The following is a 134,446-nucleotide window of genomic DNA, read 5'->3' on the forward strand; positions in this document are numbered from 1 at the left end:
AGAGCCACCCCCCTAACTTTGGTTATCAATGATTAAATCCTTGGCCTTGGGTAAGAAGAGTGATGGTCCGTATGTGTGTTTTCATCTACACTGGTGCCATGGGAAGGAAAAAAGCCACCTTCCTGACCTTTGCAATATCTTCTATTGATTCAGTCTTGAAACAAGTGACAGCACAAAAAGCAGATAACATCCTGTGTACACTGCATGTTCTCTGTGATACCTGTGGATTGCATATTTGGGAGTATTCTTTGCCAGATGATAGATGCCTGGGATTCAGTACTGGTAGAGCTGCTGGAGTGGGTTTTGTAACATCTCTGGTGCAGCCATGGGACCAACTCCTTTTTTGTCCTCCAGGGTGCAAAGTCCCTGTTCTCACCCTTTGCTGCTGCTGTCCAAAAATCCCTCCGAAGAGTCAGTTCAGATTCCACCATCAAGTGAACAATACGAAGTGAGGACCCAGTCGGTTGCTCTGGTGATCCCATGTCCAAGCTGAAATATGCCTCAGTGACAACCAAAACAACCCCTACACAATCAGTGCGGAGGGAATAAACACACGAGTGGCATCTCCTTGGCTTCAGGACAAGCTTTATTAATGTTTCACTTTAACAAACATCATAGTACGAAGGCATCAGTTCTTTAAGTTCTCCAATACATGGCACAGACAAAGGAAAAACAAGACTTGGAGGCAAACTGAGCATGTGAGTGGGAGAGTAACAGAAGACGCATGTGTTAATTGACAGATGTGCTAGACCATCTATTAGAAGACATTTTGCAAGCAACAGTACACTTCTTTGCATTGAAGTAAAAACATATTTTTGGATCAATAAAATTACTTTAATTATTATTTTCTTAAAATGTTCCTTTATATCACAAATGTCAGGGTAAGGCAAATCCTGGATGAACCATATGAAAAAACCCCCTTATTCCCCAAGAAAATAGATCTGCATACTCTGTTAAGTTTGTAATTCCAAAAGCAAAGCCGGCATGCACAGCATATAGAGAAAAGTCTTTGTGGTTGTTGTTGTTTTAATTATATTTTTATTCAAGTGCCTTAAGCAGAACAGTGTTAATTCACAGAGAAGCTTTCTCAGTGCTCTAGAGGAAGATTGACAATTAGTTGCAGCAAACGTGTGACCTGTTATTACAGACTCTCTCAAACATCCCCTTTGGATGTCTGTGTGGAAGGAAACCCATTCCTCATTGCAGCAGTCACAGCCTGAGGAATATTGTGCCTAATGGTAGGGATGAGTGCTTCCAGACATAGGAGAAACAACCATCAAGCAGAGCCTGATACTCTGTATGCAAACATCAGCACCAAAGGGTTGCTAGCTCCTTTACGCCACCTACTGCAAACACATCTTGGGTTTAAAACAAAATCCTTGGTATCAGTCCCTGTGGGGTGATTTGATATGAATCTTGCTCTTCCATAGAATCATCTCCCTGCATCTCTGCAGCTCCAGCAAGAATGGTGGAGACTGCATCGAGGGGCACAGCTCCAGCCCCAACTACTAACTCAGCTGAAGAATTCATGCTGCCAAACTATACTCACTTTATGACTAGTGAAAACCCCCCACACCTCAAAGCAAAACACACCTGAAGAAAAATACCTACAGACACAGCTGCAAATTGTCCTGTATAGACTTTATCAACTCCTACGTTTGCTTGCTTTACACTTCCTACCTGGGCTTCATGCTTTGATGCTCCATCCTTGGTTCATGGTTTCAAAGACTCACTGCTGTTTGAAGACCAAGATGAAATGAAAAGTGTAATGAAATTACTGTCAGGGATTAGTGTCTGATGTGATGCACCTGATGATCTACCCACCTTGGATCTCCTCAACATATCACACAGCTCAAAGTTGAGCTTGCCCAGTTCATTTCCCACCCTGCAGGCTTAATTCCCTCACTTACCTACATAGAGGGAGCCCTGCAGTCCTGGTCTTCCCATAGCACAAAATGGGAATTGAGAGGACAGATGCCCAGTGCATTTACTCCCCTTCCTCCCGAGGTTATTTATCCCCTCCTGCCCCACACATTAGGACAAGCTGTTTCAATCAAAGTTAACCACTGTGGAAAATATACAGGAACATACAGGATGCACCCATGCAGATGTACTACATGCAAGGTCTCCCACTGAGGAGGACAAGGGCCAGAGGAGTGGTATTTAGCAAATTTAGGTAAATTTAACAGTATCATAAACCCAATTTATAGGATTTTATACCAGCTCTTTTACTCCTTCCACAGTCAATCTAATTCAGAGTTATACATTCATTCATCTCCAGGACAAATATGTGATGATGAGGTTCCTCAAGATCTTCTGTAGCACAAGTGCCACCTGGGTTAAAATACCACAGGAGCTGGCACATAGAAATACTCTTCTGATCCCACCACAAGCAAACGTGGTGGAACTACACATAAGGAAGCAGGGGGCTGCCTTTTCAGGGGCTGTACTCTCCAAGTGAAATCTGGGGCTTTTCTTGCTTCCCTTTCTAATCCTTGTTTGTCATGACACCCTTTCTAACTAACCTGCTGCTGATGGGAGCCATCAACTGTTGTAGCCAGTGCTAGGTGCATTATGGCCACATTTGACTTGCTGTTACACCAGAAGATGATTTATCACCAAATCTAGCTGGGATAAACCCACATCACAGGAGGATAGAGCTACATATTACCTTGGTTTTTACTTCCCTCCCCTCTTTTTTTGTTTTGGGCAGGTAGTAAACAACTATTTTGGGATTCATGCATATTTGGGGAAAAAAAAAGAACATATCAATTAAATTTCTTATGTAATGATCAAATTATCAGCCACATTTTAAAACAACCTGGACACGGGTTGTGTGCTCTTCCCCAGAGTGTACTGTCTATCGGTTCTGGTTACAGCACGGTTGGGAAATGTATGTGAAACCCTTTTGTTCCTTTTCTAAAAATCTCAGCGCAGCATTTGCTGGCAGAACAATTGACATATGGTGAGACAAAATAGCTGCTAATTGCTTTTTTGTAAAAATTAAAAAAAAGGGAAGAGATCATGCATATGCAGTAGAAGATATAATGAGGGCTCACACAAGATACGGTGTGAAGTTGTTAAAGCCGGGAGCTGTATTTAAAGATGCCTTGAATGCAGAGTGCCTGTTATCCTCTGTCACTTGCAGGATCGAGGAAGTATCTGTTGCCTACCCATACCTACAGCTCATACTTTCAGCACTGATTTTCTGGGAAAGAGCAGGAACGATTTGCTCAAGGCCCAGTGAGTTATTCATGTGTAGGACCCACAGAAGGAGATGGCACAGTGCAGGCTGGTCATAGTTTAGCTTTCTCATTCCAAAGGGAAAGGGAAAGGACAGAGCCTCAGGCGATCCTGAGGCATTGGGATGATTGAGTTAATGTGCAAACTCTGCTTCTAGCACAGACTCAAGGGAATCCGGCCTCTTCTAGCAGCGAGGGTTTGGACATGGTGACCTGCTGTGTGGTGCCGGCAGGAGCTGCCCATCGACAAGCCTGGAGGTGGGCAACGTGCAGGGCTGTCTGTATCAATATCTCTGAGATTCTGGAGCATCTAGTGTTTCAAATCTCTAGCACAAGGAGGGCGGTTGTTTATCAGTGTGTGCAGATTATAATCCTTTGTGGCAGCTCATGTTCTCAAAGAAGATTTCCATTTATATCCTAGGGAAGAGTTAAAAAAATGGAAGCAGGGGAAGGAGAAATCTGGCTCCTAGAGGTTGCCTGCAGACAGTACTGCAACTGGGAAACAAGATAAAGATGCTAGAAAAGGGGTGGGCCTGGAAACAGGCTACTCATGATACAACGCAGGAGGAAAAGAGACCCAATATAAGACAGGGACCACAGTTCAGAAGAAACTGTTGTAATTGCAGGGATAATTGCAAAACATTGTTAGAACTCGGAACTCATGTTTCTTTCTAACAGGCTTACAGAACGAAATGCAATGAAGAACAAAGAGAAATTAAAGCAAAGAGTCATTCCCCCAAAGCTCCCTCCCTCCCAACCCGTGGAGCATCTCTGCGTGCTCTTTTCTGCCAAGAATGATGCCATAGGATGTCAGCGCCTGCCCGTCTGGTTTCCTCGGGTCTCTCCTCTCCTGCATCCTTCCTTTGGCACAGTGGGGGAGAGAAAACATAGGAAACAAAAAGGAAACAAAAGGCACAATTTCAAATATCTGCACATGAACCCATGCCTCATCTTTCTAGTATGTACCTGTGGCTTCTTTTTCTGTCACACGGAGCACGTATATATGTCACACTGTTTATATATAACAGTCACTATTATCTCTATAGCAAATTGTGATCATAAAGATTTCTTGCACCATGCTATCTAGCCTGATACCAGAGACCCCCAGCTCTGGTGGGTGCTTTGGTGATAGATCACATATGTTAAACCAAACACATTAAAATACTAAACAGACCCAGCAAAGGGACCTCCTTGGCTCTGAAAGACCCTAATGAGACCCTATGAAATTTAACAGGCTGATCAATCCTCCCTCGGGACCTGTTCCTTGCAATTAAAACAGAGGCTTCAGTGTCAGGAGGACTTCAATAGAGAGCTGCAAAGGATTTGATGCCTGCTTCTAATCCTACACATGCCACTAAAATGCTGAGGAAGAGAGAGTGTGCCCCAGCTTGAGCCTCTTTGCTTTACAAAGGTGCCAGCAGAGCCAGGTCTTCAAGTGGAATTGAAGAGATTTATTAATTGATTGCTAATTGTGATATTACTCCTGTGAACTCTGCCTTCGTAAAGCAAAAATTACTCCAGCTCAAAGCAGTCACAGATCTTCATTTCCATGGGAAAATGCAGCATGAAACAGACCTAAAGGCCAAGTGAAAGGAGTAAAAATCATCAGATAATTCTTTTAAATTGCAGAAGGGTATTAACCTTTCCATGTATTTTTAACAGAGATCCCATTAATTCCTCTTCCTTTTTTGATTGAACAGAACATCCAACCAGAAGCTAGGGGAAAAGGAAGATTTGTGGAAGCTGTGTTTTAATGGTAAGGGCTTTTTCTAGTTTTGCTTCAGTACTTTTTACCAGGGACCCCATCAGGCCTATTTCTCACGCCAGCAGTACAGCAGCACATCCCCTATGTGCTGACAAGGACAAAGGGCTAGGCTCAGTAATAAGACCTTGTATTTTAAATCTCTGTGATACAGCTGCTGCCACTGTAAAGCTTCTAGATTTGGTCTTGAGCTACACAAAATTCCATTATAAGAATAAATAACACATTTTGCTGTATGTGATACTGGCATCTCACGACAACACTACACCAAAGGAAGCGCTGTGCATTAATGCTTAGAAACTACTTTCGAAAGAGAAATGACAACTGTTTCTTGTTGTAATTGGGGATGAGCTTCAGACTTCTGTCTCCCTACCAAATTCTCTGTTTTTTTTCTAGGGATGCGGCTGTTTATGTCTATGACAAACTCTGCTGCAATAATCACCATTGCATGCTCCTGCCATAGTGCTACCATTTAGCACATAAAGCCATAAAAAGCTCCAAGAGGCAGCAGAACTCCAGAAGGCATCTCGCTGACTTTGCCTTGTTTTTCAGTGCTATTGCTACATGTGACGTTAAGGCATTGGAGAGCCAAAGGCAATAAACCCCTTGTGACGTGAACTGTTATTCCCAGAATACAGATCGTACAGAACTGAGCTTGGTTCCAACCACTATAAATTGCCTGTCATTTTCCTAAGCAATGCCAAAATTTGTTCATTCGGTTACTCTTCTGTTCCTTTTCTTGGTGCTGTCTTGCCTTCCCATGATCTAAGACTGTGTACTGTCTAAATCTATTACAGTTGCAGACTGCTACTATAATATTCACTTGACAAATCAAGTCTACTGGGTGCTTTCATTTTTTTGGTGTAATATGGGCTGTAATAGACAATTTTTTCTTTTCCTTTGAATTCTGTCTTCCTCTTTTTCTTTTGGTAAATTCTATCTAAAAAAATTACAGTCATTTTTAAAGCATGTTTTCAAACAGAAACTGAATGGAAAATGGTGTGGGTGTGTGTAATAGCCATAAAGGTCTTACCTGTTACTTAAGCTTCCCTCTCTGTTTCCTTAGGATCATTTATACTTTCAACTTGACTATTCATTTCATCTGAAAACAAAATGAGACAGTCATCAAATTGAATTCATGATACTTAAGTTTATCATATTGAGTAATAAGTGCTTCTAACCCAAAGGAGACATTTATTGCATTAAAAATTCTACGCTATAAATCCACAAAAGGTCTCTTGGGCCAGTCCTCCTAACATGTGGTTCCATGGAAAGCCTGATGAGCAGTGCTGCCAGGGTATAGGCTTCGGCATTGCTAGAAATGCCAGCCTCTGGATCTAGATTTTCCCTTGAGTCTGCATCACCCAGTTTGAATTTGGCACCCAACTGACGTGTCCAGCTCAAGAGCTCAAAGACCCTCCTCTGCCTCTGTAGGCCACAGGCAAAGATACAGGTACCTCCAGAGGGTCATTCAGACCTCTGGGCTAAGTGGTCTCAACCCTCTGATTGGAACATCCACAGGCTTCAGCCAAAATCCCCAGCAGGACCCAGGGCTGAGCTGCAGGCTGAACACGGATCAATCTTCAGTCACAGAAATGCTGCCTCTGCCTCCAGGCATCCTTGAACTGCAAATTGCTGGAGCCTGGGAGAGGATTCAGGGGCAACATCACTATTCTCCCACACATACCAGTTTCACTCGTGTAACTATCCATTTACAAAACCAATCTTCTTTTTCTTTTTAAATTTTATTTAAAATTACTAAAAATAAATAATTTAAATAGGGAGCTTAAACCCATTTCAGCCTGACCTTTGCTAAAAATATCATTTAAACTATGGGAGGTGTAATTGGTCCCATCTAGGCTAAATATAAAAGGGTTACTTCAGCACATAGATTTTTAAGATTTAGTATTTGTTCTGAAATGAATTTGTATGAAGCCATTTATATTAAGACTTTTTTTTTTCCCCCCCTTTCTTTAACCTTGCTTTATGTTGTGGCATCAACTGCAGATTACAAGTCATTTGATGTGGGAGACAGGGAAAAACCTCAAACCTCAATGGGAGATTTGGAAAACTATGGGAAGATGGAGGGAAGAAAAGGCAAAAAGTCAATAACTATGCTACTTCCAAGTAGGCAGTATGATTTCCTTCTGAGTCAGTATCATGTCAATACACCTGGTAGGGTTTTGATGGATTATTTGTAAATTATTCATTATCTATATGCAGAACAGACACCGTAATGGCTTCCTGGATGTATGCAATGAATAATAAGAAATGTATCTGCTCCTGATTATGGTGCTCTGATGCACATTGTGTTTAGCAAAGTTGTGTTCTTTACCCACATTTGCATAGCAAAGACAGGATGCTTAATAAAAAATCATTAAGTGAAGGCTGCTGCACAATGACAAGAGGAGCCTCTCCCAGCCTCTGTATGCTGGCCAGCTTCAGTGGTTGGGTTTTCTGAAAATACCATAAAGCTTCACCCATGTTTTACAGAGTGCTCCTGCAAAATGAAGCCTGGTTTGAAACCTGTGCTTAGGCTCTGTCAGCATCCCAGATGAGTACACCTCCTTCTCCTTCCTTATTTATGGCTAAGAGCAGTTGACCCTGCCATGCTGGTAGCACGTCACATAGAGGGACATGCTTCAAGGGTAATGTGAAAGCACATGGGAGCCCCAGTGGTGCAAAAGCAATCACTGAGTCCCACTATTTCAAGGTGGAAATGGCAGCCAGGCATCACCATCATTAAAGTGTGCACACTGCAGCAGGGAGGTGGCTCATGATTGCTAAAGCACCAGCAGGTTTCACTATCAGCTTTATCCTATGTGTTTGTGACTATGTTCAGCTCTTTGCCTTAATGCTGGTAGGGACAGGAAGGTCTAACTGAAAGATAAGCTTCTGCAGACCATTGGGTGAACCCCCAACAACAGATGTCACTGTGAGGCCACCTCCACAATCCTCTATATTTAGCTGTAAAACAACACAGCAGCGAAGCACCTACCGCAAGAGCAGATGGAAGAGCTGCCACCGCGTACGGCAGAGATGTGACTCAGCCCTTGTGGCCTCCCAGCACGGGTTAGTGTCAGAACGATGCTGTTAGCCCTGAACATGCTACATCCGATAGCATCGTGAGCCAAGAGTGGCCTTCTCCCCACTAAACAATGCTTTTAGAGGTGTTAAACTGCTGCCTTACGTTAGTGGTATTTTTGCACCTACCATAATATGCTACAACAGCCAGCAGCTCAGTGAAGCACCTGAAGTTCAAGGAGGATGTGTATCTCCTAAATTCAGTCTTACCTGCTGCCCTTTCTGCAGCTTCACATGGGGCTTTTTGTGACAGAAATGGACATTACCATGCAATGGAATCATACAATCCTCTGCACTCTGTTTTCCCTTTAATTTTGACCTGCTGGGGAGGACCTATCTGTACCTCCTCTCTCAATGCATAATCTGCTTAGCAGCTCTTAAATTATGCCAGGGAAGGATGTCCCCCCAAAAGCAAGCAGGTTCCCCGCAGAGGAGAAGAAATAACCCAGCAAATAGTTCTCATCCATCAACATGCTGCGGTTGCTGCTGAGCCGGTGGATGTGCGTCGGCAGCAAGTCATCCCGCCTCTCCCCTGCAAGAAAGCTACGTGCTTAAAGGTCAGCTAGCCAGGAGTCACAGCGTGTCATCTAAGTAGAGAAGACAGGCAAAGAGGAGACTGCAAAACCAAGTTTAGTCATCTATGAGAGAGCAAGCGCATTTCCTCACCCCAGGATATTATGCTGTAGACCTGGCTGGTAGATGACACCAAAATATTACTGTCTTGATTGAAATAGGAGCTTGGTCAGACTCTTACTTGCAAACATATTTACTCAGCCACTTGCTGAGTATGAACAGCCATTCATATTTACTCAGCCACTTGCTAAACAACGTTTCCCCCTTGCATCCACGTAGCTTGGCTATAGCACATTCAGCCGTAACCCCAAGACTGCCTAGAAAGAAAACCATCTATCTTGAATTCAACCTGCTGTTCGGTGATGAAACATGTGCGCCTGTTTACTTGGTAGTTGTTTCTTGGATTTTACATCAACACCATAACGAGCATAACGGTGTTAGCTGTTGAGATCCTGCTTTTATATAGCTTTGGTGAATCACATGAAGGTCAGGCTGCTGATGGCGCATTCATCAGCTTGCACAAACTTATGAGAAAAAGAAATAGGAAATTTCAGGTTTGACGCTGCCTTCACCTTTTTTCTTTCTTCCTATTGTGTTAGCAAGTCAGGATGCAGTTTTCCACAAGCTTGAAGTAATAAAGGACAATGAGTAACCCCATTATGAAAGGAGTGAAGAGTTTGATCTGCCTAATACCAGCTGGAAAGTAACATCTGCCTTAGTAATCTTTAAAGCTTTGGTGGCATGAATCAAGGAAAGAAAAGAATAAAAAAGACAGCTGGCAGGGAAAAACATCTAGAAAGCCAATCACCAAAGGTGGGGTTCGTCTTCATTAAAAAACCCTAATCAGCTAATCTGTCCTGGGTATAAGAAGTTTAATACCTAGGGGTTTTCACTCTGGTGGGCAATGGAGATTGCAAGGCAACCTGTATTTTTGTATACTTGCCTCTATTCATGTCTATGGGCCCACCCTCTGACAGCTTTCCCAATGGAGAATCACACACAGCTTTCAAATAATAGTCATTTCTGAAACGTATCACTACTACAGCCCTGCCCACTAGATGAACCAAGATTGAGATCCACCCAAGCTGCCTAAACCCTCTGCATCTCTAAAGTGCTTTTCGCTGTGACATGGTACATGAAATTAAAACACAAGAGCCAGGCTGCCAAGAGGTACCTGGTGATATATGCTTGTGCTTTCAGCTGTGAAGCGATGAGTTCTCCTGGGGCGGAAAGAAGGGGACCAGAGAAAAAATAGGCAATTTACATAAAAATTACTGTCAAAGAGAACCTTTTTCTTGCTTCTTTTTTTTTTATAAATCTCAGCTAGTACCCAGAACATTCAAAAATGTTAGGGCTTTTTTTCAGCAAAATTTAACCCTTCAGGTAAAACAGAACATGGGGAGTTTGATCCTGCCTCTGTTCTGATTTTTTTTAAATAGATAATATATGTCCACAAGAAAAATCACCTTGTAATATAAGCCCAAAAGCAATTTAAGCTGTAGTGAAATGAAGACTTCCCTGAACAGCAGAGCACTTTCTGCACCCATAGCAAACACCCTTTTCCTGCCCTTTCATATAACTTGGAAAGATCACAGAAAAGGAAGTTAAAAGATGCATGACATGTAGAGAAGACCTTATAGGATAAGCAAGTCTGGAAACAAAAAAACCTATCAAGATCATCATTTCAGAAGCTGTTGGCTGATCCAGCTGTGTTGTGCTATGGCACATGTTACAATGGATATATGACCACTATCTTTCCAGTGGGAAATCCCTTTAGATGGTTTTTTAGTAAATTTGGACTTGTTTTCACTAAGCAGCCCAGATCCTTCCAAGGCTTCAAACCTGAAGTATTTGAATGGGGCTATGACTTTTTGGTGTGTTTGTTCAGAGGATGAGGACATAAGGCTGGTTTGGCTTTATTCTGCACGGTTACTAGTAACAGCATTATCTCTAGTATGTTTTTGCAAAGGAAATCGATTATACATGCTTTCTTTCCTTGTGCTTGCAAAAACTTCCCTACAGGCCAGTATTGAAATCAGCCACTGATTCTAACCCTGCAGCATGATCTGACATCAGAGAAAGGAATCAACATTAGGTTCCTTGTGTAATCAATAGCAAAAAGAATATAACTGTTTTGTCTTTGAAATGCAGAAAAAAAGTATGCCTTGAATTTCTCTTATGTCAGTGCTGAAGAGGGTAAAGGAGGAGTTAAAAATCAGCCTTTGCTATAAAGTCTACAGTAATAAAAGAAGGACTGCAACCCCAATTCCAAACCCACTGCCACTTGGAGCACTAAAGAGGATGCTTTGTGTAAAACCCAAGAAAACCCCATACGTAGCTCTTTTAAACTCTAAGACCTGACCTAGAGGAGCGATAAAGGGTCTGTTTCACCAAAAGTTCAGCCCCAGAATGCGGATCCCATCTGTTATTTCTTTACCTACAGGAAGACCCTGGAAGGACAATTATTTTTCTTTATGAATATGTTATGCACTGCAGAGCTCAAGCAACATCCTGTTACTCAGCCTCTGCCAGGGCTTTGCCAGACAGCAGGGTCATCTGCTCACCAAGGTCAGTGTCAAAACAATTTCATTTCCATATCAGGAGATCTGCGTTGATAATGTCCATAAACCTGACTTGAACTGCTGCTGGATCAACCAAATTGTGACAGCTTTATCAATAGTAAATGTCCTAGGGAGAGAACTTCCACCTGCTACCAGACTCGGCTATGCATGGACTCTGAAGGAGGAGGAGGAAGGGAAATCACCTCTGAGCTAGAAGGAGGCCAACATAAAAGGTCAGAACAGTTATACACCCAACAGCTGCCCACAGTGGAGCCAGGCACTAGCACAGAAATCTTCAGCAGTATCTTATGATTCCTGTGTGAAATCACACACATCTTGGCCAGTTTGATATCCAGACCAGAATTACAATGGGCCTAAAGTATTTCTTAGTTAAAAGGCAGGCAGACTGAAGATACCAATGGAACATATAAAAACAGTCAACTAGAAAATCAGGGCTATGGCACTGAAAGGTACTTCCAACAGACCTCCAAGCCGGTAGAGATTGTGTAAACTTCAAGAAGACTCAGCTGAAGAGATTATAAATGTAACTCATTTTAGGGAAGAAGTGTACAAACCAACCCCAGAAAGGCATGCTATGTATCTGCTTCAGGACAATTACAATTCTAAAACAGCATACCATCCTTATTTGAAACGTCTGCCGCTTCACACGCGGGGTCAACTTTCATAGGCTCTGCAGATGTTTCCTCTTTCTCTTGCATCCCTGTAAGAAAAAAAACAAAGGAGAAAAATGAATACTTACAGTACCGGTTAATGTCTAATTCTCAGACTGCATATGCCGGTTTCTTTCTTTTTCTTCTGGGAGGCTCTTACCTTTATAGATTCTACTGCTCTATAGCAACAGCCATTAGAGAAAAGGGTAGAGAATATAGGGGGAGAAATATGGTTTGAAAATAATTGCCACAATATTTGTAGCAATCTACACTCTTTGGTAACCAGGACTGTTAAAACCACATCATGGTTTGTGCTTCTGCCTCCCTGCCATTCTTTTCTCATCATTTCTGAAGAACCCCTTATGCTCATAAAACGCAATATATGATGGGGACCTAATCACACTTTCTCTAGCTAGCAGAATAAAAAATAGATACAGTGAGAGTTCACATATTCCAGGTAGTCAGACACAAACTAGAATTTGAATTTAGGAAAATACATTTTATCTCAGTAACTCAACATTTTTATCTCTTCTGCCACAGGCTTGGCCGGAAGCTTAGATTCAATCTCCTAACAATATCCGAAATGGAAAAAAAAACTCTGTGGTTTTGCTGTTTTGTGCACATTTCTCCTAATATTCTGCCATTTAGAGTGCTGAGAAGGCAATTTTTAGTTAATTTCCATCACACTACTATCCTACTTTTGTGGCAGCTATAAAGCCTGTTGCACCTATCCTGCGTTTGAACTACAGGGTGTCAGGCTACTGGTTGCTAAGCAATCCAGACATTTGGGTGGTTATTATGAGGCAGCAAAGTGTAGTAAGGACTGAGACATTGCAAAAATGGTTTACTCTTAAGCTGAAATAATTTAGCTCTTCAGCAATAGAGATGAAATGGTCACTGTACCACAAACACCTTTCCCTTTCTGTCAAGTCCGGAGTTGTTTCTTAAGTGCACTTATTTTGTCCATAAACGTACATCTACCATCGAGGTTTTCAAACAGCCTCCTTTCTAATTGCATCTGAAAACCAATACACTGTCATGGAGACTCTGGTTTCCTCTGTGCTTCCTTTGTTGGCAATGTTATTCTCACAGGCAACTTTCAGTGCACCTATCAAGAATTCAAATGTTACAATAAGGACACAACACACAAAGAACCCATCCAAGAAAGCTCAGTTAGCCACCTTGGCAAGCGTAGGGGCAAGTGCGATGGATGACTTTACAGTGATGGAGATGTCACCCATCATTTTGATAGATCTTACTTCTCCTGTAGAAATCCCTCAGTGGATTACCTTATCACCAGCTCCACCTCTTCCTCGCAGGTTTAAAATCATCTCCCCAAACAAACTATCAAAATGCCTGCAAACATCTGTGACTGTGAACCCTGTCTGTCAGTGAATGCCCGAGATAGCTCCTTTGTGGGTGCGTCAAATCCCTGATGCTTCTCCTGGGAATTCAAGAGAGCGAGCACGGTTTTCTCTTGAGGTTTCATACGCACCAACAGGCCCAAGCTTTCCCAGCGCTTGTCCATAGCTCTTTTTGGTTCAGGCAAAGGATAAACCCAGGTCACCCCATCGCAGAAGTGTGTGCACATGACAGGAACTTGTCACGTACAAGAAGGTATGCTCAAAATCTCTGTCTGACTTCTCCTAGCAATACGAAATTGGGTGAGTATGAAAGCATTGTCTAATCAAGGAAGATACAATGAAGTTGTGCTGATTAGCTGGGGGAAGCAGCTCAGTGAAAAGTAAAGGTTTGTAAAATCAAGAGTCCGACACAAGTGCAGTCTGGAATGGACACAGCCCACCAAGACACTCAGACGCCTGATGCAGTGATTTGGGATCCCTGCTAAATACGAAGGCACTCCAACTGGCAGCTGATGCCTCTGAATATGACTTCGCCTCCTCTAAACCACTGTCTATTAACCAAATAAAGCAGATTACGTCTTGGCTCCCTAAGAGCTCTCTCTAACAGCTAACAATACCTAGTTACTCTCTTCTTGTCAGCTCCTGAAGATTCCTGCGTGAAGTTCCCATGCCCTATCCCAAGATCTCCCATTAACTAGCCAGCACGCCTGGCTTCACCATGCTGCCAAAGGCTTCTCGCTTCCAATTTCAGAGCTCTCTCACACAGCTGACAGGTGTGAAGGATTACTGGCATGGTGCTAGGTGGAGACAGAGACTCATTAAAGAGAAGACATTCTGTGCATACGCGTGCATGGGTACATGTATGCGCATGGGCTAATTAGGGCTGCCCTTGCAGAGATGAAAGCAGAAGGTGTTGAGGGCCCTCAGTACCAAAAGCTAAAGGTTCCCTGTCAAGGTGAGCAGCCCTAGATAGAGGCTGGAAAGAGTAACAGCAGCAGCAAATGTGCAAAATTACTTTCCAAGAGGTTTAGGGCCATAAACATTGTCAGAGAGCACTAATGCCTGTTCCGCTTTTCTACCTCCTTCCAAGTGTGAATAGATGATTCCTCATCCTTCTAGGAGGGAATTATGGCCGTACCAGGGTGGGTTTTTTTTTATAGTGTATGTTGATTGTTGGATGCTGTCAGCAAGAAAGTGATTGTGAGAAACAACGTTCAGGGACACACAAGGCAGAAGATATTTTAAACCTTAACAAAGCCAAGCACCACTGCAAACCTTGGGAGGAGGCCTGCACATTATATCATCCAATTTTTGGGAAGACTTTCAAACTTGGTTAATATAAATCTTCATTTCTTCCCTTGCTGTTACTGTGGGAGGGGGACAGGAGCACTCGCTATACTGCCATGCATGTGCAAAGGGTATTATCCAAAAAGCTTCTTCCCCACAGTGCAGTAAACTCGAGTGCCACACACAAATGAGCCCATTTCACATAAACAGCAGAACTCGATCAATACCAGAACCACGTTGACAACCAATTTATTCTAGAGGCCTCCTCTCACTCCCTTGTTTTGATTGCTTCAGGTTAGAGCACAAACAAGCAAAGTATTTCAGGTCTCCAAGCAGGAGCTGAGAGGGAAGAGGAGGGAGTCTGGGAGATACCATTTTCAATTTCAATTACCATTTCCAATTGTGCTCCTGACAGAGCTTGTTACCTGGACCCTTTGCAGGCTGGTTACACAACCAGCCCTGCACTAAGTGAAAACAGGCTTCCAGTGCGGGTAAGGATGGCTCCCAGCCCTTTGAAATGCATAAAACAGGTATATAGCAGGAAGATAGAAATCTTTGTACTGTTATTTCATCTTTATTTCATCTTTTTTTCCCTCCTTTATAGTCACAATCTGTCAATAGTTCCACGTGGTTACAGCTAATATGCTGCTTCTTCTCTGGAGAAATGTGGTTCCGGATTCATGTATGAATCACAAGATTAACATGAAGATGTGGTGGTTGTTGGTATATTAGAATCAATTTAAAAAGTGCCCGAGTACACAGGTCAGACATCGATGCTCTACACCCCTGAAAAATCTCAATAAGTAAAAAGCGTAACCCTCCTTCTCCTTCTCCCTTTGCACAAGGTTTACATCTATTTCAAGTGATAAAAGCAGGCAACTATGCAGGCTTAGAAGCTGTAACACAGCAATCTACAAAACTCATTTTTTACCTGATCATCAGCAAGGCTTTGCTGCGTACTAGAAAGCGCCTTTGTAATCAGGAGAGGGAGCAGGCTCCTCTTCCCAGTAATTCAAAGCAAAATCCCAATGTAGTCTCCCTAGAATTGATGAATCATTCCTGGAAGGTGCCTGAAGTGGGCTCCTGCTCTGAGCTGCCCCACTCATCAGGAGCTGAGAGGTAGGAGAGGGGAGGGAGTGTATTTCTCTTTGCTGACTATTGAGGGAGCCTGGGAGATCAGGCTCCCTTGGCAGAGACTGGCCTCTGAGACCAGCCTTGGCAAAGTCCTTACACGAGGTGTGGGTAAGGGACTGTCAAGTGACCTCTGAATCAGGGATGTGGATTTCTGCTACCAGTTCCCACCTTGCTGTAAGGTCACAGACTGACGAAGATGAGCAGAACAACAGATTTCATGCATTCTTGAGTGCTGTCAGTGCAATCAGGCAACACCAAGACAACTTAAATCTTAAATATTCCCCAGTTTTAGAAGGCTTTCAACTAAGTGGGAAATCCTGGCCCGGAGATCTTTCTGAACATTTGTAGAAGAAAAGGTTCATCAATAATACAACAGTCCAGACAACTACTATTTTTATAGGCAAACCAGCAAGATCATTATTCCTGTAACATGTCTGCCCAGCAATTCTGGGTGTTGCCACAGGAATTCCAATAAAATACTATCCTGCCCATGGACAATTTGCAACCAGGGGAAATTTATCAGTTGTAAATTATTTGTAGAGCAGTTGCTTCTACTCATGTTACAGACTTGGAAAAAAATCACCTCTGTCATTATGCAATATGAAAACCACATTGCAGCTATTCCGAAGGATGCAGATCTCCCTGATTCATACCCACTGAATGAAATTTATTATTTTGAGTTTAGCTGTAAATATGCTCTCCTAATTGGGAGACTCTGAGAGATGGAGGCTCGTTAAAATCTAAATTTCTCTGGTTAAAACTTGAAGGCACCATTTTTCATCTGCAGCAACAAAACAGACAAAGCTGTTCTGACACACAGCTGCATTGTCTTATCTGCCAAAACCAGTTCCATTTTTCTTGCTCTGCAAATAGCCAGAGAATTTTTTTTCCCCTTACTCCTTTCACTGTAGCTCTTCGCTAATGTGACTGTCAAGCCTTCATGTACTTTGTTTGCCACTGTATTCTGGTAGCATTACAAATGATGCTTCACTGGGAAACTGAAGCTGTCTGTGATACAAGGGCTCAGTTTGACTCCTGGTTGACACCCCCACCTGGGATGACTGACCCTTTTACGCAGACCAGATTCTACCACATAAAAGTTGCTGTGTTCTTTTGTGGCTCTATATGCAAAACCACCCAACCTGCTGCTCTCAGGGCTCTAATACAACCAGCAGTCGCTGCCTGTCTGCACTTTAAGTTCAAGTTGGTGAGCAGTTTTTCCACTTTGCTATCCCTTCTGCAATGCACAGCACAGGAATGACACTGCCACAAAGGTGCCTCTCACTATTCAGTGAGGCTTCCTTAACAACAACCATCTCCATCCATTAAATCAGGAATATTGTACATCGATCAACACCCCCCACACACCAATTAGGCACCATAGAGATGAAAAGAACACTCAAGGATGCAGATTTCGGAGGAGGGTTTGCTGACTGGGACACTGGTTTTGCTGAGGTTTTGAAGGTGCTGAGCATCATTCCTTAATGCCACACATGCACTGTCAGGATTCACATTGCCGCCCCTTCACCGTTAAATGGAATGTTTACCCTCTCTTTTGGCATTTTGGCTTTGTCTCCCAGAGTAACCCAGTGCAATGAAGCTCCCCATCCCTCCAGTGTAGCGTGCATCATCTCCACTCTCTGTGTTTGTGCATGCAACTGTACCTAAAGGCATTGCACGGCTTCCAGCCACTGTTTTTCCCAGCTCAAGCTGAACCGCAATTTTTTTAATGCGATTTAAAAGTGTCTGAGATCCGCTTATCCCTATCCCCTTCCAGCCCTTTATTAAACATACTGTTAGTAAATCTCATTATGCCTCCTTTTCCCTAAAGGTGGGAACTGGAGGGCAGTGAGGATTGTCTCTCAGCAATATGGTCCATAAGATCCATACAAATTGGGCATCTCTAAAATTGCTAATGCCCATCAGGAGCTCTTTGTGGCTTTTGTCTCTCTGTAACAACAGGATAAACCGGCACTCAGCAGGCTCTTGATGAATACAAGGGCATATCATTTTAAGGAAAGCCCTTTTTGATTTTTCTTTAATTCTCAAAAAGCCTGTGTAAGAGGCCACGCTGCTGTTTTCCTGATGCTCTTTCTGTGAAACCTCTCATCAGAGAAGCAGTTTGCAGCACAGAATATCTGAAATGGAGCACCCAGAGGCTTTCATTGCGTTCCTCAGTCGCTGGCTGTTAACACAGCTAAAATGTTGCCTGGTTGTATTCAGTCTTGTAGATCACCTGTCCTGTGTGGCTTCCAAAGACCTTGTGCTCCATTTCTCTTCCTAAGAATAAGGCAGATAGCATGGTCAGTGGTATTATGAGATTAGATGGGTTTCTGAATGAATAGAAATGGCATGATCATTTACCTTTTGTTCCCATTCTTTTTTCCTGCCACCTTCAACCATTTATGAAACTCGTGGTTTGGTTCAGCTCCTGATTAGTAGCACCCCGATCCTGAACATCTCTATAGGGGTGAGGAATTACAGCACTGAGGACCCTTTGGTGTAAGCCACAGGGAATCTTTAGGTCTAAGGCTCAGCTTTCACCAGGGGGAATGATGTTGGGCATTCAGAAATGGTTTTCTAATGCCATGGCCATGAGAGCAAGCCTGGTGATTGACCGCCCGCTGTCAGAATGGTACCTGCAACTCCACTCCTCTCTTATTTTCTCTGCGCACTTAAAATATTCCTGTACCTCAGCCTCTCTGCAGCTGTCCTCATAGAGCAACTTTAATTCCTCTTTTCCCCACTAATCTGGGGTGAGGACTTGGTCCTTAATTTTGAAGAACTGATCCAGGAGTTTAATGGTTTAATAGGCCTTGCTTTCCCCTCAACATGAACAACTTAATAGCTCGTGCTGCCACTGGGTTTTCCATCAGCGCATCCTGCTCCATTTCAATCTTGCATTCACTGTACTTTCTGAGCATTTCAAACGATCTGGAGGCAAGCACAGCAAAGCAATAGTCTGTGAAAGCAAGGATTTGTCAGCATGCCACACTATTTGTTTCAGAAAAGGGGAAGAAACTTTCCGTATCCCTCCAAAACAGCCACTCTAAACACGAGAGACTGGGCCAGTCCTCAGCCTGGACTATGAGAAGTAGGTGGGACTGACCAGAAACAAGATTGATATCAGAAGTTATAAGGAACGGATGGGGAGGGAGAGGGTAGGAAGCTGAGAGGACACAGATAGCAAGCTGCCCAAGAACTGGAAGTTAGAAAAGTTCCTTTCACACAAGCACGCTCCTCTTTATGAAGTCCTTGCTCCCCATATACAGTGGAGAGGATGATGGGGTGAAAAAGCACGCCATCCGCACAGGCCAAAAGGCGGCTTTGCCTGAGTTTCCGATAATGCTCAGGACGGGCTGCTCACCCTTATGGCTGCAACCATTTATTTCTGGGGTCACTGCTTCTGAAGGAGATTACTGCTGAGTCAAAGAGTAGCCTTGGAAAATATTCTGTTCAATTCCTTTTCAAGGACACTATTGCTGAGTGTATGAAGAATGAGCTTCAAAGTAGCAGGGAACAGCAGCAGAAGGGTAAGTAAGGAGGGCATATGGGTCTACCTGAAAGGCATTAACAATAGACAGTGCAAGAGAAAGACTCTTCCCCATTATTTATCCAGAGTCCCCAACCTAAATTTTGCAGCTTAAAATAAAACAAGGAGGGACACATGAAGTTCAACAAAGTTGAGCTAATAGAGGTAACCTTGCAGGTACACCGTAGGTTTCAGGCATTTTGTGATATAAAGATACAACAGGAAGCATGAAAAATAAAAATTATTTAAAAACCCCAAACTCACAAACCCCCCCAAACCTCAATGGAAACTTGGATAACCAGAAGTAGAGCATACAGATCACTCTTGCGCTTTGGAAAGAGTACTTGCCTTTCCAAAGGCCCATCGCCTCCTGACCAAGCACCCTGTTTTTACTTTTAGAAGCCTGCTAACTTCCTAAAACCCAGATGAACATAATATGAAACTCACTTGCTTGAAAATGAAGAGGTAATTGGCAGCACTCAGTAACAAAGACCTTAGAGATGATACTTACCATACCTTTTTCCCCTACTGAGACCTATATTCAATAATGACCTTTTCCCAGAAACAATTAATGTACCCTTTTACTTTTTAACTGAGCTCTGCGCTGCCTCCTTCAAAGACAGAATTTTAGTTACCTTTCACTGTATGGTGATAAACAAGAATCTGTTATAAAGGACTAATTTTGCTACTGAGCTCCTGCTCACCTGCTCCAGTTCTCAGGGCTGTTGTTTCAGACCTGGATGGTGACTCATCCAAATAGAACAGATGTTTAAATAACACACACAGAGGCACACTTGTGTGTATATATTCACGTTTAAGGGCAGTAAACAATTTTTCATGAGTCAATGGCTGGGAGCTGTTTTCCCTTTGTAAAGAAGGTAAGAACTGAGTGATAGATGGTGGTGCTGGATGCGTTACCCAAGGCGATGCTCCCCATCCTGCTTGGGAAATGCCATGATTCTATGCACCCTGTGGAGAGGAGCCATCGCTGAAATCTTGCTTCTGGAGATCCATGCAGCTTTTGCTGTCAGAGGGTGTCATCAATGCTGACTGCTGCCCTCGTTTCTCCAGTGAAAGCCTGGCATCCTCCTCTACAGCAGTGCACGAGCCAACACCAGCCAGACTCAAAGGAATGGGAGGGAAAGAAAAGCACTAAATTACCTCCTAAGTGTGGATGCCATTTTTAATTCCTACTGATAGGTGGATGAATGTAAGAGCACGATTTTACCATGATGACATGGACAGAACTACATGAAAGCAAGGTGTGCTCTAACCTTCAGCTGCCCTATGCCAGCAGGCAATAACCACATCCTCCTTTGAACACAGAGCATATACAAATAAGACATGACAAGACTAAAATCTCTAAATCACAGAGGGAATTGCATGCCACCTACTTCCAATCCGAGACAAGCCTAAAAGAACAACGTAGCTACCACCATGGGCATTTCAACTCCATGGTATCAATCATGCTTTTCTACCCATTTCAGTGGCACTGGCATTTTGGGGAGCGAGGGAGATGCAGAGGCAGACAGTGACAGTGTAGCTGGTGTTTAACACCTGAAATATCCATCTGCCTGCCTGACACTCTTCCCACGGAGCCAAGAGAATTTCCACAACACTGAAAACACAATGGAAGGGATGTCTTCTATGGGTTGCTTTTATTAAATAGTAACCCACCAGCCTGGGTGTTATCATCTGCACCATGGAAGTGTATCACCACATGACGATCGGCTTGGCCAGTATTTCCTAGGCAAGGCTGAAGACTGGATTTAGATCACCAAACCAGTGAGGTTTATTTTCTCTGTTTCTTGGTGAAAAATTGAGACCAAATCCAGAATTCACAGTGTGGGGTAGACACATGCTGCCCACAGCAGAGCTTCCAGAGAAGCAATTCTGCAGGCCAGGAGAAAGCAAGTGTCAGTACTGGCAGTCATGCGCTCGCTTCTTTTCCTTGCAGAGAGCCATTATGCAGTGTTTTCTAAAATTGTAAATGTTCTTTCTGGCTCACAATGGGAAACAATGCTAATATGCATCACAGGGTGTGAGATAAAATGTGCGGTGCTATTGTTGCCTTTGATTTGTCTCCCACTTATATCAGCTCGCATTAAGAATTACACAAAGACAGAGCTGCAGATTTTCCTTCTCAACTTTGTCAAATTTCAGCCTTTGTTTGGTTCATAAATTCTAGGGTCTAACCAGGATGTTACATCAGAGGCAGGAATTTACATTTAGATAACAGGATGCAAAGAATACTAACAACCATAATTCTCTCCCCTCTAAAAAAGCTCCAGAGTACTTCCTGATTGACCTCAGCTTTGTAAAACAGGGATCTGGCTTATCTGCGTTAAGCTGAGCATCTCTTTCTCCAGTAACCTAACATTCAGTGGGGCTATTTTACCTTTTTTCTTTTTTGTATGTTGTATTTGTTTCCTTCTCTCCCCCTCTTTTCTATGATTTTACTGAGCCTTGCTCCTTGTGCTGTCCCTTGACTTAGCCTCTCCCTATGGAGATGGCTCCAGTTTGTAGTGTGGGAAAAAGCCTGGGAGAAGACCCTGAGCACAGTAAGGTAACTGCAAGAGGAAGACCACTTTGTTTTTTTGTGAGATACCTAAAAAAAACAGGTAGCAGTCACTGCCAAGAACTGCTTTCTGACTGCAGGACACTTAAGAGAGACAGCTTTTCTTGCTTGGTACCCTATACAAGGACTCACTAGTCATGGGCAAGTAAAAAGCCAGCAATGTGCATTAGAGCCATAGTAAATAATTCTGGAGAAATCCTCAGTCAGGTTCATCAGCTCTGACATGTACCAACGGTGATACCCAGGTCCACTGATTAACCACATGTGCAGCTCAGTCCAGCTGAAGAGGGCAAGTACTGCTTTATTCTTAATAACACTTCCACTTACACAAGCTCATTGCCACTCTTTTATATATGGCATGTGGCATTTCTGAGTATCCCACAGCACTGGATGCTGCATTCAGGCTGATCTTCAGGGCACCTTATTGTAAGGAACCCACATCAGCCATCAATTATTAGGAGGATCTGGGGAGATGTTATGGACTTGCTCAACAGCTGTTGAGCTGGTCACTCTGACAACTTTCTAAGCAGGAGAACGAGGCCCAGAAATTTACTCTAGGTTTCACATATATCAGAGCAAAAGAATGTAAATTCATATAGCAAGTTAGACCAAGGCTGGCTTACAACTAGAACGTTACTGTTACATTGGGTTAAAATTGGAGCAACTCATCTGAAAAGCTTAGGCATATTCTTTCCCTCAACCCTTCCAAATTATGGAAGATTCCTCAAAGTCTCCTTATACCTCGAGGCACCAAATAGGAAGTAGAGGCCAAAAAACTACAAACCACATAACACAGAGTCTGAACAAAAGTCTTTAAGACAAAAACAGGGGGAGGAAGAGGAAACTTTCAGTTTTGTCTCAATATGTTTCTGATCAGAGACCACGCTTTCAAAAAGACCAGGAGTTTTCCCTTTAGCACTAGAGATCGTATCCCCTCTCTCCATCAAACACTCTTTTAAGACAGAGATTGTTCTAGATGCCAGCAGACGTAGGTCAGTATTTTCAAAAACAGGTGACTAATATTAAAAGCTCTTTAAAACTGAGTTTAGATCCTGATTTTCAAAAGCTCCAAGCACCCAGCAGCTCCAGCTGGCTTTGAAGGGTCTTGCTTCATAAGGTGTTTGGAATGTGCTCAGTATTTCTGAAAATCAGGCTACCTATTTGGGATCTTAAAAATGGACTTAAATATTCAATTCTCCCTGCACTAAGGATGACACAGCCTCCCTAACCCATGCTTAGAAAGCTCTGTGACATTCTAACTAACAGTATGGCTTTTGCCTTCTTTTTCCCACAACAGAATTTACAGAACTGTTAATAAACCCGGTGTCTATCATGAAAACTGTCAGACTCTTGAGCTAACAAGATAACTATAATTTTCCTTGAAGCCATTAAGCAATTCTATAACATCTCCCCAAATCCTCTTAGTAACTGACAGCTAACATGGGTTCCTTACAATGAGGTGTCCTGAAGGTCAGTCACAATACAGCAGCCAGTGCTGTGGGGTACTCAGAAATGCCACATGCCATACAAAAGCATTGAAACCCAGGCTGGCACACTGCAGTACTTAGCTCTTCCCATAACGCCATCCCCCTGCTATGGGGTGCCAGAAAAGTAAAAGGCTTACACTCAGGATCTTAGAGCCAAAGTCAAGACCTCTACCAATTAAGCCACAAGAGAATAACTTGTATTAGCAGCTGATAGCAGAAGACTTTTGTCCTGCTAAAGGAAGATGACGGGCACACATTGAAAGCATTTCCTCAAGCTAAACTCCTTCAGATTGATGGATTTGGACCATGTTTTATGATTTATTCATAATGAAGAGCTTCCTAGCTCATTGGACTTGCGGATGCCCAAAGCCTTTTCATTATAGAGCTTTCAACTATTCGGGGCTTAAAAAAAAGGGAAGGGAAGGGAAGGGAAGGGAAAGGGACAGGGAAAGGGAAAGGAGAAAAGGGAAGGGAAGGGAAGAGGAGAGGAGAGAAAAAAGGGAAGGGAAGGGAAAGGGAAAGGGAAAGGGAAAGGGAAAGGGAAAGGGAAAGGGAAAGGGAAAGGGAAAGGGAAAGGGAAAGGGAAAGGGAAAGGGAAAGGGAAAGGGAAAGGGAAAGGGAAGGAAAGGAACGGAAAGGGAAAGGGAAAGGGAAAGGGAAAGGGAAAGGGAAAGGGAAAGGGAAAGGGAAAGGGAAAGGGAAAGGGAAAGGGAAAGGAAAGGAAAGGAAAGGAAAGGAAAGGAAAGGAAAGGAAAGGAAAAGGAAAGGAAAAGGAAAGGAAAAGGAAAGGAAAAGGAAAGGAAAAAGAAAAGAGGAAAAGAAAAGAAAAGAAAAAAGAAAAAAGAAAAGAAAAAAGAAAAAAGAAAAGAAAAACTGATATTGATAAAGTGCTTCCACCCTTGGGTCAGCCAACAGCAACGTCTCCCCTCTTCTTCTCCGGACTACCCACAGCTGGAGGACAACAAAGAGCTTTTGCTGGCACCTGACATAAGGAGCAGAATGACAGGCTACAGATGTGCACTATTTCTCATGGTCCAAGTCTGCAAGGATTTGTATGCTGGTGTAAGGATTGCCACTGCCCCCAGACTCCAGAAACGCCTTGGTGCCTGTTACTTTCATCAGAACTACCGAAGCTTTCAAAAGAATGCGAAAAGTCCTAATCCCCTGGTGCAAGTGACTTCAGCCTTGACAGACGTTTTCCCAGAGTCACAGATAAAACTGAAGGATTCAGCTATAAAGGATTAGGAGTGGTGTCACCTAGAATGAAGTCACTGGCCTTAAACCATGGTTTTGTTCAGCCTTGCCAATAGTAAATTTCACAATCTTAAAAACAAGGTTTACTGAATTTCTTTAAACATATCTATACCCTTTCGATTCCCTGAATAGGTTTAAAGGGGGGAAATAAGCGTTGTGTCTTAATGTTATTTTTCAGTTCACACTGCATATATGTGTGACAATGGTGAGCACTGATTGAAAATCTTATGAGGGTCCTAAGCATAGAGTACCACTGATCCTCAGCCTGGTAAAACCTGCTGTAACTTGGGAGTATTGTGCAAAATTAACTTTGACTTCATATTGAGCACTACAACTCAACAAGGAATTTGCATGGCAGAGGCTAACCTGCACTTACTCATGATAGCCAAATGTTTTGGTTTATGCAAGGAATATATTCACACAAAAATGAAACAGCTGAATAGAACAAAACCTTACTTAAGCCTCAAACATACCTCAAACATGGGGAAGGAGGAGGAAAGGGTCGCTCTCCATGCCATGCCATGATGTGCAGCACCTCACACAAGTTCTAGCTGCTTTTCCTCCTGACATCAAAGCTTGTGAAAGTGTCTGGTTCAGGCTGGAAAGTGGCCGGGCAGTCAGCAGCAGCCCTGACACTGTGCCAAAGCCACTGCAGCTCCTGTGTCCTGCAGGCAGCGGGTGGTCCGGCTGCACAGGGAGCTGACTGCAAAGGCACATGTGGAGTTGATCAAAATATTTCCAACAAAACCTTATCCTGAATCAAGTTACTTTTTCTTTTTGCCTTAAAAAACCCCAGATGGTTTTATGGGGAATGCCATGTTTGCAGGGAGCCATGCAAACATAGCCTGAGAAGCCCAAGATTTCCAGAGAAACGTTGCTGGCTCTTACCAAAATTATGAACTGAAGCTATCAGATTTCTGTTAAAAAAAAATAATAATTAAGGAAATGAGTATTTTTTCAATTTGCAAAAAAAAATTCATAGAGGGAGGAAGAAGAGAGAAGTATTTCTGACTAGCTGGCAGGAAGCTCCTGTGAGTGTGTGTATTGGTCATTCACATAAGAATTACTTCTGGCAGAGCTAAGCAAGCTATTCTTTAACCAGTTGGAGCTGGAGTAAGCCTGCTGGATGTATGTATACAAGAGCAGTACAGCTGTGTTGGAAATCCATGAAACGGCTGCTCCAAGTGGGCTGATAAGCACTCAAAGCCATGAAATACAGGCCGTGTCCTCCTTGGGTAGAGACAACCATGTATAGCACCTTGCACCATTTTACCTCTTCAAGTTTAGGAACTGTGTGGCTATATGTCAGTAATGATTAATGATGATAGTAACAATAGTAATGGTTGCAAAGATCCAGGTTATGCTTCTGCATGTTCCCTGTCAGCAAAATTCTTCACTTAAATTTCATTTCCTTTATACAGAGTAATTCATAACCCAAGAGACAACTTAATAGTGTACCTATTGCAGCACAATAGAAAACATAATGAAAATAGACCCAAATTAGAGCTCTTGGAGTTCAGTTTACCAACTCTTCACTCTCATGGCACGTCTGCTATAGCAAGCTTGAAAGTTCAGCCTCATTTCATTTCTGCCTGTCTTCAGGTTTACCAATGCTGAATTAATGCAGCTCCTTCTGGAGCTCAAACACGAAAGAGCTCTGCAAATAACTGAAAGAAATGATAAGGACTGCAGGTGACACAGATCACATACTGTACACAGAATTACTTTCCCAGAGTGAGCCCATGTAGCAGCATTTTGTGACATTCATCATGAAAGTTCAGTCCTTGGAGTGCTGCCATTGTGGTCATGCGCAGCCAGCTCTCCGCTGCTAGAGTGGAGCTTATATCCAAATGCCATCCCTCCTGAGGGCAGCGCAAAATGATTTGAATATCAGGCCTCAGGAAAGGTGGTTTTTCAATCCTTAGCTGGTTTTATTTCAAACAGCCTTTCAAGGGCTGCTAGCGGGCCAATCAGTTTAAGTGTGTGATGGTTCATAGCAACAAAACTGTGATGTCTCCAGAAACTAGAAACCAGTGGAATGTGGGGAAAAAAAAAAGAGTTGCCTTCTTGCCAGAACAAAATCCCTGGTAATAGATAGTGCTGGATCACAGACAAAGTGTTCTGCAGAAACGCAGAGCTTGCACAAACCTTGTCACAAAGGCTGTGGGGGCTGCTGGGTGGCAGCCTCTCTAGTGTCCTAGGCTGGACCAGCCTCCTGCTATGGATATCTCTCCCCAACTCTGATGCATTCCCCATGTGGGGACACACATCACCAGCTGCGGGGCTGCTCAGTGAGCCACTGGGGAGTCCTGGCTGTTTGGGGCAATGCCTGCTCAGCATCTCCCAGCAGCAAGGCAGCAAAAGGACAAGTGAGACAGTAATTGTGAAGTGTGCCCAGCAATTTGTACCTGCTGCAGCTGCTCTCGAAGGGTTAGAGCTCACTCCTTCATTTCCAAAGCCTGCAGCAGGCCTGACTACTTCAAGCTATCAGACAGCACTGGGATACAGTAAAGCACAGAGCAGCTTCAATTGGTGCGTTTCTTTCTGCATACATGTCCTTTGGGTCCTGGGGTCTTTGCCCAAAGACTCTTCCACCTCCCAGTCAATTAAGAGAAAGTGCAAAATACCAGAAAAATGGCATTTCCCAGCAATTTTGATAAACAAAGTATATAACCAGCTACTTTAAAAGCAGACTTTGAAATGCCACTGGCTTGCTTCCTTCTGAGCACATTCCCAGGGAGAATGTCAGGTCGCATAACTCATTTGTTATCTTTACACAGAGGAGCTCCACTAAGCACCAGCCATCATAAAAATACATTCCTTTTTGTGGAAATCAAATAGAAAAGAAAAATACAGCGTCTCTCTTAAAAAAAAAAAAGCCAGTTAGCACTTCAAAGTTTACCACATGGTCTGTAAATAGCACTGTCAATACACCAGGGAGCTGCTCTCCTCTTTGTTTAACGACAGCCTGAGTTACTGACATAGAGGTAGTAATGTTACGGGCCTTCCCAGTGACACAAAACTACATTGTGCATTCATTTAGACATGCTCTTTGTATTTTATTCCCCTCAATGGCCTGAAAAATACCAAGAACTGGAATAGCATAAGAAGAGCATTTCAATCTAGCCTTGTATAAAGCATTGCTCTCCTCTGGGCAGTGCACACCCAGCAGCATTGACTTTACACACACCGCGGAGGGGAGTGTTAGGGAGAAAACTGCAGTAATTGAGGTCACATCCTCTGTGTTTGTGAGGAAACCCCCTCCCACGTTTTTCCATCATCCCTGGGCACTTCCATGTATTTACAGCCAGCCATTTTAACTGTATCTAAGTGTTTATCTCCCAGGTGCCTAAATCAGCAGGTATTTAACTCTCTGATGCAAACACCTGATGTCTGGGTGCTCTCATTTGCCTGCGAATGCCAAACACAAGCCACTGAATTCAGTTATGTGGCAAAAGTCCACAGGTACCTCTGAGGTATCTGACATCCCACACAAAATCTGTGCTTCACATGCTTAAACAGCTCTCTCCCATGCTTTATAGGAAAGAAGGGAAAGAGTCGCATTTTGGGGTTTTTTTAATCTCATTTGCAGTTGTACCACTAAAGCTCGGAGATTAATAATAAAAGTGTGTACGTGACAATGCAGAAACAAATGCTGTTCAATGTCAAACACAAAGCAAGATGCAAATTCTTTTTTTCTGTTAATTAACCAAGCTTTCATCTCAACTGCTCTGTTCTGTAAATAAAGCTCACAAGCTAGATTCAAACAAGTCTGGGAATTGAGCAAACACCCCCCAACCCAAACCAAAATACCTCAACCCAACAGTCTCATAGCAGTAGGTTAGCTAATTATGTTTGCCATTTGTCGTTCAAGGGGACCTGAACAGATTAAAACAGGTTAAATGCAACAGCACTCAGGCACTGTTCAAGGGGCTCTGAATGCCACCAGCCATCAGACACTGCCAAATACTGCCAAGAAAAAAGGGGCATCCCTGACTATCCCAAAAGGTAAGAATGGGGAAGGAAAGATGGATGGGAGGACAGACGGAAGGAAGGGACAGAAGAAAGAACAAACGACTGGTCCCCATGGCTAAAGAGCATAGCATACTCCTGCTGCTATGCCTAGCCTCTAAGGATTTGCTTTCCAAGCTCTTTATTGAAATTGTTCAGGTCCTTAACTGATCTCCTGGGGGGTGAACTGGGGAGGGCGGAAAAGCCTTAAGCTAATTAAGCATGGCTGAGACATGCTTGATGAGATGGAAAAAACACAAAGCCTTTGAAAGGGTGAAAACTTTCCGACCATCTGGTAGCAGTGCTGCAAAGAGAAGAAAGAGGATGGACAAAGGGGCAGCTCTTCACAGCCAGGAGGTACAGGACTCCTTTAATTACTGGGTCACTGAGACCATTACTGCTCCAAATGCAAGTGAAAGTCTGCAAAACAAGCTTAGGAGGCTCAGCAAAAAACAACAGCTCTTAGCAAGAAAAGCATCTGCAAGAAAGCGAATCAGAGCAGCTTTCCCCAAGATACATCCGCTAATTAGAAATGATAGCTAATAGATGGGGTCAGCAAGGCCCCCAGATCAGAACAAGCCTTTTCCCAGTGACCTCTCCCTGTCTCTTCCGACTGCTGTTCTCCAAGCCCTGCAGATGGTGCTCGCTTTAAATTAATACAACCCCGCCAGCCAGAAGGAAGCTTCTGTTGTACTTGGCAATACAGGTGAACAGCCTGCATTTAGGTTCCAAAATGAATGCCCCAGGTGTTTCATCAATATGGCAAGCAGCTGATGTGCTCCAGCCTCTTCAGGCCTGGTTAAGGCTCATCTGTGTTTTCTCATCTCTAAGACTGGCTAGAGAAAATCACAGCATTCAGAAAGCAAACTTTGAACACCGGAGCAAAATCTGAGCTATCTTTGCTCTAAAGGGCTTTGTCAGCCATGAGCAGCAAAAGCGCCAGTGTGATTCAAATGAAGAGCCCTCCCCTGCCTTCTCCTCTCAAATGAGCTGGATACAGCCACGGCTGACTACAGGTGCAGGTTAGCAAAGAGCAAGCTGGTTTCCACACCAGAAGCTGTGAGCAAACCCTTGCCAAAAGCAGCGCTATGCTAACGCTCGCTTTGGGATGTGAATACATGCAGCTGATTTCCTTCCCTCCCACACGCAGACTCTTCTCCAACTATTTTGGCTGTGCGCTGTGATCCAGTCAGATTCACAAGCTGAGCAAGAACAGGCTATATCCATCCTTGGATGGGAGGCCTCATTAAATGAAGGAAGCAGCACCGACAATCTAACACAGTGCACTGCCCTGCTGTCTCCAGGATCAGACATAAAACCTACGCCTTGACTACCTGTGGTCATTAAATATCCCGAAGCAGATGTGATAAGAACAAACAGCATTAACTCCATTCTTTGGCCAAACCTTGACATGAATATGTCTTCACTAGGCTCCCCTGGAAGGTTCATCTGGAAAGAGTTCCTGTGTCTTAAACTATCACACTTTTAATTCAGTACTGTTAAACATTGGCTGCATTTAAAGCCAGAGGGAACAGTTTCACAAGCAGATTCTGTGATCTCTGTATATATCAGTTTCTAAGCTAGCTCGGGTTCCTTTAGATAGGTACCGGATATATGTGTATTTCTTATCATCTGCTTTTCATGCTCACACACTTCAAGAGCCAGCTGGATCTGCGAGAAGAACTGCATCCAGAAAATCTACTCCCTTCCATGTCCTACGTAATGCTGGAAGCAGGCAATATTAGAAATACTGTTTAAGGACTTCTTTATTTCTTTCTTTAAGCAAACTTGTTGCAGGGCCAGGAAATTCAAGATCAAGCTAACAAAGCATCTAAACTTTTGGATGCTTAACTGAAAAGCAGCTGTGTTCCAGCTGGTCCTTGATGTTATGGGGGGCTGCAGTACCCCTGTGTAGTTACTAAGCCATCTGGTGTGGACCATGCAGTTCAAGACTCACGTTGCTATGTGCAAGCAGATTTACGATGGGACAGCATTAAGGAAAAAGACAACTGTATAAAGTGCCCACAATAGCTGTACTTACTACACACTGGACAGTTACCACTTTGGAAGACAGAGAGACAAAACAAACCACAAAGGATGTCGGTATTACCATTCCAAGAGCACTGTGAGTGTCATCAGCTACACTAATGTAAGAGGAACTGTAAAATGTCTGCTGTCCCAAGGAGAAGGCCCCAGAAAACAAGGGCACAACTCTGGTCTCTTTCCGAGATCCAGCTTTGTAGACGATTGTGATCATCAGAGAGGAGCTGCCAACATCCAAAGGAAGGACTGGATGTGGTGGTAGGAACCACACCAAACCACTGTGAATGCACAAGGTGAGATGCCAAGAGACAGGGCCAGGACTGAACAGAGACATGACTGTAGGAGCCATGCAAAACTCTGAGCCATGAGCATGAAACCCAAGTGGGGGAAAGGAACTGTACCAGTGCTGACCACTGGCCTCATGCCCTGCTGATCAGAGCATGCTGGAAATAAATCTGAATTCGAGTCTGTCTCCATGCCGGAAGATCTCAAACCCCAATCCTCATGTCCTAGAGATCCCCTCAAAGCAGCCTCTTCCATCCCTTCCATGCATGTTGCGACACCACTGACAAGAATGTGCAACCTGCAGAGTCCTTTCACACTCAGAGAAGACCAAAACAAAAGGCAGCTTAGCTACTATACACTTGAAACAGCGAGTCCTGCTCAGCTTCCCATCTTCTCCGGACCACCTGGGTCCTGGGCTGATGGAGGCACGAAGCTCAGCACCCCAGAGAGGGGGAGATGCTAAGATACAATGCTGCCAACTACCTCCCTGTTCAATCTGTGAGCTTTTCTGTTAATCTTCCCTGTTGCCTGGATAGCTGGAAGAATCAGGCAATTTAATTTCCTTGAATTGAGCTTCTGGAGTTAGGTACTGATTTTTCAGCACAGTGACATCTTATTTTGAAGCACCTGAGGTATCTCCATTTGCGCTCGTTTGACACTTTTGTGCTACATTTCAGGCTGACAGATCATACAAACACATCCAGCAAATGTGTTTTAACTGATGAAACATCTTGCAGCCATGATAGCATTTGGCCACAAATTGGGAATCTGTTTCCTCCGGGCACTGAGACAGTGAATTTGCCACCCTGACCCCCCCCAGCTATAGACCAGTGTTAGCTGTAACCAGGGGGCAATGGTGAAAAGATTATTGACTTTTTCTTCTCAGAATCCATAACACAGTTTAACTGATTTTCTATCCAGGTAAGAATGGTATAGCCTGTAAGTGACTGCTTATTTCCTCCACAGAGGAAATCCTGAACGTGTAAACATGCTGTCTTTCAAGGGCTGTCAAGTAATGTAGGTATTGAGTGGGTTTTGACAGGATGCTGTAAATGGAATAAAGTAATTTTTTGGCCTCCGCAGTAGCTATGCCTATTGGCAGAGCTATGCCCTTCACACTAGTGACTAGGGAACAAACAAACAAGGCTCCACATCTGCAAAGCGGAGCAGTGAGGCACAAGGTTTATGCATCCCAACATTTCAGTTGCTCACAGACTGCCTACCGATACAACTCAAAGTGCATCATTCAGAGCACCTACTCTGCTGGCCTGGTTTAAATGCATCTATGAACACATTCACATCACACAAAAATGCTCCAGGAAAAGACCTCCAGAGCTCATGCAAGACCCCAAAAAGCAGATGCTGAACCCTTTTGTTAAATAACAGGAAGTCCCAAGGAGCTGCACTCCTGCACCTCTATGCTGAGATACCACTACTGCATGATAAAAACACAGGTGCACTAAAGGAGATGTAGGAGGCGAGATTAAGTGCTGGCTTCCTCCTTGGCAGATCATTCACAGTGACTAGAGACAGGGTCAGCTTGGGCTGTTGGGCTAATGCTAAGGGCCAGGTATACTGGTGGTGACCTCACACACTCATCTGGAGGCAAAACGCGATGAAAGCCAACCAAGCAGAGGAAAACTGTTCCAGATGGCAAAATCTGCTCGAGAGAACATTCACCTGTCAACTGAATTAGGAAAAGGTGAGGGGACAGAAAACCTGCTGCCAAAAAATTACGAAAAACAGGCAGAAAAAAGGAGAAAATACAGAGGTACGAGGAAAGTGTAATGCTTCAAAGAACGAAACTGGGTGGGATTTTTCCTGCTCTGCAGTAGTGAAAAGCAGGTTTAATCTCACTTCAGGTCATGACCTGTCAAGGCAACCTCTGCTTTATAAGCTGTAGACACATCTTCCTCTCACTGTGTAATAGTCCCTCCTTGTACAGCACTGACCTTCTCCAACTGCCAGGAGCAAGGGCACCTGTGAAGCCATGGTGTACGTCCCTGGCAGAGCCAACACTGCGGGATGTGCAGAAGAGAAAACAGAACAGAGCTGAATCACAAATAGTGCCTCCTGACCCCCTGATAGAGTGCAGAGGGAGTAAATGCTGCCCTTCTCATAACAGAACAAGGTTAACTACTCATCCACGACATTTGGCACAACTATAGCGAAGTGACAACGTCATTCCTAGGATCCTAGGACATATGCTGCTTTCTTTGAATTCATTCTTGTTCTGTACTTCAAATAAGGGAAGATTTAGAATAGACATGTGAAAAAAAGTCTTCCCTGTGAGGGTGCTGAGGCGCTGGCACAGGGTGCCCAGAGAAGCTGTGGCTGCCCCATCCCTGGCAGTGTTCAAGGCCAGGCTGGACACAGGGGCTTGGAGCAACCTGGTCTAGTGGAAGGGGGTTGGAATTAGATGATACTTAAGTTCTCTTCCAACCCAAACCATTTTGTGATTCTACAAATGACAGCTCTCACAAATCATACCCTCCCCACTCCCACTGCTTGTGCTTTTTTCTCACACCACACTTAGTTATGTCCACAATCCACTCAATTTCACAAAAATCACTGGCTAAATGCAGTTTCTCTCTGCTGCCCTAAGTGTGTGGCCATTTGTGTTTATGAAGTAGCTATAAACCAGGGCAACAACCTGGGCAACATGGTACATCCACACACCATGCAACCAAGAGGGAGTACAGCATTTTCAGTTCCCAGAGCCAGCTTAGCTGGATCTGTGCATATTCCATCATAAGAAAGACTTTATTAAAAGAGGTAGGATTCCAAAATCAATCAGTGCATAACAAAATGAAGCCTCTTTTTGTAGCAGACAGAGCACAAGAACATAAAATCTGCTCACAAGGGATCAAATTCTTTCCTTGAGTACCTCCCTGCACTCCATTGGTGTGCTGGACCTGTTCTAATTTAAGGCTGAAGTTCTTACTGTCACAAGCAGGAGTTAAGCCCACTGCTCAGACGCCTCTGTAACTGTATAGTATATTTAAAAATGGTGCCGTTTCTCTGGAGGTGCTAAATCTAATTTCCAGATACACTGTTAACTATGATGCCATCTGTACCAGTGCAGTCCTTGGCCAGTGAGCCCTACTTTTTCAATATGTTACAGGAAAACGTTTCTAAGATGTCACTGCCTCTCCCATATTCCTTTCACTTGTTCCTTGGGTGCTATTTGAGATGCTCTGAAAGAGATACGTGTTTCGTTTGCATAAGGCAACACTGCTCTGGAGATCCGAGCTATACCCAAAGCCTAGTAGACTTGGACACCACCACATGAATATGGATTCCATTATCTTTCCAGTTTTCCTATGCTTAAAGGGCATTATCAGTGTCTTAAAGCTCTTTAAGCCTTGTATCTCCCAAGTACAAAACATGTAACATCATGTAATACTATTACAAACATATGAAGACTTAAAATGACTTAATAGTGTCTGCTTTTCAGTGGGATTTCATGACTTTATATTTTTTTGGCATTCCTGCCATGGAAAATAAAAATGAAAACAGCACTTCAAAATATTCCATTTAAAATATCTAATTTCTCCTCCAGCTTCTCAGAAGATTTATTTCTTTTATTTCTTTTTATTTTCTGGATATGGAAAAGAATTCTAAAAATTACTTTACTTGATTTAATGGTAAGTGTGTTTCAGTGCTGTAACATGGGTTAATTAAACCAAACAAAGGCTGTGTTGTCAACACTTTCAGCAAGAACAAAGAGATGATATTTTAAAATGAAATAAAAATTGCCAATTCATAATAGGATTTCTGTTCTGCTTACTGAAAATGAAATGAAGAAAGCAATCAAATACACTGAATAAACCTTAAACACTATCATTCTTAAAGTATTCCTTTCTCTCATTTCTTGTTTTCTTTTCTTTTGGCTTTTGTCTTGTACCCTTACCATCATGCCTGATAACATAAAGTGACTGTGACAGCAGGCAAAATGTTTAAGCTGAAAAATTCCTTATGTTTTCTACTTTTTATTAGAAAAGCACACACCAAAACGTATCATTTATCATTGAAGGAGATGAAAAATAATTAAAACTTAAAATTGATCTTGCCCTACCTATTCTTTACATATATTCAGGCCAGAATCTGATATATGGAGGATAATGAAAAGAAACAGATTCCTCCTGTGGCAGGGAGAAATGAGACTTTTTTTCCTGTCACAGGAGGCTGAAATCAGTATCTGGGGCTGTCCACTGACAGTATAATAACCACCCCACCCTGCCAATGCACAGTGCTGCACAGCATCGCCCAGGCAGCAACCCTAGGGAAGACCTGCAGGGCCTCTGCATCCCATTTGTCACTTCTCTCAGAGCCAGGGAGGAACATTATGTTGGGCAGAGTGTGCTGCCTGATGTGGTATGACTTCTGCACCAACCTGTGCTTAGAAAATGAGTGACCCCATCACCTCCATGGTCTTCCTGATCCTTGCCATCAGTGAAGCAATTGCTGATAGCATCTACCCTTTGCTGATGTAAGAGCATGGAGACCTCCTAGCTCAGTACTGACAAAGCCACCGCTACTATAACCACAGACACTGGGACAGAAAAGCCCACTCCTCTTCTTCAAGCTGCATCATCAGAGTGGAGCATAGAACATGCCCATGCAGAGCCACTCACAGGCAGGTCAGCCCCACTTGGCTTCAGCTTTTAACAGAGCTACCACAGTTCCTTACCCATGCAGGACATTTTAAGTGCATTCATGAAATTCAACATACCACTTGCAAACTTAGAAGAAAAAGCCACCTCCTCTTCCAAAAGTAATCTTTAGGTTTCACAGTTTCTTTTCCCTGCCTACAATTAATGCCCTTTGCTGCTTCCACAAGGCATAGGAATTACCTGGATATACTTTTCTGGCACAGCTATAATGCCTTCAGAAGACCAAAGTTCTTTGCACTAAGACATACAGACCAAACAGCCCTTGGGCCACCACAGATTAACTGCAGCAGGCTGACAGCAGAATCCAGTTGCAAAAGCTCCTCATCTGTCTGATATTACAACTGCAAAGTTGATGAGTTTTGTGAAGTTCTCAACAAAATAAAGGCATGTAAAGTGAGGCTTCTTAAAACCTGAAGTTATCCCCTGGATAAAGGCACTTGTTTGGCTTTCCATTGATAACTGTGTACCTGCAGCTACTTCCAGCTAATTGCTTTGCAACAGTCCACCTCTCTGCATAGATTAAGGCTTTAGACACACAAGTTGAAATACTCATTTGCAATTTTGCGGCTCTAAATCACTTCCAGTATTTCTGCACAAGGTCCAAAGGTGTGTTTTTTTCTTTGCTAAATATCAATACCAGTCAGAAGCAGATATTAAAGATATATTTCATATTTAGGGCCAGACTATCCTGTAACAGCCCCCAAAATAGCATCTGATCCATTCAGTATAGGTTGTTATCAAAGACCAAACAAACTGTATCTAATTTGGGATATTTAATCCTTTCTTCCTTGGGCAATTGAATAAAAGAAGTTGAAGCCTTTATATTAGATCTTTAGAAGCCACAACACTCAAAAATATCTCTGTATTCTTTTCTTTCCAGTAAAGAAAATACCCTTTTAAAGACATGCAAGGAAGACCTTTTATATAACTTTTTTTTTCCCCCCAAGATGTCTCATCCATCTCCACTTGAAGCTGAAAGAAGTTTGATTAAGAAATAAGAGGTAGTTACAATTACCATGACTCAAGAATAAAGATGTCAGATTTGTCCGAAAAGATCTTTCTCGAGAAGTACTTTGTTTCTCTACAGCCACAATGTCACTTCAAACCAAGACATTATTTTGACATTATTTATGACTGTACCAATGCATGTAAAAGCCTATAAATGCCTGAGACTGAAACTATAAAAAATTGAGAGCTCTTTTCCTGCAGGTTTTGGAATATTTCATTCCCTCCAAGATTATGCCATAAAATTCTCTCTCTCACTAAAGTACAGGTGGGTAAATGACTTGAAAATCCAGCTGTTGAAGTGAAGAATGGATGAAATGATGGCTACTACTTACAGCTATTTATATAACAAAGATGAACAAAACTTGGCTTAGCTTGAACAGAAATCATGTGGAATTCAAATTTACAGTAAGGAGGCACTGACCAGAAGACCAGCAAAGTAAATCATGTATACTGCAAATGATTTAAACTGTGTCACCTCCTCCAGCCTGTTCCCAAGGCTGTCTTAACATTGTATGGTTCATAGAGAGAAAAAGATGGTTCATACAGTTCCCTCAACATGGCATTCAAACAGGTTAAGATGCAACTGCACAGTAATACTGATTGTAAGGGCTGTGTCCTGCTCTTAAGTGAAATCCCAGGAGATTTCAATATCCTTTTTTTAGTCATTAATTATGGCATTGTGCTCAATGATTGGCCTTCAGCAACAGCCTGCTTCTGCATTTCTAAACTTGTCCAGTGGAAAATAAATGTGTCCTTTGCCCAGGGAGGATGCTATCCAAATACTCTAGATGTGTTTCTTGGGGGAAGAAACATGACAGGTCAAGCTTGAGTCATGGTCCAAACAGCACAAAATATTTTACCCTGAATACAAAAGAGATCCAACAGAGAATTACTGGCTATTTCTGCAGTGCTCTGGCAGAAATACTGTCCTTCAAAGAGGTAAGAAGCTTCCAGAGATGCTTAGTGAGGTAAATCATCATAGCTGAATGATGATCCCCTGATGAAGGGAGATGGAAGGAAGTGGGAAATAGGAAGACAGAGGGGAGAGCAGGCTCAGAGAAGGAACTGGATACATATTCACACAAACAAACATGAGCTGTATTTCCATGTGCTGCAAATTGTGTTGTGGAAAAACTGGGATGATTAAAACTACAATTAAATGCTGAATGTATGGTCATTACAACATGACAGGACTACTTCCAAGCATACATATAAAGGGGGTGCCAAATGGTCTATTAAAACCATGTATACTTACCTAGTCAGCAAATAGGTCAGTGATCACCATTTACTCTGCTTTTTAATAAAGGGATTTGAGAATATTCCCTAATCTTATAAGAAACACAGATTTTCATTATTCTTTTGTGAACCAGAATGAGTGTGTTATGGCGGCTGGAAAAAAAAATGAAAAAGTCATCTTATTTTGTCTTTTTTCTTCAATTGCTCCCTAGTAATACATAACCTTAAGTTACAGTAGGGAAAAAAAGGGAATAAATTGGCACATGTTGTATTTTATTACTGAGTTTAGAAAAAGCAAAGGCAGGTTTTCATGAAACACACACAGTGCCTTACATTGTTAAATTCTTCAGGGTAATCTGGTTTGTTTCTTGATGCTGGCAATGGGAAACAGTAGTGAGACTGCCAAGTCTTTGACTCTTCATTCCTCTGGGCTCCCGGTGTCCCAGAACCTCGAAAGCACTAGGATCCATGACTCCTTGGTAATAATGCACTATGGAGTGACCCTAGAGCTGTGAAGCCAAATGAGCTATACAGAAAGGACCCTCTAAAATCCCCCCAAACACATAGATGAGCTGGCAGTAAAACTTGCACAGTTACATCAGAAGTTTACCTGTGGTTTGTCAGAAGTTTGCAAAATCTGAGACACATCTTGAAACCAGCAAGAAACAGTCATTTTTTTTCCATGGAAAATGAGATCACTGAAAAAATTCCTAACACATTTCAAAGCCACTATCAGTAACAGAGCAGAAATCTAGCTTTCGGTTGGAAAAGGGACTTTGATCTTTTTTGGTCATTTAGTGGTTTCCACAGCTCCAGTGCTGGGGACAGCACAGGTCACAGATGACTCCCTGATGGTTCAAGGCAAGAGAAAGAGAGGACAGAAGCAGCAATGTGCTACCCTTTGCTCCAGGCTGAGCTTGGTAACACAAAAAAGGTAGAACAGAAAGACCAGGTAGTCTGCAGTTTAGTAGCTGTTATGTTTGGCTATGCATATAGATCTAGTACAGGTTAAAACCACCTAAGATCCACATATTTCTATTTAATGGGACTAGCAGTCCCATGTTAGCTTTTTTCCCATGTGTTCTCAGACAAAAATATGCCGTTTTATCATATGTCAAATATACCATGGACTCTGCTGGAAAACTATTTAACTGTATTAGTTTATGAGGTAGCACTTGGGTTACATAAAATAATGTTACATATCTCTAGCTTATGCCTGGCAATCTCTTTCCATTAATAGGAGTCTCTCCTTGAGGAATATATCTTGTTTTATCAGCCTGAACTGCAGCTGATATTCTTTTTTTTACTTCCCTTTGTCAAGATCCACCTTGCTCTGTGGCACACACAGACTCATGTGGCACAGTTCTGTGTGCCCCCCAGAATTAGAAACATCTAGCGAGATGGGTGCTGAGTGTGCTCTGCATATTCTTATACCTGTAAGAATGGGACAAAGCAAGGCAAGGCCTTACTTTCCTTCCTTTCAAAACCCTGAAAACGAACCTTTTTCCCCTGCCACAAAGACAGTATGCTCAGAAGAAGCTAAACAGAATATCTATACAGTTACCTAAGTAACCTGCATGTACACTCAACACATCATCTCTTATCATGGAACTGACTGAGAGCTCACTTAAACCAATGAGAGTTCTTCTATGAACTTCAACAAGCTTTGGATCAGATGAATCCTGCATAGGAGCAGTAGGAACACGTTCCAAAATGTTTGGGAAGAACCTTTTAGTTAGTACTTGAACCTTTCAAATGAGGGGCAGGAAAAGTGCCAAAAACAACCCTTTTCTGACATTACCTTCTTTTCCTTAATGTTGCATATTTTAATAGTAGGTAGAGCAGATGGTGAAATATAATCTCTCCACTGAGAACTAAATGACAGTCACTAGCTGTAGGGGACACTAAAGTATTAAAGAGAAGGAAATGTACAAATAATGAGAGTACGTTTTGTCCAACTGGCTTTTGACGAGGCATAAAATAAAATGTAAATAATTTCCATTAGGAGGAAATTAACATAACAACGTTGGTATTTGCAACCCGAGTGAGTTTACGTAACCTGGATCCACAACCGAGGTAGCACAGTATCATTTACCTGGATTTGAAGTAAGGATTGTATCAATTCTACTTTCATCAGCAGTAATAAAGCACAAACCCGATACCATTAACATGACTGATTATAAAAAGAGGTGATTAGTCTCAACTTTGATAGGCAACTAACAAAGAAAAGGAGGGGAAATGTTGTTTACCTGTATCTGAACAAAGAGGCTCTATTAACCTGGGTTTGCAGTGAAGAAAAGTGTCAATATTGCTAACACAGATTTGCAATTAAGTTGGTGTCAATGTGGCTGGAAAAGGAGTTCATAATTAGGATGGCACAGTTAGTATTGACCTGAATTTTCAATAAAAATCAGGTCTGTGTTTTAATTTGGAACTGAAAAATACATCCCTGTGCTCTACAAATGACCATATAATTATTAACTTGCAGTTACTTTACAAATAGAGAATTACTTACATAATATGTTATTCTTTATGTAACCAGGCGCCTGTTTCAACTGGTGACCTAATGCAGGGTTCACTTAAAACGAAACTTCTAGATTTCTTTGCAGAAGCATTAAGGACTTAAGTACTTCCAGAAAAATATTACTGCTTCAGCAAGACTCCGTGTTCCTGCTCAAAAACTGGTTTCCTTATTAGAATTTTAGTTAATTACCAGTTAAATTTCTATTAATGACCTTGCAAATAATTATCATACTCATTTATTGTAAATACTCTCAAAGCTCCTTGTGTACATGATCAAGAGGGTACTTAAATGGACATAAATTGGTTGTTTAATCAGCTTAATGCACTTTAATGCAGAAAACCAACAATGAGGGGAGTATTTATTTTAAAGCCACTTCAGAATCTGAGTGGGGACTTTTTTATACTTATTTTTCTATGTAAATCCAAGCCCAACATATCAAAACAATACTCGAGGATAGGCAAAAAAGGATTTTTCTCAGGAAAAAAACACCATAACGCCATGCTTTTATGTCTCTTTCCATGTTTCTCACAATAGAAAAGGAAAACATGAGCCCAGATGCATTCTCTGTCTCCATCTATTTTGTAAGTACGCTCACCTCCTCCTTCTTCTTTTCCTCCTTCTTCTTTTTCCTCTGCACCACGAATCAAAGGCATCTCGACCTCTGTTGTTTCTTCTTGGTTCAACAATGGCTCTGAATAAGTTGGGTAAAAGAAGATGAACCGTAAGGACATAAAGGATTAACATAGAGCTTACCAGTAAAGCACTAACAGAGGAAAAGGATCCTTTTCCCCAAGAGTACAGATGCAACAGCTGTCTCAGGAAATCCCAGGGGCTGTAGTTGAAAGCAAGGCCTTCATCTTCCAGGATGCTGAGCTTTCTGGGACTTAGCACAAAATGCCCCTATCCCTACTTCAAGCACAGGCCTTTATCAGGACTTGTTGCAAGCTCAGACACACATGTACTTAAGTGTTTTGCTGGACTGGGGACAGAGCAGTCAGTGCTCTGAACGTACAAGGCTGAAGTGCTTGTCATCAGGAATAAGAAATGCAATGTTAACTTCTTTCCCTAACAGTCACAGTCACTAAAACATCAGCTTTCATCACTGAGAATCCATAGATACTCCCCCTGCTCAGGGTGGAATTTAAAGTTACCATAAGAAGATTTGGCTCCATAGATTTAACTTCGTAGGTATGGAGAAAGAAAGATAACTTAAACACTACTGATAATACGCAAGCAATAGCTACTGTTTCTGCCTGTTAATCTTGCTCTTTGGTTTCAAGGCTTATGCAATACCTTCTATTTCCATGCAGGAGGTTTGGGCATCTGCCCCAGTTTTCATCTCCTCCTCTGCTAAATCCTCCTGTTGTCCTGTTAACACGACAAATTGAAAATGACATCAACATGATGGCTGCATGCAGGCAATGGCAAATTTCTTAAAACAGGATCCAAACCTAATATATAGCATAGTACTTCACAGCCAAATACCACTTTTCTTCTATTTAACCAACAATGTTGAACTTAGTTTATACGTGAAAATATCACTTAACAAACTCCAAGCATTAAGTATGAAATGCCTGGTCAAAACTGACCCTTGCATCACTTTTTTTCTTCTTCTGTCAGCCTTGACACTGTGTTTCTCATAGGAGCTGTTGCAAAGCACTTGCACTTGGCAGTCAGTTTAAAAGGAAGAGAATCACCCCACAGGCTTTTAGAACAACAAAAAGGAGGATAATAATAACAATGCTATGAACCCGGGATCAATATGGTTAAACCCACATATTTGGAGACGAGCATCTTTTCCAGTAACATGAGATTACTGCACCACAACTAGTTGGCATACAACCTCCAGCAGCCAACTAGCATTTTCTTAATGTGGCAGTGGTCAGGTTGAACCTCCCTGGATGCTGAAACTGAAAGAACTAAGGCTCCCAACTGGTTCATTATCTCTATCTTTCAGAATTTTGATACAAAACCTTACCTTTGGCTTCATCTTGATCGCACCCCATGGGATATGCTGGGTCATTCTCCTGTGTGCCTTTGGAGTCTTTGAGGGAGTCTGAGGAAACAGCAAACAAACAAACAAATCCTGCAGCAGTTTTCATGCTGGAAAAGTCAGGTAGTTACTTCAGACATGGGTAGCCCTTAGGTGTTCGCTTCACATGCTAGAGACACTGACAGATTTTCTACCTGTTTAACCTCAGTCTTATATATGACAAAAGTATACTCGTGGGTTTCAATTATTCAAATTGATTTCAGAGCCTGTACACTTACTGTGCAGTTTTTTGCCTGCAGTACAAATCCTAAACAAGGAGCTGGCAAAAAAGGATGTGTAAGAATAACCGGCAGCGCTATGTAGAATTCTATTCCTAATGAATGGAGTGACACAACGCTATGAGAAACAGCATAAACCATCAACTTGATAAATAAAGTGATTTCTTATTTATTTAGAACAACACTTTTCATGGTTGGATTTCCACAAGCTTGACAAGTATTAAATCCTGTAATTCCTAGTGCAAATCCTAGCCTCATTTCACTTGATGACGGAACTCTCAAGGTCATTATTGTGGCCAAGACTGCTGTTCCTTTGGGAGCAGACCACCGTAACGAACTGCCTAAAGCCGGATTCTGAACCAGTGGCACCTAAGTTTGATCACTATGCTCTCCGCAGTCTTCATAAACACAGGGCATTATTCTGTGTGTCAAACATTTTCTCACAACAGCCACTTCTTAGTTTCTGGTTGGGGATGGAGAACTGCATCATTCCATCGCAGCCAGGAAATCACAGCAACACAGCCACCCGTTTCAGCTCTGCTCATCTGCGTAACACAGCTTCCATGGATAAAGAGCTCTTGAAGCCTCATTAAGAAACACCTCTGATCTAACTGGACATATCTGCAAACTACAGGGGCAAGTACACTTGAGGTCGTAACAACAGTAACAGATAATCAGAATTCTCATTCCAGAGTGAAACACTTTCTGAACTGCTGATGGATGGAAAACCTGAGCAACAGTGCCAAAAGACCTACAGTGCATGATAATAAATTATCCTATGACAGTCTTGTTACGGCTCTACTTCTGGAAGGTTCCTTTCTACAACACAGCAGAGCAAATCTTACAATATTCCAAAGGATGCCCCTATAAAACTTGGTTCCTGAAACTTGCCAAAAATAATCTCTGATGGGTAAGTGCGAAAGCTGGGTTGTTAACATCTGATCCAAATTTAATAATCTGTAGAAGAGGTATGCACTGAAAGTGTGTGGCTTTAATTAACTGCAAATAATCCCCCAAGGCAAATATTTAATTACCTGCACAGCTTCTTACCTCTTTCGCGGCGTGACAATAAGTTATAAGTCCAAGTTTGAAAGCAGAATAACTCACTGATACACAATTTGCTAAAATTTGCCCTTGCTGCACTTTCTTTCACCCTACTGTGGACATAAAATGTTACTCACTGCTATCAGCTGGACCACTGTGCTGGCCTTTCCCACTAGGATGCCACATTGTGCTATGAGTTACAAGGGATTACCCTTTCTGCCCAAATCAGAGCAAAAATAAATTAGAATTTCATCAAATTCCAAGTTTAATCAAAAAGAGAGTTGAAGGACCTCTTGGTATAAATGGGAATGGCACTAAAAATCCACAGGGAATTTTTCAAGCAAGCTTTAAAGCACTGAGTAAAATTCTGGCTTTGCTGAAGTTTTGACAAAGCTTTCAGGACATCAAACAACCCAAGTTTTGTACCACCTGTAGCCCCATACTCTCAATTAATATAATATTTTCCTGTATGGTTGAGTTGCGTGTTCTTAGAGGGAACTGTACAAAGCTGGAATCAGAAGTCTTTTGCCTTAAGTACTGTGCAGACCTTAAGTACTGTACACAGCCCTTCAAATAGCTGAAAGTGATGACAAAGTGTGGTGTTACCTGCTGTGGGTGGAAGAGATGCACGTGCTCTGTCCCATCAGACCCTTAGAGCTATCTACTGTACACTTATTGAACAGTACTTCATACTCCTGGACCTGTGCCTTTAAACTCAGTTCACACGTGTCACGTTTTCTTCCAGAATGAGGAATGACTCCAATTTCATGCAAAAATCAATCCTCAGCATCAGAGGAACAATTACACACTTTTGGTCAATAATAACAAATGGAGTTTAAGGAGCACTGTGCTTGGCTGATATATGTGCCCTGTCATGCTGCTGTTTGTCATGGAGCATCGCATAGCATATGGCAAACTACAGTCATCACATCGTGTGGGGAGCTGTTATTCCCACCCCTGGGCACAGCTGGCAGCCTGACTCCACAACTGTGCTGAGCATCACTGGTAGGCTAGAGTCCACAGCTAGAGTCCACCTATGCTACTTGGCACATCTTCACACGTTCCCATAGCTGGCTCTGCACAGTGTATTCTTATGGGATTGTAATTTTGCGTTAAACATTCATTTCTATCATTATTTTCTAATTGTTCCAGGGTTCAAGAAAACAATTCCACTGAACAGAATTCCAAGTTATCCCAGACAATATACAATGATAATTTTGCACAAGTTATATTTTGTAAAGCTTGTTTCTGAAAGGAGGAGAACATTGACAGAAGTTACTCTCTGGGTATAAGAGTCCACTGCTCTTATTCCAGCAGCAGAAATCAGACTTTGCATTACTAAGCAGATTCTGAATTTCAAAATCTTTAAGGTCAAGACCATGTCAAAGATTTCTTCTTTTCAAATGCAAATATTAGATCAAATATTCAAGCCAAAAGGTCCAAAGACAGATTTACTTTTAGGATTAACACAAATAAATTGAAGCAAAGGAATAAACCCAGATTTATGAAGAAAATCTGAGACAAGCAAAAGTGTAAGACCAAATGCATCAGTCAATAAAAGCAGTTCCCAAATTGGACACAAAGCAAGAGTGTCACCTCCATTTCAGTTGGCAAGGAGCCCTGGGAATCTCACAAATGCTGATGATACACTACTTTCTGCATGCAAGTTTTCACCAGGGAAGTTGTATTCCTCAGGCTCAGCTGGTTCTCTGTGCTCACTTAGCCCTTTAGAGTTGTATGGAAGTGGGCAGAGGCCAGTACCATAGTCCTAAACAAGTCCAGGGAAAATCTTTGGTCGTTCCTAAGGCCTTCATTCACATCTAATTCACTAGAGGAGTAACTCTGATTTTTTAAATGGCATGAAGCAGTGTTAGTCTTCTCTTAACACAGCTACTTATCTTTAAGTCATACTGCAGAATGCAAGGCAGGCTATTATTTTGCAGCATGGTATGCTTATTTTTTTGGTAACACAACGCTGGGCACTATTTACCTTGGGTAACCACAGATTGGGATTGTAAGGGTTAACATTCCTCCAGGCAGGACTGAAAATAATCTGTTTCTGATACTACGCTGGAGCACAGTTCCTAATGTCATCATTGATCACACACGAATGAACCAAACATGACATTTAATTACATAAATGAACCAATGATAGGCCACTTTTATCTACTGTACATCAAGCATTGAAGTGCTCAGTGAAATCTGAGCATCCCTTAGTTCCTCCAAACATGCTTTTACCTGGTGGCCACACTGACAGTAACAGGAGTGCTTGGCTCTGCACCCCTCCATTGTATTGCAACAAATGTCTCATGGTGCTGCATGGTAAACCCAACTGGAAACTAGCCCCAATCTTTAACAACCCATGAAGAAGATACTTGGACTATAAGCAAATCAGAACAACCCAAAGTATATGCACGGTTCCAACATATCAACTGTGTGCTGAATTCAGCTCCAAGAAAACCATGTAGCTTGCAATAAGCTATCAATCCTACCCTTCCTGCCAATAATCAGACACTATTTTGTCTAAATACTGCATAAACCCCTATGCTTTTCCATGTCATTCATATTTTTTCTTGACTGTATAAAGCAATGCTGCTCAAACAAAATTTTGCAAATGCTAAGGAAGAGGAGAAATGGTAAGATCTGAATGTTAAGTGGTTTTAATGATCTTTTAAAATTCACTTCCCCAGCTCTCTCTGTATGGCTTATTTACTGAGTCGTTTCTAATGTGCAACACACCTGGGTCCTGCACACAGCATAGATAAATCACCATGTTTTAGGGAACTGTAAGAAGATTAAAGAGGGAAAAAGCTGGTCATTATGAAAGAAACAGGTTCAGTGCATTTTATTTTTTAAGCATGATACTGTGAAAAATGACTGGAATATTTCCAGAGTGAAAGAAATCAAGCAGGCGTCTAAAATTACAGGTAATGGTGTGCACGGAGGCTGCCACATGATTAGGGTATTCTTTTGCCTCATAAACTGAGGAAAATGTGTTAAAATGAAGTCCTATAAAATGGTGATTTATGAGAAGTTAGGGAGATATTCTTGAGCTTTGACTTTTAAATGTTATTTTTATATCCACCGAGATTTCATTTTAATCTGCCTTTATGACAGATTAGATTTATGGGAGCCAAAGTTTATATGCCTTGGTAGATCAGACCTTTTTAGGTGTAACAACCTGTAGAGAGATTTTTGCAAGTGTTCAGCTAATAGACCAGTTCATCCCCACAGGTGGGGTCCACCAAGTAATGCTCTCACCCACCTGTGCTTTGAGCTGACAGAAGAGCATCTCCTCTAACCTCACCTTCTGTCCACAGGAGGAATTTCAGGCACAGCTGGTACAATATCTGTGGGCATCCTGCTGCTGCCATAAGGGGCAGGACCTGTTGTGCAGGGCTTTGGGATAGAAAAAAGCTGAAGCAACCCCCTGTCTGCTTTAGTCAGACCCTTCCCAGGAGAAGATGCTGCACAGCTGAAGGTAAGGGTTGAAGCAGGGAGACGGAAGGAGCAGGCACTCGCATCAGACAGACGGGAGCACAGCTGGATGGCTCCAGGTCAGCTAATGTTTAAAAACAAGTAGTATCTAAACCAGCTCAGGAGATTAGTGTTAGCTGTTGCAGCTGCCTGTACTGGCAAGGGGCAGAGCCGAAAAATACCTCTTGAGTAGTTTACGGGCTACAGATAGGTCAGTTTAAAAGGAAAAGTAAATAACCTGCATTATGTGAGCTCGTCGGGACCATTATGGAGGGTGTTAGAACAGGCACTTGGATGGAAGGTGATAGTTATGTACCTGGTTTAAAAAAGAACCAAATCACACCATTTAGTCCGTGTTAGCCAATTTGCTTCCATATAAATCCTTCTCACCAAGGGAGAGAAAAATGCTACCACTGTAGCTGGCACACTGAGCCACAGCTATGGTTGGGGGTGTTGAAATTCTTCCATTAAAAAGGTTCTTTTTCAGTTACCTATAATTGAAATTTTTCAGGCTGAAATTTTCCAGGTCTAATCATAGCCCAAGGGTGAAGTGAAAACATTTCATTGGTAGCTGCTGAGCGCTGAGCACTTCTGAAAATCAGGTCATTCATTTAGATGTCTTAATATATACTTAAGAGCTGATTTTAAACACCTCTTTTTGAACATATTGGCCTTTCAGTCAATCTTTTTCACCCACTTATCAATGTCTAATCTATGTCGATTTGCATGGCTCCCCTGTGTTGGAAATGCTCTATCTTCCAGCTTATCCCTTCTCCATCATTTTAGGACATCAAGATTTTTACATGGTTAGAACTGCAGCTGGCTAAATGGGAAGGTCATATCCATGATGCTTTACAGGCAGGATACTTCCCGGCTTCTGGGTTGCACAGAATGCGTTTTTAGGGCTAACCCTAGCCGAGGCATATACCTAATTCTATTTCTGACAACAGAAGCCCTCCAGCTGACTGCATCTGATTCTATTTCAGAGGGTGTAGAGGAATAGTGACTTGCTTTAAATGGGACTCCCACAGGAGCCCAGACTTTGGTGAACACCTGGAAATAATTAATCGCTACTTTATTTTTAAAATTAATTAGCATATGATTTAATTTAGTTGACCTTCAAATGAAAATTCAGTTCTTATTAAGTGCTAATGAATTAAAATCAGTGCATTGTGCAGAGAGACTTTGCCTATGATTGCATAAGGGGAGCTCATTCTTCACCTGTAGTAAATTCAGTTCCCTTTTTCATCTTTCCATCTGAAAGCCCTACCATTAAATCAGGTTAAACAGTAATTGGTACGACACGTAACTGAGGTGAAGATGCAGAATATTCTCTCTCACACACACAAACTTGTTTGTTAAGAACTAAACATAACCACAGGTTCAAACCAATCCACAGTGATATACAATAGGGTCCATTTAAAATGGGTTTGTAGTCCCGGCACAATCTTGTATGGACAGGCTTACTAGACTGAGTGCAGGCTGTCTGATACGTGTTTTATCTGCTGCATAAACTTTAATGACTTTAATCACTTTGCTCTGCCCTTACACTTCATAAAGAGAAGCATCTCTAACTTGAAATACGCTGTGTAGAAAGGATCTACTTCCATATGCACAGTAATGAAGCGCTGCGAAGGTGCTGCCTGGAGATGTCAACTCTCCCCCTAAGAGCTAATAGTTATGCATGCAAGTTTTCAAGGGTAAAATTGGAACATATCTTTGCAGTATTTCCAGACAGTGGAAAGAGAAACTTGGCACAGACTGGAATAACAGGATATCTCCACAGCATAACAGCAAACGTCTTGGTATTCTTCAATACGACTGCTCTGCTTCCCCTTTTTCTTCCTGAGGACAGAGCACTAAAAAAGACAAGTCTGCTCAAAGGCCACTTGCACACTGAGTCCATAAGGATGCTTTTATATAAACAGCATCTCTTCTATTGTGAATAACAGAAAAGGTCCACTTTCACATTAATATGAGAGTTGTAATCTCACAGTAGGTTTTCATTCTAAACAGAGCCCCTCAAAACATAATGCCTGCACTGTTCCATGCACTTATCACATACATCCCCTTTCATGTTCTCATCTTTGCCCTCTTCCTTTACAAAAACCTGATCAACACGACTCAGGTAATATAAAAATACTACAACTTCATGGTAGCAGAGATGCCTGTGGTCTGTTCTGAGTATCACCACATTTTAGAGCAATAAATAACTACTTCAATGCCATTGCTATATTCTAATCCAGGAAATATGAGAAAAAAATAAGCAGAAAACCTACTAGTCAACCCTAATTGGAGTCAAAATGCTTGTTTTGGTTCACTCATCAGAACTGACATTTGAAAGACTGTTGGACTTCCACAGTAGGCTTGGAAACCTCCTAATCTGAGTGGTTTAAACTATGCATTTTGGGAATATGAAGCCTAGACTTATTTGCCATAAATCTCCTTTCAGGACTATTAGATGAAAGGACTGAAAAAATCATAATTTCTTTAAATGCTTTACATCCCGTTCATTTAGTTGAAGATAAACTACAGAAATGAGTGTGTTCCAGAACCTGGCAGGTTTTAGCTGTGTTAACTCAGTGGGCAAACAATTTGAAGGCTGAAATATATTTTGGGAGCAGCAGGTGTTTTCAGAAATGCCAGGATTTTGTAAAAGTGCCATTTCCTAAGTGGGAACAAGTTTTTTTGTAACACCAGTGCTCCTTTTAAAACAACTCAGAACCTAAAATCTGAAAAGGTGAAGATCTACTAATGGAAATCAAGATTAGAACCATGGTCTGGTGGATGCAGCAGCCTCGTCACTCAAAATTCTTGGTTACATTTAGAAAACTAGCAAGTGAATCCCAAAACACGCTCTTTTCCTCAACATTCCTTCTTTCTACTTGTACAACTTCACAAACAAAATATATGGAAGAGAGTAAATCTCACTCCTTTCTCCCTACCAGATGTTTTATGTCTTAATTTTGAAGAGAGGTAGGACATCAAAGAGAAACTGCTCTTTGGTTTTCTCAGGATGCTATCACCAGAGGCGAAAACACTAAACTCATAGCATATTATAGGAAAAGTGAGACCTAGAGCAAGATGGCTATTTTCCTGAGATGAGACAACTAATACAATAGGTCAAAACCCCAGAGTACTGCATATTGAAATGGTCACTGAAAAGCTTATCAAAAGACACTGGCTTCATAGTCAGGAACAAGCACTCAAAGCAATACCAAAATGGTGGGATCTCCAGTAAGACTGCAGACAGCAAAAAATGATAAAATACTAACCCTCACATTATAAAAAAGGACAAACACACCTGATGAGGGAACTTACAGATACAGAATATATAAAGAGGCCAAATGTCAGTGAAAAAAGATAAATGAATGGCAGGAAATCACAAACTGCGCTGGGGCTGAAACTATCCCTACTTCTGTATTCCACTAGCCTTGCCGTGACTTTAATCTGTGAAGATATCAAAAGCAAAAGCCAGTGCTTTTGCAAGGGTTTGTGGACTTTTTTCCCCTGCAGGATAAATCAATCAGTTAAGAGAGCACTTAAATCAACCTGCACAAGGCTTTGAACTCATAATCAGGTAAGTATGTGGGCTCTCTAGCGTGTGTCTTTGGAACAAAAGGGCAAGATCTCACACCCCGTCACACTTATCTAGAAAAATGAGAAGAGAGTCAAGCAGTGATGCTGAATTAAACGTTAAATCTTTTAAAATAAATAAGTTAATGGATGTTAATAATTATGTTATCTCAGTAAAAAGCATTAAAATTTTCTATTAGTCTTTCTTGAAGGCTGTACTGATGGAGTGTCTTCGTTATAGATAGCATAACTCCTGTTTTGAATTACCAGTAGCGGACAACTTATAAATCACCCAGGCTTTTTCCTGACGTATCCCCACAAAAATGGCAGAACCTGCAGACTGGCACAAGCAACTAATAGTGTGGTTATCATAGGAGTATCAAAACCAGTACATCTGTGCACTGGATCCTATCTGTAAACCAACAACTCCACAGGAAAAAACTCAGCTTGAAACATTTAAATTAGATCATCTCTCTTGTTTTCTAAACTCCCTGTCATTTGGCCTCATGACACTTTAAAATATTTATCACAAACTAAATGATCTGAGTGCCCAGCACAGTCTGCACAAGATAAACATTACTTTCTCCCTCTCAATTATGACTTCATCTCCTCCTGTCTCTTCTTGATGTGTTTATAGCTATTGTGTTTTCCTTTTCCCCCATCAGGAGAGCACTGAATAGGGAGCTACTTTCTGCCCCAGCGAGCCCAAGCTTTAGGCTCATTTCTGATATGTCATGTGTGATATTTTAGTATTACCTCTATAACAAGGGGACTTAGGAATTCGCAGCATCTCTCCTACCAGCACAACAGCTGGTGCCAAGTACTTCATTAGAAAGGCTTTTGCAAATGAAAACCCAAGCATTTACCTATTTCTGTATTTTTTAACTGTGATTCTGGCAATTTCCAGACAAAGGAAAAATAAAGCTTTATGAAATGTCCTCTTGGGACTGGTTATTTTGAAATACAATTTGCAATCTGTACCTTTATCCTCACTCAGCTCTATTTCTTCTGATGATGATAGGCTGGCTACAGCTGAAGGTTTCGTCTCCTCTGTAAGAACCAAAGGAAATGAAAGAGAAGTTATTCATTAGATAGCAAACTGATGAACCATTTTACTGAAAAAAGGTATTAAGCCTTACTGAGGCAAGATACAAAACCTGAATTTGATTTGCTGGGCTTCTATCCATTCACATTGCATTCACTGGCCATTACTGGTCTGATTGTCTTCCCTAAGCCAGGGGTAAACTTACATTTCAACACTGCCAGATCAAATCTATATTTCAGTTTCCCATAATACAGAGAGAGGAACAGCTATCACTTTCATAAGTAGCCTGGTGTTGCTATTTGCTTTGAGATTCCTTTTTTTCATTTAATCCATTTATTTTGAGAAAAAAAAACCCCAATTAAGCCATTCTTAACTTTAATCATGTCCCTGAATCCCACTGGAATCAAAATGATTACATGCAAATGCTTTTCTGAAAATAGAAGCTTTCATCAATCAGGCCTGAAATTTAGGAAGTCCCTGAAAATCTGCAGACTGGAGTTTTGTAATGGTAGAACCTGGGTAAAACTACCATAGTTAACAGATAAAATTAGGACCTGAATTTAATAGAACAGTTTAACTTCCACCATTGCTTTTCCTTGCCAATTTTTATAGTTCTAAACCCTTTATAAGCCCTTGTATTAATTCCTTTCAAAAGCCTTGCCTCTGATGATTCTGAAGGAATTTTTGTCCTCATATAGAGGAGCATTTTTAACTAGCTTGAAATAAGAGCTCTGAACCACCTGCCATTTTGGTTTTCCATGTGCTAACTGTGAGGTTCACTGATGATAGACGGGAGGCCCTCTTTAAAAAAACACACACAGTAATAGCTGAAAAATTTCAGTCTTTGCGCACTATAACTGCCTTTTTCCTACTGCACAATAAGAATATATAAATGTTTATGTAATGGACTGGGTAGGAACACAGGGTCTATTTTTATTCCTACATTTTCTCATAATACAGAAGAATACGATTTGTCATTTGTCACACTTGGATGAAGGTTATGCTTTTCTGGTTCAGAAAATACAAACAAGAAGTTTAACATTTGATAGGATTGCTCCTTACAGTGATCATTCACAGTGATTAGAAATGCTTTAGGCATAAAACTGCGTATCTTAGAAAATCAGGTCATTTCCTACTGCCAAGAAAGGGTGCCGAAGCAGCAATCTAAAAGTTCCTGATGACGTTTTGTCTGCACAATGCATAGAGTAGATAGCAGCAGCAACTCATTAGCTGAATGTAACTAACTCAATGTAATTGTATAGCTCCCTGTTCTTGTCACTGTGTGAACCTTTAGGGATAAACTTTAAGCCACATAATTTTTCCCTGTAACACTGTGTGCCTGCGGCCAAGGAGGTGATGCATGGACTATGCGCAGGCACAACGCTATCTTAAGGCATGTACCTAAAGCACGTTCCTAATGTATGACATTTTCTGGAGCTGCAATCTAAAATGTCTGGATCTTTTCTTTAACACTCTTCATGAGGGCAACAAAACACGACTACCAGTATGAGATAGCAAAAGAATGTACATCATGGCTCTGATAAACCCGCTCTGACAGTTTGTAACGTAACAAGTCATAATGATGGCTCGGGGAAAAACAATGCATTTAACACCTCCAGTAGCAAAGCAGTAATTTAGAGAGGTATATATTCCTTGATTCTCTTGGGGAAAATGAAATATATCTCATTCAGTCAAACTGCTTTGCAGATCAAAATACCAGGGAAATACATATCCCTTCCAACTGAATGTAGCTGATATGCACAATGGGCTGTATTTGGCATCACTAGTAAAACTGGGTTAAAAAGGAACCTCTGCACTCAGAGCTAGGAGCTCCTGGAAGTACTAGCAATCAGGTGAGCTAGCAGGCAAGAGTACTTGGTATGGTTAAAAGCTCAGTATTGCTTGGGCGAAGATATGTCCCTGCCTAGTCAGAGATTCAAAGCAGAGCTTAGATTCAGCCAGAGCAACTCATTCCTCCCTTTTCCCTGGTCCTCCCTGCCTGTTTAAATATAAGTAGCATAAAAGTGAAAAACATAGGAAATATGGTTGTCCTCCAGCACTGCGAAAATACCACTGCATGCTTATCTTGGGAAGGATGCTTAGGTGCAAAGTTTCCTGAGGCCCATGGGAATCTTTTTTGTTCTGTATTACTATGTGCCTATGGCTTCAGCTCCCACTGCCTGCCCTGTGTGAGGACATAAAGAAGAGGTGATAAAGAGGACATGAAGGACTTCAAGCACTTGTGGACAGCATCATCTGTTCACACATAGCTGAAGAAGACTGACCTGTGGAGTGCAGGGAGAAATGCTGCACTCCCACAAACACAGTGCCTCATGTATGGGACAAATAGGACCCTCATCAAAGGAATTCCTCCTCTGGAAACAGCCACAATGCAGTAAGCAAACCAGACAAGTCAAGAATATAGGCCTTCTAAATTTTTCTGATGCATTTACTGGCTGGCCTTCTTCAGCTCAATCTTCCACAGACCAAAACCAATCTTCAATTCTGATTAAAAACCCAATGTAATAAAAGTTCTGACTAAAAGAGTTTGATACTCTCTGGATTAAGTATGTGTAGGCAACATCCTGCACTACAATGGGAAAACCCCCAAACAAACAAGAAAAGCATTGTATTACATGTAATACTACACTAAAAGAAATCCTTAAGAAATAAGAGGATTTAGACATTTTGATTGTCGCACCAGCTCTTTTGATAACTGATTCATTCCAGTTGTCTTTTGCATTGAACAGAGTTGGGTAGGATGAAAACCACAAGCATAAACAGAAAAATAAAGAATAGAAAACCTATTGTGAATACAGAGTGACACTGTATTTTAAAACACTGAACTGACTATAATCTATATGCATGCCACCTGCAAAACCCACTGCTCGTGAACTCTGACATTCCTTCGCTGTATATGAAATATCTTTCTGTATAGATTTAAATCTTCATAACCCCCGAGATTTGTGCAGACAATTTATTAAAACTTGAAAATACCCTGTAAAATCTCCAGAAGGGCAGTTTTCACCCAAAGCCTGCTTCCTCCTCCTCAAAATTTCCTTTTCTCTCATTTCTATCCTCTGCAAAGGGCTACTCTCTTGTAGACAGAGGGAAAATGATTTCTTTCTAGTTAGAGGATTAGCTAGAGGTAAGTCCACCTTAAAGGGGGAATGTAGAGCTGGTAAACTGAAGAGGGAAGTCTGCATTCCTGCACTGCAATACATTCATTCATAATGAATGGAGTTTGGTCTCTACTGGGAGAATTGCTCAAGACCTGAGCTAATCTGGTGAAAATGTACAAACATTCTCCTTCAATGGCATTGACTAGGGTTATTGTTCACCAAGGTGGATAAAAACTAAGAAAGTCCTTTAAGAAACTCGGCACAAACCTGCTTTTCCACTCTGGGCCTCCATTTCCTCGGTGTTTTGCTTCTCCTCTGTGCTGTTATCACCTACAGGGGAAAATACATAAAAAATATTTACGATATCTTTTTATTGGCCACAGCAGCAGCAATATTAATTGTAACCAATTCAGCATAAACTGCTAATTTATAGTAAGGTGCCATGATAAAAGAGGAGAGATATAAAGGTAAAGTGAAAAAACCTGCAAACATAACCAGTCACATTTAAACCAGTCACATCTTCACATCTCAAGCTGAGGAAGGGGGGTTAGATTAAAGATTTTATTTCATTTAATACACTGGAAATATCTGTATGCCAAATAAAGGTATGTTTCCCTAAACACTGTCTGCAACAGATGAAATTGTTGCTTTATCTTAGTCTATGCATTTTATACAGATTATTTTCTAGGATTCTTTTCCTCCAGAAACACTTCCACTAAATCCTTGAAGTGACTGCTTCTGACTCATGGAACCTACTTCAATGCCAATGGAAGGTAAGAATCAGAGGGAAAGAATCACCTGAGTTTAATTTTCAAGCAAAAGGCACAATGCCACTTAGCATAAAGTATAAAAATACATCACAAACGACTGCAAAGAACAGAGCAAAATAAACCAAAGTAAGACTGCTAGCACTGAATGCATTCTCCCCCTTCACAGTCATTCCCAATTTTATCCACTACTTTGCATTCACATTCATTACCCATCTTTTTCCATCCAGCTCCCTTTTGGAAGGCGGGTACTGAACATTGAATTGCCACTGAGAAAACTAACACCCCAGGGAACATCTATGGACATGAGATCAAGCTCTCTTAACCTTTGCTTGGCCTGATTAGAAACGTATTGGGAAGTCTTTATTTTCAATGATGGAGAAGGCTCTTATAGCTTCATAATCATATTAGAGGCTGCAGTGCAGCATGCTGGATCATATGCGGTGGTTACACTCCCTCTTCTCCAGCATGGCAAAGTAGATGGCGAGAACAGCTGAGTACCAGCCTTAATGAGGCATTTGAAAAACTGACTGCTGAGAATATATACAGGGAGAAAGGAAATTCATTCCCAGGCCTGTAAATGGCTTGGTAATGATACACATATTTTTTCTGTGATCTTTTCTGGCTCCTGGGTTTTTCTGATTACAGCTTCTCTAAAGCAACATGGTTAAAGTTCCTTGTGTCACCATTTTGCTTTTACTTAAAACACGGAGTCTGTTGAGGAGAACAGCAGTAGCCCAAATGCAATTATGGGGATGGAAGAAAAACTGAGAAAGCATGTGTTTTTCAGAAGCAAATATACGTCTGGTGGCACGCCGCATTCAGCTCCTACTTAGAGGCTGAGGTATGATGCTCTCCCTTTCCAGCAGGCAATACATCCTGGCATCCAGCAGATGGGACTAGTGGAGAAGTATTTCCAGGCTGACCCTGCACGGAGCTGCTCGCAGGAGGAGAGGAGATAGAACCGGAGCTTGACACCCCACCTGAGAGGTGAGCAGGGGGCGGCTGACAGCCATCAGCGGGGACTCGGGCCTCCTGCCTGTTGGTAACTCTTTGTACCGACTTTAACCAGCCTTAATGCCCCGCTGTAGTGATTTCTTCTCACATTAGTGAGCTCTAACCTGTAAAAAATTGCATTACATGGATGACCAAAACGGCTTGATAGAACCAGATGGGTTTTTCCTTCCCCTGCTTGAAATCCAAAAGCATTATTTTCAAACTCAGCATTCCGCCTGTCCACACATGACAGGAGGACAGCACACAAAACTAAGTTAGCTGTGCTAGAAGATAAACTTTACTCTCCCCCTCCCCTCTTCTTTTAAAACACAGGCTTGAGACTTCGCAAGCTTTGCAGCAAGCCATTAACAAATAAGGAAAAATAGCCTTTGCATCACCAGGATGTGTGTTTCAAAGGGATAAAGTCACCTAGCCCAGGAGCCGCAGGAAGGAACAGTACGTTCGAAGCACTCCCATAACACAACAGCACAGTGACACTTGAAAAATCTTCGCCATCAGGTCAGATCCAAAGAGAATACTGCACCACTGCGCAACAAGGGGTGCCAAAGCCAAAAGGATTTAATTATGGCCAAGTGCAACACGTTCCGCTCTGCACAGATTTTACATTCAGATAAAGCAGGTCAGGGATAAATGGTAACTACCTGAAAATCAGTGAAAATCATTTCAGCAATCACCTTGCTGCATTCACAACATAAAGCTACGTTTCCAGATGATCCTTGTTTCTACATTCATTACAACAAGGATGACTATAACCATGAGTTATTTGGCTAAAACCAGGTATTTCAAAGGTTCATTCATGTTTATTGTTAAGGGATGACATCTCTTGTTGAAGACACTTATGCAAAGAAAAACTATCATCTGATTCATCAATTATCAGATAAAGCACATATTCACCAGTACGCTTTGTCAACCCAAAGTCTATTATCTCGCGGAGATTCACTCTTTAAAACTGATAAAATAGAAGGATAATTACAGCAATACATTGGATTCTCAACATGTTTTCCATCTAACACTTCATTTCATTCCATTAGAAAGAGAAATGTAAAAGACTTTGAGCAGAAGCTTCACCTCTTGTACTCCGACCCAGTCCAGCAGACTGACTGGATTGTGACATGAAAATTAATCTTGAGCAGCATATTGAAAGTACACGTTGTGCCTCTCAAGGCACTCCAACAGAATTAGAGAGAAGGAAATGCTAAAACATTAAGAGTGGACAGGTGATCCTCTAGTGAATGGCCAGCAGAAGGAAGGGTTAAGCTCTGCTTGGCCTGGAGAATCTCTTCATCTCAGGAGAAAGGGAGGAAGCGGAGTATGAATACACCGATAAGAAAGCAAACTATAGGGTGGGGACGTGACTAATCCCAAAGCCTCTGACAAACAGTTTTTTTCCAGTTTTTAAAACCCTTCTAATGAGCCTCTCACTGAGTGTCTTTTACTGATGAAGAGTCTGTCTGTAATTATTGCTCTCCATTGGAGCTGGGTGCAGAGCAAATGGAAAGGCTTTAAGCAGCACATGCTCACGGCAAAGAGCTGGAAACATATTTTACAGAAGTAGCAAGCCAATTTTTCACCATATTTTTATTCACCCCAGCTCTCCCTTTCTCCAGGCAGAAAAGCCAGACCCAGTGCATTTCCCTTGAGTCTTTCCCATGACATTATTTATAATAAAAATGTCTTTTCCAGTGGATGGCTTCTACAGTATTTGCCATCCTTCTCTTTCCAGTACTGCAGCAATTGGCGATTGCATTTCCTTTAGGTGAAAGCCATCCTCACAGTATCTGCGCTTCTATTATACTAGTAATTGAACAGCAATCTGTCATTCACTCCAAAGGAGACAGAAAAAGTGGCAAACGGTATGTCATGTCATCTCAGGCCAGCAAATGTAAATGATTTTGAGCCACATCAAAAGACGAATGGGAACATCTGTTTCTTTTCCCTGGCATGGCAGTGAGTTAAAGAAACAGGAGTTTTAGAATTACAGTAGCACCATACGAACAAAATAAGCACATCAGACACTAAAATACCTACTTCTGGCCATATATTTTTCTTTCCCTTGCCAAGTTAACTTCTGCCTTATAGGTGCTTGCTCTGTCCTCTTGGCCTTTTTCTTTTGAGATCAGAAAGAAAATTTGCCTCCCAGATGATACATACAGGCTAAGCAGTGATCAATCAGCACACTCAGCAAATTGGCAGAGCAAGCCGCGCTTCTAACTAAACTAGGAAACCGGATACTCTATGAGTGCCTGCCCGCTTTATGTTAAGGAGAGGTATTTAGCATGCACAGGGGTATGCCAGCTGCAGTAGCAGCCCCAAACAAAGCAGATAAAATGATAAATAACAAGCCTGTAGTCAAATTGGAGAGGACAAGATCCCTATGAAAGTCCAGAGGACAAACTCTCAGCAGCAGCACCAGAGCAGGCTTTAGTATTCTTCCCATTTTCCCTGTGAAAGCCTGGAGACATGAGGCTTTTTACACCTCTCCCTGTTCTTGCAACTAACATGGCAAGTCAAAAATATTAATAGCCTGCTGGCCTCTTGGCTCTTGCCTTTCCAGAGCTGAGTAAGTGCCAGGTTTGCTTATACACCTACTCCTTTTCAGCAATACCTTTCTCCATAAGCAGTGACATACTGGAAGCTGAGATTAAAGTCAGCATCTCAAACACTGGTGCAAAAAAAGACACTTTCCAGAAGAAAACAGAATTGCAGGTAAGTAGTTTTACTTAAAGGAATAAGTTCTGCATAACCAGTACAAACCAGTCTACTTCTACCCCTCCAGTATAGATGCTATTAATAGTAAAATTGTCTTCACTGCTGAGAAAGTTGTACTTATATCAACAGCGTGACAACACTCAGAGTAAGGTTCTTTCAAACAACCTTCTTCTTTGTGGAGTAGAAATAAAAGAGACAGAGAGCCAACACCTCAAGCTCACATCTGGTTTGCCACTCTCCCCTGTCTATGTATGTACCACACCCCCGAGCACCAGGTTTGACTCTGTTACAGCCCTGTTCTTGCCATGTGAGTCTGAGTGCATCCTCTGGTCCTCCAGGTGGCTGAGCATCAATCCTGCGGTCTGGCCTGTGAATGTCCCTTCAAGCTGAGCCACGTTTCTATGCAAATACAAATACAAACCAAGATCTGGCAGATAAAGGATGCCAGTTTTGAATTATCTTTTTTACAGCACAAAAATATTGCCATGGTAATCATACTAATGATATGAAGGTCCTTCTATGATACCAGGGAAACTAATTAATGAGAAAATTAAAAATAAAGGCCTTGATCTTACAGCTGTTACATTCTGCACACGCGTAGATATGCTGACTAGAGTGAAACTCCTAAACTGTGAGAAGAAAGCACACCTATATCCAGATATACACTCAAGATCATGCAGCCTGAAGCCATTTTCAGACTATCCCAGTGGCAAAATGGTATCACACATAAAACAAAAAGCACATACACACAAAGACCATTATTGCAGAACTACAAAGGCATTAAAATGAATCATTAGGGTGGTGGCCTGAGGTTACTGAGCATTTTCAGTTTGCATTTTAATTTCTTTTAATTAAATTATGATTTAGGTCAGTTTTAATCACTACTTGTATATAACCCCTTTGGGGTAAATTTTAAGAAGGGTTAGTAAAGAGTTATCAGCTGCAATTGTTTAATGGAGTTATGAGACTTCTTCCCTCTGTGCTGCTCCAAGGATTTATCTCGCTGCAGATGCAGACCTGAACACAGTGCTGCCTCTGCACCCAGCCTAGCCAACTTGTCAGCGTAATAAATAACAGGTTTTCATTTTCAGGCAGCATTGTCAAGTAGTGTGGGAAAAGAATGAGCAAACTGTAGCTCGTGGGGATTATCTCAGAGGTTAAAAATAACACTATTGTATTTCACCTATGTAATGTCCTGAGAAATATAGGAGCCTAATCTAAAGCCCACTGAAGTCACTAGGCGCGTTCCCCTTGCCTCACTCCTCCGTGGATGGCAAGGCAAGTAACTCCGCTTTGTTAGACCTTTCCTGGCTGGGGAAGAACCAGCGGACAACAACTATAGCATCAAATTAGGTGCTTGGAAGACCCGTGCGCTCAGATTTGTCCCAAACCACTTCATGTATAACATTGATGGGAACGTTGTGCTAGGCTGTTTTTTTCAATGGGTGTAATTCTTCTTTCTGACATACAGCATGACTTAGATTTTGCAATACAGGTGCCTGGCAAAAGACATCTAAAATTTCATTGCCAAAGAGGTCGATCATCGCTATTTCTGACAATCTGCAACTGTGAGTGTTCAAAACAAATAAAAGCAGACATCTCTTGGAACTTGAGCTGCCCAACATAACCAGAATACGGATATCAAACCCTGGATGTCATATGCAGCCCGTGCAGAGGACAAAGACACAACTGGTATTTGGATGCAGAAGATACACGCACTGTGCTGCACAAGTGTTATCACTCTTATCATAGTATGCAGAAGTTGACAGAATCTGCTCATGTGAGTTGGTGCATGTCAAAAAGCAGAGCTCAGAGAAGAACAGATGAGCCCTGACTCCCAGCCCTACAGGTAGGTCTACCTAAGAAACAGAGAAAGAAAGGGACTGCATACATGAGTGAAGGTGCACAGTATGATCACAGATTTTATTGTTGCTACATCAATTTACATACATTCCTGGTGTGCCCTAGGGACTAGGGAACTGCACACCACTAAGGACTGAGGCACAACGGCTTTTCCAAGCTACAGTAAAAATTAAACATGAGACCTATTTCAATTTTTCAGCATAGAGGTCATCAAAGCATTTGGTGGCGCAATGTAGCAAAGTGAAGAAACGCACAGAGAAGCCACACAGGAGATGATACTTGATAAAACCAGCAGGATGCAAAACATGCACTATTTTGCATCAATATATCAGAAGTAAGCAACTAGCCCCATCTTCCGCAGTGGTCCTGAGCAATCATGATGGTTTACTGCTATTCACGTCATGGTTAGAAATGAGAAATGAATTCCTTGACATATGAGTCCCCTGCAGGTATGCTGGTTTGTCACTGTGTATAATTCTCTTCTGACAACACTGCATTAGTCACTTTAGTAACTTCGTATTTCGCACCTCAGCTCATCCCAGGAGAAAGAAAATCTTCTCTGAAACATCTAGTGTGAAAACAGGAATTGCAACTGTTTGCCTGGTACAGTTTACAACAAACATATGTACCAGGTAAATGGTCAATGCCATAGAACTGTGTGTCACCAGCAGAGGCCAACATGAGCTTCACTTTCAAAGTTGCCTTGTGTGGCCTCTGCATGACAATTTAATGAAACAGTAGAAGTCACTTCAGCAATGAAAAGAATCTTCTAAGAAGGGCTTGCTCAGAGAGTGAACACAAACAAAAATACAGATAATGTCCTGTTTTCCCCTTGGCTAAGTGGAAGCTGATCACCCGATATTCTGAGAGCTGCAATCAGTCAAGACAGATGGTGGACTTCAAAACAGAAGTGAAAAAAGAAGCTATCAACCAGAGTGGATAGGGGTTATTAGCACCACTTTAAGTATAACTCATCTGCATTAAGGTGGAACATTTCACAGGCATGTTTGATACACATGCTTCCCAGGAATTTCTTCTGTAGTACTTTATCTTCATTTTAAAAATTTTATATGGATTTGGTTTGGTGGCAAAAAGAATACAGTAACTGAAAAGCTATCTTAATAAGAACTAGCACTTTTAAGGCCGAATAAGAGAGTGTGTGTGTTTGAAGTATAATTATGTGTCTAGATGTTCGTTTTTAGTAGATTATGAGTGGAGCAGAAATTTACTGGAGAATATTGCTTCCCTGTGCATAGCTACAATTTCTCAACTGATAAAAGAACTGCTTGGTATATAAGCCAAAGAACTTTTTGAAACCAATCAGAAGTCAAATCTAGTTAATATTAATCCCTATCTTAAAGAGAGAAACAACCAGGAATTCAGAGGCCCTTAGAAAAGATGCTTTGAGCATAGCTGTGTAACGGCAGCACACAGCAGCTGTTGTAGGCATCCCCCAGCCCGAGGGAGGATTAAGCCCACCTCGAAGAAAAGCAGCACAAGCCATGTAGCGTTGATTTTTGTGGATGCATACACTATATCCCTCTCTGTGAAGCCAGGGAGTGAACAGCAAAGCTGCAAAATGCACAGTACATAAAGGAGAACCAGGAAGGGGGCGCTTTATGTTAGTCTCACAATTAACGACTAAGCTCTAGAATGAGTTTTATTTTCTGGTCCTAAACTGATGCACATTTTGGGAGAAAGGATGAGAGAGGCAGTGTGTCTCCTTGGTGAGAATCCTACCCAATTGCCATGACCTCCTGAATCAATGTGCAGTCGAGATAAGATGCGACTCCATTTCACCTCATTTCTGCTGTAAGCTCCAATCACTAGACTGACATCTCTCATGGACAGAGCAGGTCCCTCAGACTCCTGACACTACCAAACAACATTTCAGACATTTGATGTTGCCCTTGAAAGTTGAGGGGTCAACAGTGTGATGACCCCATCAGGCAAAGGAACCAACTCCACCAACTATCTTAAAGGTGATTTGTGTTCATTTTGACCTTCCTGCTTGGCTTATCCATCAAACTGTTCTCCTTCCCACCAAGTGAACAGAAAGGAGACAAAGTTCATCCCATACAAGCAATTCCAACAGACCAGCTCCTCACATATACACAGAGCTCAGCTAGGGTGATCATGTGAGATCAACAACCTATCAGTCTATCAGGAAGAATCTGGTCATTCATTCTGGAAGAAGCTTATGAGAAAAGCTGGAGCAAGACAACTTGCAGACGTCCAGTTCTGTCTTCACATCCCTCTAGGCAGGGCAAGGAGGATCCTGACCTCAGGAGGCACAGAATGGTTTTTGTTTCATGGATTGATTATTTTTCTCCTGGAGGAGGAGAAAGATCAGGGATTTGTGCTGCTGTTATTAGATGTATTAGCTGTCTTTGCTACTATATTGATCCCCTGCAGACCATGGTGGGAACGGATGGGGCAGCCCTTGGGCAGGCTTCATTTATATCTGAAAATCCTATGAGAAAGGAAAGGGCAAACAGTTTTGCTTCTCCCAGTATGAGGAAAATCTATTGTACACACTCACTGTTCAGTACATACAGGAGGACATTTGGGGATGTAGCTAAGAGAAACAAGGAACATTTTAAATTTGTGTTTTATTAGACTTCTGTATCAATTGCTTGCTTTTGCTTGGTGACAATCAGTAGGATGAGAACAGGTGCCCTATGGCATTTGTGCTAACTCGTGGCTGCGATGCTGTTGAAAGCACTGCCATTTTGTCTATGCAATTACTTTAGGATTGTGTTATGAAGCTACTGAAGTAAGACGTGCTAAGTTTTGTTTAGTGCCAAATGTATTTTTCTCACCTGAGACTTTACAATCACTCAATCGCTGAGTGCACCTGACTGAGGGGAAAGGCAAAATTACCACTGGCTGATTTTACTCTCCCAGGCCCTGGGAAAGGGGGTGAAGAGAAGAAAATTACACTGCATGTTTACACATGTCAAACCTGAAATACTGCGGGGAACCTGGGAGTAAAGAATGTTTCTCCATGTATCCAGTCTATCCATTTCCCCAGACAATAACCTGCGCTACAATGAAAAACTACCAAATACAGCCACTGACAGGAGAATCTGCTATGCAGTTCATACTTGCTTTTCTCTATCAATGGTCTGATGGCAGAGAACAATATATCTAATAGCATAATAACAGACACCATTAATACTTTAGAGGTTCAGTATAAAATTGCTTTCATTAGCATGTCAAGTGTTTATTTTAGCTTACTGCAAAACAAGCTCCTTACACACAGCCACTTATTTGACTTTCCTTGATTGCAGAGAGGGTAATAATGAAGAAGCCTACTTTCCCTGATCTTCTGTGGAGATTTTTACATGCACTGAAAAGATATTGCTCCATTACCTCTAGCCAATGAGCCAGCTTGGTGTGCTGGAGAGAAATATTACAGCAGAAATATGACTGAACTCAGTGGAATAGCTTTTACAGACTGCCACAAGGGCAGGCACGCGGCTGTGAAAATTGCAAGTTGTATTCCCATCTTCAGCCTAAAAGGACACCGACAACTAAGCAGAGGAAAAAATATCTGGTTCTTCCTGTGCCTTAGTGTGCATTTGTTAAATATTTAATGTCTGGTCTTGCTACCAAGAGGGAAATAACGTTTTATGTTAAGTATCTTTGGACTTTCATTGCTAAAAGCTATGTGTTGGGGTTTTTGTTTGCTTTTTTGTTGTTGATGTTTGGGTTTTTTTATTCTTGGGGTACATAAAGCATGTCAATTATCCCAAAGTCAAAATACAGTGGACACAAAGCACTTCAGTTTTACCATAAGGAAAACTCAATAAAGTTGACCTCAGGCAGAGTTTGGCTTTATCGTGTTTTATTGGAGACTGTTTATATGCATTAGCTACTCAGGTGTTCTTTTACAAAGATTAAAAAAAGGGAAAGGCAGCATGTTGGAAGTGAAGACAAACTCCTCCCTAAATAAAATTACTCAGATGTGTAGTTTTGGTCCATGTCATACTCAGAGCTTTCATAATCTCCAAGACTCCCCATTAAAAGTCCTTTTAATTAGTCAAACCCAACAACTAATAATTAGAAAGTACAGACTAAATCCTGTTCTCAGACAAATGCGTGCAAATCCCATTTACTAAAATGGAAGTGGCTCACAGGTGTGTTACATTAGACTTCAACCACTCGGCAGCTTTAGAGGAATTCAGTGTCTGGAGCCTAACTGCTTGACTCCTCTTCAGAACAGGGGCACAGGTAATGCCACAGAAACCCGATCCAGGTCTCCTCCCTGGCTCCCCTCAGCAAACACTTTAATTACCTTTTTGTTCCCCACCACAACAGCCCTCAAGTCTAAATTTAGACTTTCAATTCTAAACATTACTGGCCTGATTCCTGCCTAAGGAGAAGAGGACTCCGTTGCCGGCTAGATTAAATTCTGCAGCAGTGATTATGTGTTGCAAGCCTCAATTCTACATCAGCAAAATCTACTGTTTGGCATCAAATTCAAGGAGTTCAGGCGTTTTACAGCTCGAGGGTAATGCAATCATTCTATTGCCATACTATTTACTTCACCCTTCCAGTGCATTTGTTTGTGCTCCACAAGGTGAACTGTAGGTCACCAGGAAACATTGTCAGGCAGAGTAAGCTAGGAAACCATGTCTAGTAAGCCACAGAAATAGTGGAATAAAAGTTATTTTTCCACTGGAAAGCTTTGCAATACTTCCTCTCCTCCCGTTTTTTTTAAGACACTGATACAATGACAGCTTCTAGCCATACTCCATATAAAGATACCTCATAAAAACTATTACTGTTTCCCCTATTTAGGAATATGGAAAATGACACCACAATCCCACACGCTGTTTAGCCTGCACACAAATTGACATGTGGTTTGTCATCACCGAATTCTCTAATCCAAACATAAAATTGGTATTTTAATTTCAGTTGGGTTTAGTGCACCATGAAAGGAAAGGCGACCAGTCAGGATGAGATTTCTTGGGTCCACCCACACCTTCCAGGTGATGACAGCTATTGCTTTAAGTACTTGCCATTAACAACCAGTCACAATGTTAGTGACAGGATGTTACTAGCAGTTACTTAAAGTGATAAATGTTAACATTTTTCTGCTCTTTATGACTCACACTATACCCCAGTCAGAATTATTTTAGGAGCTGAATGCAAAGCGCTAGGTCAAAATGATGAAGATTGTGGAGCCACTGGTTGAGGTGCAGAATGAGACGTGTCATCTGAGGAACATTAGGTCAAAGAGAATCTATGATAAGGAACAGGAATGAATTAAAGATTGAGGTTCATCCTTTTATAACTGTTTCACATAAGGGGAATTCTCCAGCATTGGGGCATTTTGCTCTTTCCATGCATATGAGAGCAATGTGAACTCTGCACTGTAAAATTAAGTCTTTGATGTTAACATCCTTTAACAACCCTCCCAATGAGATACAGATTAAGAAAAGATACTTTGATCCAATCTTATAACAACATAGACCACATTTAGCTCCATACACATCGACAAGCAGCCCTGTGAAGACTCAAGTGCAGGAAAGCACTTTTACAGAACAGCACTATAGGCATTATGTTAAGCACCTGTGACTTCTGACCATGGATAGATGTAATACATGCATAATGTCTAGAGCCATGAACATCATAACTGGAATGGAAAAGGATACAGCAAAAAAAGTCTTGTAGTAAAGGAAAGCAAGCATTTTATTGCTCCATGCTTTGCAGCAGATAGCCGATTTACCTGATCAACTTCACCAACCAGATTATGACCCAAGCCCTGCACAACATGCATTACATTTTGTATTATTAATTACATAAAGTCAGAACAGGTTAAACATAAACCAGCAACAGTTTCTCATTACATATCAGCGATAATCAGTAGCCCATGACACAAAAATAGCATTTTTAATCCTGAATCTACCTTGAGGTGAAATACACTTCAGAATTACAATCCATGATCTAGGCCAAAAGGTACTTTCCCAGTGTGTGCAAACACTCCTAAATGAAAGTTTTCCAGTTCTTTCCCAAGAATTCAGAGTAAACGTTTACTCTAACATGCAAAATTGATTAATAGCTCTGAAAAGGTGTCAGACCACCTACCTTTAGCATCATCTTGCAGGTCCTCAGGCTGCTCTGCTTTGCTCTTTGTGGGAGATGGAGGCTGGCTTTCTTGTTCCAATCCTTTAAACAAACAGAAAAAATAATTGCATATATTACTTTGAAATTGTTTTACTGTATCAAATATTATCATGTACGATACCACAACTGTGAGTCCATATTATCTCAACACTCCATTCAATATCCAGTGCCTATCTTTCTATTATTAAAATTCATTACTGCATCATCTGGTATAAAAGTCACAATAGGTGTCTTTCATTTGGGACTGGATTTCCCCTAACTTTCACATGGCAGCAGTGAATAAAACCCATACCAAAATCATGTACTTCTTCACAAGCTCTTAATCTCTTCACAATGAAAAAGAAAATTAATAATGTTTTAATTTGTAGTTTTTAACATGATACATGTTACACTGCATTATGGAACTATGGAGAAAAATGTGAATGAAATTATCTTTCTCAGCTCAATTCTCCATTCAATGTTATAACACAGTAACAAATTAATATTGACTAAAATCAGTAATGAAACGAAAGGTAGGGAAGCAAGTCTGATACTGAAGTAAAGTTTAGGAAATTAAAACTTTACGAGATAGAAATGTTTAGGTTGAAAAAAATCCATTTCAACCTTTTAGCCAGAAAACAAGGGAAAAATAGGGGAAAAGGAAAACTTTGTAAGTAAAAATCATAACTGAGGCAAGGTAAGTTTAAGATCTCCCCTATTTGTGGGGACCAAAGTTCAGGGTTTGGTATCAGTTGGGCAAAGTTTTAAAATCATAAACTTTTTCTACAACATTTTCAAACTATCCTGTTAATCTTCACATACAGTATGAAATTAGTGTTTGTTTGCTACGACAGAGGCGCAAGCTGGCAGCTCAGAAAGGCCGCTCCTACAAAAGGGAGGCCAAGCTGGAAATTAATCATAAAAGGTATTTGTAAATTAAGAGATTTAATGAAAGCAGGTTCACTAATTAAAACATTCTTCAAACACTGTTCCTTAACCACGAAAGCAGAGACTGGCAGACAATTAAAACTCAATTCATTGCACCTACTGAACCTATTCGACCGTGACGAGAAAATTACTTTCTGTCTTTGGACTTCCCATCAAGACCCCGATTCCCTGTGGCCAAGTGAGGGCCTGGGTGAAGGAGAAGCCTAATGAAAACATACTTCTGTGCATGCTGGGAAGACACCTTGACCACTTGTAACCAGGCAGTTTCGGCAGACATATGACCTTGCTTGATTTACCCCTATCTGCCGTGATGTGAGAAAGTAATATTACCTCAAACTGATCGGCTAATTAGCACCTGGGAAAAAAGCTACCTACATGTGTATAATAAATTGCTCCAGTCTTCCAGAAACTCCTGTCTGTTCTGCTGTCATGCATACCCCACACAATCATCTGCTCTGTATGTTGCTGGAGTTTTAAACAGCTCTCAGCAGTCAGGTGCCCAGTTCTCATAAAGGACTTGGCTCTGCTAAGAGCTGTAGATACTACCCTTGTATCATTTACCCTTTCACTAATACATATACATAGAACCAAAATGCTGCAAGTTTCCAAGCAGGAGGTATGAAAGAAGTAAATAAGTATGTGGAAAGGGAACTTGCAGAGTCAAGGGGAATATTGTGCGCGTTCAAGAGACAAAAAGGGAGTCAATTGTTGGCTTTGCATGGAGCCCAGGAAACTCAGAAACGTTCTCTGCCTGCCCTCCCGGGAAACTGGTTCTTTTGCTGTACTTACATCCATAAAAGAGAAGAGCCACAGATTGGGAAGCTGGCAGGAATTTACAAGAAGCAACAATTCAAAATGCCAACATAAATTCCAAAATGGAGATTGGTATGCAAGTAATTAAATTCCATCTCACTTGCTTAATTTTAAGGAATTAGCATTAACCAAAAAAGCCAAACAGTATTGTTTGTGAAAATTCCTTTTAGAACGGAATTTGTGTTTCATTATAGAATTCCATATAGCTCAGAGCATGGAGGGCCCTTAGCAATCACTAAATAAAGCCAGTACATGCTTTGAGGTTTGGCTCAGGATCAGGAGGTAGACCTTTCCTGACAGCACTTAACATAGGACACATCGTGTGTCATGTCATCACATTTGCTCATCTGAATTTGAAATTCAAATACAATATTTTGAGGAAAACAAGAGTTTTCAAGTGCTAAGATGAATTTCTTTTTGGAGCAGTGAGGATGTAGGAGTAACCACAAGAAATACTGTGGGTAAAAAACAAGGCAAAACCTGCCAAATAAAGACACACTTTGTCAAACCTTTAAAAGGGTTACTCAGGAGCAATGGCGATAGAGTTCAACAAGAACTTCAGCACAAAAGAGAGGTCCTGAAAGTAACCAGGCTTTTAAAGACTGATTCCTGCCAACATTCTCCCATTCTTTTAAAAAACAACTTGAATATTTATAATGGACCATATTGACGTAGAGCTCCTTTGGTCCTAACACCACTCTGAACTACCTGCCATGCTCCCTTTTTGGTTGACAACAATTCACATCAGGGGACTGAATCAATAGGAGTGTTTCAATCAACACTCACCCCTCTAGTGAGGAATTTTATCACCTAACCAATCTGTGAGGCTTCCACTAGTCCCACAAGTCAAATGTCAATCAAGTTTAAGTGCAAATGTCCAGCCAGGTCTGTCAGGAGTATCTGAATATATTAGATAATATAACCAACAGCTTAATTGACAGCAGAATGATGGAGAGGGAGGAAGCTTACATTCAGAGAAGTCAGAACTGTTACTATCTCAAAAGAAATTATCTTTTTGCACTCTATAAAGAACCTTAAAATGCTCACAAAAGGCTGCAGAGGCAGTGTCCCAGGAGAACAAGATTTCAATCACAATTTCACTGCTTTTTAGCAGATTTCCCTTATTCCAGACACAGAAAAGGATTTGCACAGGCTTTAAAATAATGTCTTTGTATTACAGTCAAAATACAACTCTTAACCCTTTCTGCTCTCCACCAGTATGCATGTTTTTCAGAGCAGTTAGCCAAGTATTACAGGAATTTTGCCTGCAAATTTCTGTTTAAAACCAGCACACCCAGACAAGTGTATGAACTGATCATATTGAAAGCTTTTGAAATTGTGATCATCTGTGCAAAAAGGTTTCTGAGCTCTAACACTGGGAGAAATGATTCTTCTTTATAGGCTGATTCAGAGGGCCAACAAGCCACTTAAATCTCAGTCTGTCTCCAAGTAAGTTGTTCCCAAAATCTCTCACAACTTCCAGATCTCCCTGGTTACAAGTGATTGCTATTTTCACCTCAGGTAAAAAAGACAGACACCCTCCAAAACCTATATCCAAGTATAAGAGTGTGCATACAGTGAAACACATAAAGAAATACTGTATACAGCATACATAATAGGGTTTCCCGGAATTGTTCAAGGCCATTTTGGATAGGGCTTTGAGCAACCTGGTCTACTGGAAGCTGTCGCTGCTGTGGCAGGGGGGCTGGAACTGGATCTTTAAGGTCCCTTCCAACCCAAACCATTTCTTGATTCAATGATTCTCTTGTTAGTGTGAACGAGATCCTTTGTCCTGCCATTCTAGGCTGTAACAATCCGGACTGTGCTTCTCCCAATAGCACATGCTTCTATAATTTTCACACGCAATCACTGCAATTGCACATGCAATTATGGTAGTATTATTATATTGCATGATTCTGTGCATGGATATGTGAATCTATGGATATAAAAGCAAAGTCCTTCAGAAGTTAAAGTTTAGAATAATCTTCCCTTAATGGAGCTTGAAACATTAAGCATCATGACTCTGCAGTGTTAAATCACTGAAGTTAAAGGTAGACAAGACTATTAGGTCACCTGGTCCTCTTTGCTTATGTGGGAAATCATTCACAAAGGAAAGCTGAGATGTGGAACTGCACAGGTCCATACCCACTATTACTATATCTGCCCTTTTGACTCAAGCTGTTCTAACAGCAAACTGTGTGACATATGATAACATCAAAGCACTTTAAATTAAATGGTGCCGTTAAGTCAGCAGCTGCTAGAAGATACAGCATCCAGAATAACAAACCGATGGGTTAAAATCCTGTGAGTCAAACACCATTACAAGAGTGGGTTTGGGTATGTATATTTAATAAGACTAGGTTATTTTTATTTTTTAAATGTTTTTCTTATTTTAGTACATCCAATATACGCAAGTGCCGTTATGTGATTAACTGGCTAAAATAATCATTTATGCTTGTTGATTTTATAGTATTAATGTAGATATTAATGGACATTATCTGGCAGATGTAATTAAGGTATTCCCTTATTTATTTTGAAGAGAAATAATATAAAGATCTTTCTGCATGTAATGAGATATTTGCACTTCAAGGTGGTAGAAACACAAGACAGATTACTTTCATAATGTATCCATTACTCAATAATACACACATTTGGTCATCTGTTATTCCTTACTGCCAGCTAATTCTCTAGCTTTTCGCAAGGCCTGATCTGGTGTGCACTGAAGTCAGCAGACAGATTCCCACTGACTTCAGCTGTTACCAGACCAGGATCTGTGGTTTCCCCCCCCCCTATTCTTGTCACCATCTTTAAATTAGGACAGATTCTGTAACCTCCAGCTCATTCTACTACATTCTTCAAATAAAAATTGGCACAGATACAGAGTGGACAGCTCATTTTTGTCCTTATTCTCTCTGTATTTTCTCCTGTTTTGATATTGGCCCTCAGAAACACCCAACCAGTAGAAGTTGGAGGTACAGGAACTTAGGTGAAATTTAGAATACCTGGATCTCTGCCTAAGGTCCTACACATGTCTGCAATATGTGCTCTCCAGGAGCCCAACATTTCTTTTAAACATTTTTTTTTTTTTTTTTTTAATTCTTAAGTACAGGAATTGGAGAAATAACCCCAAAGCAGATTGAATATGAACAGCTCAAAAAACCAGGGTCATCAGTATTGGTGCCAACTGCTGACTCCATCTGTTGGAGTCATGACCCATGAAGTCAAGTGGAATGAAGAATGATTATTCAATTAATATCTTGAGTGGTGACTAGAAGTTGCTACTCTGTATTTCCCTTAGAACAGTGAAAAGCAGATATCCTTCAAACTGATAAAAACCTGAGTATAAAAATGAAAACTCCCCTCAACGCAGAAACTATGTAATTATTATTCCTGTTAATGCATTCTACTACCATTAGAACATTCATACACAAATAGGTCAAGAGGACATAACTTTTGTACCTCTGCCCCACTACTGGAGCAGATATACAAAAGATTCTTCTTTTTAGCTGTAGGTATTGACTGCTGACAATCAATGAACTGACTCCCAAAATATCTCCAAGTGATAAAGAAATAACCAAGTACATGTTGTTGAAGCTCACAGAGACTACAGGCAAATCTATGAGGGAAGCTATGCTTTCCTCTATCTCATAAGCACAAAGAAACAGGTGGGGAAATAAATTCCTCAGATGACTTAATTCAGTGATAATTTCCCAGAGCAGCTATGTAGCTTCACCTAAATTAATGAAGCTGTGAAGGATACAAGGCAAGAAAAAAAGAGACCAGCCATTAAGTGGAAATGTACTTCTTTTTAATTCTAATTTAAAATGCTTTCTAAAAAAATCAATGCAATTTGCATAGTCTCCATAAAAGCAACAAGTCAAAAAAAGCAAATTAATTGGTCTTATAAAAGTATACATGCCATGATAATGGTAAAAAGCGACACTGGAAACATTGGATGAATACTGCAAAATTCAACTGTAGAATAATCTTTGGCAAATATTTGTTGTTTAATGACGGTCTTTATTTTTCTGCTTTTATGTATCTCTGTACAACTGTATCAATCACACTAATTGTATTAAAATTTCTGAAAGTTCCAATCCTGAGATCTTCACATGAAAAAGTAATTATATGTAATAAAATCAGCAGGCCAGAACAGCCATACAAGAATGTGCTAATCCATCAGTGTAACACATATCTATGAATATCCGTGTTTTCACATCTATGAATACACACCATTCTTCAAGTATTTCTAATTTCTAAGCTAATTAACTGGTTGCATGAATCATCATAATCCATTTGTCTTTAGGACAATCTTGATGATTTAAGCATCCAACATATTGCTTCAAAAGCTTTTACCTCTGTTTTCTGGCTGGTGTATCTCTCTCTCTGTGTGGCTCTCCTTTCCAATCATCTCCTATCTTTTCATAATGAGAAGAACTGTAAGTTCCTGCACAGTCACTGGGCTATGATGGGATTAGGGTCACAGAGACCTGGGGATAGTGCACATCCTAGTGCACTGTTACAGATGGGTACCTGCTGCTCAGGAAGGAAAGGCAGAGAAGAGTAGGGAGAGCTACGTTGCATAGAAGAGGAGGTCCTTCACCACATAAGTCTCTTATGGAAGAGATGTCCACTGAGAACCTCTAGGTGAAGGTCATCAGGGAAAGGAACATAGGGTGCTGATAGAAGCCTGTTACAAAAAGCCTAATCAAGAAGATGAAATAGATGATGTTCTCTACAAAGCAATAGCAGAAGTCTTCTGACTGGAAGCTTTTGTCCTCGTGGGAAATGTCTAATCCTCTGCCATTCCTCAGGCCTCTTTCCTTTATACCTATCCATCATTTCCATTTCAAGCCTATTTACACCACCAAACCCTAAACATCGACATTGGTTTTAAACAACAAACTTGGATTAGGAAAAAAGTCCTCTGACTTTCGTGTCCAACCGAGTTCAATGCATTTAAGAGGCTGTGGCAGAGTTCTGCTACCGTTTTCATTGCAAACAAACCATGGCCACTGATCAGAACTGCAGATGACTCACGAATTGCTGTATTCACACCTTTTTACACACAAAGACAGTGCAGAATTTTAATTATTTCCCATTCATGTTCAAACTAGTTATTAATAAAAAGTATCAACCAGAGGCTCATTACAGATGATGACACCAAAAAGGTACCCTCAGCCATTCTTACTGTGTACTTTTTATTATCAGTGATGGTTTATCCCCTGTCATGTTAAGAAACAGAGATGACTGTTGTAGCATTGGCAATAAATGATTGGCACTGCTTATCACAACCAAGGCAATTAGTTTCAAGAATTCCTTCAGTTCAGTTGATGCTCTGCAGAAGTGATATATTTTAGCATAAAATATTGTTTACTCACCTGTCTCTTCATTCAGCTTAGTCCCATCTTCATTAGCATCATCTGTCAAAAAAAAATTGAAAGAAACTGATTATTAAGAATACCAGGAAATACCTGAAATTAAATATTCCATGTTTCAAATTGCTCATATCTTAGTTTGCCTCCTCTCATTTAACATTTTACAGTAAGATCTGGAGGTGGATGGGAAAAGAAGGCCTTGATACCGGACTGTTACGACCACATACAGGAAAAGCAGGGAATAAAAACGGAAAAAATTTTCAGCATAATTTACAGATTTCTGCAAATTATGCCTTGTATAAAATGAAATTGCATTACTTTTTCTATCAGAGTTTTTGCTTGTTAAGTTTCAGTTTGCTTTGTTACCTGAGAACAGCTGACTACGTTAAGAAGAGAACTAGTTATCCAGGAATCATATAACATGAAGAAGTTACTATGAATTTGCCACACTGGACAGTTTAAGATGAAACTTGGGCTAGCCAAGAATCGAACACTTGTCATTATTAAGATAATATATGAAGAAAACAGATTCTTTCCTTCTGCAAAAAGTTGCACTTCAGTAACAAAGGAATTTCATACTACAAGTGTTTTTGGTGAGATAAAAATCAGTAGCCTTAGTTAACATCTAAATAATTCAATGTTCCAGAGCATTTATCATCTAACAAAGAGCTTGATAATCACAGAACTTTATGTTAACTATGTTCCTAACTCATATAGACTCCATTTGTACCCTTTTAAATGGTTTTGGGCATGTGCAAATTCTGCAGCGAGCCTACAGTTCCCATTGAAAACTTGACATCTTTCAAACTTGTGTATGCGCATAGTATTCGGCCATTTGACCCCAAAGGAGTTTTGCAATATTATGGTCAATAGTAATAGAAACTAGCAGTAGTATTTAGGTCCTAAATATGCAGGGTCAGATCTTTATTTTGGATCTCCACTGAGATCCAAATGCTGTGACACTGGCACAGGTTGCCCAGAGAGGTGGTGGATGCACTGTCCTTGGAGACATTCAGCGCCAGGCTGGATGCTGTTCTGGGCAACCTGATCTAGTTGTAGATGTCCCTGCTCATTGCAGGGGGATTGGACTAGATGATCTTCAAGGGTCCTTCCAATCCAAACTATTCTATGACTCTGTAACACACACTATGAGGATTAAGTTCTGCTTTCATCAAGATATGGAGGCTGATACTTTATTTTAAGAATCATGAAGAACAGAACAACTGGTTAATAACAGAGGCCTTATGTTTGACACAAGCACTAAAATCACGAGGCCGAGAATTTTCATGGATGCTTGTGAACCTACAGTAGATGGATCTGTATCCATTCTTCTCCCCTTCCACCTCATTCAGACATGATCTGGAAGACAGGACTTTCAGAACCCCCTACATAGCAGCCAATAACATTTCTCTTGAGTACACTTTAGTCCAGCCCCAAGGACCAGGACTGAAAATTATCACTGCAGATTTTAATTCCTTTCTCCTTATTCTGCAAACAGTTGTTTTGGAGATCAAAAAGGCACATGGACCCCTACTGTACAAATATGAATTTTTACACAGAAACTTTAAGGAGTTTTGACAGGTAATTTTTGAGACAAGAAAATGAAAAATCTTGTTAAAGCCAATGGGAATACTGACACTGACTTCCACAGAGCCAGGATTTTCAACTGGAGTCCTGACATTTTTCAGCAAACCACTCAGAAAACATTTGGTTAACACAGAGATTATTAATTATTCAGTTTCCAATAACATGTTCTTTCCATGGAAGCATTTATAATGAAACCAGCGTGATAAAATTTCAAATTAATCTAAGACTTTACACTAAATCAGCAGAACATAATATCTTAACATACATATATCACCTGGTCTTCTGCGGAAGTTCTTAATTATAGTTCTGTAAGTGACTTGGAATCTGAAATTCCCACAGCAACAGAATAGCTTCTAAGCTGGTGATAATGGACTCAGACAAGAAATCTGATGTTATTAAAAAGTAGTGAAGTCATTATGCAATATAATTATGAGGAGGCAAAAACTGTTTTTGTGAACTAATTGTGAGTTAAAGGCTGTTTTTTCTGGGAACAGGAGCCTAAGTCTCACTAAAAGGCAGTAAAGTCCTTACATCATTTCTGAAAATGGGAACTGGGCTCCCAACTGCTTTGTGACATGATCTCTGGGTCATTGTGGTGCCTTTGTGGACCCCAATTTGGATCTGAATCTGAGTTGCACTTTGGCACACGACTCCCCAGTCACTCCATGTGTCTAGAATTCCTACTCTCACACTATGAATGTGTCTAGTGGAAGTGCTGCCCTGTTGAATATAAAGCGGTCTCTTTCACTGACCTTGGTGTGGCTGTCTGAAGTGATAAACACCAGGTTTAGTTGACAGAGCTTTATGCCAAAATCAATTACTTGAGATAAAAAAAAACAGTGCTTTAGAAATCAATATCCAAAATTCATTCCCTTTTCCCCCAAAAGAATCATATTACAGGCAGTTTCTTGGTTCCTGGTTCTGAAGAAGTAAAAGCAAGTAGAAGTATTTTTTATTGAAACTCTATACGCCTAATATGAAGCAAAATCAGTGACAAGGTGGCTATAAATTAGATTTGTAATACTTAGGTTTTGGGGTAGGTTTTTTATGTTTCCTATGAATTTTTCTTACCCCATCTAGAGGAAGCCTTCTGGAGGCTTGCTTTGGTTTGAAATACGCATCACAGACAGCAAATCTCAAAGCAAAATCCAGTAATAGCACAAAAGAATCCAAGAGTGAATCTTTGATACCAGTAAACACTTCCTTAAAAACATATCATCAATATTTCCTGGCCAAACTCCCCCACCTGACAGACTATAGCTGAGGTTCCTCTGTAACTCTCTCCTTTACTCAAGGGCTGGAGAAGGACTCTTCGTTAGAGAGTGTAGTGATAGGACAAGGGGCAATGAGTTAAAACTTAAACAGGGAAAGTTTAGATTCGATATAAGGAATAAGTTCTTTACTGAGGGTGGTGAGGCACTGGAATGGGTTGCCCAGGGAAGTTGTGACTGCCCCATCCTTGGCAGTGTTCAAGGCCAGGTTGGACACAGCCTTGGGTGACATGGTTTAGTGTGAGGTGCCCCTGCCCATGGCAGGGGGGTTGGAACTAGATGATCTTAAGTTCCTTTCCAACCCTAACTATTCTATGATTCTATGACTAGGAAAACATGTTATAGTGTGTGTATGCATGCACCCACTTTCATTACACTTTTGGCTACAGATGCAGAACAGCGACCTTTCACGTGGCTTCCTCATTAAAGCCCTGGATTTTGGGAAGCTCCACCAAGATGGCCTTGCTGGAAAAGGAACTGCAGACCTTGCAGCCCTGAGACAGAGGAAAACTGACAGTGATTCCCTGCAAGTGCCAGTCCACCCCTGAGAAAACACACATCAGTATTTAGAAGGCTTAGGATACAAGGAAGCCATCTAATCCAAAATGTGGGATATGGTTGAGAGTGCAAGATTTTCTGGCTTGCAGGTTGGGCTGTATGTAGTATATAAAATTAAGGTATTGGATTGGCAATGTATGGGAGAGCAGTTTCCAGTCCAGCATAAAACAATTTATAGCTGAGAGTCAACCTGTAATTGAAACTCACCCTCTAACTCGTGCTGTCTGGTGTAACTATATCTTGGAAGAGCACAGAGCTTTGCATTTGGGAGCAAGCTGCTTGGAATATGCACATTTATACAAGTCACAGGCTCCCTGGTAGAGTCATGTAGCAAGTGATACCTGTTACTCCTTCATTCCCCTCTCCCTTGTTAACCTGCCGAGCTCTGTGAAACAGAGTAATTGCACTATAGCTGCTCTTACTGACACCGGGGAAGAGGATGCCTTCTTCTGTCATATACTTTTTGTTTTTCCCTTTGCCTTGCTGGTGAGGTTCTTTCTCTGTCTCACTAGTCACTGCATGTAAGCAAACACAAGCCAGATGGCTAAGACCATCAATCTGTGTTAAGATTTATGTTAGGAACAGAGAGGTGAAAGGCTTTAAATACCACTGCTAATCCCCAAAGCCATTAAACTGCTGCCTCCTTGTTGCTCATGCTTCTATTTGCATTCTACTTCATGTTAGCACGCAGAGCCAACGCTGTACAAACACCTTTTATTTTTAACTGTGCATACACTGAAGAGCTCTTACTTGAGAGCCAGCTCAACACTGCAGGAGGCTGCTGTTTCATCTGCATTCAGGGCTTGCATCCCAGGCTGCCAGCGCTCCCTCAACACCACTGCTAGCTCTTCCCTGCCTTCCTCTAACCTTTCTTCAGCTGCCTCACTTCATCCTTCAGGTTTTGTTCCTTTTCTCAGCACTTTCTGCTGTCGCCTGATTTCATAGAATCACAAAATGGTTTGGGTTGGAAGGGATCTCAAAGCTCACCCAGTTCCAACCCCCTGCCATGGGCAGGGACACCTTCCACTAGAGCAGGTTGCTCCAAGCCCCTGTGTCCAACCTGGCCTTGAACACTGCCAGGGATGGGGCAGCCACAGCTTCTCTGGGCACCCTGTGCCAGCACCTCAGCACCCTCACAGGGAGGAATTTCTTCCTAATCTCTAATCTAATCTCTGTCAGTTTAAAGCCATTCCCCCTTGTCCTACCCCTACATGCCTTTGTAAAAAGTCCCTCTCCAGATTCCTTGTAGGCGCCCTTTAGGTACTGGAAGCTGCTCTAAGGTGTCCCTGGAGCCTTCCCTTGTACGGGTTGATCAAAATTTCCAGACATTCCCTCATTTTCAGCCAGCACACATGCCTCAGCCTGCTCCCCCTGCAAATGCAGCTCCATGTATTGAACATAACCAGGGAGGAGCTGGGAGGACACTGGGAACAGACCAATCTCCTCTCATCAGGCTGCAGGCACACGCACTGGCAACGGAGCAATGAGATGGGCAGAGCTCGACAGGAGGCTGAAGTGGCAAGTTGGTGATCGTACTGCTGTTTCAAAACAAGACAAACACAAAAGCCCCCATAAAACCTTCAGTACTGACAGCTTCAGCCATCCTGTTGAGCTTATTTACTATACGAAACCAGGGGTCGAGCTGAAAAAGTTCCTGCCGTGTAGCACTTGCTGAGCAGGTATGCCATGATCTGCCTGTGCAGTTTCCATGGAGCAGCAGAGGACGTACAGCACAACAGCCTTGCAACATTTTGGAAAACGGATTTTGGGGCCATCTCTGCTTGCTCAAACAAAAAGCATCTTGTCTCCAACCCTGAGTAGGCAGCAGTGTGGGCCGGGGTACCTGCCTCACACAAGCTGTCTAAACTGTGACATTATCAGGTTTCCAGCAACTGAAAAGACCTAGTGGGTTCTCACTCTCCATATTTCTCTCCACCACACTTGTCTTTCCAAAATCTTGTCCCAAAGTTTCACCCATGGGTCTTCATGATCATCATAATATCCTTAAGAAGCTTTATAGTCACGTCTCATGTATTTTCAGTCCTTAGTTATTGACATATCACTTCTTTTTGATTGCTTACAACCACTGCACCTACCCAACAGGAGCTTCGTAATAGCACAGAGGCGCTATGTCCATCTCAACCTAGAAGATTAGACATTTTCTAGCATTGTAAAGCATATGAGAACACCCTAGGGTTTGATGAAGCCCAAACGTACATATGAGGCTTGCAATAACCTAGAAACTCACAAGCTCTTTCGATCCTTCCAACTCAGTTCTCCACTGGGAGAATACAACACACTGACCAATAACACAGAAAATGGCAATGTTTTCTTTGAGGAAAAACAGATTTGGAAATCTCTGCCAGATGATCAACTAAACCCTGGCCTGATTCTTTTCACATCGAGTTGTTAAAAATTATATTTTCCATAAAGCTTTCCCTTGTCCTCAGTGGTCATAAGAAGTAGAAGTAAAAAAAGAACACGGTAAAACAAAAGAACCTTTTCTGCTTTGGAATAAAAAATAGGATTTCTTTCGTTTGTGAACATTTGTATCCTTTAATCATGCAATCCTGCATACGCAGCAATAGGCACTACATAAAGCTCCATCTGACACTAAGCAAGTTTAAGGAAATTTTTTAGTCTGATTATAAAGAAACTTCCTCTGATACACTCTGTACATCCCGGCCTTGCTGCAGCATCGGTGCAGTTTTTCTTCCCCTGTTGCTTAGTTACACCAGTCCCACACCAGAGTCTCACTGAATGTACAATGTGTTTGTAGCTTTTGAAGCCATATCAAATAGAAATCCTTAGTACCAGTCTCCTAAGAAGTTAGGCACTGTTTTTTCCTGTCACCACATAGATGGCTTCTTTTATGTGCTGTATCACTTGATCTGCTGTAAAATACATATACATGTACAAGCCTCAGGTGCATAAGAAGGCTATGTGGCAGCTGCCATTCCCACTGCTAGGGAACTGGACAACATTATCCCAGTGCAGGAAATGGTGCTCACAGCTAGGATCAGATTTGGATTTCTATTTCGCAGATGCTTCTACCTTACACAAAAGGAATGAGGCACTCCTTGGGAAAATAGACATCACTTTTTAAAACAGAACCTATTGCAAAACTTCCTTATTTCCTCCGTGCCCTAAAATACTGGAAACAACTGGGCTTTGTTTACAACAAGTGCTAAAGTGGATTTCTCACCCCCATGTATGCTAATGTAGTCACACACAAAATGGTATGTTTTGCATGTGATGACACTTTCCTAAATTCAAACTCCTAACAAAATCCCATCAGTAACCTAAGGCAGAGGTTGGGACAAATGAGGCAAGCACAAACTTAACTGCATCCTTTGCTATGAGAAGCACTTTGCAGTTGAAAGCACTTGGAATTAGAAGTGATTTGGTATCAGTGGCCAGAGAGGACAGGATACTTCTGGGCATGATAAAAAAGTGCATTTGGAATGTTTTACATGGGATGCCCAAATATACAACACAGCAGAAAGAAAAGATCCCTGACTTATTCACATTTGATGCTACACAGAGAAAGATTCTGCTTGTTCGCCTGCTGAAGCCAGGCATCCATGTGTGAAGGACTGAGTACAGAACAGCAATACACCTCCCTCTCTCCTTCCTGCAGCCTCTCCCAGAGCCTAAGGCTACATATAGACAATGCTGATTAACAGCCACTGTTGGACCAGTCCTCTGGTGGCTGAGCTAATCCTCTTTTTAACTATATTTAAGACCTACAGGCTCTGCCTCACCTCAAAGTGAGCATTCTTATACCCTAACGATGTGCTGGGTGAAAAACACAACTACTTCCTTTTGCTTGTTTTCATCCCAGTTCCCCATTTCCTGGCATACCTTGTGTTTCTTGTGATACAAGAGGTGGTAAATAATTGCTCCATAGTCACCCTTCTAATTACCGCACTCATCATTTTCCCTGTGCTCTCCCACACTATAAATGCATGCAGTAGCCTCATTCTTGCGTCTGTATACCCCCCATGCTTTCAAGGACACCCTCACTGCCTCCCACTTCACTGTTTCAATACAGCCCTTATCCAGGCACCACCCCAGGAGCTGGAGAGCTCAGCGATTTGGAATTGACAAGTACACAGAAGCAGCCATTTCCCCAACTTCTGGATTGACTGCAAGCTCCATTGTCAGTTTGATCATAGGAGACAAAATGTCTGCAAGGTGCTACTGGAGTAAAGAGGAGGAAGCTCCGCTTAGCAAAGCTCTTGAGTGTTGCTCTTCACACAGTTATGGTCTATCCATACCCTGCTCCAAGCCATGACATTGCTGCTATCAGGAATGAGGAGGCAAACGATTTTCCAGACCATATAGTGAGCAATGTCATGAGCCTCTATCAAACTCTGTACAACCAGAGGATCCAAGCCCAAATTTTGAGGGAATTGATACTTTCAACGCACAGCCAAAGTCTAGAGCAATGCTCTGTCAGCAGTTAGCCAGGAAATAATTCAAAGGGATAGTACCAGAAAATTAGGATTCAAACTGAAAGAAGAAAGTGCCCATTAACTTTTTATTAGGAACTGGAAACCCAATGCCATGGAACCCCCTCATGGTCTGCATATCTCTTAAGATGCTGAAAATAGTATCTGAGCCACCGATTACATGTGCTGCCTCTCAAGCACCACTCCTGAAATGCTGCTTGTGCATCCTCCAGCACTACATTGAGATACTAGCAAAAGCAGCTAAGACAGACAACTGCAATGAGTGTAGGACTGGCACATCAATGCCATAGCAAACGAAGACAAAAAGCCATAGCAAAATTTTGTTTCACAGGTTTTATGGACACCTTTAACTTTTAGTTAGCTTGAGGTTTCATGAGGTAAGTTTCAAACACATGTAAAATGCACAGAAGCTTTAAGCATTATGTCTATATTAAACTTCTGGATTGAGAAATTTTTTTACAGCATCTTATTTATGTTGAAGTATACTTCATCAGGTGAGAGAGAACTAGAGCAAAGCCAGCATCCTATTCCAGTGCACAGGCTCCTCCAGCTCCCTCATACAGGTAATGCTTTCTTTGAAGCCTCAGCTACTGAGAGGCAAGGAACCACCATGGGAAACAGCAGGGCTTGCTTCTGCCCAACTGTTCAGAACCAAGTCCTTCAGCAAGGGGTCTTGAAGAAGCCCTTGTTCATCACAAGGAGAAAGCCAAAGGGATTTCAGACTTCCCCAAATCTTACTCCCTAATGTCTATTGCCAGTGGCCTTTGCACGCCTGCCTGAACCAGTAAGAAAAAACAGAGCCCTCATGACTTACAAGGCACATCACTGCCCAAGTGAAATCTCAGATAAAGGATATCAGGTGCTTCCAGTAAACTGCTTGGCACCTCTCCACATAGTAAAATGAAGCCCATGAAAAATATTTTGTGGAATACATTCAGGTGACGAATTAAGGAAACTAATCAGCTCATGAACATTGCAAATGCAAATAGAGAGGCTAAATTTATCAAACAAATTACCCATTTGATACAGGATTACTTACTAAGGGCTAACTTACGATTCCTTTGCTCACACTGAGGACCGCTTCAGCCCCAGTGAAGTCTGCCATACTAAGTAGTAAGGGTGATGCTTCTCAATACCAGTACAGAAATTACAATCTCTACTTAAGAGTTCACTCACGTATTAGTGCAGGGATCTGCCTTTTTAATACAAAGCCCTTCATTCAGCCATTTAGACAGTTTCCAATTTGATTCCAAGCCTGGGAGATCTCTTAACAATGAATTTCCTCTGCAATTGTAATATATTTGCACATTTATGCACAACTAGGATGCTGTGCATCCTCCTGAAGTAACAGGGCAATTAATAGTAGCTCTTATCCATATGCTTTGGGTAGAGGGGACAGTGTTTTTATCAACCAGGACAAAAGCAGAAAATGCAATAAATGTCATAACCTGGAATAGAGCAGAAAGTTTTTTTTTCAAGAAGAAGCAATTTCTCTCTCTTTTTCCTAATACCAACTGATATGGCTCAAAAAAAAAAAATAAAAAAAAATGAACAAGCTTTTGGGCTCAGCATCCTTTCATTAGCTCTGAAAGGACACGGAGTCTAAAAGCCTGCATCTTCCATCTATCAAATGGTCTAATAAAAGTGCAAACCTGTCCTCTCTCTAACAATTTTAGCAATGCTTTAGTGAAGTAATTTTGTTACTCTGTTTAAAGTAGTAAGATTGCAATATAACCTTGAATGCTGCAGCTCCACATACCCTTTATAACATTAGTTTTGTGTAAAGAACATTTTCCCCCCCAAAATTATTCCCTTCTCCAATCCACTGATAACAATGATAGATTTAGAACTACTTTAAGCATTACAATTTAACCTTTCATAATATACGACAACCACCATGAAAAATAAGCATTTGTCAAAGGTCCTTAGAGGATCATCTGTCTGACACATGAAGTAGCTAGGTATACACACTATATGGGATGGGAAAAAAAAAAGGTATCCTTGCTTCCAGCTGGCAACTATTGACAAATACTCTTTATTTTACTCCTATGACAGCACTGTAAAAGTATGGATCACTAAGGCAACTGTTGGTATATCTAAGTTTTCAAGGGGACTGGTTTTAATACCATTTCCTGGTCAGGCTTATAAATTTATATATTTAACAATAAAAGTAATGTCTAGTACCTAGGCTCCATGTAGAAACAATGACTTCCAAGAGAAAAAATGGTACAAGTATCAGCTCCTTTCCCAGAAAGCTCACTCATAATACCAGTAGCAATGAATCCAGCTGAGCCAGAACTGCAGGGAAGGATATTTTATTTGCCTGAAAGATACATAGCAAGACATTCTCTCGGATTAAGCAGAGAGAATTTGCCAGCACAGCTGAAGGGAATGGTGGGCTACTTCCTTTCACCAGGAGATAGGACTTAACTGGTAAAAAGAATGATTAGAAAGAGTCTCTGTTTGTTGCACCTAATACATTAAAACAGTGATCCATCTTAAGCACAGGAGGCTGGTTATTCAACCAAAAGAGTCTTCCATCGTTGCTCTTTTTCTACCAGGATGTAAAAACCCTCCTCAGCAAACCCCCAAAGGTTCAACAGAAAATTCTGTGTGGATCAGGACTCTTTACTTTCTAACCCAGTGCTTTTCTGGACAACCACTAGGTTGAGATCCTAAGCCTGAGTAACAGATGAAGTGGTGCTCCCCTTGGAACATGCTGGCTTTGGCTCGGGTTCTGTACAGGCTACTGATTACTGAGATTAAATCAGAAATGCTGAGGCTGTGACAACTGTCTCAGCATTTCTGAGCAGCTTTGCTACACTCCTAAGACATGAAATTACTTAGATGTCTGCCTCTTCCCCCTATATATTTAAAGTTTGCAAATGACAAGGCTCTTGGCAGTTGTCTTAATATCAGTACTATTACTCCACTAATTTCTTTGGCATTCCACTTGCAAAATAGGCCTAATGATATGTTCAACTAATGGAACAATTTCCCCATATCTATATTCCACTTACTCTAATGCACTGAGGTGTAACTCTCGCTTCATTTCATTATCACTTGACTAGCTCAAGCACTTCGATATCTTTTTGGATTTATTAATGCACCAGGTTTAAAGTAATAACTATTTATGTATATAACTCCATGAATATATTCTTTCTAAGCTTTTTCGTCCACATCTATTAAAGTAGATACATTTCATAATGTTTCTGAATGTGAGACATGCTTTAAAAATGTCTTGATGTTTTTTTCTCTAAGCTTAAAGCAATATCTCAGTGTTATTCTCTCCTACGAGAGTTCAGATAGTGTCCTATTAATTTAAATTTAGGGCAAGTCTATCCTTAAAGACTTTCATTTCACTACATTAATAGATTTACTTAACACCAAAACAAAAACACCAGAGTTTTGGCAATTCCTTCCATAGTCTAAATATCAGGAATTAGCTGTCAAACATAGAGACAGTTGCTAATTCCTTGACACAGAGCTATGTTGATGAAGTCCTCTGTGCAAGAAACCAATCCTGCAGGGAGATGGAATATCCCTACAGAAGAAGAGTCTGCTGAGAACTCATCCAAGTCCACTAGGTTAAATGCAGATGGCAATTCACAAGACACCAGAAAAAAAGCAGACATGATGGTCATCTGGTAAAAACCATTCAGACCTTCAGCTGATGTTCTCTCCAGTAGGCTATAGGTGATTGAGGATGGGGCCCACTTCTGCTGACATCTGTTGTAGTGGTGCTACCCTGCAGAAAAGCATCAATTCAAGATGGCAAAGAAAGCCTCAGACTGTATATTGATTGTTAGGGCAGCTCTCCAGGAGATAGACCCAAATACTGATCATTTCTCCAGGAATGCTTATGGAAAGCCATCTGGGTAGCATGTATACTCCCTGCTCTCCTTGCTGAAGATCTAAGTGACTCCTAAAAGGCCATACCAAATGTCTGTGGTAATCTAAGACATTGCAATCAGATCTCCTGAATCACTGACTACTGACCTAACCACAGGAAAACCTTCTCTGAGCTTTAGATGCTAAAGTGTTTCATTTTAAAGCTCTGGTTCACCAGCCAGTAAGTGCTCAGGTCCTTTTGGAAAACAGCATCATTAAGGCATATCAAAACTGTCATTCAGAATCATTACTTAAGAGAAAATTACAGTGGGAAGACTCTGGAAAAGAGCCCTAAGATCTTTTACCAATCCATACGAGACTGTGGTTGCTGAGCACCAAAACATCCTTCTCTGGACAGCTGTTTGGGTAAGCATTGGACCAACCCTTCTGGAGAGTTACATCCCTCCCAACCACTGCATTTGCTGCAACTTAGAGGGTCCTTACCACGCCCCCCTCTTTGTGGTCGCATATCAAATTCCCAGTTTTAGTTCAAGAAAAAAACCTGCAAATGTTTCAATGCATGAGGATAAACATACTCTTAAAACTGTGTGACAACCGATCATCTACATAATGTGGTGTAACACAATTATATGTCTTTATATAACATGACACACAACCACACATGTTCTCTGTGGACAGGAGTTCAACAATGCCAGGTTTTTAAAAACCTCCAAAACAAATAAATCTCTCATCTTCCTCTCTTTTCCCCTTTGGGCTTGTCATGCTTCAGCTCTGAGGCATCTTCTTGTCTCCCAGGCTTTCAAACCCAAGCGGGTTTTACATTTATAACAACAATACCAGCCTTTAATCCATGATTTCAAAGACCTTAATGATGAAGGCGAGTATTATTACTCTAATCTGTTGACAAATTGACACTGTAGTTTACTCTTGCCTAATCTGAAGGGCAAGAATGTAGGCAGAGCACTGCCACTTTATCCTATGTGTTGGGGTACACGGCCAAAAAAAATTATATCACACAATGAATGGATTAGACATGAATGCAGTCTTTGAAATGCATGTTCAATGTGCTCCAGACGAAAATATTAAGCAGTTAGACACCATTCTATGCTACCTGAATAATTCAATAGGTCTTTAAGTTTCAGCTGTCAATCACCACAAACTGGAGATTACAAAGTCATCTACAGAAAGCTTTGTTCTAGTGAGATGAGACAGAAACATCACAATTTCCATACCACCAGCCAAAGAGAAAGGAAAAAAACCACTGTGGCTACTGTGACAACACGGTCCTGTAGAATTAATAGACACCCACACCACACCAAAGCTCTGCTTCCTATTACTCAAAGGCCCATTCCACCAGACAGACAGACAGGGCAGCGAGTATTTAAGTGACTGCCACTCTGAAATGCGTGATAAAACAAAATACTAAAACCTGGATCTTGTCACATATAGTAGGACCAACGTCATAGAAAACAAAATAAAAAGGGAGAAGGTTAGGGCTGATAAAACCCCCTGAACACAGATTTCTAATGATATATGATAAAAATAAATCACAGGCATATGGGGGAGGGGATCAAGGGGGATTAACAAATCTACTATCCACCAGGTTTTCTTAAATTCTAGGAAGTAACCTCCCGTGTGAAACATAAGATAAATGGCTAACATTTCCCAAGTGCTCCAGTGAGAGCCATCTTTCTCCCACTCATTCTTGCACAGGGACAGCTCAAGTTTAAAGTTCTCATTCAGACACAGTTGGGCTCTAACCCCTGTGGTATCTTTTCAGACCCAGAGAAACCCTACCAGCATCGTTAATGAAAGAGCAAAGCATGTACAAAGTGCATGGAAAAGCAATATACACTAGGAGCTATATACATTAGTGCAAATCATTTTCTTCTCAAAGTCAAGAGAGCCAGCGCCACACACCAGGTTTCAGGAGGAAACACAGATACAGCGGAGAATAAAGAAACTAGCTGCACTGAGCATATAGAAGCAGGCCTTGACTTTGCAAAAGCATTGTCACAAGTAGTTTTGCTGGTTCACAGATTTTAAATGTCTGCATTTGTCCGGGATCAGAGCCTCTATGTGCAGCTGATCTTAAAGAAAGTTCACATTTTAATATCTGGCTGAGGCAAGGAAAGAAGAAAGGACACCAACTGTTTCCTGTTTGATGCATCATTTTTCCAAGTCGGATGGCACTCGGTTACTTTACCTACCTAGAGGGAAAAATTCGCCCATTTTCTTCTTGAAAATCTTGTAGTCAACCTCCAAAAAGACACAGAAGATGATCCGATCCATCTGTAAGAAACAACATTATTCACAGTGAAACGATCCCAATCATAGACATTGGAGGAAAATAATAAAAGCAAAGAAACTTTTAAGTCAACATGCTTTAATGCTCCAGGCAAGCAAGACAACATCACAGAGATGCATGTTTTGACTTTATTGTGTGCCTGTACTGTAATTTATAAACAATATTTGCAATCACAGCTCACAACTGTATTCTTTGTTAACTGCCTCCTGTTTATGCAAACCACTCTTCAGCACAGTATAAATGACTTTTGGCATCCTAGATGAGTACTGGGATGCAATGTTTGATGGAAGAGTCACATGGGGGGCTTCTAATAAGCATACAAAAGAGTAAATGGTAAGCAAAGAGTTCTTTTTCCAACCCTTGTCCGACAAACCTATTGCAAAACCATTTAGTATTTTAAAATGGCTTTAAAAGGTTTCATGCAGTTTTAATTAACATGAAACCACTTACTCTTGCTATAATACAAGCAGAATGCAGCAAAAACAAAAGCTGATTAGATGACAGGTAGCACACAGGGTAAATAAAACATTTAATATGCCATCTACTTAGCAATGCTGAGCATATCAATGAAACCACAGCCCATAATGTATGCGCCACCCACCAATGACTTCAAATAAATTGCTCGGGACATCACTGTGTGTGAAAAGCTTTTCTAAAGGAGACCAAAAAGAAGCCAAACAGAATAAAAACCAAACACAATTACGAAGCCTTTAAGACTGAAAAACACCTACACTGGGCTTCACCCCAGCCTTGCTATTCCTTTGTTTCATCTGCTTGCACAGCCCAGCATAAATTGCCTCTGCAGCCAAAACCCAGCTCTGGGAGGGAGCTGTGGAAGTCAAAAAGACCTTCCCACAGCTGAGCTGAGCGACCTGCAACCCAATAATCAAGTTTTTCTCTGAAGTTTATGAAAGCTTAACTGGAGTGGGATGAAGCCCAAGGAACAGGGAATTCAGCATCTTGGCTGGCATTATGCTGCCCCTGTGTCTCCAGGGCAATAAGCTGATCTGTCGTAGCAGAGCTCCTCAAGAGTGCCTTTGCACATGCTAGAAAAGGCAGCAGCCTTCCCCTGCAGGGAACCCAGCAGGAGGAACGCTCTCCAAAAAGATGCCTTCTTTCCCTTTTCTTCAGAAGAAAATGCTGTCCTTTTGCTAGAGTGGCTCTTCGAAGCAAAGTACAAGTCCGGGCTTCAAAGATACCATTATGCTGAGCAGATGAGTACGTCATTTTAGAGCTCTTTTTGGAGCAGCCTGGTAGAATTTAGAAGGGAACAAGAGCAGGCAATAACTGCTTATGCTGGAAAATGCTAATAGTTGGTACCAAGGACATCTGTGAATCAAAGCTGACTGCAAAACCTGAAAAAGCAAACTGCAGGTAGGAAATAATAGACTGAAGGTACAGGTGATGTGGGTGTTAAGAAAAAGGCTTGCGAGCAGGAGAGAAAGCAGCAGGGCAGAGCTTGGGCAGGAGCTGCTTGCTAGGGAAGATTTGTGAGCAGAGAAACTGCCTGTTGCTCTCTGCTCCTACAATGTCCACAGAAACAAACTGTTCTGGGCATCCCTCATAAACAAACCAGGCTAAGCCTTAAAAGTATTCACCAGCTACTCTCCCTAAGCGATATATACAATAAAGAATTCAAATACTGGTTAAGTGCTCAAGCCAAAAAGCCACACTCATCTGTGTACTCTCAAATATATAATGTAAAGCACTAATGACAAGAGGTGCCACGTTGTACCTATATGAGATTTTCCACCTAAGAAAAGTGTGTTTTCAAGAGGAAAGCTTTAGACAGTGAATCCTTAAATTATGTTTCTTGTGCAAACTGGTTTAGGGTAGTGCTGGGGTGATGCTAGCTTGTCACCTTCTATCTCCGCCTCCCTAGCAGAGCAGATACTCAATCATTACTGTGATAGGTTCAATACATGAACCAGGGGAGACATTAGAGCAAGGACGACAACTCATAAACCAGAGGAGGAACGATATTGCTGTGCAGAGAAGTTCTGAGCCCTCTTCTTCTATAGACAGTTTCATATTCTCTTCTGTAATTACTAGAGGCATTTCCCTCATTTTATCCAGTTCCACTTCTCAAGGTGTTGCTTTTATTTATTCTGTGCAGATGACAATGATAAAACTTCTGCAATTCTGAGAATTTCTGCTACCTCTAATATAATTCCTTAATTTAAAGATAGGGAATCTCTCTAGAAATGGAAGACTATTTAAAAATTTCTAGCCTCCTGAGTGTACACTTCCTATATATAAACCTGTTCAGTTTCTTCTTGGTGTGAGAAAAAGTGCTCTATTTTTAAGTATGCATAAGATATTGTGATGACAGCTGAAATCCTGTGTTTATCTGATTGAATGGCATGTGTTGGCAGATAGTAAATCTGAAATTAAACCATATTCTATCAGCCTGCCAGTCATTGACTATTTTATCTAACATCCCCACCTAAAATAACTTGAAATTAGGTATGGAAAGTAACCCTTGCCCTCACTGTTCTCATTCCAGCTACAATAAGGAAAGGTTTAATCCAAGTGACTAGAAACCTGCCTTGCCTGCCGGCTCACAGAAGCTCAGTAGGCCTTTTGGGATGCGCACTTATGAACGCTTCTCCGTATTCAAAGAGGAAATCTCTCCTCTCATGTGCTTAGGAAATGCCAACTTGATTAGATGTTTCATGCTGCCCCTTTGCAGGGGGCAGGGAACAGGCCCCCCAGGACCTCCCCAAGCATGGCCAGGGAGCCTCCAGTGCCTTTTGTAGGTGCCTGGTTCCTCCACAGCTGACCAAGCACCACTCAACTGCAGCAGAAGTTTAAAGGAACTGCAAGTTGAAGGTATTAAAGCTCATCCTTGATTGACAGCTCCTTTCTGGACGCCGGTATTAGAATCAACCATCCCCTGTCAGAGCCTGATTAAATTCTGCTCGCTTCAAAGCTGTGCATAGGTGGATCAAAGAACCCCCAAATTAAGAGCACCACAACACAGGAAGAAGGGAGCTGAACTGCATGAGCTGTTCACTTAGTAGGCAGCTTCACAGCTCAAGGCTGCAAGTACAGTGATTGTTTTCAATATATTTCTATGTATACATACATACATATGTATAAATCTAATTCTTTTCTTGGGCCATGCTCTCCTTGCCAGGCTCCATTTATTTTGGAGGGGGGATGCCTTCCCAGTGGTTTTGTTAGCTGCACCTGATAGGGATCCGTAGACCTCTGGGCTCTGCATGGCTCACAAGGCTCAGGCTGGTTTGTAGTGGAATGGACACAGAGTTAGTCATTGACACCAGGATTTTACAGGGATACGACCAAATCTAGTGAACTGAAAACCCTTCCACTGTGTATAAGAGCACTGCTGGTCTTAATAGCAGCAGCATTGATCTTAATACAAAGAAGCTAGCAAAAATACCTCCTTCCTGGTTTTTATGCAGTGAGGTTTTCTTTGTTTGGCTGTTTTTTCCCCTACGAGTTTGAGAGCACTTTGAATATAGCAAGTTTTAAGACTTGGTGGGTTAATGCACCTTGGGTTAGACCACTCAGAGCACTAATGGTCTGGAAGAGTTCCATGGGAGGCTGGGGCAGGTGGGCGCTCCAGGACTGCACTGTCACTGCAGCATGGGCATGATGAAAAGCTGCTGAGGGCCCCACAAAGCACCCAGCAGGGCTGGGAGCTGCACCCTCTGCAGAGCCAAAATGTACCTACATGCAGACATCACCAGCCAGAGGCAACTCTGCTCACAGAAGGCAAACGGAGTAAGATGGACATGTTCTGCTTGAAGAAATGATCGCAAGCCTGCCCGCATCCAAGGCCACAATAAAGTAAGAGTCTGCTGACACTTTCTGGCAACTTTACACTCTTTATTTATGGATTATTTGAGAAGAAATAAAAGCCCAGCCTTCCTAGCAAACTAAAAGCACACAAGTACCCTGAAGGACCCTTCCCTCTACAGCAGTGTGCAGGAGAACACTGCATGCATACGCACATATCTGTGACTGCAGCCACTGATACAGGAGTTCATGCTATACAGGTGTACCCATATACATGTTAGGGTCAAAAGTGTCTCAGTTTTTATCTCAGCTCTATTGCTGTGGCCTCTGGCAGGTTTCCCCATTCCTCTGACTTCATTTCCCTATCTGTCTGGGGACAGTACTACTCAGTTGTGCACTTACACATCGCTACAGAGGTATTGCCAAGCACAATCCACAGGACATGCCAAATGCTGTCACACGTATAGCTGTGTATATACCCAGGCACCAAGCTGTATATATCAAGCACAGATTTAAACAGAAAACTGATCAAAAGACATCCTAGACTATTTTATCTAATGAATGTTTCCATGTCATTGCCACCTTGAGTCCTAACAAAATAACAGCATTTCAGCGCTACTGAATATTTCAGGCATATCCCTGGTACCAAGATGTTCACCCAGGAGGCAGTGACTGCTTTTTATCATATGCGACAACAAGTTTCATCATAATTTAAATCTTACTGGAAAATACACAATAGAAAAACAATGCTAACTTGTAACAAATATTTCCTAATCCCAAATCAAATTAATGGTAACAAACAGCAAAGAGACTGAAGCAGCTTTCTGCTCTCTGCCTGCGCAGCAAATCCCTTTCATGAAATGCCTTTGACTGATCCCTCGGGGACCTGTTGTTGTAAGGGGATGGTGAACACCAGAAGCTTGCTGTAACATTTTTAGTTTACCAAACATTCTGTGGACTTAATTCAAAACTCAGTGAAGCCAAACAGAGGCTTTTTATTGAGTTCAGCATGGTTGAGTCGGCGCCTATGCTCTGTAACCCCAGAAATAACATTTGCCTCCTTAAGAATGAAAGTTCTTCTGATATCCAAATTTCATTAACCTAAATCTTCAGATACTTTCTCAAACATGCCATTAACAGTCACAGTCCAGAGCTGCCTGTACCCATTAAGACTCCTTGACTACAGTGCCTGTAAGTGCCCTGAACCTTCAACAGTGCTGCAGTCCTACGTAGGTTTCCCCCTCTGCTCGGGTAGCCCTGTTGGCTTTCTATGCCTGACAAGACTTCTCTTGTAGAGACCACTGGGAACAAACCACGTAATTCAGATTTTCAAGGCATTGTCTCATGGAATCAAAATCCCAGTTGTGGAAAGCAAAGAAGAAGGAGGAAGAGATTTTTTAATGCACTATAGGATCAGGCTATGAGTGTCCTAGCTGGTCCCTGGTTATTCTATCTGTGGCAAGGGCTCAGTTTGCTGTTCTGAAGTTTACATCTCTCTCTCTCTTGCTTATTTTCATGGAGCCCATTTTCCATCTCTTTCTTTTCTGGTTTTCCAACAGCATTACTCCCTCCCCAGGACAGAACTGATGTTTTGAATTGACTATATGCAGAGGTACGCTTCAAAGAGACCAACATCTGGTTTTGCCCCCTTAAAGTACGGGCAAATGATGCTCGTGATGCTGACTGTCTCCCCTTCAGCCTACCCTCTGCCCGACCTGATCCTCTGGTAATCCTATTGCAACCCACTAACAGATGGAGAAACCAGCTTTGTAAAGTAACACAGGCATCTGCCATATCCCTTGCAGCAGCTGGGATCTGCTTTGCCAGAGGTGCTGCCTTTCCTGAGCACCATGCACATCTGGCCAGCTGTCCAGATAGCAGTCTGCCTGACCAAAACGAAAGAGGAGAGAGGACTGCATTCCACTTGGAAATGAGCCATGGTTAAGGCCAGAAGTTTTCACACACTCCTTCCAAAGGTGAGTGCTTCAGGCACTATAAACCCTACTCATTTCATAGCACTGTAAATTAAAATTCAGCCTCCTGGTATTATTGCTAATTTCACAGAAACCATTAAAGCACAGAGCTTAGCTGACTGTCTGCTCCTTTCGGCATGACATCACGGTCTATAATTGCAGAATTAGTCTCAAAAAGAACCTCAGTCAAGTATTTATGACAAATACAAAGCTTCGGCGCCGCTTCCATCCTCATAACAAGATTTAAGTGGGGCAGAGGTGTCAGACTGGTGATACGCTGAATTTGACAATCAACGAACTGTGTGATGATGTTCACAAAGCAATTCACCCAGCTTTAAGATCACCTGGCCCAGCTTCAAATCCACTGCAGACCTGAGCCAAACATCCCCCCCTTCTCATTTACCTGAACTTGCAGCCTCCCAGATGAGCCCAATTACAGGCAAAAAGGCAATCTTTAGATAACCCATAAGTCCTGGGAGAGGCAAAGATGTGCTCTCTTAGGACAAAGCTCTTTGATTTTCATGGATTTCAGTTTTGTGATTCTTTGAAATTTGTGCAAAAACCTAACTAAAAATCCACATTACTCTCAGTCTCCTGCAAGTAATGATATTAATGGAGCGTTGTGATCCCACATCAAGAGCAAATACCTGTTGAGTACCAGCTGTGAAGAAGCAACTCTTACTTAAACCATTATATTACTTAGGCAGTCATTGAAAGAAAAAATAATACAAAACACATGAATTATAAAATGACTTATGCTTATCACAACTAGAGTGGAATGTTTTCTATGGTGGTCTGACTGAAGTTAAAAACCAGAAACAGAGAGTTATTATTAGTGCTTTAATATCCTACTTCATGATGGAAAGCATACTTTGCTTGGAGTGAAAGATAATTAAAAGTCCAAAGGCAATTTAATTAAAAAGAAAAGAAATAAAACCCAAAAACAAACCCGCAAACAAAAAGCCCCAAAACAAAGACTAGAAATTTATTACAAGTTTAAAATATTAATACAAACAACATCCCAAAGGAACAGTACATAAGGCTTTGCAGCAATCCCTGCCTCTAAAGCAAAAGGTAGTAGCAATACACTTCGCAATGAAACTCAAGATCAATTTAAAACATGGTCAGAACGTCTCTCCCTCTCTATTGTGCCTGTCCCTACAGCTCTGCTTGTATGCAATAGATGAGGGCAAATTTCTCCTTGTATCATATGGGTACCAGACACGCCACTGCAGTTATCACTGCGGCACAAGCCTATCTCCGTATTACTGAAACACACTGAAAAGCATAATACCTTGCAGTGAAGAAGCACTTTTACCCACAGATCTCCAACGCAGGTAAGCATTTGAGTTTTGTGATAGTCCTGATAGATGTCTGCCTCCAAGTGGAGATTTGACATACCAAGGTCACAGAGAACAAGAGGAGCAGAGCTAGACCAGGACCCTGGGTTGGCTTTTTTCCTCCTGTTCTCATTCAAGCAAAGATGCTACAGAGAAAAAAGATCCCATCAATGGTCACAAGCTTCACTGCACACCACCAGTTTTCCTCTGGCGTATCCTTCCAATGTACCCATGTATCGTGAGAATCAAAAATGATAACTCTTTCCCCTAATACATTGGGGTTTTTTGAATGTTACTTGTGCTCTGTGTGAGAAATCACTCCGTGCCATCAATACTTTTTAATACAATGTGTTATTCAAGTCTCTGTGCTGAGGTCTTCTTTTGTGTGAAGAAAGCACCTGCCAGACAAGCTGAGTGGCAGTCCTAAAGAAGCAATCTGGATCTAAAATAGGGAATTGTGACAATGTTTTTGGAAGAATTTTCAAATGGTCGGCAACAAAATCGCATGTGCTTCAGTTACTTATATACTGCATGATTATGTGACAAATAAGACATGATAGTCCTGTATTGATAATATAAACACAGATTATAAGATAGCCAGTAGCAAATCATAGAAACATAGAATCACAGAATGGTTTGGTTTGGAAGGGGTCTTAAAGCTCATCCAGTTCCAACGCCCTGCCATGGGCAGGGACACCTTCCACTAGAGCAGGTTGCTCCAAGCCCCTCCAACCTGGCCTTGAACACTGCCAGGGATGGGGCAGCCACAGCTTCTCTGGGCACCCTGTGCCAGCGCCTCACTACTCTCATGGGGAAGAATTACTTCCTAATATCTAATCTAAAACTGACCTCTTTCAGTTTAAAGCCATTCCCCCTTGTCCTATAACTACATGACCTTGTAAAAAGTCTCTCTCCAGATTTCTTGTACATCCATTAGGTACTGGAAGGCTGCTACCAGTCCACATGTTTGGGTTTTTTTGCTCAATAACTAAAATCTTTTCAGTTTCCTAAAGGTGAAAAGCCCTGTAAAATCAGCCTAGGATTTAAGGCAACATCTCAGTATATTTCTTTTGATGGTCACTAAAACTTGTCAGGAAAGGGGCAAGACAGTAGTTTAAAAATGCATTTGTTTTTACCAAGATATCCATCAATCTGCACAATTCACTTTTATGCCACACAAACACGATGACATAAAGCCCATTAATCTTTTCCAGCTTAATACCTACTGTCCTTTGAAGATACATGTTTGGAATATCTGAAGGCGACCTCCATTTTTCACAGTTACCAGTCATAGGGCAGCTGACACAGCCAAGATAATCCTGTATTCAGCGAAACCGGGGGAATGAATGGATTCTGATGAATGTAATTTGCTATCTCAGTGACAAATGGCAAATGTGAAGAGAGGGTATGCATGCAAATATAACTGCGTTAAATAAGGGCTTGTGAAGGATAGTACTCTGAAAATATCTGATAGGCAGTTTTACAACATCCATGCGTTTTCTGAGGAGATAAATCATCAGCTTACTTAAAGTTATCATTACATCCTCATTGTGGATCTCCACTGAATAAGATGGTATTGAGGCACACAATCAAGCAGAGCATTGTAATCCCACAGGGTGAGGTTTTGCACCACGTTATATCTTACAACATAAATTTTTCAGTATCTTTTTAGTACAGTTTTGACTTAAATACCCCGAAGTTCCCAATGATTATAAGCATCCAAAGTCTATTTGGGTGTCAAACCTGCGGCAGAATAATTCCCAGAAGATGCCATATTCCACTACGACTAAAAGTCTTTGCTGGATCCCTTTGAGGCTGAGATGTCACTGAGGGAGATTCTTGTATTCCTGATGCTTATACCAGTTTTGTTGTAGTATTCAGTAATCTCAACCAATACAATTTCCACTCCTTCCCAGGACCAGCAGCAGAATCAGCACAACTTGCTCAGCGTCCACCACCCTAGGCTTGAAACCAGAAATGTAATCTCCTGCTTGCCATCACCGTTGTGGCTGCTGCAAGATTCTGAATATAAAACAGCCCCAGGCTTTAAAACCGCACAGAGACACCAAGTGATGGTACCTCCCACCCTTCAGACAGGTACAAGTACTTTAGGTTTGGATGCTAAAGACAGTGCCAGGAGGAGGTAGAGCTGCCTGAGGCTGGGAACCAGCAGGGAGAGCAATGAGGATTCATCTCCTGGAAAGCAAAGCTCCCTACTGCTATGTTGCCAAGGGGATCACAGTGACTTCTAGGTGTTATGAGAAGCCACTAGGTCCCTAAGCAGTGAGAACCAGCTGTCAGTCCTCAGCAGCTCTGCCTCCCACACTCTTCCCAGTGGCAGGGGTGTGCATCCCCTCCTGCCATAGGATTAGGAGCACCCCGGTGTCTCCTGGCTGGGACAGAAATGTTTGTTTCTGGCTGTGCTGCTGAGAAGCCTTGAGCAGGCTCCTGAGGATGCACAACAAATGTTTGAGCTCAGAAAAAGAGCTGGAGGAACAGTTCCCAGAAGCAGCAGACGATGGCTTAAAGACATTTTTAAATGCACTGTTACAGGCAGGGTAAAGTTGCAGTCATGATAAACTCAGCACCGATTTTCTCAGTGAGGTTGAGCAAATGTTCTACCTCACCTCAGGGCTGGGGTACTCTGCAACTGTTGGCTGCTGTCACATGGGCTACTCATGTTACTTTCTAAATTACTGATAGAGGAAGAAGTTCTGGCTCGATCTTACCAAGTTGGTTTAAAATTCAACTTACTTAAGTGTTTCCATCAAAAGAGGCCAGATGAACCCACATACACAATGATATACACACCTAGGACCAGGAAGATTTCACCCTAGACAGCTTTGCACAGTACCTGATTTGATGTGGAAGTCCCTCAAACCTAATGCAATTGAGAGCAGTCCCTGAAGAAAGCTTGCACTGGGTACCTCCTTTGTTTGTTATCAATTCTTTAACCATTCTCACCTGCATCCTACATTAATGTTTACGGTGGTTACTCTTTATTACAAAGCCACTGACATCAAAGCGGGGTTGGATGAGCACAGTTAAATGTTTCCCACCCTGGTTGGAAGTCAACAGCAGAACTCTGTACACCAAGTTTGTCTGATGACAGTTAGGTTCCCAAAAAAATCAGTAAGTGTCCCTGTACATCTAGGGATGAAGAGTACTCACTTTAGCCTAGATCAGCAGCACTACCACTGCAATCATAGAATCATAGAATGGTTTGGGTTGGAAGGGACCTTAAAGATCATGAAGTTTCAACCTCCCTGCCATGGGCAGGGACACCCTTCACTAGACCAGGTTGCTTGAAGCACCATCATTTGCACTGTTTTACAAGTTCTCTTTCCCATATATTCTATATTTGAGTCAGAACATCAGTAGAGAAAACACTGATGTGGAAAGTTAGCAATTACTCCCCATTAGAGCATTCAAACTCCTGTAGTGAAAGCAAAGCGAAGGGGTAACATACCTGCTACCCAGGTTATAAAGGAACAATATGCACAGGAGTGTTTGCAAAACTCTTAATTCAGAAAGTTTGATGTAGATAAAAAGAGCCCTTCTACAAAAAAAAAAAAACAAACTAACAAAAAACCTGATTTCCAAAGAATACAGGCTACATCACATAACTTGAAACAGCTCTGAAACCATTGCTCTTATTAAAACCTGGACTGAATCTCATTTATGTAAATATCACCTTATCTCTCTCCTTGACGAAAATGTTTTAAGATTAACTTATCTGTCATTTAGAGATCAAATTAAACTCATTGAAGCAAGCTATTAAAGATCAGTTTTAAAGGACAAAGGATGATTTTCTCAAATAGTGTATGTCTCTCATTCTAATGCTAGAGATAATCTATTTGCCACCTGAAAAAAGACAGAACCAGGCAGAAGAGGAAGCTATTAAATTTCCAGTACTGCTACAAAACACACTTCCATTCCCAGGATGCTCACCCCAGTGTCTCTTCCAGAAAGGAAATCAACTCAGGATCATTTCCTTACTGTGCATCAGCTAGACGCCAGGTAAAGTATATGTAATTTAAAGAGAAGGTCTATTTATCTCCTTCTGACACATAAGTCCTTTTTTCTTTTTGCAGAAAGTCACTTCTTACGATCACAATTACACCCCATTCATGCCTGAGAGACTTCGTGAGGCATGACAAAATAATGTGGGTTTATGTTAAATAAGAAATGACTGTAGAGTGATGAGTTATTTTCACAGGATTTCACAGTGGTTGATTCCCAGCATCCTGAAGCAAACCAAGTCAGGAGTCTGTACGATCTAAATGTAACCTCTGTACATTTCTTGCTACTCAGAAAGGAGCTCAGGAGGAACGATGAGCAGCGAGAGATTTGAAGTAAAGCACTTATTCCCCAGGAACTCAAGAACCTGAGCTGGTGGCTGGGGCAGATCAAGAGGTGGCTGCACTTCAGAGCCTGCTTTTGGAACATTTGCACCTGTGAGAGTCTGGGATCAGTAAAGGAAGATCTATGCTTAAAAGCAGACGTGATTATAGATTTGGCATGTGAGCTCAGTCTGTGATTCAGCCAGAATGTCCTCATGTGAAAGGTCATTAAGCCAGCTTGATACAAGTGACAAATGTCTTCCCCAGAGGATACTGCAACTTTAATATAGGATGTTTAGAAAAAATCCACTGGGATATAAATGTCAACTGTATGCCAGCATTTTTCACTAGGATTGGGAAGGGAAAAAAAGCAATTCATCTGTGAGGGATCACTTCCAAATTAATTTTAATAGATGGTAATAGGCTGACAGTTCTCTGAAAATAGCCAGCAGATGTTCCAGTGCTTTACCGAGTCCCAGTGTCTAACCTTGGGTACACTGATTCCACAAAATCCATCTTCTAGACAGAGCTCTGTTTCCGCAGCTGGAATGCTAATGATGGCTCTTAGTGGTTTCTGACTTCTACCAGTGTGTTTATTTCTGCTGCAGATCATAGCACATGAGCCACAGAGGTGACTAAGTGCAGATTTATGTTTTATTAGAAAGGACAAGAAGTTACCTTATTTATGGTACCTTATCTACAGATAACCTTCGCTCTACCTATCTGCTCATCATAAGATAAAAAGCATCTAAATTACTAAGATGTTGCTCAAATACAATTGAGAACATTAGTACAATTCGTATGAGCTGCTCAAATGCACTGGTGCATATAAAATCTCCAAAACCATTTATTGTCAAAATGTCAATGCTAAATGCACAGAAATGTAACTTACTTTATGCCATTAATTAACTAATGTGTGCACAGCACTTTGAAAACGTAAAAAGCACTTTGAACACAGAGAGATAAGCAGCATTATTTTTACTCGTGTGGACTTGCTGTATGAATCATACATAATAATCACCTCTTGTGGAAAGTATTTTTGGTCCACAGCCAAAACCTAACCTAAGATTTGGCACTTCTCTTCAGTAAAGCATCTGTAAATGGTCCCGTTCGGGTTTCAGCTGGAATTTTTCTACAGCACATTCATTACTGAGTTCTTCACAGTATATACCAGGTATAAGGTGCCTTCCCAGGTTTGTAATTAACACTGCATAGTGAGACAGCAAACATTTTATTGTATTCTCATTTGCCCAAAACATTTCAGAATAGCGGCTCAGCTGTGACTTAACTCCTTCTCTTTGATCTGTACAAGAGGCAACAAGCTTACTGGATATAACACAGGACTGGGATTCCCTTTCACCTTTGTGAGAGCTGTAGCTCTCAAATTATTTTGTGATCTCCCAGTGAAAAGCATTACATGAGAACTAGATGGTATCATCATTATCTGTCTCCATGCTGTGATTTCTTCCCCTCTGATCACCCACTGTCTGGGCTTTTTTTTCCCCTCTTACTCTTTGTGACTGAAGAGATGCCACAAGCATGAGTTTTCCTTCCCAAGCTGGAGTGCAGGGAGCTTTCACAGGGTCACGTTTTGTACCTACAAGCAACATCTGTTGCGTCAGCCTTGAACAAATAATGCTTGCCTATCCCATCCTTGCACAAAATTGCTTCTCTGTGATCACATTCATGGGGGAAATCAAAGTTGAAAATAACCAGAAACCAACAAAACTTCACTATTCTCCTGTTCTGATTAACAAGAACAGTGATGACTTACAGCTGGCCTCAGCACCACCTGCAGTCAGGTCAGCCCATGTTTCCAGAGGTTTTGGCTTTCTGGCTGACCTGGCGGTGATATGCTCCATCATCGTTACAACTCTCAAATCAGGAGATATTTTATGCATACCTTGTATTTGTTTAAACACACGTCTATCCATAATATAAATTAGTCTGTGTGGGATTAACCTAACCAAGAATTTCTGTTCTACAGGTCTGTCCGGACATTCAGATTTAAAGAACCATCCACCCATCTTCAATTCACTACCCTGCTATACCCTTGATAGCTGATAAGTGTGTTTATTCAGCATCGTTTTTTACTCTTGAACTAACAGACAAAGAAAAACAAGAGTGGGAAATATGTGATGTGGTTAACATAGATCTATAAAAATTGGACCTATTTTCTCCGCTTGAAATAGAGAAGCTAATGTAGAGATTTTTAAAAAGAAAGAAAGGAGAGATATTTGAACCGCCTGACTTTGAACAGATGAAACATTTTAGTGTTTACAGTGTAAGTTTACAAACCGCTCCTGGGGCAGCGGCACTGCATATCTTATCCATAAGATAAACACAGCGAGATCATATACTGGCTCCCAGCATCGTGTGGCCTTGCAGGACTAGCACTCCATTTGGCACAGCCACCATGCTGGACTCCAGAGGGGTTCCACACTCAAGGCGAGGGGTGCACCGAGCTTGTCGAGAGGGAGCCCAACTGCTTATAACAGTGCTCAGCACCTGCTCGTCTTCTGCCTGGCTTCGTGGTGAGCTCTCACTTTTCCCAGCTCACAAAGCAGTATCTTTATCTCATTTTAGCTAGGCAGAAAAAGGGAGAATTGGGGAGGGCAGAGGAGAGCTGGCTGCTGTGAATGGAGTGGGCTGGCCCTGCTCTAAGTCAGTGTAGCTGCCGGGGGGCTACAGCAATTTACAACAGCAAAGTCTCTCTTCTGGCACATCACTGTCAGCAGCTGCTCTCCAGGTTCAGTAATTATTGGTGTTAAAAATCTGTACAGTCAGGATTCCAGATATAGACATTATTCAATAATAATAAGGTACGGACTTAGGTAATAATCTCCACTGCCTCTTAAACTGCTGTAGGTGGAGGGGGACTAAAGAAAGGATAAAAGCACGTATCATGCAAATACTGTAAATAAACCATTTCAGCTCAACCAACCGCCATAGTAGATGTGAGTCTACCAGGCACCTCTTTTCATTAACTCCTACTGATTCCCAGTTCCCTGCAACTCTGATGGGCAGTCCTTGATCTCATACCGGGGGTAATTTGTGGCACTCTTCCCCATTACACAGCTGGGACCTGACTGCAACACCTACAGAGATGAGCAGCTCAATTCAGGTTCATTACTACTGACTTTGCCTGCAAGTACTCACAGAGCATCTGCAGAGCTGATTTCAGAGACGACACCAACTGATTTAGCTTCTGACGTTCAGCAGCCCCGTGCTAAAATCCACACCGCATGTTCCTGTGTCTGCATTATTCGTTATTTTAAAAACCAAATTATTACTTGCTGTGGATGATGTAACACCCACCCAAAGCTCCACGTCCTTGTATCTGGTAACTCACCAACAAATTTCACTTCTGTAAATCTAATGTGCTGAGCGGTAACTTGAACACGTCTAAATCTCTCAAAAGCCAAATCAATTTTCTCACGTATTTTTCTGTTATAAAAATATCTGCTCCAGGGCTGTGATTTTTATGCCAAGTTGCAGAGCACAATGACTGTATACAGTTAAATTACAACCCTCCACAGGGTGGATTTATAATACATGTAATAGAAGCCCTATAACATTTCAAATGTGACATTCCTACAAATGCCAGTTTCCAAGGGACACTGTATGGTGGCTTGAGTGCCCCTTGATCCATTGCAAGATGCTGCCTTCTTGGGGGAGGAAGACTTTAATTATTTTCTCATTATTGTACAGAATGAAGGTGGCATCTTCCTCCTTCGAAGGCAACTCTGCCTACTAATAAGCAATTCCATTGGAGTGATAGAAGATTGAGCTTCTGTGGGACTAACACAGCTTTCGGTTCCTCTGTGCCTCATTCTGTTTGCAGAACTGAAAACATACTGTTGCTGTAAACACCATATTTACATCCTTAACCATCCAAAATCATGACAACAGCTTAAAACTCACAGCATTTCACAGATTAATAACTGTGGGCATCTCTTCTGCCTTGTCATTTCTGAGCTTTTAGGAACTCAAATCATGTTTTCACCCCAGTTTTTCAACTACAAAGACTAAAACATATTAAAAGCACATACACGCAATAGCTTAAAAAAATAAATCAGTGTCTTGTATGCCTTCAAAGCTCACGCTTTAAGAAAAACATCAAATATCACAAGAGTTGGCAACAATGTAGGCTACATTATCCATCCTTCAGAAGTACTGGAACATGAGAAAACCACCAAAGCAGAGGCACACGACCTAGTGGAAACTCCCTCATATGATGTGCAAATTTGCTCTGGCTCTGACCTGTTCTGACGGAACTCAGGCTCCTTTGAATATGATGGGACATGGGTCAGGCTTTCTGGGATGGCCCTTGTAGACTTCTATCTCTGTGAAGAGAACAATGGGTCATATCCCTTCTGCCATGATCCGTATACAAGCATCTCTGCATGGATGTTTTCTCTTTACTGTGCTGAGTGGGTCATTTTCTCCTGAAACATCCAAGAAGGGGCTCCGAGGATCTGATGCAGCAGAAGGAACAGCTCTGGGAATTAACTTTATTCCTGCTGCCCTTTTTATTACCATGTGCCCCAGGATGTACTTTCACTTGGATCTGTACTTCTAGGCTTCATTTCGCTGCAGAGCCTGTAACGTGGCACTCAGGAATAACACCAATGACATGGAAGACCTACTGCAGCAATGCTGCCAGGCACCGAGTGAGCAACGTCGCAGCAATCGGCTGTCTCACACTCAAAAAGCTACCACTATCCTAACTCCTCCTTCACTAAGAAGAAACTGGCAAGAAATCCCCAAAATAATCTTGAGAGGATCCCACCTTAGGCCTTGGAAGCCTTTTGTGGGATTTTCTGTACGAGGTTTCAACCTGACCTATTAAGTTTGCCCGGAAAGTTAATGACTTCAATAACATTGCCTGTTGCAAACTCCTGTGAGTGCATGTTGCTTGATTTGAGAGTCCATGATTCCAGGTGGTGAGTGGGGAAGTGCTGCACACAGGATTCTTTCGGTGAATATCAGTACAACTTGAAAAGAAAACACTCATTTTCAGTAAACACTATAGCCACAGACAGGTTTGAAAGGCTGCTACTAAACATGTTCTGGCAACAGAAAGTAGCTATTAAAAATATTTTCAATCAGAGGAACTGAAATGTGCTCTCTGTTGAAATGAGACAAGTATACAAATCACTGGGTTTAGGAGTTTTTAGGTTTTCTTACCCCGCCATAACATTCAGAGCCATTTTATTCACATTGTATTAATTTGAAAGGTTCAATCTGCCTTAATTCAGAGCAATTTTGATTTCAATTCTTTTTATTTTATCCTTTTTTATGTGCTATTCTTTTTGTTTTCTCTTTCTTTCATTTTTTTCCCCTCCTCTGAAGCCAGGTTACAGCAGCTCATCAAAAGGAAGTGGCCTGAATTTTATCTTACTGTTATTGTGATATAGCTGCAGTGGGCAATCTAATCTCATCAAGAAACAATTGCAGTAAAGATATCTAAGTGGATGTCACAGCTCTGCTGAAAGATAATAAAGTGAAATGAACCAAAAAAACAATCTTTCCAATACAAATCACATAGTTAAGTTGTAGTGATTTGCAAGCAGAACAGGAATGCAAGAGGAGGCAGATACAGTCAGAAATGCCCAACAAACACTTCCAAATTATTTTTAACACATTTGGTGAGTGCATAATTAAGGGATTTACAATATTAAAACCTGGAGCTGTTGTGCAGCACTACACTAAATAAGACAATCAGTAACAAGGGAAAGGGTGAATTAAACCACCTTCCACTGCAGTCTGAACTGCTGTCTCGTAAGATAAACACTATTGATTGCTTTTAAGCCTCCTCTCTATTAGAAAGGGACTTCTAATTTTGTGAAATCAATAATAAAAGATAGCAGAAAAACCCAGATTCTCTCACCATAAGCCTGCAAACAGGAAAGGGCAGAACCTCCCATTAAACTGGAAGATCATCCCTGATTTGCAGGGTGGAGGATTTGCCCCTTGGGCCGCATTCTTCTTCAGCTCTGAATCTGCATCAGCATTCACAAACTATTGTTTTAATTTCCTGACAGAACAAAAATGTCTTGCCACACGTGTTTTGACATCATTATTTTTCCCCCCCTTTTTAATGTCAACTCTGCCTTCAGCACGTGAAAACCAACTCCTTAAGTAGTTTAACAAATATCTTTTCTGTTCCAAAGCAAAGCTTTTGTTAGGGACCAAAATAGCATCAGCTTTCAAGCTGTGGGGTCCTTTCTACTTCCTTTGTCTATTTAACAGCAAAGGAATGGCATGGCAGTATTGAATTACCAATGCTGATGTGCTGGGAGGCTGCTTGGGTCTCTGCTTTCTGGTGGGTTTTTTTGGGGAGGGCTGTTTTTAAAGGCACATATTATATAAACCCAATAGACAATCCCAAATCTCTAAGAACAGATATACACAGAACACTTCATAAACCACATTTGGGCAGACACTGTGCACTATATACCATGCAAGATGCCCAACGCGCCTTCCAAGAAAAATACCAGCACTGACTGAACACAGGCCAAGGATTTTCTCATTAGCATGCAGAGAGGTTAGGCAGGCACCCAGCCTTTCCCCCTTCTGTTTTCCATTTACAGAGGCAACCACTCCTAGGCATGTTATACCTAACCCGCAGCTGGATCTTCTACAAAGAAATAGTTGTGGTTTGTGCCTGACTTCTGCTGCTAAACTCCTGTCTGCTTGGAATTTGCATGATTTCCTCTGAAACTGGTGAGGTTTACCATAGTATGACACTGCTTTTCTTACAGTCTAACTGGGAACGGTCATCTCAGGCTGGTATTAAAATGGCAATTTCAGTGGTGGCTCTCCTGTTAAAGCCATTATCTAAATGCATCACTTAGTCTTTGATGGCAAATTGTTTATATAAATAAGAGGGAACAAAAATAGCTAGCAAATACCAGGAGATAATTGTGTGGTTAACCCTATAAACGACAGTGTTCTGAGAACAGCAGAGGAATTTTTAATAAACTAATCACAAACAGATTAATAGCTTGGAAAGCAACAGGGGATTTTCTCTTCCACAGCAATGGGATTTTCAGCAGACCCAAACCAGTTCTCCTCTAAGTAGAAATGTGCTTATCTAGATCCATCTCCCCTGATCGCCTCACTTCTCACCATAAAGGGAAATCAATATGAGGACTTGTTATTCAGAGGAGCCTCAAGAGTCAGGCACTGTGATTGCACCTTTAATCCTGCAGGAATCTATTTCCAACAACTACATCATATTGAATGCAACAGGCACATTGTTTACAGCTGCTTTGTGAAGCCTACAATATAGGGAAGCATATAAAACCAGATATGGGGGATCCAAGCTGAACTCTGGGTCTGGCTTTTAGTACCAGTTGCACACTAAATAGCGCAACTTAGTTGCACTAAAATAATTATTTCTCAATGCAGACCTCTGTTATTAGAGAAAACGCTTTGATTCTCAGCACAGTGCTTATGTATGGATTTCTCCCGCAGCCTTTTGGCTGACCAATTAGGAAAACAAGGGCAGTGTAAGGGTTAAACATTGATCTCCAGGTTCCCCTGGCATGGTATGGAGCTGCTGCTAATAACCCTGGTGGCAGTTTCCTGAGCTGTAACTCACAGCATGATGAGAACAACTTCTGATCTGATGAAAATTCCTCCCTGACTGCAGAAAAACACCCCATCGTTTAAAAGTTTTGAATGTGCTAACAGCTAATTTATTAAAGGGACTCCTGCAGTGTCCGTGTTTACAGGGCTCAGGCTGCACACAAAGGAAAGGCCTATTCGATGCACATAAGGGGAGCAGAATCGAGCTGTATTTTTGGAAAGGCAGCACAGTGTGCCAGAAGAAGGGCTGGACTGATGAAAAGAACAGTTATGATGTTGTGCTGAGACTTCTTTCAGCCTTGACTAAAAAAAGAGCACAATTAGGGACTGGAAAAGGAGAACAAATAAGAATAAGTTGTATTTTAGAAACACCAAAAAAAGTGAAGCGAGTCCAGGCCAGATTTGTACTGAGAAATATAAAACTTTCCCTGGGTGCTTAGTTATAGGAATGAAAGAAAACATACATGAGGGCAGACAGAGTTGTTGGGTGTTTTCTTTTTTCAGGAAGGTTTATATGTTTCCCTATAAATCCCAAGTGAAAATCTCTCAGCCCCAAAATCTCTGCCCCCAAACCAGTGGCATCAAAAAGCCAGGAGGGAAGGGAGGCTGCATTTTCCAAAGACTTCTGCTTTTAACCAACAACATATCTTCCACAAATTTTAAATGAGACAAATCCCCCTATCTTCAGTACAAAAACGCCATAACAATTTTAGCCATCTCCAATAACAATCCCATTCCTTGACGTCTCCCTCTGACAAGCTGTTAGACTGCCAAAGCCTGGAAATGGAAGAAGTCCAAGAAAGAATTAGGTGTCCTCTACATCTAACAACATTACCTCATTACCTGCAAGTAAATATTAGGCATAGCCTGAGTTTAGAAAATAAGGCTAAGTGCAAGGAGCACCTGGTTAACAAGTTAATGGGCTAAATAATTCTGTATAATTTTCAGACACTAACACTTATGTGTCAGATTTCCTCCTCCCAGCTGCGTCGCTTTGCTGAGAAGTATTCATAAAATAATCTTAACAACGTCGCAGTATTCATTTAAATTAAATATATACTTCAGCTTTCACTAAAATACCATTGTTAGAAGCCAACCACTTGATGTGTTGTCAAGTGACACTCTAATGAGCATGATTTTTAATGGGCTTTAAGTAGCTGAGGGGAAAGAAGTAAAACCACAGATGAAACGCCATGCTGAAGGCCTCAGCATCTATTTGAGGTACTGAGCTGCCCCAGAGCCTCTGATGAAAATACATGTTTCTGTAATGAGTACGCATACATCAGTACACCGACATTACATTTTCCTTACTTCATTCAGCCTATTTTTAAAGTATCAACTTAAAATATATTCACAATATTTTTGGCTCTGTGAATAAATTTACATATTAAGTAGCACTAATTATAAGAAGCAACGTTCTGTTCCTTGCTACGCACAGTCCATACGATCCACATATGTCTAGATTAACACCTTTCTCGCCTTGGTGGGGCCCCAAAACACATGGTCTGTTCGGCACAGCACAGTCATGTGCAATGGGCTGGCGTATGCACAATTTATTCCTCATTCAACTTTACTTTTCACCTATCTCTTCTTCTTTTTAGCCCCCAAGTCTCCTTGAAGGAAGAAGCAATGTTCCTAAATCCTTTAGGGTCTACTACATTTAATCCTTTCTAACTTCCAAGCTTCATCCACTGAAGCTCTCCACTCACCCAAGCTGTGATCCTACCACTGTCTCATCCTCCCTTCTCCTTTTGAAGCAAGAAGGTCACAGTGTGTTGGCTAGTTTTATCATCTGAAGTACTGTTAATATCTCAATTTACCTCAAAAGGCTTAACAGTCATCTTCCATCTGTAGTCTTCCTACGAGCGGGATATTTCTGTGCCTCTGTCCCAGCCTGTTTCCATGTGCAGCTGGCTAGTTCTGCCTCACTTGCCCTATAAAGAGATTTATATCCAAGTTCTTCACCAAGGACCCATTAATCTCCTGAGGCTGGTCAGCAGCCTTTTCAGTGCTTTTGTTCCCTTATACCAGAAAGGCACCTAAGCAATATTTTCTGCCACCGTTCATCTCAGCAAGGCACAGTGGGAGGGTTTTAAGATGACCTTAATGTCCTGTTTCAGATGTCCTGCTAGCTAAGCCTCATTAGTGCCTGGCATGATCGACCACGGGCAGATGTGGCTCCACGTTGCTATCAGGAAAGCCAAGTGACGATGCCCCACAGTGGGGATGTTGGAAAAAAGAACATCAAGTAAAAGGGACAAGAGTAAACTAGTTTGGAGCAACACACAGAGAGCTCACAGAAGAGGATTAAACCTCAGGGTTTAACTGATTGGGGACCAGTACGCTCTTACAGTACTGTTAGAGCTGTGAGGTTAACTTGAAGAGTTATTTTGATGCCAGTGGCTGCTCAGCCTATGGGTCAGGGTGCTTTTGCAGCTCTGGATGCACATACACCTCCTACCTGTTTGCACCTCCACTGTGATATTGGCTGGTAGCACAGTGATGAGCTATTGGGCTCATCATCTCATTTAGTCATCACATTAGTGTCTCTGTTAAAAAGCATCCCATATCACCCTTCTGCTGTTTCTTATATCACTCACAATATTTTACTTATAAACAAGTCTGTGACATTTGACATGAAGTCATCCATGATCATAAGGTACTGAAAATACATTAAAAATGACCCAAAGTGGTCTTTTTGTGCATGTATGTATCTTTTGCAGTGGTGATAATATGTATGCAGTGGGCTGAAAGGCCAAAACTACTTTAGTATCTGTTTGCAAGAGGCCAGCGAACTTCCCTTCTGAAGGTTAGGTATTACATTAAAGTAAGACAATTCCTTATTTATAGATGACAGTCCCTGTAAAAGTCACCACAAAGCTGGAGGAAGAGGGAAAGATATTTTATACATTGTTCTTTTAGAATGTAACAAGGGAAAAAGTCTTGATGCCATAAAGGACATTGCATTGCAGAGGGAACCATCCTGTTGAAACACACAAGTCCAAACATGCAATCTGGTCTGAGGTCTCTCTGGAGCACAGAAGGAGCATCAGCATAGGTTAAAAAAGCTGTGAGGCACAGAGAGGATGTGAAGTGCCCCAGCCCTAAAAGCACAGAGCAGAAATGTGAGGTCCAAAGACACCTTTGGTGTTGCTGAGCACAGTGCAGCACCTTCAGGGGCTATGGGAAATTGGGGAAGTTTTCAAAGAGCACTACAGAAATTCCCCTGTCCCCTCCTACTGCATCACCTCTGAGGACTATGGCAGCTTTACCTGATAATGAATGCATCAATCTGAGATATTCAGAAAGCCTGAATTATTTCAAAGCACTGATCTGATCTGCCTTCAGAAGCTCTGGTACCAACAAGCTGTTTCCCTCCATGCATTTGATTATTTTTCCTAAGCTGCTGGAGATTTTGATGGCAGTCATGAACCAAACTCCACAACAGAGTTCAGTCCATTAAAACAAATTAGGCAAAGAAAAAAATCTCTCCATTTATTGGTACCGCATTTCCCAGTTTGTCCCATATATTCCAGGAAATCCTGGTCATCATATGGACCATAAAGGCTAAGCCAGTCACTGCGTGAGGATGTAGACATCAGCCTCCAATGCCAATAAGGAGCCATAATACCAAATCCAAAATGGTTAAAGGATGATGGTGGGGTTTGTGTCTTCTGGGGTTTTGGCTTTTTAAAGTTCTAGCTTTTGTTGACCCAAAAGAGGAAAGCTCCATTAGAAATCAGTTACTTCTAAAGATACATTTAAGTTCAAGAGTCAAAGCACCGAGTTTTGACAGTCTCAAGAAATGATACTGCTGCAGGATTTGCAAGCAGGAACAGCAGCATCTCTGAAGAGACATGTCAAATTTGTTTGCTGGCTAAGCCCAGCAAATTCTGTCATCATTTGGTACCACAGAAATGTCTGTTGGAAAACAAAGAAAAGCCTTCTCCCAACAGTTAAAGAATATTTACAGATTCGTTACTTATGCTCTCTCTAATCGTCTGCTCTAAGCCTGTGGCTGGGGACTAATTACAGTAACTACTGAAAAAACAAAACATATATTATGCTGTGTATTTTACTGAAAATGTACTATAATGAATTTCAGTGGGAGAAGACAAACGGGGTATTTAAATCTCCTGGCAGAAATGTGTATTTATGAAAATCAGCCCCTAGGATGAGGCGATGAGAAGTATTTTTACCTATAAGCTAACAAGATTTCCAACATATGTACCCCTGTAGGTCAAATAACAGACAAAAACCCCATCCTTGGGATGAAACTTTAACATTCAACGAATTGCAGACTAATTCCAACCTGACAAGTACAAGCTGGATGGAACAATTATCCTCAGAAACAGTAATTCTGAAATTTAACACTGCTTTAAAAGACCTATGTGCAGATGAGACACGGGTTTCTAACATTTTCTCTAGTTTTGTTCCTTTCTTTTTTCTCTCCCATAAAACGCAAGCAGCACCTATTCCTCCTGATTCCTCTGTTTTTAGAAACCTATAGCATCAGTTTGGCCATGATCGATGAAGAGAACTTGCAATTCATAACATAGTGTTGTCAAAATCTTTATGCCATACCTGGCAGATGGCTCAGTACTTAAACTAGGAACATCAATAAACACAGCAAAGAGCTGTTCTAAGTATGGTCCCAATCCTTCTAATGTACACAGTGCAGTTCCAGCATATGCAGAGGACACCTGTGAGATGCTCTTGCTTGCCGCAGCAAGAAGCTTGGCATGCTTGTGGCTTCCTTTGCTTAGATAAGCTGAGCTGTTCCCAATGCAGGTGAAGAGGACAGGAGTGGGAGTCCTAGGATGCCTTGAACCCCTCTCTTTCTCTATAGGGATGTGTTTGTGAGGCACCTGGTTGCATGTGGGTCCCTGAAAGAGCCTTCTCCTCAGGTCAGGACTCACTGATGTGAGCTGCATTGCCCCTATTTCCTCAATTCATGAGGCAGCTTTTCTGCACAAACATGGTTTCTTTGCTTCTCTTCAGGCACCAGAATGAACCCAAATTGTTACGCACTTTGTCCACGCGAACCTGGGAAAAGCTTCTCTTCAGCCTCTGTGCTGAGTTGCATGGAAAGGAAGAAGAACCTACTCCCCTGTCAGCTGGATGTGAACGTGGAAAGACCAGGTGGTTCTGAAGTGAGGCATTACAATAAGCAAAGTCCCTCCTTTTATCTTGTGCATTAGAAAAGAAGAAATACAAGAAAACCTGAGAATAAAGTAGGAATCGCTTCAGCTTTCCTGCATAGAAGGGCAAAAAGCAGCTTCAGCTACCAACTTCATTATTTTTGCAGCCTTGCAACTTACAGCTCAAACAAACTGCTCTCAGTTCTAACATTTGTTTCTGGTTTCAGACTAGTAGAAATCTAATTTCCTTCTCCCCAAGAGCAAATGTCAGCACAAGCGGGATCTGAAATTTGTTGCTTGACACCTGCAGCAAAGAGCTAAATTGAGAGTAATATTTCAAAGAGGTACTTGGGAGGTATGTGCTTAAATTTGGTTAACAGACAAGCAGGCTGGTATATGTTCCTCCTGCATACCGCCTCTAAAATGTATCCCCCGTCACCCTGGCTTGACCTAAGGCAAAGGAAAGGGAACTGCTCGAAGTGCTCTGATTGGAACCATGCAGGCCAAATTCAGCATTCTAGGGAACTTCATAATTCTGGCTTCAGAAATGAGTGTTACGATTTTACACTTCTAAACACGCAGGCCAAAAGAGCCCGCCTAGCTTTTATATCATCTGCTGCGTTAACAGTAAAAACAGCCTCCAACTAAAATTCATGTCTGACATTTGTGATTCAGGATAATTCCAGATCAAAATCCTGACTGCTATTCGCAATCAGCATCCCCTTCTGCTCTTACCCCTGCTTTGTTGTCTACATTTATTCACTGCTGCAGGCAATATGCTTCTGTTTGCAGGAAGAAATCAGCAACCAATACTGGCTGTAAGGGATTTCTGGAGAGTTTATGACTCTCATGGACAGGTATTCAGAAATTCAGTATTTAATGTAGCAAATCAGCATATTCTGTAGTGATATTTATTGATATTTATTCTAGCTAATCTGTAAAATACACTATTCCAAATACAACACCTGGGCAGCACAACATGTAAGCTACTTCTAGTTTGGTAACCTACTCCAGGCTCGGAAGCAGGCTAACTCCTGTCCAGATCTGACTCCACATAGCAGAAGCTCACAAATTCACTACATGTTACTGCTTAACTGGTGTGGTTTGTATAATCCTTCGGTATAATTGCTTGGCACAACTCTGGAATTTGTAGTACAGATTTTCATTTTGGGAATGGGTCCCTGAGCTGGAAACTGATAATACTTGAAACTACACTGGCAACTTCTGTTTGAAGATGTCAGAATGCATTTACAGTCATCACATCAGCCTGAATGGACACGTATCTTATTTATACCTAAACAAATACACACTTTGGACAACTGAGTCACGGAAATCTAAGCAGGGAAGCAGGTAAGATTAAAAGTCAAATTGCTTGGCTTTTTGTCCGCTGCTACAAACACACCAGTATGAGAAAGTATATGGCATTTCAACTTAATAGAGCATAAATGATGTAAATTAACATTGCTTCCACATTGCAAAAGAACAAAGCAAAACTAAAAGGATGCGACAGATCTTAAACTGATCTGCAATTGGCATAGCTCCATTAAAGTCGTAGGGACCAAGGGTGCAATCCGTTCATCTTCTACTCAGAAACAGCAGTATTTGGCTAACAGTTATTAATAATTCCAGCGGCGTAGAGTTTCTTTAATCTTAAAATCAAGTGATATCTCAAAGGTGCTAACTGGAAGACTGCCATTACTTTCAGCGCCCTCTTCTAAAGCTGCTATAGAACCAATAATTAATGCAAAGGGCAGATTATGCACATGCAGTAGTACAAACATATTCAAAGTTCTGATTTAAGAAAGGAAAAAAACCTGACTGCCTGTAGCCTGCCACCCCCAGGGACTATTCTACTATTTTTAAGTCAATTAGTTCACCTTCTGTCAAAAGTCAGCCCTCTCTATCCTTGTTAGTGGTGACAAACACAGTTTACTGCACTTATTATTCCTTTAACAGCTCATTAGGATTGGAATACATTAGTGCCAAAGGATCTAAAGGTCATTTATCATCATTTTTTTTAAATTAAAAAAAAAGACAAAAGCCATCTAAAATATTCAGGATTGCAATTACTGTAAATGGGATAACTCTGAAACAGAAACAAAACCAAGCCACAATCATGGAATCACAAAATAGTCTGGGGTGGAAGGGACCTTAAAGCTCATCTGGTTCCAACACCTGCTTCAGGCAGGGGCACCTTCCACTAGACCAGGTTGTTCCGAGCCCCGTCCAACCAAACCTTGAACACTGCCAGGGATGGGGCAACTGCATTTGCTGATCATTCCAAATTAAAAGAAAGTGGGACTCACTTTCCTAGCTCTTACTGAAAAAAATAATTATATATATATATATATATTATATTTTCTTCAGTTTCAAAACTGAAAACACATTCAAAACCCAACAGGATGATTCTCAGACACTGCGCTGATGAGGAACGCTGATACACCAAGAAAAGGAAGAGTCTAACTGACTGATACTATCAAATGCAGGATCCTTTTACAAGAAACATCATTCAGAAAGCGCCATATTCACCATTAAAGCTGGTTATTTTCCAGGATAGTGACTGCACAGATCTAGTAAATGTCCACAGAACCATATATCTCATTATTACTCACTTGCACTGGGCTTTTCCAGAAGTGCTGTATTACGATAAAAATAATCAGATGCATTTTAGAAAAAATAGTTATGCTTTCTGCATGGAAAATTAATCATTATGTATAATTACAACATAATAATAGGAATTACCGGATAAATAGTGTCATCAATTCCTATAAGGAAAATGCCTCTGGATGCCTTTAGCTGAAATTAATTGAGTTGAACAGGAAAGTAGTCTGAAAAGCTGAAGAATTTACCAGAGAGTGACAAGCTTTTTATATAGTTTGGAACCATCTTATGATTTCTATCCCATAGGCATAACAGTTTGTGCTTCGTTTAAAAAACACCCAAAACCATCTCCACAGAAATATTATCATTACCTCTTAAACTTTACAGTAATTTCTCATAAGGGAAACACTATTTACATGTGGGGAAATCTTTAGTACATGGAAAGAATTCAGTGTGTATGAATTAGTCTGGGAAAAAAAGACTCATGTATTCACAAACAGGTGAATCAAAAGCCACAGTGCAACAAAAATCCTACCCAAAACAAATCAAGGAAAAGTGTTTTGAGGCTACATCTGAGAGACTGTTAAAAATACAGATATAAATAAAGACCCTTTTCAGTATCCATCTAGCTAGCCTAGCAGAATAGCCCTAGCATGGCTTTGCATCATGAGTCCTGCCAAGGTCAGAAGAGTTGCTAAGAGGAATCCCAAATGCCAGCCCTGAAGAGCACTGAGTGCCCTCTCACCTCAGGCAGCAGCAGCAGAGGGTAGCTCATGGTTCACAGCCAGCATCTGAAAAGCTGGCAGAGGGCTGAAGTGGAGCAGAAAGATGTCCTCTGAGAATCTGGAGAGCTCAGAGAGCGTTGCTGTGTCCTGCTGAAAGATCCTCTGCAGGTGGGAGGAGGCCAACCAAGCAAGATGTGATTTACTACCAAGATCCTTTCAGTCATAAAACAAAATGCTTTTTGCCAAGGCCATGATCTTACACTTCAAAATTTAGGTTAGAAACAAAGAAAGGTGATCAAGTTAATGCAAGGTAACAACTTACAGCTCCTCACCCGAGCACAGTAACTTATTACTCCCAGCACTAGCCATTTATAAGTGAAACACTTTAACTCACAGCACAGTACTTTAACCCCATAACTTTAATTCAAGTACAGTTTTTAATCAGCATCATAAGCCATTTAAAATGGAACATTACGGAAACACCAGCAATTTTTTCCTATATGGACAAATTAGAATCATTGACATCAGCTTCTAATTTTACCCAAACCTATGCAGGTCAAAACGACAGTTTTATAAAACCATTAATGCTTTAATGCTCTGAATTAATGTAGAGAAGCCTCAATTAGTCAACTTCTTTCCTTAGGGAGAATCTCTCCTCTCTATGTTTACTTTAATTAAATACCAAACAATGCCACTGAAAGACTTCCCGGCACCATGCAGGAAGCAAGGTAGTTAATCCGATTCTTTTTCTTTTCGAGGATATAAAGACACATGAATTCAGAGATAGGGATAACTGCCTTTAAAATACACAACTGATAGTTCCTACCTAATGAATTGGAAACCACAAGTATATCAAATGCATATTCATGGAATCATAGAATCCACTAGGTTGGAAAAGACCTTTAGGATCATCAAGTCCAACTGTTACCCCAGCACAGACGAGACCACCACTAAACCATGTCATCAAGGGCCTTGTCTACAGGGTTTGTGAGTATTTCCAGGGATGGTGATTCTACCACTGCCCTGAGCAGCCTGATCCAATGCATGACAACTCTTCCAGTGAAGAAACTGTTCCTAACGTCCAATCTAAACCTCCCCTGGTGCAGCTTGATGCCATTACCCTTTGTTCTATCGCTTGTTATGAGGGAGAAAAGACCAGACACCTCCTCTCTCCATCCTCCTGTCAGGCAGTTGTAGAGAGCAATAATGTCCCCCCTGAGCCTTGTCTTCTCCAGACTAAACAACCCCAGTTCCCCCAGCCGTTTCCCATCACACTTGTGTTCCAGGCCACATTTTTATTAAAGGCAACATTTAACTACATTATAATATTCCAAATAAAACCCCATAGAAGGTCTGTACAGCTTATTCTGAAGGCAGCCTCACACGTACCAAAGAACAAAGGTGCAGACACTGTGGGTCAGATGTCAGACGTGAACCAACAAACCTCTCCACTCACTATAGAGGAATGATGAAGGATGCTCTACCCCTGGTGGTGTTCAAGGTTGGACAGAGCCTTGGGTGACATGGTTTAGTGTGAGGTGTTTGGAACTTGATGATCTTAAGGTCCTTTCCAACCCTAACTATTCTATTGTTCTATGATTCTATGGCAAAGGCCCCTGCATAGACACCCACTCTGCACCCAGCTTCTCAATGCTCAACGCCACTTGCAAGCAAGACCACCAGCGTATACGATAGCAGCTATGCTATGTCTTACTGTTCTTATCTGGAGTATTCCCTTTAACTTTGTAAAAAAAAAGAGTTTGTTGCTCTCAAAACCGGTTTGAAAAGTCCACTCTTCAAGATAAGTGGTCTCAGACATTTTACAGGGCCCAAGTGTTCAGCGTTATTAATGTTCTATGAGGTTTTCATCATGTCATTACTAAATAAAACATCAGCCAAGCCCTTCTTAAGTTCTACAGATATATGAGGGAGTTGTTAACTATATTTATATGGGACATTTCTGCCTTGCTGCTATAAAACTCTTCTTACTGCAGTAGGTTCTGATTCAGCACTTCCTTTCAGGTGTAAAATTCATGCAGAAAAGGTGAAAATCTGGTTTGCTCATTTCGTATGGAAGCACTAAAGAAAGCTGGGCTTAATTAACTTGGTGCAAACACATTAATAAGGTAAGAGTACACATCCACACGTGAGAAATAGCTTTGCAATGGTTCTGGCCAACGTACCAGATAAAAAAACCCAACTCTTCCTAGAGCAAGTGTAATTAGTAAAAAGGGTCCTCTGTAGTTAAGCTGAAATTTCTGTAAGTGTTGCAAAGACAGCAACAACTTCTCCCCATGCTCAGCCTGTCCAGCCACGGCCGGACACTGCATTTACTCAGGGAAATACAGACCTTGCCATATGCCACGTGCTTGCCATAGATACTCTGCAGTGGCAGCTTTTGCTGGAGTACAGGGATTTATAGGGCTTGTCTACAGAGCTGGCGGCTGGGGAGAGACTGCAGTTCCCATCAGGCATGTGCCTTCTGTAAGGGCATCTGCAAAGTATTTCCTTCCCTTTCGCTTTAGGGACATGGACCTGCTCAAGCAAGTATAGAGGAGACCACGAAGATGAACTGAGAGCTGGAGCACCACTCCTATGGAAACAGGCTGAGAGCTGGACTTGTTGAGCCTGGAGAACAGAAGGCTCCAGCGAGACTGCGTAACAGACTTCCAGTATGTAAAGAGGGCATAAGAGAAAGTTGGGGAGGGACTTTTTACAAGGCCATGTAGTGAAAGGACCAGGAGAATGGCTTTAAACTGACAGAGGGGAGATTGAGATTAGACATTAGGAAGAAATTCTTCACTATGAGGGTGCTGTGGTGCTGGCATATGGTGCCCAGAGAAGCTGTGGCTTCCCCACCCCTGGCAGTGCTCAAGGCCAGGTTGGACAAAGGGGCTTGGAGCAACCTGCTCTAGTGGAAGGTGTCCCTCCCCATGGCAGGGGGTTGGAACTGATTTAAGGTCCCTTCCAACACAAACCATTCTATGATTCTATGATTCCCTTCCCCAAAAGTACCAGCCACAAGAGAACAGAGATGAAGGTGCACCAAAATGAAATGTTTGCCACTCATTTTAAAAGAATGAGAAAGCCAAGAGAAAAATAAATACAGATTGAGAGAGATGAGAAAGAAAACACAGCTGTTGAAAGAACAAACAGAAAGAACAACTGAGATGGTAAGGAGGAATATTATTTATATATGCTAAAGACCATTTTCAACAGCAAATAGAGAAGGCTATCCTGGGTTATCATCCCTTCCCTCCAAATACACAGGAACCCAAGGGGCTTCACACTGCATTTTGTAATCTGGCCAAGTAGCCACAGGGCTCTCCACTCCCACCTCCTCTGCTCTGCTGGGCCACTGAGGAAAACAAGGAGGAATATTCTTTCTCTTTTTTTATAGCCTGTAGGTTTGGAGCAGAGACAGAAGACAAAGGGCAGTGTTAGTAAATGCAAGATGAAAGGTGAGGTGTCATAAGCTAATGAGTTCAGAATTAAAGCTTTTGGCTTGTTTCAGATCATATTTGCAGAGCTTTGTGCAGCAGCAATTCTCCCAAGACACACCTCAATGTAGCTCTGTAATTAGGCACATGTCTACGAGTTCATGATTGTGAAATCCCAAGCTCTGAATTCTTAAATTCCCCAAGTTTAGCTCCAACCAATTTTTGAACTAAAGCAATCTTGCTAATAGGTGGCCACTGACCACAGGCTCACATCCAAAGGATGTTAACTTCACTTCAGTTCTGAAACACTGGAACTGCTACATTAGAAGAGACCAAGGGTCCAATACCCTTGTCAGTGCCAGATGCTTCAAAACAAGTTAGATGATTAAATTTTGCTGCTAGCAAGATTAATTCACATACTAAGCAACTTGGCTGAAACCAAGATAGTGCAGAGCCCTAGACCAGATTCTGACCCTTACTGTACAATTTACGGCGTGGGAAAATAAGAAAGATTTCTTCTGACCACAACAGATGATGCCCTGGAGCAAAGTGACTGATAAAAGATTGGCACGCAGTGGTAATTTCATTTAAGCTAGTGTATCCAATTTGGTGTTTTGATCTTTGAGGATAATGTTACAGGGTAACATTTTCAAGAGTGCTCAAGCAACCTCAGCCCTTCGGCCCCACTTGCTTTCAGCAGAGTTTATACACTAAATCATGCAAGGACATTTGAAAACTGTGCCAATATACTTGAAGCTCTAGATGGAAATCAGCAGAGGCAACCAGGCTTTGCACTGTGAGCTCCACAGGGCATTTTTTGAGGGAGCAGAAGTGGCTTTTCTTTCTGTCCCTAGTCTCCACCAAGTTTTTACCATCAGCAGAGCAGCGATTCTCATTCCCCCATGGCTTCCCCCCACTGTGCCAGGAGAAACATGAGAAGCATCCCTTCTTCCTCCAGTAGACTCCCAGACTCCAGTTTGTGCTCATCTGGCCAGTTCCAGAACACAGCAAACACGCTCCCCCTTCCCATAAGTTAGTGGGAAATTTTCCTAGGGTAGCCTGGCTTTTACTTCTCCAGCTCCTCTCACCTTGCAAAGAGGCAGAATATTTCACGCTTAGTGCAAGGGTAAGAAATGCATGGAAAATGCAGGTCAGTTGATTTTGAACATTATTTTTAATTATGGACATGTCATTATTTATTTTGCACTCCGAACAGCTTATCAGGGTGATCCATTCCTTGCAGCATTAATTAAATTCTGTTGGCATAATGTAGCATTTCAAACCCCTCTTTCTGCTCATTGTGTGGCCATATATATAGGATCATAGAATTATAGAATAGTTAGGGTTGGAAAGGACCTTAAGATCCTCCAGTTCCAACCCTCCTGCCATGGGCAGGGACACCTCACACTAAACCATGACACCCAAGGTTCTGTCCAACCTGGCCTTGAACACTGCCAGGGATGGAGCATTCACAACCTCCCTGGGCAACCCATTCCAGTGCCTCACCACCCTAACAGTAACAAACATCTTCCTTATATCCTATCTAAACTTCCCCTGTTCAAGTTTTGCCTTGGAATTACAGGCTATTTTCTTCAATTCCTCCAGATTCTGTCTCTGAGTTTGCTTTCTACACTGCATTCATCCCAAGATGTTAAAATGACATACCGAGAACACCACCACTGCAGAGCATGCCACTGATGTTCTCCTGGCTTGGAAAGTATATTCCCAGTTTGATGGATGGGGTAAAGCTCTCTTTTTCAGGTAGGAACGTACTGCTAAATCTATGCAGATGGACTATTTTTTCTGTGGTAGAGCAACATGAATATGGATATCCAGCTGTAGTGCTTAGGTGTAATCAGGGAGGGAGATGCAAAACCACAATGACAAGAAGGTCAATATGTTTTGATCTAGTAACAAATCCTACTGTTGGTGCAGCTGAAAAAGAACTGGAAGGAAAGGCAGGCAGTAAGAGAAATATAGTTCAATAATTATTTCATTCTGGGAAATGGAATAATTGTGTATGCACAGAATAGCCACCAGAGACCAACTGAAGAAGTTATGTTGATTCAAAATGCATTAAAACAACAGATTAATACACATTAAATAGTGAAAAGATGTATTAAATGATGCACCGATTAGAAGAAATACATAATTTATGGCCGTATTATTAAAACAGAGGAAAACCTGCCATGTTCACACATGCATACCCCTCTCGCTGCAAGTATACTCACAGCCAGCCTGTGTATGGAGAAGTGTTAAATATAAACTGAGGCACTAGAGCAAGTTCACCAAAGGAAGACTCAGCTATGAATGGCCAAGTCTTGGGATCATATAAGCAATGCCATAGTATAGCCATGGCTGTGAGTGTGGTAGCACTTCTGGACACAGCCCTTGCTTCCCACTACCTCTGCCGAGATGCCGACAAATAACCCTGTGGCACGTGGTAGACACAAGGAGCTCAGTCCTATGTCCTTCTTTCTGGAGCATCATACCCAACCCTGTGCTCCCTACACAGCAGACCTGGGCAGACGGGGCAGCAACCCCCTGCAACAACTCCCACCGCACACAGAGGTGCTGCACCACTCTCTGTGTTGGGACTGAAGAGCACTGTGGCCATAAGGGGAAGAATGGGAGGTCTAAAAACAAGCAAATCTCTCTACTTGCCCATTCCCATGCCCACTGCCACAACAGAAGTGAAAACTAAGGCACTTCAAGGTCCAACAGAGCCACACTCCTTTTGCAGGCGAAGTCTCTCCTCCAGGCCTGCAGTGCCAATGAGAACAATACCATGACACTGTAAGCCACCATATTCTGCATTTTAACATTTCTATGCCATATCTGAATCCTGATAGGCACAAAATATGATAAGATCACATCAAAAGCAGAATCTCTTTTAAAACACTGAAAGAATTAACAGCATAACAGGCCCGTGTGGATCTCCAGTGCTCACTCATGCACCACTAGACATAAACTCTGCCTAAAACTGTTGACAGCAATTTACAATAAATCAATTCATTGATCCCTCCACTGCTGAACAAATATATATTCCCATACAACTTCACTTAGCCCTGTGAACAAACTGACACCTGGCAAACAGAACCATAAATTACCCTTTGATGTTATCACATCCTAAGGCGAAGTACACAGGGGTTGTTTATTTTACTAGTGGGTCCACATTCCTGAGTGTGCTTTACAAGAAAAAAAGGAACCAAAGACACTATTAACACCTTTGTCTAGGGGACACTCCTGTACTCTCAGAAAGTCCCTAGTCTTTCCTTCCTTAGAAAGGAAGGGAGCAATAAGGAGGTGCCACCTGAAAAGACTGCGACTGGAAGAGGTGCGATGAATGTTACAGCATCATAAAATAAGAGAAAACAGAAAATGCTGAGGTGTTTTCTCAGCACCCCTTCCAGTCAGCAAATACATGATGAAATGCAAAAGCCAAAAAAAGAAAAGAATTAAAATGCTGAATGGGGACCATCTGAGATGATGACAGGCAATGAAGCATTTGTTTCAGAGCCCGCAGCCAGGAGAGCCCTGCTTTCTGCCACTAAATCATTCTTAGGGAGAACAGTCCTTAAGTGTCCATCTCTCCATCTGCAAACTCTCGTAACAGCCTCTCGTAATTCGATTGAGTTTGGAGAAAGTCACTTAATATTCAGAGAGATATAAAGCCCTTTAATAGCGTGAGGTAATACTATAAAATATCACGGTTGCACAAACAAATCAATAACCTGAATAAGGAAGAACAGCCAAAGACTGAATCAGGGAGATGAGAGATGGCAGTCCAACACAATGAAACTATCACAACGTGCTATTCATTTTTCTGAAGCTCCTATGTTCTGACAAAAGGGGTCCAGAAGGTCTAAAAGTTTGGAGTTGACACTTTTCATACTGAATGCTAAGTGAGCAAGCAAGCTATGAAGCCATGAGTCAGCTTTAAAAGTGACAGAAAGTTTCATCTATGTTGAGCACTCACAGAGCTGCTCCCTAAATCACCCATGGTGACTGCTCCCTCACCAACATTTTGAACAAATGTTGTTTGGAAAGAATAAAGTCATTTGGAGCAATTTTTTTAAAGTATTTAAGTGTTAGAAATTCTTGACCTATATCCAGGATTTTGTCTTCTTTCTGCTTTTGTTTTGTCAAGCTCACTGTCAAGGAGGCTGAGACATCAGGGATCCCCATCAGAGATGCCCTGGATGGATTTTGCAGTTTTTCCCTGTCAATCAAATCAGTTTCTGGCATAGTTTAGCATTAAATTAAGTGTATCTCGCAAGATAAACACAACACACTCGGTAATTCATTGCATGTTGTTAAACGAAAAGCAAGCAACTAAAGCATTAAAACCCACAATATACACTGAAGATTAATAAACAAAGTAATTAACATCATACTCTGCTAGATATATTCCAAGCCTAATGGACCTAAGGGACAAACTGACAGACACAGTCCTCCACAATCAGAAATCCTCCTCCAGGACAGCACATTCTGCAAAACCCACAACCTTTCTGACTTTAAACCCTTTGCTCACCTATGCAGTGCCCTTGCTTTTGAAAAGCACAACTCTCTTCTAGCTTCCAGCTGAAACACTGCAGGCCAGATCCTCATCTGCAGTTAATCAGCATGGCTCCACCAAAATCAACAAATCTGTGCTATTTAACACTAGCCCAAGAACTGACCCCTCTGATATTTCTCAGTGCGTTATCTTCAGCTGGGACTGCAGATGTAATTATTTTGATTCCTGCATCTGAAATATTTGATCAAGAGTGAGTTAATTATGTTCCTGCCAGTAGAGTGCCTGAAACTCCCACCAGTTTTGATGTTCCTAAAACAATACAGTATTCTGCAGCTGAGTAAATATTTCTTGGGGGAAGGTAACGTACAAATTGGTTCTCACTCCAGATGTAGATGGCATTTATACAAATTTGCACTGCGGCTTTGATGTGAATCCTATCATCCTCTGCTCTGTGATAACCGAATGCCTACAGACTCACAGCTCTATCAATAGTGAGACTCTTAACTTCGGTAGTGCCTCTTTCTATTTAGTGCTTTGCACACTTTAATGAACTGAGCCACAAGGATCCCATGTGGGGTAAGAACTATTCATTCTTCATATGGGAAATATATGATGTAGAAAGATAAAGCCACTTGCCAAGGCTGTGTGAGAAGTGTGGAGTAAAGCTGGAGGGAACTGCAATCAATACATGAGAAAAGTTCCAGCCTTATTGAACAGTGAGACGTGTTTGCAGAATTCAAGCCATACTTCTAATATGTTGTTAGGCAGACAAGTGCCATTCGATATAAGAGCAAGCAAGAAAAAAATACCATGTTATGTTGCCGAATGAGGATTAAATGCAGTAAATACTTACTGAATATGAGAAGGTTGTTTTAGCCAGCAAATCATTTTCCCCAAAGACTTCAACTTATATGTATTGGAATTTCCTTTGCTGGGAAAAAAGTCTCCCTTAGTGCATCCAGTAATAAAATAGCACAAGGAATAACTATTCTGGGTGGAAATTACTGGCATTCATTAACAGTATTGGCTCAGATATTTGGCATTCTGGAAGGGCTTAAAAAAAAAGGGGTGTTTCATCACTGACCTCACTGACAGCAAAGGCAGACCAGTCCTGAGCTGTTTCCAAATCCTGCCCTCTGTTAGGGGGGAATTCTTCAATCAGATGTTGAAGAACAGCTAAAGCACAAGCCACTGAAATTTCATAAGGAATCGAATTTTGATAGTCAGATTGTGTTTTCAAGTTAAATAGTGCAAACGGATTGTAGACAGATATTTAAGAAGATACTACAGATCACACACTCAAGCCAGACAGTATTTTCCAATAACAATGGTTAACTTGACAGGCAGTAAGACAAATAACTACCTGAGGCAGTAACAGCTGTGGCAGCAGAATGAAATGGTGGGGGACCAAACAACCCTTGACTCCAGAATGGCTCTGGCTTTAGAGCGAAGTATTACAGCGTGTTTGAGAATTACTTTAGGAAGGACTACCCTATCATTACCCATACTGGCTCAGCAGTTATAAAGACGGCAATAGAGGTGCTGATTCAGGGGAGCTTCCTCTTTCAGGAAGGAAAAAAGTCATGCCTGGTTGAACAATGGACTTCATCTTGTGCCTTTGAAGAGCACTAGGTGCCTATGTTAATGTTCTAACAATACAGAAGAAAATAGCATCACCATTTACTTAAGGAGCAATGAGATTAAGCAAAACAGACTTTCTAACAACTATCTTGCTCTACCATACATAAAAAAAACAGCCTCTATATCAAGTTGAAGTAGAAAACTATTGCACATTTTAATTACTAGATAATATTCTCTCTTTAGCATGGAACTATCCCTAGCTAATGTTCTGTATTTCCAGTGGAAATACGACAATTTGTTGAAAATGAGACTCTGGTCTTGTACATTTTCATATTTCAGAGGTCAATTTGCATACTAATCATGAACCTTTTCTATATTCCATGATACAAACAAGTTCATTTGCAAAATGTGGTACAAATTGACAAGGCATAATAGTTTCTGTTAAAAATACAAACATGAACACTGTGGAGCTCTATTTTTTTTACCCCCCTCTCCTGCTGGTGATAATCACTGGATAGACCTGGCTTTTTAATGCTCTTTTCTGATAAAAAAACCCACCGAAAAACAAAACAGAAAATTTGTATTTTATTCTTTACCCATTCTTCAGTGACACACACAAACACTAACTACTCATAAAACACTAAAAAGAAAGCATCACAGGAGAGTTCTTGCATGGCTGAAAATAAAACCTAAAATCACATCAAAAGTGTTGGCCCAAAGTCATTTTCAGTGAACCACAACTGTTATTTCTCATGCCAGCTGGGAACATAAAGAGATTTTATTAATGCATGATTTCTGCATTTACCTCATATTTCTAACTTGGAATAAATTAGAAACAGACTTAAAGGCCCCATTCCACAGCATGAAGTAAACAAATGTGTTTTACTATATATGCTTTTCAGACTGAATTAAATTCACACAGCATTTGCTCTATTTGCTCCCAGCAGACAGCTTCCATTCTGTACAAAAGTCTGTAAGAACATCAGAGAAGACAGTGAAGGCTGGCACTTAACCTTCAAACAACAGTCCTACCTCCCTCTGCCGTGGTCCCACCACTGCTGGGTCACTGCACTGAACAGCAATGGTGTTAACTGTATTTTAAAAACAGCAAATCCATTTCCTTGACTACCAACTGAAAATGTAACTTCTATTCAGTGTTGTATTATAAGGCAAGAACACTGATATCTCTAAATCTAATAGTAATTTGATGCAGGAAGACACATGGGAATGAAACCCCAATGCTCATCCCTACTGAAAACAAAGCAGTAAACAGAAGCAATGTAAGATTCCCAGAGAAGCTGTGGCTGCCCCATCCCTGGCAGTGTTTAGGTGCTCAAGGCTGGACGGAGCTTGGAGCAACCTGGTCTAGTGGAAGGCCCACGGAAGGGGGGCTGGAACTACATGATCTTTAAGGTCCCTTCCAACCCGTTCTATGATTCTATGAGACTGGGGATATAGTGGCTCTGGAAGGCTGCCTGCTGCCCAGAGCTGGTTACATCTCATCACTATCAGTTTCATTCCATGGTCTGTGCAGAGAAGGACGGTCCCACAGGTCAACATGTGTGATCTATTAAACAATACCTGACCAGAAGAGCTTCCACTTTCGCAAGCAAAATGAAGTGGGTCTTTTGGGGGAGGATGGAGAGGGTGTCTTTTGAAAGTTGAGGATAAAAAAAGCAGCTCTGTTGCTCCCAGACTCAAAACCATCAGATTCATTGTTCTTTGTTTAAATGGGAGCACCAAATTGTACTCCTAATTCAACCTCATGGTTCTGAGTTTGAACTGATGAAAGTTGGGTCAGGATCAGGATGAAGTTTCTACCTTCTCTCTGTAGAGAAGAGAGGCTAAAAGCACCATCAACACTCACTTCTTTTCTCATTTGGTGTGGTGAATACCTAAAATGTCTTGGGGTCTATCTAATGGAAATAAAAGGGAACTCTCTCTTAGGATAAGTGTGAGAATAAGCTAAGTTCAGAATTCCCCCACTAATTATGGTTTACAGTGAGACCCGCCCTGGGTTCAGCAGTAGCAGTCATTTTTCTCAGTCTTAACAGCTGGTGCAGTGCTGTGTTTTTGACTTTCATCCTGGGAACAGCGCTGATAACACCGATGTTTTAGTTACTGCTCAGTAATGTTTACTCTGACCAAGGACTCTGAGTCTCACACTCTGCCAGGGAGGAGGGGAAGCCAAGAGGAAGCAGAGACAGGACACCTGACCCAAACTAGCCAAAGAGGTATTCCATACCACAGCACATCATGCCCAGTATATAAACTGGGGGCTGTTACCCGGAAGGGTTAGATCACTGCTCAGGTCAGGCTGCGTATCGGTCGGCAGGTGGTGAGTGGTCGTATTCTCTTCCCTTGTTATTTCCCTTATCATTATTATTATTGGTGGTAGGCAGCACTGGTTTGTGTTATACCTTAGTTACTGGGCTGTTCTTATCTCAACCTGTGGGAGTTACATTCTTTTGATTCTCCTCCCCATCCCCTGGGGAGGAAGGAGGCAGGTGAGCGAGCGAGTGGCTGCATGGTTCTGAGTTACTGGCTGGGGTTAAGCCACAGCAGATCTTCAGAATATACACAGTGTTGCTTACATGGCAGTCACTATTAAGGAAAAAAAGCATGGAAGAAATAACAATTATGAGAAACAGTCCTTACAAAATATATTTTCCAAGCTGTTTCTATGACAATTTTACAGACATATGGGAGTTTTTGTAGCATAAGCACAGATTTCCATAAAGAAATTCTTAATCAGATTTACCACGTCTTCATTTGTTTTATATCAGTTTTTAACATCAATGAAAATAATCTGGTTGTACTGGTGAAAGCCTGGATTCATACATTAGGGTGCCTCAATGAGAGTTCTTAATTTAGTGACAGCGATTTATGTTCCAAAGGAGATGCACAACACATAATAAACATAATGACATGAAATAAAATAAGACAAAACATTGAATCTTGAGTTAGCCCCTCTGGGGTAAATATATTTAGACATTCCAAACGATCGATGAATCAGGTTATCCATATAAATCTGTAATTTCTTAAGTGGAGTGTCTGTTTAGGTCCCATATGTGCTGCACTTATGAATAACAGAAAAGACTGTATATCTTGTCTCTTCAAACTGTGTCTGAACTGGTGTTTTCACTGACAGGGTTTCTAGCCATGGTGCAAATATGATATAACCCAAATGCAAAAGCAAGTACACAACAGCACTCCATCTATAGGTAAAATAGAAGGAAAGATAATCACATTTTTAGCAGGCACATCTTAAGGTCTCTGAATTCAGGTGTTAATCAAAGGTTTAAGCAACCTTTCAGTAGGTGTTACATGCATCTCTCCTAATCACCACTGGCCTTGGCAAGCTCCTAAAAGGTTAACTATTAAAAGTACTGTGAAAGTCTCACGATTCAAATCAATATCAGGTTACTGTACATTCTGAAGGCAGCACTGTTTCTCTTGGAGGGAAGGAGATGGCACCTTTTAGGTGTACGTAACCTTTTGACCACTATGTATGTTCAACCAACACGTGCAGCAATACAATTAAATTAGCCAAATGCTGTCATTCAGAGAACATTTCTATATACGACCCAGGGGCAAGAGGAACAAGGGGATTTGGGTACGAATTCTGGCTCCTGTTCAGGAGAGCACTTTAGCATACTCCTGAGCTAAGCACTGAGGGTCTTTAAAGCCAGTGGACTGTAAGCAAATGCTTAATCACAGAATTTACTGTTTGCAGAATTCAGTCCAAACAGCTTGATCTTGCAATAGATAAACACTCTCAGCTGCCATTATATGGAGAGCTGTTAATGCACAGTGCTGAAGTGACTGAAAAGTTTGGGTGTGCATATGTTAGCTGGATATCATCTCTTCAGCATTACAGAAGAGAGGCAGTGCTGAGGCTGAAGATCGGTCATTCTACCCTTAGAACAAATTCAAGCCTTCGAAATGTGGTACACCCCCTTCTACTCCATGAAGATAAGAAATACAAATAACCTCAACTGTAAACCTACAGAAGGATGGAAAACTTAGACAGAAATCCAAAAAGAGAGGAAAAAAAAAAGTTTAAGATCATAAAGTAAGTTTGAAAACATCTTCTGCGGCCAGGGTAGCACGGGGTGAATTCTGTGAGCACAAGTAGATTCTAAGTGTTTTAAGTGAATTCTAATGAAAGTCTCCTTTTCAGCCCTACCTTGCTTTTAGCAGCATTATTTCATTACTATTAGCATTCAAGTTTATTAATTGTCCATCGAATGCCTAAAAGTACTTTTGGGGAGCTATAATAGGAGCACTTTCTGTGATGGAGGGAAGACTTTGTTAGCACTTTGGCACTTGAAATGTGTTAAGTGGTTTGAGAGTGGTGCAACTTGAGCCCTGCGTGAAAGTGTAAGTAGCTTCCAGAACATCTGACAAAGTGGGATTTAGAGACACAAGTTTAACAAGTGTACACTAATGCAGATGAGTGTCAAAACAGAAAGGAGATATGTCACCTCCAAATGGCAGATTTTTTTTGACTGCTTGAGACTTTAAGAACGCATATTTGATTGCTCATTAAAGTGATTATTGTTATAGAGTTTCTTAAGTGCCTTGCGCTGCCTCTTCTCAAGATTTTCTATCTAAGCCATTCAACTGCCTTTGTTTTTTGTTTAAAGAACATTTAAATTATTTAACAGCAAAGTGGTGCAGTCTGGTGACCAAAAGTTCAAAAAATCCCAGCAGAACTTCTAATGCATAAATTGTGGGAGCAATTTGAAAATTGTAGGGCTCAAAGAACACTACAAATCTCATCTGAGGAATAAAACCTCCTCAAAGAATACTATTTATCATTTCAAACACATTTCCTTGCCTGCTGAGGAAGGAAGGAAGGAAGAAGTCTGAGATCTTTAAGTCTGAGCAAGTTGATGAGATTTTGTTATAAGAATAGAGTGCACAATTGCAGTAGCCCCAGCCTAAAGCTTCAAAGCTCAAGTGTTTCCTGTTGACAATTTATGCACATCAGAGGCCAAAAACTTAGCACACACCAAACTCAGCACACACCAAATCTTAGCACACAAAAAATAGGACCAGAAATCCAAATACTTTAAGAGTACATATGTATCTTTTCCTCCTTCTCCATATATATCCATTATGCCATCAAGGCATTAACCTGTAAGAAGATACAGTCTCTACCCTAATTAAAAACTAATCAAGAAGCTTGCCTATAGAAATAATGGCAGTAATGTGATCTATAAGCATGTATTCCCACATTAAAATCTTATTTTCCATTGCTTGCCTAAATAGGAATCCTTTTAAAAACCTGTCTGCAGCTGTGGGAGCCAAACTGTGAGACTCTGGCCCTTTGCGCCTGCTAAATGACTAACACATAGACACGACAAGGAAGCAGTAAGGAACAACTGAAAGCAATCTGAGGAAGATGGTTTCTATACATTTTCTTGCATGGATTCCTTGTTAATAATTTACAGGAACTACAGCTGAAGTTCAGGATGCTGTGCTCAAGTCCACAGAGCTACCAAATCTGCTCCCATTTCAGGAAACGTTAATGAATCCAGCAAGAGCTGCTCCTTTTACACACAAAGATTAGCTCTCATATTACTAGAACATTTCACAATTGTCCTGGGTTCAGTAACGACAACAATAGAAGAAACTTTTGCAATATGTTTACGTCTTCCTCCTAAAAATGTGTAATTTCCAGGGAAGTTTACTATTGGAATACTACTGTGAAAGTGAGCTGTGGTGCTGAGGCAGCTTTCCTACTCAAGCAAAGGTTATCATTTTTCAGAATCTGGCATTCACACAGATGGCAAGAAATAAGAGATTTACTGTTAGACTCATAGTTTTTCATTTATTTTCATACTGCAGACTTGGATTCACAAAGTAGGACTCTTGGCTTTTCCTAATATTTCCCAAATACATAAAAAACACATATGAAAGTTATCACTCTACCTGCCCAGCTCTTTGCAATGCTAAAATTTAGTTTCTTTTACCTATAAAAACTAATCTTACACCAAACATTGAGCTTACTCAAAACATTTCTGTTCTTCACAAATATACATCTTTTTATTTTTGTAATCATACAGTTTTTCAGACTAGGTTGCATGGAAATAAGAGGAAATTTTGTAAGTGCTATCTATAGTCCTGTAGGTTGACCAACAGCCCCATGCTGAGTGTGAATCGCCTGGACTGCAGTATCTTATTTAGCACTTTTTCTCAGCTTTAGGCAGATTTGTAGCAGCAAAGGATTTGTTGCTTACAAATTAATATTTACATTAACTTCCTTCAATTTTCACTAAATCATAATTTATAGGTTGGAAAGCAAATCCTCATCCAATTAAACTTAGAGACTATAGTCACCATTCTAGCAGTGGCACGACTGCACCCACAATTACATCATTCTGTCATATAGGAAATTTCCAATGTAATTATATGTAATTATTTTGAAATATTCACAACTGGAATGAGGGGGACGTGCATAAAGCTTTTTCTGTGTGCATGTGAGATTCTGTTTGTCAGTTTTCTATTGAGAAGCCAGGACATCATCACAACAGGCCCCTTACTTGCAGCACCCGCCTAATGGCACCAAGTCCCCTCTCCTCCTTGTTTCTACTCTTTGTTAGCCACAACACAGCCTCAGTCTTTCAGGAGTCTGCCAACACTCTGACTTTGTCTTCCAGGAGTTACTGATGGGCTATTCACTGTTTTGATCACATACGTAGGTCTAGCCTGTGCAGGGATGGATGTCTGCACAGCCACACTACGTAAGTTTAGCACTTTGACCAGGTTGCTTTGCAAGACAAGCTTATCACAAAGTAGAGTAAAGCAATATGAACATCATTAAATGAAGCAAAGCATCTTTAAGGAGTTTTGATGAGCAAAAGGAAGGGATTTAATGACACTTCCCACAAGTCTGGGAAACAAAAAGACCAAGAACCCAAACACATGAAAACAAAAGCTGCACCCCCGAAGCTCTCAGGGTCACACTTGAGCTTGCTCCCAAATCCCAGCCCTGCTGAAACACCGGTTTTCACATTTGGTGGCAGTGTTTCACAAATCTCTCCCCAGCCCTGCCCTGCACCACCCTCCGCAGTGAGCCCAGACGCTGAGTACAGCGAATGGCATCAGGGAACGGATCCATCACAAGACAGGCACGAGGAAAAACTATGCTTTCTCAGCTGCCAGGCATGGAAAACGTCTGTCACAAGAGGCTCTGCCGGCCAAATGGGTTTTCCCTTTGCTTCGAAAGGTGAGATCTCCGTCCAAAGCAGAGACCTTCTGCAGGGTATTCCCTGCAGAGTGCTGGCTACAAACCCAGCTGGAAGCAGCACGGCAGCTGCACGCAGCCTGCTCTTTCCCTTGGTAATACATCCAATCTGGGTAGCTGGCTTTGAAGGAATAAACAAAAACTTGCCTAGCTACAATCTGGCCTTTTATTTCTCTCTACCACGCACCATACAGTAATAGCAGCTTTCACTATCAGCCTCCCTCAGTCAGGGCTTAAACCTTTGCAGATGCCAGCAAATCTTCCATTTCACTTCCACATGAACTGCAGAAGCCAGCAATCCTCCCCTAGCTCGTTACACATTTCCTACCATCAACCTACACGGTTCGGAGCAGCAGCAGAAGTTGTGTGTGTGCGTTCAAAGGAGGCTGCAGTCGACTGCCTGTCCCCACGAGGAGCTGTGTGCTCAGACACCAACCTGGCACACAGAAGGCAACAGTCAGCAATACCACCTAAGCACCAGTTACTTCTCCCCTTTGACTCTGTACAGTCTGTTTTCTTCTCATAGCTGTAAAATTCAATCAAGGGACAGACTTACTGAAACTTCAGGTGTTTCTGTCAAGAAAACCATTTAAAGATTTGTTGCTCTATGGCATGATATCAATTCAGTAATGTTTTGTCAGCTCCAAGAGCTTATCTGCTTTGGGTAAATGAGACAGACTGCCCACAGCTTCCCAACACAAAATCCAGGCTCTTTCAAAGCCTGCTGTTACTGTGATAAAATGCACATGATGTTGGTGCTGTTCAGTAAGCAGAAAGCCCCATAGCAACAGTTGCTTAAAGGAACCTGTATTTTAGAAGCAGGCTGTGATCAACAGTTATCAGAAGTGATGTCTCCTTGTTACTGCTCTCTGCTTTCTTTTTGCAGGCACCTGGGCTTGCCTTTTATAAGATACCATCAGCTGTAGCAGTAGCTACAGGCATCTTTACTCTCCCTGGACATGAATACATCCTAACAGTTTAAAAGTTCTCAAATCCTAGATAAACCTTAGCCCTTGGAGTATCCTTCTGTGCTCGTATCTATGGCCTATGAAGCAACTAAAACCTGCTTCAAAGCAAGTACAACACTTCTCCATAACAACACACTCCTGCTGCTGCTTTAAAACGAGGATGAAGTGAATCTGGGAACACGCTGGAGCTGGTGTGATGAGCCCCTGTGCCCAGGTGTGTGGCGATGCTGGGGCTGCAGTGGAGTGCATGGGGTGGTGGTGGCAGCTCAACTCCTTCCCTGCCCCAGAGACTGGAGCTGACCCGAGATGTGCTGCGGCTACCGCATCCATGGGCCCTAGGAGCCTATGGGCTTGTGTTAGTGAAATCAGCTCTGGTTGAACTGCACATCAAGAAGTAAAGTAACAAAAATATAGTGAAGAATGAGGGAAAAAAGCAGCATCTGCAGCAATTAAATGGTGGCCTCAGTTAACAGTCCCAGGACGTTCACACACGGAGATACACAACTCTCTGGCATAGGCAAGCCTTCATTCTATCTTTGCTCCTGGATTTGATGCACTGCTGTACTCCCAAGAGAAAGGCAGTTATTTTTCATCTCATCCAGGAGATCTGTGGCTGAGTTACTGACTACAATACAGGTGCTTGTGTGGAAAGAGACAGCTTGCCAGCCCACAAAGCACGTTTAAAATGTCTG

The 134,446-nt window shown here is 41.5% G+C and overlaps 1 protein-coding gene across 1 annotated transcript; it reads right to left on the reverse strand.

Annotated features, from left to right (window-relative positions):
- Positions 1–833: 833 nt before the first annotated feature.
- On the reverse strand, positions 834–109,380 carry LOC133213780 (ADP-ribose glycohydrolase MACROD2-like). The gene is made up of 12 exons (XM_061356272.1): positions 109,345–109,380; positions 88,410–88,491; positions 74,460–74,501; positions 67,300–67,380; positions 55,115–55,177; positions 51,662–51,730; positions 42,291–42,368; positions 41,606–41,680; positions 40,908–41,003; positions 11,860–11,943; positions 6,038–6,106; positions 834–4,103 (listed from the first exon to the last, which is right to left on the reverse strand). The coding sequence occupies exons 1-11, from the start codon at positions 109,363–109,365 to the stop codon at positions 6,045–6,047; spliced, it is 753 nt and encodes a 250-aa protein (XP_061212256.1). The 5' UTR covers positions 109,366–109,380; the 3' UTR covers positions 834–4,103; positions 6,038–6,044.
- Between the last annotated feature and the right edge of the window lie 25,066 nt (positions 109,381–134,446).

This window comes from Neopsephotus bourkii, unplaced genomic scaffold (assembly GCF_033783945.1).
Source record: "Neopsephotus bourkii isolate Nb327-2 ecotype Australia unplaced genomic scaffold, CSIRO-AGI_Nbou_v1 NB_845, whole genome shotgun sequence".
NCBI classification, from domain to species: Eukaryota; Metazoa; Chordata; class Aves; order Psittaciformes; family Psittacidae; genus Neopsephotus; species Neopsephotus bourkii.

Coding starts and splice junctions, on each gene's coding strand:
- LOC133213780 (XM_061356272.1), bottom strand. CDS start 109,365: ATGACTGTTAAGCCTTTTGAG. Junction 88,492..109,344: donor TGACTGTTAAGCCTTTTGAG/GTAAATTGAGAT, acceptor TGTTTCTTACAG/ATGGATCGGATCATCTTCTG. Junction 6,107..11,859: donor AGACGTTTCAAATAAGGATG/GTATGCTGTTTT, acceptor TTTTGTTTTCAG/ATGAAATGAATAGTCAAGTT.